The sequence below is a fragment of the Musca vetustissima genome, unplaced genomic scaffold (assembly GCF_032173495.1).
Source record: "Musca vetustissima isolate MV318-11 ecotype Yass unplaced genomic scaffold, APGP_CSIRO_Mvet_v1 utg17252, whole genome shotgun sequence".
Taxonomy (NCBI): Eukaryota; Metazoa; Arthropoda; class Insecta; order Diptera; family Muscidae; genus Musca; species Musca vetustissima.
In genome coordinates this window covers 1-144179 of record NW_026876597.1, presented here as the reverse complement: position 1 = coordinate 144179, position 144179 = coordinate 1, and the positions used below count along the sequence as shown (strand labels likewise).

Sequence of the window (144179 nt, the reverse complement as noted above, 5' to 3'; positions counted from 1 at the left end):
GATGAAGACGCCAAAATTTATTCTTAAGGCGAAGAAGGAAAACGAAGGAGGCTGATTTATATGGGCCTCAAACTGAGAAGCTTTGGTTATGGTAAAAAGAAAAATCGTATTTTTACAATGCCAGAGGAGAAGGTTTTGGGTCTTGGAGGACCCGATGAAGTAGAAGAAAATTGGTTGAAACTTTGAAAACCCGACTAAAAATATTTTGAGAGAAAATTAAGCAGAAAAGTTGGGTCTTCCGAACTATGAAGCTTTTCATGGGCCTTATATTCATTAGCTTCTAGGTTTGATGACCCATGAAATCAGTCTTGGGCCCTTTTGGGTATTTTTTGCGATTCCAGAGTAGGAGGATGTGTTGGGTCTCAACTTAGATAACCTGGAGGTCCTGATGCTAGAGGAAGAAGAATATTGTTTGAAACTTTGAGAACCCGACTAAAAATATTTTGAGAGGAAATGAAGCAGTATATGTGTCAGGGTTGGGTCTCAACATAGGTAACCGATGCAAAAGAAAGCAGAAAATTGGTTGAAATTTTGAGATCCCGACCAAAAATTTTTTGAAAAGAAAAAACAGAATAGTTGCCAGTGTTGTTGGGACCCTCGAACTATGGACCTTTTCATGGGCCTTATTTTCATTAGCAGTAGTCAGGGGACTGATTTCTTGTGATCTGATAAGCCTTAGGAAATTGGTTGAAACCAAAAATATTTTGAAAGGAAATGATGCAAAATAGTTGCCTGGGTTGTTGTATCTTCCGAACAATGAAGCTTTTCATGGGACTTATTTTTATTAGCAGTAATCAGGCGACTGTTTTTTTGAGGCCTAAAACTGACTTACGATGCCAGAGGAGGAGGAGGAGGTTTTGGGAGAGGTGTTGTGTCCAAACCTGGGTAACTTAGAGGATTCGATGCAAGAGTAAACAGAAAATTGGTTGAAATCTTGAGATCCCGATCAACAATATTTTGAAAGGAATGATGTAGAATAATTGCCTGGGTTCTTGAGACCTTCGAACTATGAAGATTTTCATGGGCCTTATTTTCATTGACAGCTATCAGGGGGTTGATTTTTTGTGCCTTCAAACTGACATGCTTTGGGTATCGCAAGAAGAAAACCCGTATTTTACGATGCCAGAGGAGGTGTTGGATCTCAACCTAGCTAACTAGGAAGACGCGATTCAAGAGGAAGCAGAAAATTAGTTTAAGAAGGAGGAATGAAAATTGAAAACAATTTGTTCTTAAGCCGTATATGAAGAGGTGACTAATTTTTTGGGACCTCAAACTGGTAGCTTCGAATATCGCAAGAAGAAAAATAGTATTTTTACGAAGCCGATGGTGTTGGGTCTCAACCTGGGTAATTTGGAGGACCCGAGGAAACAAACAATTGGTTGAAATTTTGAGAGCTCGACTAAGGATATTTCATTCCATTTTTAAGGAAATGACGTAGAATAATTGCTAAGGTTGTTGGGGGTTTCCGAACTATGCAACTTTTCATGGGCCTTATTTTCATTTTTTTTCATTTTTTGTTACAATTTTCCGCCGATTCTGCTGCTGCTACTGGCGACGACTGCATTACAAACGCAAGCGTTTTGGGTTATTATCTGTCTGCCAATTTTTATTTGTCCATTTACTTTTTGTTGTAGTTTTATTTTTTGCATATTTCTTCTTTACAACAATAACAAGCACGTCATCATCTATTGTCTGTCCACACATTTATGAATACATGAATAGAAGTATAAACAAAAATGTAATCATGAATGAATGTATGAATGAATCTAAGCGAACATGGTATCTGCAACAACCAACCACCCTCCCAGCAGTCATCCTCTTTCCCAGGCCTCCATTATGCCAGAATGTGTGAATTAAACACCTTTATTTTTTATTTTTAGTCAGGCACACACACACATATGTCTCTGCGCTAACTGACTAGAAATCAGGTTAATTACTTTGGCCATATGTAAATGGCGGTAATAAAAATATACACAAAACGGCCGTAGATAGAGAGGGCTGGATGGATACTACAACAGTGATGGATGTTTTGAATTCATGGCAGTCTTTGGGTGGAAGTGCAGGAAGCAATGACGTTCAAGAGAACCCAAAATACAAAATTACAGCCAATTTGGTTGGAAAACCTGTCCAAAATCCCTAAAATATCGAATTTTTGGGGGGTAGCCTTATATGGGGGTTACCATGAAACATGGGCCAATATTTATAATTTTTGGTACGGAGATGTGCTACACAATGAGAACCCAAAATACAAATTTATAGCCAATTCGGTTGAAAATATGTGTCCAAAATTCCCAAAATACCGAATATTGGGGGGTACCGTTATATGGGTGCTACCCTGAAACATGGATCAATATTAATAATTTTTGGCATGAATATGTGCTACACAATGAGAACTCAAAATATGAAATTACAGCGAAATCGGTTGGAAAAAGGTGTTCGAAATCCCCAAAGTACCGAATATTCGGAGGTACCGTTGTATAGAGGCTACCCTGAAATTTGGGTCAATATTAATAATTTTTGGTATGGAGATGTGCTATACAATGATAACCCAAAATAACAAATTTCAGTCAATTCGGTTCGGAAACGTGCCCAAAATACCGAATATTGAAGGGTTCCGTTGTTTGGGGGCTATCCTGAAACTTGGGTCAATATTAATAATTTTTGGTATGGAGATGTGCTACACAATGAGAACCCAAAATTCCAAATTACAGCCAGTTCGTTTGGAAAATCATGTCCAAAAATCCCAAAAATACCGAATATTGGGGGTATCGTTAATATGGGGCCTATCCTGAAACTTGGGTCAATATTAATCATTTTTAGTATGGAGATGTGCTACACAATGAGAACCCAAAATACCAAATTCCAGCCACTTCGGCTAGAAAACTTGTCCAAAATCCCGAATATGGGGGCTATCCTGAAACTTGGGCCAATATTAATAATTTTTGGTACGGATATGTGTTGTTTAAAGAGAACCCTAAATACCAAATTACAGTCAATTGGGTTGGAAAAATGCGTTCAAAATCCCCAAAATACCGAATATTGAGGGGAACCGTTGTATGGGGACTATACCAAAAGGAGGACCGATATATCCCATTTGCAGTACCAAACATCGTTGAAGTCCTAGCAATGTCTGTGCAAAATTTCAGAGCTCTATCTTAAGTATTGCCATCTCTACCGTGATTTTAGTCAGCCCTCGATCTCCTCAGGACCTGGAAATTAAACCACCCAAAAGGAGGGGTCATTCCTTTTATTGTTTGTTATTGGAATACGATTTTTTCTGGCTACAATTGAAAACAACCAGCCAACTATTATTACCACGTCTTGAAAACCCCCATCCCCAAACACTATACCTTTTATAACCCTCCATACCTTTGAACTTATTTCCTCCCGCCCCATACATTGCCAATCAATGATAGATTTGACAATGGAAAAGAAAGGGCTGTCAGCCAAGAAAATGAGGGGGAAGAGCCAGGGGGAGATAGGTAAACAACTACAAAAAAAAAAATAGTTGAAATCAAGGGGGTAATGATGAGGAGGGGGAGGATGGGTGAAGTGGTAATTTGGCAGTCGTGATGATGGCCAAGACAATGCAATTTGATGAACTGACATCGTAGACTTAGACTGACGACAATAGACATACGACAATATATTGTATCTAGCCATAATGTCAATAGCCTAGAGGGCAATTGAGGGTTCACAGTTAACGTCGAAGTCGTCGTCATCGTCATCATCAGTGTTATTGTTATTTTCATCATGTCTTGTCACCACTCTCTCCTTATTTGCTTTTTCCTCTTCTTTTATTTTTTTTTCTTTCCCCAGAGACCTAAACTGCCTGCTTTGGGCACAGAGAGGCCATATGCCAGTAAGTCAGTCATTGAATCAGCTACTTAGATTGCTATGTGAACAAATAGTTGGAAGGTTTTTTTATACAGTTTATTTATTTTTCCTTAAGAGCTGGGGGAGAAAAGTAGTCTTCGAAAAAGAAAATGAAAGTTATTGAAAATGGAATGCGATAAAAATGCAGTCAGAAAAAATAAGGAAAATAAAAATAATCAAAGGGTGAGACGACCTAAACCACCACTCGCACACACAAAGAAAATCTCGGGATCAGAGGAAAAAAATGAATTGTGTATCGACGGGCTTTGTAGCCCCCAAAAATCTTGTTGGGATTTTAAATTTGGTATTTTTGGGTGGGAATATTTTCTATCTCTGTCTGTCGAACACAATTAAAATGTTTATAACATTTAGTACCTCTATGTTCTCTTATGATACATATTTAAAAACTACCTTCATATCTCAAAACCATACACACCAAATATGACCGCAACAGAAATCTAGCTCTATAATAATTTTGAATCAATTATTACCCTTTGTACTTTTGTAATATTTTTTCAAATACATTCAAATTTTAAATATAGGTTCATCCAATTCCAAATTTAGCAGAATTTTCAACACGTACCACATACCCCAATCTTACCACAATTCTACACTCCAAAAAGAAATCTTAATTCCATATTTCAGGATTCCAGCTCTATCGGTTCACTCTAAATCCAAATTGTACCGATTTTAGTACCATTTAGTGCAAATTTCCATTACCTTACCTACATCATACACCAATAGAAATCTTATTTTCCAATTTCAGGATTCCAGATCTTAATTCCAAATTTCCAACTCTATTGCTTCACCTAAATCCAAATTATACCAAATTTAGTACCATTCAGTACACATTAGAACAAATTTCCATTACTACCTAAATCATACAATCCAATAGAGATCTTATTTCGCAATTTCAGTTTTCCAGACCTATCGATTTACTTCAAAATCCAAATTGTACCAAATTTCGTACCATTTAGTACACATAAGTACGAATTTCCATAATTACATCCATACACCCAATCCCACACGACAACAATAATCTTATTTCCAAACTTCAGGGTTCCTGATCTATCGGTTCAACCAAAAATCCAAATTGGACCAAATTTAGTACCATTCGGTACACACTAGTAGAAATTTTCCAAAACTTCTTACATGTCAAGATTCCAGCTCTATCGGTTCACCCAAATCCACATTTGGTACCATTTTGTACACATTAGTACGAATTTCCAAAATATTCTACATATCCCAATTACTCCAACTTGCACTCCAACAGTAACCTTATATCCAAATTTCAGTGTTTCACCTCTATCGGTTCACCCAAATCCACATTTGGTACCATTTTGTACTCATTGGTACATTCTAATACTTTCTACATATTCTAATCCTACATCCTGTGACTCTAACTCAGAATTGCAAGATTCCAGCTGTATTGGTTCGCCTAAAATTTAAATTGTATCAAATTTAGACACACCCCAACAGCGATCCTAACATCAAATCACCCAAGTTTCCAATTATACCAAATTTAGTACCCATACGTATGAATTTCCAAAACTACATCCATACCCCTATCCTACTCTCCAACAGTAACCTTATTTTCAATGTTCAAGGTTTTCAGCTCTATTGGTTTGTCCAAAATTTAAATTGTACAAAATTTAGTACATTTTAGTACTTTTTTCTTATACACGAGTACACGCTCCTTATATCGTCCCCACTTCTCAACCTTAATTCGTATTCCAAATTGTGATCCTAACTCCAAATTTCAGGATTCCACCCAATTCTACAATGCAGTAGTACTCTTATTGCCAAATTTCAGTGTTCCAGGTCTATCGGTTCACCTAAATCCCAAGCGTACCAAATGTAGAACCATTTAGTACACATTTGTAGAAATTTCCAACATTTCCTACGTACCCCAATATTAATCCTAACTCCAAATTTCAGATTTCCAACTCTATCAGTTCACCATAATTCCAAATTGTACCAAATATAGTACCATTTAGTATTTTTCGTCATACACATAAGTACAATGTTCCAAAATTACCTACTTATTGCTATAATTTCAAATTTCGGAATTCCAGCACCATTTGTACCTCCAATTAAAAATTGTATCAAATTTAGTACAGTTTAGTACTTTTTCGTATGCATAAGTACACGCTTTCAAATCCACCTCCTCATATCGACCCTACTTTTCAACCTTAATTCTTATTCTAAATTTCAAGTTTTTAGCTCATACAAATCACATGCTACAAAATTTTACCAATTTTAGTACATTTTAGTACTTTCAAATTCACCACAAATGGTACCATATTTAGTACTTTATAGTACTTTTAATGTCGTTCTAGTACGAATTTCCCAAAAACCCAGCCTTATCTGACACCTTTGGACCAAGCGTGACCCTCCTCACCCCAAATATTAAGATTCTGGTTTCAGTCGTTTCGCCTGGGTGTTGATGAATCGTTAAATTAGTCAGTGATTAAGTCAGTCATTCACTTGACTCTTTTATTAGTGTAGATCTATATTTAAATCGGCCAGATTTCCTGGCAGCTACACACTCGACCCTCTAAACTAAACCCCACTTGACATCCCAGTCAAATTTATTATTACGTTTTCGTAACGGGGAAATTTCTTGGCAAGAGTTAATAAAATCCTACTTATGAACACAACAAGAACAACAACAACAAAATGGCAGAAGGCCAAAGAATTTTTTCTTTTTAATTTTGGAGAATTAAATAAAGAAATGAAAACCCCCTAAAGAAAATGAAGCCGCAAACTAATTCCCTCTACCCCATCACCTCCAGGCTTAATAAAGTCATAAGTTTTTGTTTTCTTTCAGTTGGCATGAAACGAGGAAAATAAAAATACACGGAAATGTTATATACCCCCACCCCCTCTCACAATGGCAGAATAATAAAAGAGGCCAACTACTACTATTGCTGCCTCTCCAATGACATCAACAATATGTCCGGAAGTTAGTAGCTGTTGCCAGGCGAAAAATGTGCGTTAGGCATGCTATCGATTTTCTTTGCATGCTCGTGTTTTTCATTATCCTTTTTCTTATTCCTTGGTTTTTTATTGTCGTTTTCTTTTTCTCTCCTTTGACTTTCCCTTAAAGAAGAAAACAAAAATATATGTTCATTTTTTTTTTTTTTTTGGTTTTCCACTTGATTTATGTGCATCGAACTCTCTGGCCAACGAGTTCGTGTGTTCTTAATTCGTTTAAGGGGGTGGTTGGACTATTTTTGTTGTTGTTCTTTTGATATGTAAAGTAATTTTTTTGTTGATTTGATGTTGTAGTTTCCCCTCTCATGTCATTGTAGGGTTATTATTACTGTTGTATGAGAAAGTGGCATAAGTCATTTGTATATGTACGACTACATGACAGAAGAAATGACATCATGCGGCATGATTTTGTAAGAAAAAATAATACTTTCGGTGAATTGCAAAAAGTGTTGTAGAGGTTTTTGGAAAATCTTTATTAATAAAAGAGTAAAGTGATTGACTGAATGATTTATTATTCATAGAAATTTTGGGTGAGGGGTCACTCTTGGCCCAAATGTGACAAATAAGTCTGGATTTTTGGAAATTCGTACTAGAACGGTACGAAAAGTACTAAATGTGATACCATTTGTATTTGGCGAACCGCTGGAGCTAGAACTCTGAAATTTGGTTTGGTGGTCGTTGATGGAGTGTAGGACAGATGTACCAAAGGATTTTTGGAAATTCGAACTATAACTGTCCGAAAAGTACGAAAATGTACTAAATTTGGTACAATTTCGTAGCATGTGAACGGATAGCGTTAAAAACTTGAATTTTGAAGCGTGAATTAAGGTTGAGATGTAGGGTCCATTTAAGGAGATGGTTTTGAATGTGCTGGGTTTTTGGAAATTCGTACTAGAACCGTACGAAAAGTACTAACCAGTATAAATATGGTATCATTTGTATTTGGCGAACCAGTAAAGCTAGAAATCTGAAATTTGTATTGAGGGTCACTGATGGAGTGTAGAATAGATGTAGCAAAGGACTTTTTGGAAATTCAAACTATAAGTATCGGAAAAGTACTGAAATGTACTAAATTTGGTACAATTTCGTAGCATGTGAATGGATTGAGCTAGAAACTTGAAATTTGGAATGCAAATTAAGGTTGAGAATTAGGGGCGATATGATGAGAGTTTGGAAAGGGTGTACTCATGTGTATGAAAAGTACTATATGGTACTATATTTGGTACAAATTTGATTTGGAGGTACAAATCGAGCTGGAATCCTGGAATTTGAAATTAAAATTACTGTCGGAGGATTGGGATGTGAACGTAATTTTAGAAATTTGTTACTTATGTGTACGAAAAGTACTAAATCGTACTATAATCGGTACAGTTTGGATTTGGGTGATCCTATAGAGCGGGAACAATGAAATTTGGAGTTAGGATCATTGTTGGGATGTAGGATTAGTGTCAGGATTCAGTTTACCAAATTAATACTCATGGGTACTAAATGGTACTAAATTTGGTACAATGGTGTAAGATCGAGGTATGTAGGAAGTTTAACAATTTTGTACTAATGTGTACTAAATTTGGTACAGCTTGAATTGTGGGTGAACCGATAGAGTTGGAAATCTGAAACTTGGATTTAGGATCACTGTGGGGGTGAAGGTTTGGGGTGTGTAGAAAATGTTGGAAATTGATACTACAGTGTACTAAATTTGGTACAATTTTAATTCCGATAGAGATGGAATCATGAAACTTGGATTTAGGATCACTGTGGGAGTGTAGGATTGGTGTATGTAGAAAATTTTGGAATTTGGTACTTCTGCGTACTAAATTTGGTACAATTTGAATTGTGGGTGGACAGATAGAGTTGGAATCCTGAAACTTGGAATAAGGTTTTAGGTTTGGGGTACTTAGGAGGTTTTGGAAACTGGTACTACTGTGTACTAAATTTGGTGCAATTTGAATTGTGGGTGAATTGTCGGGTAATTAGTTGGTTTTGGAAACTGGTACTACTGTGTACTAAATTTGGTACAATTTGAATTGTGAGTGAAACGATAGAGTTGAAATCCTGAAACTTGTATTTAGGATCACTATGGGGGTGTAGGTTTGTGGTAGGAAGAAGGTTTTGGAAATAAGTACTACTGTGCACTAAATTTGGTACAATTTAAATTGTGGATCGGTTCACCCAGAGTTAGAGTTCAGAAATTTGGATTTAAGATCACTGTGGGAGTGTAGGATTTGTGTACGTATACATTTTTGGAAATTGGTACTACTGTGTACTAAATTTAGTACAATTTGAATTCCGATAGAAATGGAATCCTGAAATTTGGATTTAGGATCACTGTGGGGGTGAAGGTTTGGGGTGTGTAGGAAGTTTAGGAAATTTATTCTACTGTGTACTAAATTTGGTACAGCTTGAATTATGGTTGAACCGATAGAGTTGGAATCCTGAAACATGGATTTAAGATCACTGTGGGGGGGTGTAGGATTGGGGTAACTAGGAGGTTTTGGAAACTGGTACTACTGTGTACTAAATTTGGTACAATTTGAATTGTTGGTGAACCATAGACTTGGAATCCTGAAATTTGAATTTGGAATTATTGCGAGAGTGAAGGATCAAGGTATGCAGGAAGTTGGATTGTTGAGGTGAGTACTCTTGCAAATAATGTGTGCTAAATTTGGTACAATTTGAATTTGGGTGAACCCGTAGAGCTCGACTCTTGAAATTTGGTACTAAATTCTACTCAAATTTAATTTATGGTCTATGTTCATGTGTGCATAGTCCCCAACTAGTTCCATGCCCCAAGGCGTGCATATATTCACTATTAGCATTATTTTATTCTATATCAAATTTGCCAGCTCTAAAACATTTTCTTTTGAAAAAGAAATAATACCGAAATATTTTCATCCACCGGCAATGACATAATCTAGCTCAAGGAGGTTGTTGAACCCAACGACAAAAAAGCCAAAAAAAAAAAAAAAAAAAAAAAAAATTTACTTAATTTGTTTAATTTGTGGCGGGGTTATTACTTTTTGCTTTTGTTGTTATTGTTGTTGTTGTATTTTGACTACTTACGTGCTCTAGCTATTTGGCCGGCAAAAGCCAATTGTTGGTCATTTAAATTACCCGGCATTAGATAGTTGGCTGAATGGCGTTTGGCGGTGGACTTGACGACTATTCGCGTGATGTCTTCACTTCTGAGGAAATTTAACAAAAACAACAACCAATTTTTCGTGATATGTGGTCATAAAAAAAGCGTGCTTTAAACTAATTACAATTTAACTCGAAACTATAAAGAATTAACACAGAGAGAAAAATTAAATCAACAAATGTCGTGTTGGATTGAAAAATTTGATGTGAAGCAGAATTCTTTTTTTTTTTGCTTGTAATAAAATCTTGAAATAATTTCCCCTCATATTTTTTTTTAATATTTTCAAATGTCTGCCGGGATATGTAACGCTGTAAAAAAAAAATAAAATGATCTTTGTTAATAACTTGTTGACCTTTCAAGAGTTAAGATAGTTTACTTTTTTATTTTCTTCCATGTGAACTAGCGATCGAGCCTATCTATGGCTAGAAGATGAAGAAATAAAAAAATATCTCTGCAGACATTAAGTTGTTATTCTCCATATTTGTAAATAGCAACAACCACATGAATTGCCTTATAAAACGGTCCGGTCGGTCTCCTTCACTCCCAGCCAAGACACCACAATGGGCCAGACATCCAATCATATATGCAAGCACCACCATCACACACCACAACAAATGCGAGGCAAGCAACCCCAACCCATCAGCCAGCGAGTCAGTCAGCCAGCCAGCCTTGTTTTACATGCTGTGACTGCTGCTGTTGCTTCTTGCAGACAATTTTAGAAATTCGAGTTTTGTTTTGAAAACTAAAGATCAAGACTCAGTTTAAAAAAGCGTATTTGTAACCCAAAAGTTCCCCGACAAGCCTTAGACAATTGAATGTAATTTGTTTTTGTTTTTTTTTCGAGAGAGTTTGGACCCACCCAAAATTTATTGCTTTTCACATCATCACTCAAATGGGTTAGGGGGAAGGGGTGTTGTTAATCAGTTGTGCCCATGGAATTTATAATGAATTGAAAAGAAAAAAATAATATTTGTTTTTTTTTCTTTTCTATTGAACACGAATAATAACAACATTCCATAATAAGACTGGGACTGAACATAATTTAATCGTAAATAAGTTTTTAAAAAAAATTAAGTAATATAAATTAATCAGTGAGCGGAGCATATACACAACTTCCACGAAAGTCTAACTTTCTGTGGTTGTATGTTCTTGGGCAATATTTCGCGATATTTACACCCTCTTGACGGAGGTCAACAAATATTACTGATATTCAGTACAGCCTTTCTAATTACTTGTCCAGATTCCCTTCACCCTTTGTGTTGTGAAGTTCGGCTATCCAATTGTGGCCTATAGATCGACTCCAAATTACACAAACAAATAAGTTTTGGTCCACTTTATCCCAAAACTATTATCTGATCATCACCGAAAATTATAGGCGTTGTCCTTGACCATACCTGGATACTCATGGAAAATTTCAAAGCGATCCTGCTCTATATTTCCACCCTCTAGTGTGTTAATTGGTTACTAAATAATATATGAATACGTAACCACCTATAAATATTTGTGTGTAACTCCCACATCCGCGTTCATACGACAATATAATTGGTATAAGGTCAACCACGCCTCTTGGATATGCTATCAACTTCTCGGGTCTATGTTCTTCAGGAGTATAGGAGTATGTACGGTATAGAACACAAATTTTTGTAATTTTTCACACAAAAATCAGGGTCCATTTGACCCGCTAAATATTGACCGATCTTTATCAAAACCAGCATGCTTATTCTTTGGCCCAATATTAGGGCCATAATTGCGGCATTTGGAGCGAGTAGAAAATTCGACGAAAATTAAGTATTTGGTCCATTTCATCCCTAAATATTAACCGATCTTTACCAAAAACAATAGGGGTCTTCATTGGCCAGAACCCATCCTACATGCAAAATTTCGTGAAGATTGGTCCATAACTGTGATCTGTATCGTGTTTACAAATTATTATGGACAGACGGGCGGACGGACGGACACACTTGTCTAGATCAACTCAGCTAGTCGAGATATGACGATTGGTATACTTAAAGGTGGGTCTAGGACCAATATTTCGCGGCGTTACAAACTTTGTGGAACTGTGAAAATGTCCCTCATAGAAATAATGGTTTTAGACCCTATGTTTCTTCGGACCAAATCCGTTTCAGAAAATTTGTAGTCGATTTACGCATATCCGTCCGTCCGTCCGTTGTCCTGTCGGGCTGTTTCGCAAGATAACTCTCGATGGCAGCAAACGATTTCATTCAAACTTTGCACATCTTAATATTTTGTCCAAACTTAGTTTAAGTTCGACGATGGTGAATATCAGTCCACTCTTTCTGGTACCTCCCCCACAAAATTGTCAAAATTGTGCTAAAAATTAATTTTATAATAGCATGCAAAGGACTATCCGATTTTAACGAAACTTTGTACAGCCTATTACCTTTACCAATTCTAGATCAAGTTTGAAGATGAGACTGACTGGGTCCACTCCTTCTAGTACCTCCCCCACAAATGGTCAAAATTTTCAATATTTGTAAATCCAATATCAGGCGAATGGTAGGTCCGATGCGAACCTAACTTTGCACAATCTATTATCTTTACAAAGCCTAGATCAAGTTTGAAGATGGGACCCATTGGTGCACTCCTTCTGGTACCTCCCCAACAAATGGTCAACATTTTCAATATTAGTAAATCCAATATCAGGCGAAAGGAATGTCCGATATGATGTCTGCGAAGATTTGTTAAAATCGGTTCAGATTTAGATATAGCTCCCATATATAGTTTCGTCCGATTTTTTGGTGATTGATACACAAAACTCACAATATTTGCACGATTGGGACAAAATTTTGCACATAGTACTGAATTGTGCCCAGACTAATGTATGCGAAGTTTTGTTGAAATCGGTTCAGATTTAGTTTTGCTGAAATCGGTTCAGATTTAGATATAGCTCCCATATATAGTTTGGTCCGATTTTTTTGTGAATGGTGCACCAAACTCCCAATGCTTGTCTGAATTTTGCATAGCGAATGCTATTGAGAAAAAAAATGATGCGTGATATGATTTGTTGAAATCGGTTCAGATTTAGATATAGGTCTTATATATATTTTCGTTCGATTTTATGTAAATGGTTGTTACAGGAAATTTGACAGAGGGTATTAAATTGAATATAAAGTGATTACAAAAAACAATTGGTGTACACAACGGTTACTCAATTAGGTCCATGTGTTCATATATAGAGCTCAGATACATAATTTGATTCGATAATTTTTTCTCTGACCAAATGTTGGGCGCCACTTTATTTCTACTAGACAAGTATCAAATCTACAAAGTTGATTTACCACATAATTAATATAAGCCTTTCCAATTGTCTCGTGTTGGACGATTTCATACTTTATTTCAAACAATTTTCTTAATTTCTCAACTAATTGTCCACTTTGTAATATTTGCAACAACGTAATTGCTATAAACATTTGCAATTGCTACGTATTTAAGATGAAATTAAAAAAATACGCTTTGATTTTTTTTGTTAAATTTCTTAACACAATGTGTATTCAATTTTTAGACATGGGAAACAATTATATTGAATATAGAAATAAAAACCGCAATAGTATTTCTACAGTTCTCGTTTGGAATGTTGTCAGAGTTTGAGGTGTTGTTTTTGATGGTGGTTTTATTATATTTAGATACCGGGCTTGGTTGCGTTGTTGTGGTGGTTTTTTCTGGTCAAAATATTGCGGTTTTGTAACCGAATAAACAATAATAAACTTAGCAGGTGATTTCTGAATCTTGAAATGCATGGTTTCAAGAATAAAAAAAAAAATAAAAAGTAAAAAAATAAAAAAAATAAAAAAGAATAAAAAAATAAAAAAGAATAAAAAAAATAAAAAAAAATAAAAAAAATAAAAAAGAATAAAAAAAATAAAAAAGAATAAAAAAAAAAAAAATAAAAAATAAAAAAAAAATAAAAAAAAAAAAAAATAAAAAAAAAAAAAAAAAAAAAAAAAATAAAAAAAAAATAAAAAATAAAAAAAAAATAAAAAAATAAAAAAATAAAAAAAAAAAATAAAAAAAAATAAATAATATAAAAAAGTTGGTAAAAAATAAAAATAAAAAAAATAAATAATATAAAAAAGTTGGTATTAGTCTGCTGCAATTATTAGTCAGGCAAATGTGCACTTTTCTTATAAACAATTATAAAAAGGTTACTTTTTTCCTTCACATTGCTTTTGTATTATATTTTTCCAATCAACCTCATTATTTATTGATTGTAAAATTATGCTAAAAGTCACGTTTATAGATTATTTCGTAAAAAAAATAAGTAAATAAATAATAATAAATAATATATATATATATATATATATTCCGACCTCCTGTTATAACTAACCCGTAATGTCCATTAAAAATATTTTTTTTGTTCTAATTTTGTTTTTTTTAATTATATTATATTCAACAGTGACCTGAATACGACATATGAGTAATTTTATTGCTAAATTTATGACTACATTTTATAATGACTACAAAAAATATTAAACTGCTGCTAAATTGCTCACATTAATTTATATGAAAATACGAGGCTGGGTGTTTAATTCAAGAGAAAAAAAAATAACAAATAAATAAATAAATATGTGTTATGAAATCATATTCACCATTATATTATATAAGCATTCTAAAAAATCGCTTTGAACCCAAAATATTTTTTTTATCAAATTCTAATAATTTTTTCTCTTTTCTTCTTTGCAGGTAAGATTTCAAACCAGTAAAAACTGGTCTCCTAAACCAATTTCTTTGTAAGTATTTATTTTATAATTATGACAACTTTCAGACAACAGAAATCCTTTGATGACCCAAAAAAAAAAAAAAAAAAAAAAAAAAACAAAAAATAAATAAATAAAATAGAATCCCAAATCTATCATCCATCGAGTAAACGAGTTAGAACAATTTTACTTCCTTACAAAAACCTCTTGGAAAATTTTACAAACTAATTTCAAGTCACTTAATTTTCCGGCCTTTCATTATTATGATGTAATTCTAGTTATTGTGGGGTTAAGAGCGGATCTTCTTGCAGAAATCCACAATTTTTTGTTTTTAATTTTAGCACCCACCACCAACTCTCATTATTCCCAAGTGGTGCTCTAGCTACTGCTGTAGTTTGTAGTTTTATTTGTCGGTTTATAATTGTCCTCTTTAATATTTTTTCTATGCTTGGCATTATGTCTTCTTCTTCTTTATGGCTTGTACTATATTTTTTAAAACTTCCTCTTCTTAACAATAGGCAATCTGGTAATTAGCAGCTACTTGCACAGTTTTTTGTTAGGGGGAATAAAGAGTTTTTTTTTTTGTGGACCTGTGTAGTCTTGGTTTTAACAACAGGTTGGCTTTTATTTCGTGGAATATTTTTAGGATTTACAAAAAAATAAAGTAAAAATGTAAATACAAAAAATTGTATCTTAAAGTGACTCCATCTCTTCAGTCCGTCTATTAGAGATATCCTTGCTTTATTTCACAAAAAAAAAATGGCTTCATGTATGGGTGAAACGCCTTTATATACATACACACACACTAATTATTCAATACCCACGTTGGACGCCAATATCGTCAACAGTTTCTCTGTTAAGACTTTCTACATTCTTTCTCTTCCCTGTAAAAGCTACAGATCTGACTACCCTCAGATACCTACAAAAAATATGTATATAGAGTTTTGATTAACATTTTATACTTAAAACAAAATCCGAAATTAGTTTGGCAAGTTGGGCGCCAAAATCTCCCCGAAAAAATACATTTCCAAAACTCTGTGACCATACATTGGCTGCCTACAAGATATTTATTTTATTATTATAAAAAAAATTGAATTGCAAAATTTAAGCCATTAAATTTTAAATTCAATTTTTTGTCTGATTACCACAATGGGCGCCAATTTCCCCGTCATGGCTGACGTCTGATTACCGCGTTGGACGCCAATGCCGTCAACATTTTTTTCTGCAAAGACTTCCTACCTTTTATCTCTTCCCTGTAAAAGCTACAGATCAGAGACTGACTACCCTCAGACAACTGCAAAAAATAAATAGAGTGTTTTAATTATTTTTTTAACATAGAACAACATCTGACGTTAGATTGACACGTTGGGCGCCAAAGTCATATACAATTTCCACACGCGAAAAAACAATATGTCTTTTTCTGTCAGCATGTAAAGGTTACATTTCCAAGACTCTAAGACCTTAGACTGCCCGCTATGCCATGTCTAAAGTCTGATTACCTCGTTGGATGCCAATGCCGTCAGCAGTTTGTCCATAGTGGTAGTCTGTGAGGACTTCACAGATCGGAGACTGAATACCCTCAGAGACCATGACAACAAAAAATAATTTTATGTTTTTTTTACCTTAGAACAAAATCTGAATTTTGATTGACACGATGGGCGCCAAAATCGTGTATAATTTCTCTACGCAAAAAAATAATGTTTCAGTCCGCCTGTAAAGGTTATATTTCCAAGGCTCTGTGACCTTAGACTACCTGCCTAAAGAAAATTCCTTGACTTAATTACATATTTTGTCTGATTGCCAATTTCCCCGTCATGTCTGACGTCTGGACGCCAATACCGTCAGTAGTTTGTCCACAGTGGTAATCTGTGAAGACTTCCCAGATCAGAGACTGTCTACCCTCAGACACCATTGCCTACAAAAAATAATTTTTGTTTTATTTTTTAGTTAGAATTAAATCTGTAGTTAGGTTGACTCGTTGGGCGCCAACATCGTATACAATTTCTACAAGCAAAATAAAAAACAATATTTCTTTTTCAATCCGCATGTAAAATTTACACTTTGCCAAACGTTTTGCGCCATGGCTTTTTTATTAAATTTTTTGTCTGATTACCACAATGTACGCCAATTTCCTTGTCATATCTGACATCTGATTACCCCGTTGGACGCCAATGTCGTCAAAGGTTTCTCTATTATGGACGTCTGTGAATACTTCACAGATCAGAGACTAACTACTCTTAGACACCATGCCTACTTAAAATAATTTTGTTTTTTTTTTTACATAGAAGAACATCTGATGTTAAGATGACACGTTGAACGCCAAAATCGAATGAAATTTCTCCAGGCAAAGTAAAAAACTATATTTCTTTTTCAGTCCGCAAGTAGACGTTATAATTCCAAGAGACTGACTACTCTCAGACACCATACCTACAAAAAATAATTTTATTATTTTTTTTTTTTTTACTTAAAACAAAATCTGTCAGCTTGGCACGTTGGGCGCCAAAATCGTTTACAATTTCTCTACGCAAAAAAAAAAAAACAAAACTCTGTGACCTTAGACTGTCTGCCTAAAAGAAACGTTATCCCAACAGACTTACTCCTGTATATCATTTCAGGAAAAAAACTCATTTTAGTTTTTTTATGTGCCCCACATTGGGCGCCATGCCCTTTTAGAGAAACTTACATCAAGAAAATCTGAAATCAAATTTACACTTTGGGAGCCAAAAGTCGTCGTGTAAAATTCACTCCACTTTGGTCACATAAAAATAAATCCTTCTACAAGTGTCTAGAGAATAATTTCAAATTTTTAACACTCTTCCCCATCTTCGGTTCTCCAAATCCCTGCAGACTGAATACCAAAACTCGTCATCTATAATTTATCCACTTTGATCACATAAAAAATACATATTTTTACAGTTCTATAGATAAGAATTTCTAATCGAGATTTCATTTTTCAAAACCCATTCTTCTTCAGTTCGCTGTAATCCAAAAACCTGACACCAGACTTTATGACTTCTGTGACTCACTCCTTTCAGAGATTTCCAGTGAATTTTCATTTCATAAAACACATATTAGTAGGTTTGTCCCACGTCGGGCGCCATTTATTGTTATAACTTAATTACTTAGAGATTTGAAGTTTGAAGTGAGAACGCCACTTAGAGAAATGATCCTATATTCCGAGGGTTCTGAAGATTGTGATCATATGGCCACGTTTGTCTTATCTTTTTGAAATATGGAACTATTTTGATCCTTGTTAGGCGCCATGGACTTAACAGAAAATAATTTAATATTATGAGGAAGCTTGTCATCAAACCAATTTTGTTTTTAATTTTTGTTGCCCCATGTTGGGCGCCAATCCTGTGGACTGTCATATCTGAAGAAAGCAAGACATGCTGGCGCCAATGTCAACTCTTTACATCGTCTATATATAATTTTTTACAGACCCAGCCCTCAAACTCCCTGTTTTAGAGAGAATCATCCTTCCTTTCAAAAAAATATTTTTAGTATTGCTGGCCCTATGTTGGGCGCCATTCCTTAAACATTCTTACTTAGAATAAGCTAACCCTTCAGTTTTTCTATGAAGACTCTCGCTAACTTTTCATCAGTTCTTCAACGAGAAAGGCAGCATTCCAGGCAGAATCCGATTTTTGGGTAGATAAAACTGTCACCTTCTTACCCTTAACATCCCCATACCCCATCTGGCTTCCGAACTCGACTACGAAAGACACTCAGCTCGCCTATAAGTACGAGTTCAGTTGCTTCTCCATTTCCCTTAACCTGGTCTATGAAGTCACCTTTCGTCAAAGCATCTATTCCAAAAAATTAACTCCTAAATTTCCTTATGTTCCCCGCTTTCTCTCGCCTATACAAAAATTTCGTAAAGTGTTCTGTAGGTCTTCTGAAATTTGTCACAAAATGTCCTGCTTCTAAACGTTACAAAATTGGGCGTAAGACAACCAACCCCCTCAAATCATATAAAACACTTTCCCTTTTTTCGAAGCCAATGTAGAGAGAAATTAAAACAATACCAGGCCAAGTCAAACCTGTTCTTTAAATAAACAAATCCTTTCCGGTTTTGAAGTACAAGTTTCATTGTTCCAAAAACAAAAAAATAAGGGTAACTTGGTAACAATGTGTCAACAATGGCTTGCATATTTAAATATCCTGCAAACAAGTTGTGCAATAAAGCTTCTTTTCTTTCTCTCTCTCTCTTCGTTTGATAGAAAAAGAATGGTACGTGACATCTGTCGAAAAACTTGCACATCTTGAAAATCTGATACACCAACAAAAACACTGAAACAAAACCAATAACAAAAGGACGACGGCCATTGGCGAAAAACAATTTCATTAAAGCCACACCACAAGCCAGGCAGTCAGTCTGTCTGCTTGGCATTCGACAGTCAGACGCACTTGAAATGCGTGTACGCTTCTTTTGTGGTGGCGTTTGTTGGCCATGGGATATTTATAAATAAAAAATCCGATAACAACAAATGAAATCAAAAGTGTCTACGTCATAAAAATTTGTCCAGACCGAACTGTCAGTTCGTAAAAGCATCCCCTTTGACTTCGTTGCCACTTCTTCCACTGTCACAACCCAGATGCCTGGTTGATGTAATGAATTTTTATTCCCAGATATTAAAATTGTTTGTAGATCATGATTATGGCTTTATAACTTCATTACAACAGACACACATATCAATGTCCGGGAGAAGTGCATGTGCAGACATTTGAAAGACTTGTGTGGGTGGTTTTTTGGCAATCGAACCCATTAATAAAATTTGTTTAACAAATTACAAAAAGAAACAAAGAAATGCAACAAATTGCTGACAAATGATTTTCGACAACATGGAAAACACACACACATAGTGTTTTTGTGGTGTTCACTTCCCCCATCCTGCAATTATTTGATGCATCAGCAGCTTTCCATCATCCCGCAAAATAAACTGCCAGCCAGACAGACCAGCCGTCCAAATTGTTTATTTTACGGTCTGGATGATGGCTCTGAATGTGGCCTTAACAAGTGGATCGTATTTCATATTGTTGTTCTTTCAAAATTGTAAAGTGGTTTGAGATTTGACAGGGCTTGTTCGTTCGTGTACGATACTTGACATAATTGCACTATGGAATTAAATGGCCTAGAGGTAATAATTTATAATTGCTGGAAGGATGGAAGGATGGTTTTGATAGGATTTAAGAAAAATAAAAATAATATTTGGGTTTTCTTTGTCACACGTTGGTCGCCATACCCTTTTTACGGAAAATTGTTTAATATTCGAAGGATTGTTTAATATTCAGTATGTCTGAATTCATATCGACCTTTGGGCTCCAAAATCTCACATGTAAACTATAATTCAGAGACTATCTGCCTTTGGAAACTTCCTACGCGCAAAGAGACTCCTATTTACGGAGGGAATATTGCGTTAATTATTCAGGTTGTTAGTTTGGGCAAAATATAAATTGTTGCCTCAGCCTTGTTTAGAGAATAACTGCCTTCAGGTTCCCTGTCATCAAAACAAATCATTTTTTAATTTGTATCATTCAGTTTTCTGCGAACTGTTATTCGTTAAATCTGAAAAAAGCAAGAGATGTTGAGCGCCAATGACATTTCTTCAGATCGTGTATATATACTGTTTTTTCAGACTCAGCCCTCAATATCCCTGTTTTTAGAGTGAATCAATCCTTCAAAAGAAAAAAGTTTTTTTGGCCCCCTCTCAAACTCCCTGTTTTTAGAGAGAGTCATTACTTCCAAGACATATTTTTTGTATTTCTGACCCCATGTTGGGCGCCATTGAATAATCTCCAGGCTGATATGGCCTCGTTAGGTACCATTTTATCACGTTGGACGTTTAAAATACACGCCTGTATAGACTTCTGCTCATTTTTAGGCAAAATTACTGAAAGAAAATCGTGTAAAATTCTGAGGACTGATATTTCGTTATATCTGAAGTCATATTGCCACTTTGGGCGCCAAATTGGACTCGCCGCAATCTTCAACTTTAGTCGTTTTAAAATAATTATTTCCGCAAGTCTATGCAGAATCCATTCAAATCTATGGAGGGAGTTTTCCTTCTTTCCTTTTTCAGGTGGACCATGAAGCCTTCTTCCATACCTTCAAACTGTCCTCCTTTTTCACATGAGCAATAAGGGCTAAATTTCACAAACTTACTTACCTATGACACCTACAAAAAATATTTTGCTAGATTCTTTTTATTCATTTTTCAGGTGGACAGTGAAGCCTTCTTACCTTCCGTACCTTCAAATGACCCCCTTTTCAGGCATGCAATAAGGACTAAACGTTGGGAGCCATAAATTAAACTTAATTCTGCAGGGCTTCAGTATTGTCGGCAATTTTTATTAATTTTAGTCAGCTTTTGAGGCTTCAAATTCGTATTGAAACCCTTTCTCTTTAAAAGCTACAAACTGAATACCCTCAGACGTCAAAGACTCCATGTCTACATAGAAACTTCTCATTCAATATTCTGAGGATCGATTTTCGTAAGTCAATGCCAAAGTTGACTTCACATTGACTTCCTTCTTTAGCTACATTATAAAGGCTACAGTTCAGAGACCGATTACCCTCAGACGCCATGCATACCAAAACTCCCGGTCTACAGAGAACAAATTCTGAGGACTAATTTTAGTAAATCAATGCCAATGTTGACTTCACATTAACTCCTTTTTTCAGTTACTCTGTAAAGGCCACAGTTCAGAGACCGATTACCCTCAGACACCATGCATTCCCAAACTCCCTGCCAACCGAGAAAATATTTTTCAAAAAAATCATTTTAGTTTTTTTTTCTAAACGTTTGGCGAAAAACGTATATATATAGAAAATCTCAAGCCTGATTGACACGTTGGACGCCATATCTAATATAGAAAGACTTATATATAGAAAATCTCAAGGCTGATTGACACTTTGGACGCCAAAAGCAATCTACAGATTCTCCACTTTGCTCACATAACAACAAATATTTCTACAGGTCTACAATGAATCATTTGAACTCGTCTGATGATATTCCTTTGAACACCCCACCTTCAACAGCTTTGCCTAAAAATACTACCTCATTTCCTTCACAGTGTATCCCCTTCTTCTTATCTTCCATGTAAAATCTAATCTCTAACTGCCCTTTAAATTATATCAGACTTTTTAACTTTCCTACCTCCTCACATCTTGCAGCACACCTGTGCAAACTACAGTTCAGATTCTATTTAACCTTCCTCAGAGACCCCTGCCAACTTTTATTTCACCAAAAATAACTATTTGGATTATTGCCCCACGTTGGGCGCCATATATTTTTTATAGAGAAACTTACTGATATAATATTTTGAGAACTAGCATTTTGTTATGTAAATCTCCACGTTGGACGCCAATGTTGTCTAACATTTTTATCACGTTGGTCGCATAAAACGAATACTTTCTGCAAGTCTATAGAAAATACCACCAACTCCAATGTGAAGATTCTTCCTTCAAATTGACCCTCCTCTTCAGGTGTAAAGGTTATAGTTCAGAGACTAACTGTGGTTTATCTCTGCCTACATAGTCTGCATTGCGTACGTACGAGTACGTACGAGTCACTCCAGTGTTCATTAAAAAAATTATTAAAATGTTGGCCCCTCGTTGGGCGTCATCTATTTTTTTATATTCTACAGATTCGTCTCAGTTTTCTACCTCCAGTTGGCTTGTATAGATACCCTTCCCTTAGCCTTCAGATCGTTCAGGAATGAAGCCATTCCTTCAGCTCGACTATGAAATACACATTTACGCTCGCCCTTTGGTATACCCTTCCGCTTGTCTATGAAAGTCTCTATTTAGCTCGGCTTTGTCTGTAGAGACTCCCTTCAGACCTTTAAATGGAAAGACTCATCTCAGCTTATCTATCTCGTCTATGAAATACTTCTTCAATTCGACTATCGATCCACTTTACAATCCCAGTTGTTAGAGCGCCGTTGAAAGACTTTCTGCCTTAAGATTCCTTCAGCTGATCTATAATAGACCCTATTATGGTGTTCCATTTGATATTATGTTGAGACTCCCTGCTTTCAGATCAACTATCACTCTCAGCACGTGCCTAGCCTGTAGATCGTTAATAAAGAAGTCCTTCTTTCAGCTCGACTATGAAATACATATTTACCCTCTTTTGGTATACCTTTTCGCTTGTCTATGCAATTCTACATTCAGTTCGGCTCCGTCTGTAGAAAATTCCTTCTGTTCATCGACTCTAGTAGAGACTCCCTTCAGACCTTTAAAAGGCTCTCTTCCTTCTGTTCGCATTTTCAGATATATTTCAGCGAATTCATGAAAGACTATGATCAGTTTGTCTATGGAGATTCGTCTAAGAAGAAGACTTCTTTCAGCTCGTCTATCGATCTATCGATTTCTTTTACATTCCCAGCCATTAGTGCGCCGTTAAAGGACTTCCTGCCTTCAGATTCCTTCAGCTAATATATAATAGAACCTATTATGATTTTCCATTTGATACCATTTTCAGAGTCGAGATTCGACGAAATTCAGAGACTCTCAAGAGACGTTTCTCTGTTCATTTTGTCAATTTATTCTTGACATTTTGTGACACACGTTGGGCGCCAAAAAATCTAGTTCATGAAGACGAAATAAGACGACTTTATGTAGAGGATTTTGTTCCTTATATTTTGTGACACACATTGGGCGCTAAAACATATTCCAATGGATCCTGATTTCAAGTTCGCGATTCAACGAGATAGAAAATATTATAGAGTTCCGTTAAATCTCGTCCAGTGATTCGTTTGTTATAATGCACGTTGGGCGCCGAAAATCTATCCTGATTTCAAGTTCGCGATTCAACGAGATAGAAAATATTATAGAGTTCCGTTAAATATCGTCCAGTGATTCGTTTGTTATAACGCACGTTGGGCGCCGAAAATCTATATCCAATTAATACATTTTGTAGAAGCTTCTTTCATAAACTTTTGTGATACACATTGGGCGCCAAAAATCCAGTTGCTCCAGTACTTTTATTATCGATTGTTTATTCTTAATCTAAATCCAATTTCATTTTTTAATTTGACCTCAAAATACTAATTTATATCTATTATTTAACCTATTCCTTAAATTCCATCTCTCTACATTTTTCCTTTGGCATCTGCATCTGTTGGTTTTGCACAACCATGCGGCGGCTAGCCATCCGAATCCTTGACCCAATGCTGTACTATATTGTTTGTTGCTGCACACATGACGATGCCGCCAGCAACCTTGGCACTTGGAATGCAACGAGAAAACGAGAAAAAAATCTAGCTCAGTCAGTCATTCCATAAAATATCGTTGCTGCGCCAGGGACATTTTTTTGTTCGTCGATTTTTTTAACCTTGACGCGGAGATTTTCCTATAAAAACTGACAATTAAATTATTTTTTATGGTCAGACATAGGGGTGTAGCGGCAGCAAAGGAAACATGAAAACCTTTACAATAGATGGTTGACTAATAATACCAGCAGAATATAAATTATAATTACAATAGCGGTTGTGAGGGTAATAAAGGATATGGACATTAGGAGAGGGAGTAGTTGAGATTTTTATTGAATCGAAACTTGACTGCAATAATTTGATTTCATTATCAAATATTTGCGACACAATGAAATATTGGGCGCCAATATCTATTGAAGCGAAAATAAGCAACAAAACTGAAATCTCATGAAAAGCGAAATTTTCCCCATATTGGGCGCCAATTGTGATATGCCTTGTGTGAACAGCTCTCAGCTTTTCTTAGTGGTGTTATTTCATTTCCCAGGAGAAAAGTCATGCATAGCTACCTTAACCTTGTCCATAACATGTATTTGAGATTTGGCGCCCAACGAGGGGCTAAGACGTTTATGATTAATTATGAGCATTTAAAGGTTTCTCTTTAGTTTCTTGAAAAATTTCAATTACTTTTTTGTAATTTAAAGCGAAATTGCCTCGATAACCCCTTTATTTCCCCCCATCAATGGCTACCAACTACTTGACTTTTTTGAACCCTTATAATTTAATTAAAACAATTACAAATTAAAGATTATTTGTCTCAGCCATCATCCACATCGCCGTCGTCAGCATGTGAATCATTCACCCATTGACTAACTTGGCCTTAGTAGTTTTACAGATTCTTCCATCATGTGAGAACCCTCATCTCAGAACTCATATGAGTAATTTTTTTGTTCGATTCGCATCATTGCCACCATAACAAGCTATGCATGCACCCATCCATTCGTTCTCATTAGTCGTCATCGAAGTCAAAAATATTATTGTTTATTGTCTTAAAGCGTGTTCTTCCAAATGGCAGAAGTAAACAAGTTCGTTTTGATGACTACTTGAAAATTAGAAAAATATACAAAATGCCCTTCTTTTGTGCCTATAGGCTAGTCCCTGAGCTCTCAACTCCCGAGAGTGATGACAGCAGCAAGTAGTAATGCCATTCCATACTCGAAATGCCGGTATTTAAAAAAAAATTTTTATTACACTTTCCATTGCATTGGAGGGCGAGATGATGATGACGATGTCGATGTTCTTGATTATGGTGGCTTTCGCTAATAGAAAATTATGTGTGCTATGGTACGTGTGTGTTTGAGGGTATGCTTGTGTGTGTGTTTTTCTAATTTAAGGGCGTTTTCCTCATATTTATTTTCCACACAGCACACACACACACTAGCTACTGCTTAGCTATTTATTTGACCTGACCCTCGTCATTCGTTTCGGAGTTGACATAGTTTTTTTGGCCGGCACAATTCTACTGTCTACTCTCTCTCTGTCGGCAGTCTGTGTGCGGTGTCGTGAAGAGCGGAAGCATTTTATTTTTTCGTTCCGTGTCAGTCTGTTGATCTCCTACGTTTTTCGTTTTTAAGTTCGGTGTTTTTTTCATTTACCGAAATAAAGAAATACAAATAAAATAATATCTTGATGAAGTAAATTTATATGGTTTTTGTGATTGATTTACAAAATATTCATTGTTTTTATGAAATAATTCATACATTTTATGAATAGTGGCTGTTTTGTGCTTGTAAAATAAAAAATTGAAAGCCAAAATTTCAAAAAATTTAAGTGGTGAAATTTCAAATAATAATATTTATTCTATTCTAAGGTAAATATTTGAATTTTTGTGATTTTCGTATTTTAAAGTGTTCATAGTTTCTAGGAAAAAAATCATAAAATATAAAAAAAATCCATAAAATATCAATTTCAATAACTTCAATTTACAATAATTATACCCTACACTACTATGTTGTCAGGGTATTATAGGTTTGTGCAGGCCCAATAGTTTGTAACGCCGCGAAATAGCTTACCTGTTTGATAAATATCGGCCAATATTTAGCGGGTCCATATTATTTAGTAACCCATAAACCACACTAGAGTGCAAAAATATAGCCCTGATTGCTTTGAAATTTTCCATGAGGATTCAGATATGGTCAAGGACAATGCCTATAATTTTCAATGAAGATCATTGATTGGGATGAAGTGGACCGAATACTTAATTTTTTGTGTGTTTTTTCGAGTCCATCACAAGACAACCCACGGAGAAGGGAATCTGGACAAGTAATTAGAAGTGCTGTACTGAATATTAGTAATAATTGTTGCCTCTAGGCGGTCAAGGGGGTGCTAATATCGCGAAATATTGCCCAAGCTCAGAATATAGAACCACAGAAAGTTGTATTTTCGTGGAAATTGTGTAGGGTTTCATATTGTCGGCCCCGTCTGACTATACTTCTCCGCTCACTGGTTTCAATATGTTTTTCTTTTGGAATATTTTGGATATGGAAAATCGGTTTTTAGTCGTCATACTATTTGTTTGTTATTTCGCCCAAGTTATTTTTGTTATTTATTCATAGTTTCTAGGAAAATAATTCCTAATATGTATTTAACGATTGAAAAAAATATTATTTCTTTAAAAATGCTCAGATTCTAATATTTACAATATTTTTTCTATTATTGGGATTTGACATTCAAAGTGTTCATAATATGTAGAAAATAGTTCATAAATATTATGAACAATGTGAAAAATAAACTTTTACTTGAATTTACATTAAAAATATATTATTGGGATATGGAAACTCGTGTTTCAATGATACTACACATTTGTGGTTCTGTAATTGTAACTGTAATTTGTTCATAGTTTCTAGGAAAATATTTCCTAAAATAGATTTAGCGATTGAAACAAATATTATTTTTAATGTTCAAATTCGAATATTTACAATAGTTTTGTTGTAATGTAAATATTTTTTCTAGTTTTCGGATTTTATATTCAATGTGTTCATAATATCTAGGAAATAGTTCCTAAATGTCATTGTTCATAACATTTAGGAACTATTTCCTGTTGAATGTTGGTAAAATAAAAACTATAATTTGCAGAGGCATTCTGCAGTCTGTCCGTATTTCAAAAAATATCGGTTTTCATAATAAAATTGTTTTGCTTTTGGAAATGCTGCATAAAATGTTCATAATGTTTAGGAAAAAGTTCAAAAATGTTTTGAATTTTTTTTGTTTTGGGATTTGATATTCAATGTGTTCATAATATCTAGGAAATAGTTCCTAAATGTTATGAACAATGTGTTGAATGTTGGTAAAATAAAAACTATAATTTGCAGTGGCATTCGGCAGTCTATGCGGATTTCAAAAAAGGTGTTTCAATTATCACAAAAATAAATTTCGTGGTATTGCCGAAGCTGAAAAATATCACAGAATTTATTTTTCTAATTGCATATGTTTTGAGGTCAACTAATCAGAAGCTGGCAACTAGTTGCCAATTATTATTTGTCTTGGCTTTAACTATTGCTCTACGTTGGGCGCCAAATATTCCAAATATAAAAAAAAGCACACCAACTTCAATAAATTAACGCAATGATACTTGAAACAACTTTAAACGTGGAATACAATTTTTTTTGAATTTTTTTTTCAAAAGTTTGGAATAGTTAACATCAACGTTGGGCGCCACGATAAGGCTGGATAAACTTTATGAGACTGAAAACATCCAAGTCACCACGAAGTAAGGCATGATGTAATTAGTTTTTTCAGAAACAAAACTAATATAAGTTTGTGTGTCCTCTAGGGTTTGTAATGGCACGAAATATTGGTCCTGTACCAGTATTAAAAAGAACTAAATCGAGAGTAAGTGTCGAGAGTTATAAGTGTAGAGGTCACAATTATGATCCGAATATGGCTATTTTGAAGATAATTGATTGCCGATGTACAAGAGAGGGATGGTTGGGCTGTAATCTGATATCAGCTTTATAGATGTAAGAGGATAGGCTTATGACAGCTAGATGAAGGAAATTAGCACGATATGATATACACCTCATTTTCAGTATAGTGAAGTTTTTAACCGAATTCTTAAACAACAGACATATCACTAGAAGAGAAAAAATTTAAAATTTTTCCAATAAATTTTCCATTTTATTTTCTGAGGATTTTTCTTTGGTCATGTTTCCGAAAAGTTTCAAAAAATTATTTTGGATTTACGAAAGATTTTATTCGTATTTTTTTAGGAAGTCTGAAAAAACTTGTCATTGCACATAGAGGAATGTGTCATGGGCTCATGACAAAAATTAGTTCCAATCCATGGTTATCAAAATTATCTTCCTTTCCCCCATTTGTCCACTCCTAGCAAAATGCAGTTATGCCATAAAATTCCATTAACATAAATTAACAATTAAAAATTATGGCCAACCATAACATATGGCCGGACCAATACCCTCTATGAAATTTAGAGCACTTCAAAAAGTGCACTAAAGACAACGACATCGATATGTTGTTGCTGTTGCTTATGTGGCATGAAATCTAAACTAAATAAACAGCAGGATATTTCCTAGTGGCTGGCAGAGGACACACAGTTTTATTACAATTAAGGAGTGTTGCTTGTGCATTGGTGGTAACGGCATGTGTGGTGTGTGGCCGAATAAACCACCCTTAGGCAAAAATTTCAGCACTGCCAAGGTGTCAGCTGGCGTTTTTTTTTTTCTCTTTTCATTTTCAATATTTTATTTTTGGGTGAATTTTTGCCAGTTGCGCTAAACACCCTTGTGTTTCGTTTGTTTTTGTAATTTTTATTTCTAAATGCCTTTAATCAATCACTTAATCATGGTCTACTTTTTTGTTGGTGTAACGAAAATGTGGTTGATATGGTAACCAACCAACACCCTTAGTGGTGCCTGTGCCTATCTGTCTGGAATATCGTTACTTACTCTTGCCAACGAGTCCTGCGTATGGTAATATTCGGGGTTGAAAGGTGTGGAATTGAAACATTTGCTTCCTCTTGGAAATTAATTAAAAAATTAACATAAATTTAAGGCATATCGGCAAATGGTGTCATATCCGTTTCCGCCCGGTGTTTGTTGGAGGATCGAAGGACCAATTATATTTATTAAAATTAACTAGGCATTTAGTAACTAAAACTAATTCAAGCAAAGGTGATTAAAACACGTTTGGTGTTAAAGAGGACACCTACACCTACCTATTAACTAAAAAAAATATCCAATATCCTTTGGAATCCTTTTGAGTTCTGATCCTATAGCACACTCTTGATTTTCCATGCACGTGCCTCACAAAAACAAAATTTGTTTATAAACATTTCTTTATTGTTCGGTTCGGTAAACCAAAATCCCTTCTTTGTTCTCCGAACATCCAAACAAACAGTTGTCATGTCACGCAAAAATTGCAGTTGTTTGTCATTTCCAATCTGTTCCACCAAACCAACTGGTTGGTTGGCTGGTTGGTTGATTTCCCAGTTAAATGTTCCCATTGTGTGCGTACGCATCGTAATGCATTCTTTGCCTTTGTTGTTGTTGTAATCACGTCAAAGTTATTGGCCGCTCCGACAGCAACAACAACAACTGCAACGCGAATGAAGCCATTGTAATGTTATTGGGCTGCCTGCTGCTGACACTGTTGGTTTCTGTTCTGTGGTTTTTGCACAGTTTTCATCTGCTGCTCCCAAGCCTAGGCTAGGCTGCCACCCAAGAATTGGAAAAATATGTTATTCGATGATTTGCAGAATAAACTGAAGGAGGTTAAATAGTTTGTTATGTGGAAAAATTCCAGGCAAAACTGTGGAGGTGAGAGGCAGAGAGAGAGAGGTAACATCATTTAATTCCCTTACGGGCCTTTGGCAGCTGGGTTATTTCATCTATTATTAATGTGTGATTTGAATTCGAAATTTTAGAGCTTAGGTCTGTGCCTTTATTTGACATTAAAATTTAATTTCAAAACTCCTTTCATATTCTCAAAAACGCCACTGCCTCAAAATCCTGGCGACCAACATGTATTTTTTTCTGTATTTCCTCCTAATTCGATGATGCATGAAAAACTACTCTCTCAAGTGGCGCCCAACGTGAAAACTTCAAGCACGTTTTGCAACCATTAATTTTTATTTGGTATTTCTAATAACTTCTTAATTCGATTTTTTAAACTCATTTAGTTTTTTTGCAGTCGTTCTTAAATAAAAAACAAATTGGCGCCCAACATAAATTATGACAAAAAATTGCACGATATATATTTTTATTATTTTTCCCTATGAACTATGATCTACAATATTTACATCAAACGGAAAATCTAGTCTCTCAAGTGGCGCCCAAGGTGAGATATTCACAAATAAAATTTAAATTGGCGCCCAACAAGACTCCTAATCACTTCTGTTTCTAGTGGCGCCCAACGTGAGAACTTCAGAGCTATTTCTTCAACATTTATTGTGAAAATTTTACGAAGTATTCAGGATAAGTTGTTAATTCGATTTTGTGAACCCTTTTATTTTTATTTTTTTTTTTTGTTTTTTGAGATATTCTTAAATAATTTACAACTTGGCGCCCAACGTGAAGAAAGAAGTAGTGTTGTTTAAGTGGCGCCCAACTTAAAATGAAAACACTTAGAATTCTAAAGAGTTGTTTAATGCTATGAGAAAATTATTGCTAGTCCTTGTGGAATTTGAATTTGGGGCCCAATATGAAGGCAAAGCTTAGCCTGCAAACTTATTCAACTCACTTCAAATTTGGGGGTTCCCTATTTTATTTTACTAAAATTTGTTAAAAAAAACTTCTAGCGATTCTTGTTTATCTATTTAATTTTTTCCTTTCTTGGCTAAGTGGCGCCCAACTTAAAATGAAAACTGGCGTCGAACATGGGACTCCAAAAACACTTAGAATTTTAATTCTATCTGCATTTCATATCTTGACTTCGTGGAATTTTGAATTTGGCTCCCAAATGAACGCAAAGCTAGAATAGAATTTAATGCCTAATTGGCGCCCAACCAGGAAACTTTTTAAATGACTTCAAATTAATGGGGTTTGCATTTTAGTTTACCAAAAATTGTTCCAAGACAAAATTGTACCGATATTTTTTGATCTGTCTGCCTTTTTGAATATATTTTTTGAGCCAAAATGAAAATTGGCGCCCAATGGTGAAACATTCAAAAATTCTCTTTTATGATTCATCAATTCATGCATAACCTATTCACCTAAAACCTATTGTTCGGATTTATTACTATTTTTAATATATTTCTTTTTTGACTAAAAAAGAAAGAAGTAATATAGCTTATGTGGCGCCCAACTTAAAATGAAAACTGGCGCCCAACATGGAACTCCAAAATTAACTTTGAAATTTAATTTTTTTTTTCAAATACTATCGGAAATTCATTTATTGATCTCGTGAACTTTGAATTTCGGCGCCCTGCAAAGCTCATAGACCTTAATGTCTAATTGGCGCCCAACCAGGAAACTTAATAAATCACTTCAAATTATTGAATTTTATATTTTACTTTACTAACATTTGTTCCAAGACAAAATTGTAGCGATTTTTTTTTGATCTGTCTACCTTTTAGTTACTTTTTTAAGATAAAATTAAAATTGGCGCCCAATGGTGAAAGATTAAAAAAGATTAAAAAATTATTTTTTGTTTATGATTCATAAATTCATGCATTATCTATTCAAGTATTGTTTGATTTTTTTATTTATTTCTTGACCAAGGAAGAATGTAGTAGTTTTGCTTAATTGGCGCCCAACCTAAAATGAAAATTGGCGCCCAACATGGAATTTCAATAAGTATATTTAAATTCCTAGTCCTGTTTGGAATGCCAACTTGTAGACAAGTTTCTTAAGTCCAATGTATTCCCTTGTTCTCAATTTCCCACAAATTAATCCTGAAATTAATTTCCACTTATTGATCCAATATTGTTGAGATGAAACCACATTTCAATCAAAAATTTTGTTTTCATTTTCCTTACCGCCCATGAAAACCACAAACGACGTGTTAATTCCAATAGAGGCCAACGAAATTTGGCAACATGGCAGATGAAGGCGAGCAGTTGTTGTTGTTCGTTCGTTTGGAGAGATTGAGAGTGAAAAATAGGATTTCTGTATTTGCCAAAGTAGAATTTAAAACAAAAAATTTGTGACATGCTTGGGTGGGTGGCTGGCTGGTCGTAATGTATGGTTGAGTGATTATCTCTCTTTTTTCATGCAAAGGACATGCAAATAAATGTGGATAATAATCATGAATAAAAGAATTAAAATATGCAAAGGCGCCGCAACTGAAGCCAGTAATCCAGTAGGAAAAATATTTCAACAAAAAATAAAAACAACATCAATTTATTTTCATGACTCACAACTTGAGTAATCGGTTACCAAGTAGTAACAGCAGCAGCTCACAGTGAGTCATTTCAAGCATGACAGTATTGTAGTATTTGTTTATGTTTCTGTTGTCCTTTGCAGATATTTGTTACGTTGTTGTTGTATACACTCACGCGTGAGCACAGGATACAGTTTTTTCAACCCTCTTTGGAGGGTAGTAACATGCCGTCATCCATTCGTCATCATCATCATCATGTAGTGATGGCACGAGTCATATTCAATTTGTTTCTTCAGGACGGCTTGGATCATCATCACATTCAGCAATATTATTTTTATTATTGTCAAACATCGTCATAATCGTCATCAGAACAATAGAAATATCCCCAGAACAATACACAGAATTCAGCGACTTAAATATTTATAATTATCGTTTAGTATGAAGTGGCTTTAAATAATTAATAGGGGTACCTACCCGCATTTATTTAGTCAATGAATCAAAATAATTGACATTTTTTTAATTGGAAATGACATTTTAAAAAAGTTGGGAAATTTACGGACGAGAGGAGATATACGTAAGATATAAAGCTCTTTTTTATTTTTTGAAAATACCAAATAGAAATTGTTAAAATTGGCGCCCAACTTGGAACACCGACTTTATAGCTCTAAACAAAGTTAAACTAGTATTTATTGTCTTTAAAATAGCCAATACCTCAATATAATAAGTTGGCGCTCAACATTATAATTCTATGATATTAATATCTAACGGAAATCGATTTGTTAAAATTGGCGCCCAACATGGGATACAGACCTTACAGCTATAAATAAGGTTATATTGGTCTTTGGTTTAAATACGTTAAAAATAGAAAATTATTGTAAATATTTCTTATCTGAAAGAAATGGGGAATTTGTAATTGTTTTGCTTTAAAGGAGGCGTATTTGCAAGATATTAATATTGAAATTGGCGCCCAACACAGGATACTCACTTTATAGATATAAACAAGTACGAAATTAGGTATGGAAGTCTTTGATGAAACATTCAAAATAAATTCATTCATTACATATTCAAGTATTGTTTGGATTTTTGACTAATTTTTTTCTTGGCCACGGAAGAATGAAGAAATAGTGTTGCTTAAGTGGCGCCCAACATAAACAAAATCTGGCGCCCAACATGGAACTCCAAAAATCACTGAAATTGGCGCCCATCAGAGGATACTCTCTTTAAAGATAGAAACAAGAACGAAACTAGGTATGGAAGTCGTTAATTAAAAATAGAGATTCAAATGTAGAGATTTGTTATCATAATTTTTAATATTGAGACTTGAGGAAATATATGTACATTGAAATTGGCGCCCAACACAGGTCTCTCACTGTGTAGCTATAAACAATTAGAGGAATTAGGTATGCAAGTCTTAAATTAAAAACCGAGTTTGAAAGATAGAGATTTTTTTTGAAATATATGAGATTTGAAATTGGCGCCCAACACAGGACACTCACTTTGTAGCAGTAAACAATTACGAAATTAGGTATGGAAGTCTTCTATTAAAACCAGATTTTGAAATGTGGAAATTTGTTAGCATTTTTTTATATATGAGATTTGAAATTGGCGCCCAACATGTTGTTGTACTTCTCTTTTAAATATCTGTAAATTAAAATTGGCGCCCAACACAGGTCACTCACTTTGTAGCTATAAACAATTACGGAATTAGGTATGCAAGTCTTCAATTAAAAATTGAGTTTGAAATGTGGAGATCAGTTATCTTTTTCGTTTTTGGAAATATATGAGATTTGAAATTGGCGAGAGGTACATATCATCGATGGTAGCCGGCCTATCATCTTCCTCTTCTTCGTCCTGCTCCTCTTCCGCCTCATCACAATCATGCCTATGTTCTTTTCATCCTCTTCACTGCTATCATCATTTTCTTCCTAGGTCCCACTATATGTCGGAGGTGTGGCATTTTTCTCCAATTGGCAATTAAGGTTTTTAGAGCTATTGACAAAATTGGCGCCCAACACAGGTCTTTCACTGTGTAGCTATAAACAATTACGGAATTAGATATGCAAGTCTTCAATTAAAAACCGAGTTTCAAATGTGAAGATTTTTTATCATTTTTGTTTTTTTGGAAATATATTAAATTTGACATAGGCGAGAGGTACATATCTTCGATGGTGGCCGGCCTATCATCTTCCTATACTTCGTTCTGCTCCTCTTCCGCTTCATCACCATCATCCCATTTATACTTTCCATCCTTTTCACTGCTATCATCACTGTTTTCCTCGGTCCCACTATCCGTCAGAAGTGTGGCACTTCTCTCCGATTGACCATTAAGGTTTTCAGGGCTATTTGGCAAACTTGGATTTTTTCACATCCTCTTCTTTAGTGTTCTCCTGGTGTTCTTCCTTTTTCCTGGCTGCCTCAGAATCTTAGTTTTCTTTGAAGAATTATCATCATCGGGTTGATCGTCATTAAAATTTTCGAAGATATGTACCTCTCTTTTAAATATCTGCAAACAAAGGACACTCGCTTTATAGGTAGAAACAAGTACGAAATTAAAAAAGGAGTTGTGGAAATGTGGATTTTTGTTATCTCCACATTTGAAATATGAGATTTAAACTTGGCGCCCAAGGGGAGACTTCTTGGCTACTTCTTTTTGCAGACGTTCTTCTTCTTGGGGGGAGACTTCTGGCTGCTTCAGAGTCTTAGTTATCCTGGAACATCATCAGTTTGATCCATCTCTTCATAACTCTCTTCATTCTCCCAACTTTGTTGTCGAGATTTCTTATTCTCCTCAGACACATCTTCATATTCTCCCTCCAATCACTTACCTAACTTCAACACAGGAGTATTTTTAAGCTCATCATCAACATCTTTGAAGATATTTATCTCTCTTATAAATATCTTTAAATGGAAATTGGCGCCCAACACAGGGCACTCACTTTGTAGCTATATAATCAATTACGAAATTAGTTATGCGAGACTTCAATTGAAAACGAGAGTTTGAATTGTGGAGATTTTTTTATCCTTTTGACAAAATTTACGAGATTTGAAATTGGCGACCAACATGTTGCATTAACATTTAAGACATTATTTTATTCACAATATACAAGGAGCAGTGGAACATCTACTTTTACACTTTCTAATTTTCTAGTAAAAATACACATTTTTGATTTAGGCGCCAACAGTTGAAATTTGAAATTGGCGCCCAATATAAGGCAGCTTCCTTATAGGCAACGACAATAGCCAAGATGACTTTTATAATATTCCAATGGAAAGAGGTTTAATTTTATGTTTAAAAAAGTTTTTTTGACACGTGAAAAGAATTTGGCGCCCAATGAAAAAAGTGGGAGGAATTCCTTAATTTCAAATAGAATAATTGATAATGATGAAGGTGATGTTCTAGGGTTGTGACTTCTTTGGCTGGGTGGGATGGTGTTTCAGGGACCTTGACTTTTGTGGGTGGTAGTGAGGACTTGTGGGATATTATTTTCTTCTTCGTCCAGCTTCTCTTCCGCCTCATCATCAACCCATTTGTTCATTTCAAATATTTATATTGAAAGAGGTTTAATTAAAGGTTTAAAATAAGTTTCTTTTTTTCACACGTGAAATAAATAAAGTTGGCGCCCAATGAGAACACAGGAGAGGAATTCTTTCTTTCATACAAAATGATTCTCTTTTTATGTAATTTGTCTGGTACCCCTTATAAAATAGAAAGGGGAAATTAAGTTTAGATATTTGAGTATTTAAATTGTGGGTTTCCTAAATATTTCGTAGGTATTTTGTAAAGTTTGATGCATACTTTTAGGCGCTATGTTTTCAATTGTTATTCAAATAAAACTTTTTATATGGAAATTAATTTTGTGGATTTTAGTACTTTAATAAATAAAAAGACCTCTGCCAGTTTATACTGTTTTTTTTTTATCAAAAATCCGCATTTTAGATATAGGCGCCCAACATTTAAAAATGGCGCCCAGTATAAGGAAGGCACCTTATAGGCAACAACAACAGTCAATTATGGTTTTTAATATTCCAATTGAAAGATGTGTAAAAAAGTTTTTGATGTTTGACACTCGAAATAAATGAAGTTGGCGCCTAATGAGAAGACATCTTCAGCTTCGTTCTTTTCATCATCCTCACTGCTATCCTCATTGTCCTCCTCGGCCTCATATCTGTCATAGGGGTAACATTTCTCTCCGATTGTCCATTAAGGCTTTCGTTCTCTTTCTCTTTCCTTGCCTTTTATTTTTGACTTCTTTCTCTTCTTCTTCCGAGGAGACTTCTGACTGCTTCAGAATCTTAGTTATCCTCGAAGAATTATCATCATCGGGTTGATCCATTTCTTCAACACTCTCTTCGTCCTTCCAATTTTGTTATCGGCTTTATAAATATATTATAAAGTGTGATGCATACTTTTAGGCGCTATGTTTGCAAATGTTATGCAATTGAACCTTTTTTTATATGTTTTTCTTTTTGTATTTAAATTAAATAATATAAAAAAGATCTACGGATATACATTTTTTGGATCTGAGCTTTAAAAGCGTAGGTATTGTAAATATTTTATATGTGTGATGCATACTTTTAGGCGCAATGTTTTCAAATGTCATTCATGTGAACCTTTTTTATGTTTTTCCAAGACAATAATAATAAATAAATAAAAAAAACCCGCTCTTAATATTTTTTAAGTCACAATTTAATTTCGAAATTTGGTTTTTTCTTCGATTTACTTTTTTCTTATAACTAAAAATTATTTTAAATTATAACAATTATTTTCTATGATAAATAAATATTTAAAATATAATATTGCTTCCTGCATTAATTATTATGGTTTTAAATAATTTGACAGCTGTGCCAATTTTTCTCTCTACTCTCTGCACCATTTACAATTCAACCACATAGCGATTACTACCCGTTGAACTTATAGAATAGTAGCTATTTTCTGTAATTAAAAAATAAAATTATTTATTTATTTTAAAAAAAATATTCAATAATTCCCCCCCTTACTTACCCTCATCACTGTCAAATGAATAGAAATGTTCATCATCACGGGCCATGCTGCGTCTCGTCGAACGATAATGGGTATTTAACAATTCCGCATCTTTGCGATTCGAAGTGGGTGTAACTTCGGCGGAGGAACCCATTAGGCTGGAGGGATAGGCCATGGGTGAACCATATTCGGAATTCGGTTGACTACAATTTGAATTACTGTCGTATTGACTAAGGGAATTATGACGATTCGAAGTGATGGTTTTTGTGAGTGGTGGTGGGGAGTCGTCCTGTAGTGAGGATTTCGATGCTGCTGTTGTTGTTATGATAATGGGTAAGGGTGGTGGTGGTCCTCGTAGGGGATTGTTGTTGTTCTGGTTGTTATTGTTTACTAATTTAGCTTCGTTGATTTGTAAATTTTGTAGTTTTTCCATGACATCAAAATTGTTGTTGTTCTGTGGGTCCTTAGTTGCCATTGTTAAGGCTGGTGGTTCCGGAGCCCTTCTTAACGTTTTGCTGGCCATCATTTTTAATTCCGCCTCATTTTGGGTCTCAATGGAAAATGATTTTTGTAATTTCGGTTTATTTGTCGGTGTCCTATCCAGGGACAGATTACGGCTACGTGGCTTTTCCAGCTCATTTTCGGTTTCCCCGTCATTCTCCTCCTCGTTCTCTTCATCATCTGAATAGTCTTGCGAAGAGGATTCCTGTGATGAATAGACTCTGCGTGGAATTAGACGTGGCCTCCGTTGCGGCTCAAATTTCGATATTAATTTATTTACCTTACCGACATCCTCGGGATTGACTTGTTCACTGTAGGCGAGGCGTAGGGAAGCTGTCTTTACCAATGGCCGGCTCACTCTATTCATGGAGGGTGTTCTTTCGGGTATTTTCGGTGGCACCACTACCTGCTGTGGTCTATTGGGTGGCAAGGGAGGCTTGCTCTGGGGTAAGGGTGGTGGTGTTATTTCACGTTCTTCCGCTTTTTCTGGTAAGGGTGGTGGAGGTTGTTTGGGTATATTGCTGGTTCCGCTAAGGCGTATTGAGGGCTGTCTTTGGGGCACTGGGGGTGGTGGTGTTTCTGGGGTTGGTACTTCTTTGGCTGGTGTTCCAGGGGCCTTGACTTCTGTGGGTGGTGGTGAGGGCTTGTGAGATGGTGGCCTATCATCTTCCTCTTCTTCGTCCTCCTCCTCATCTTCCTCATTCTCCCCCTCCTCCTCATCATCATCCACTTTGTTCTTTTCATCCTCCTCACTGCTATCCTCATTGTCCTCCTCGGCCCCACTATCTGTCATAGGGGTAACATTTCTCTCCAATTGTCCATTAAGGCTTTCAGGGCTATTGGCAAACTTGGATTTTTCCAATTTTTCTTCTTTTTCCAGATTTTCTTGGTTTTTCTTTTTGATTCCTTCCTCTTCATCTTCCGGGTTGATTTCTGGCTGCTTCAGAATCTTAGTTATCCTCGAAGAGTTATCATCATCAGGTTGATCCATCTCCTCACCACTTTCCTCCTCCTCCCAACTTTGTTGGCGGGATTTCTTCTTTTCATCATCCTTCCCCTCCCCTTCCTTACCTATCTTCACCACTGGGGTATTTTTTAGCTCATCATCAAAATCTTCAAAAATATGCAGCTCCATACCCTGCTGTTTATGCTTCTCGAAAATATCAATACTTTTCGTCTTGTAGAGCTTTTCAGCATCCATTTTTGGTCCGGTCTGAATTTTCCATGGCTCCTCCGATTCATAGACACTATTCAGGCCTATGGCATTTGAGGTATCCCGTGGGACATCTTTCATCCATGAATCTTCCGAACTAGAATCAATGGAATGTTTACGTGAATGATGACTTCTTGAACCGCCCGAGGATAATATGGAGTCCTTGGAATGGCGTCGTTCTCCTCCCCCTTCTCCCCGTACTGAATGTGGTGGTGTTTGAAAGTCCGATAAATTGGCAACTTTTTCTTTATAAGGTACCCAACTATCCGCCCTAGTTTCGGGGGAGGACACTTTGGGAGAATCCACGGGTGAGAGAGAACCCTCCTCCTTGGCAGAATCTTCATAATCTGGTGGTAATTCCGTGATATAGGGTGGTGTCCTTGTGGGAGATCTAGAAATGGGACATTTGACTGCAATTATCAGGGTGGACTCAAAGCCTTCAGTATTATCCTGGTGTATCAAAACCCTTGGCAATATATCATCGTCCTCATCGAGATCATCTCCCGAATCTGTGAGTATGGGTTTGGCAGTCCATGCTGCCCGGGACAGAGGTACCATTACATTTTGTTGATAGGGTTCCAGGGTAACCTTGGTAGTTTCTTTTGCCTTGTCCTGCTCTTCGTCTTCCTCATCCTCGTCATCGGAGCTGTAATAGTGTCGGGCAGTAGTAGGAGATTTGTCTGGTTTCCCCTTGCCCTTCTTTTTCAACTTCATTTTCGTCGTTTCCTCTGCCTCACTTTCCTCCAAATCGGATTCACCACTTTCATTCGCCTTCGTTGCGGAATCTTTGTCCTTTGGCTTCTTGTCCTTATCCTTGCCTTGCTTCTTGCGGAATAATTTCTTGGACTCCTTCAACTTCTCCATGGTCAGCTGAGGCATATGCTGGGCCGCTGCCATACCCTTTTCCCACTGCAATTTTGCACGAGATTTAAAACTCTCGCGATAGCTATGACCACCTTCTTCATCGTCGTCGGGATCATCGGTACTGGCCTGTTTACGATTGCGTATGTGTTGCAATCGCTTGATCAGGGTACCCACAGGCCTCTCTCGTTTCTGAGGTGATGCCGCTGAGCTGGGCATATCCTCATCACTGTTCGGCTCCGTGGGTTTTCGCTTGAAACTTTTCTTCCAATCCTGCAACTTATGAGTGATTTTTTGTAAAGGAGATCCGGGAGATTTTCCGGCTGCCTCTCCTTCCGCCTCATTATCCGTTTGCTTGTCCACATTATCGACGGATCGGAAACGTTTTAAACGTTCGGCAAATTGTTGAGTTTTGGAAGCTTTTGCCGGCTTTCCAGACTCGGTGTTCTCCCCGGTCTCAACGTCTGATTCAGCTCCGCGCGAAAGGGAGGTGGTGCTAAGGCTCATATTGGGTAATTTTATAGATTTCTGCAGTCGCTTGAAATTTTGCTTGATGCCTTGGGAGGCCTTGGGAGATTTGGGTTTCTCTTCGGATTCCTGGGGACTTAGGGGAGCTCGGCGTTTTTTCATTGGAGAGTTGCTGGCCAGCGAACCCTCTTGACTGACACTTTTAAAGGTACCCAAACGCTTCTTAATGCTGCGCGACTTTTGCATTTTCTCCCGCTGCCTAGCTCTGGCAGCCTCTTCCTCCTCTTTTTGTTTGTTGATTTTATTATAGAGGGCACTCTCAATGGGGTGCAGAGGTATGGGTGGCTTATCCACCTCTACTTCATCCAATTCGATGTCACTCTTTTCCTCATCTTCTTCTTCGTCTAAATCTTCCTCCTCCTCTTGAGATTTTTGCCTGCTGGGAGGAGATTTAATACCATCATCCTCATCCAAGGACATGCGCAAAGGATCCTTGCGCACCCGAGCAAATCGTGTGGCCGCAATCCCCGGCCTTCTAGCCGGTGGCGTCTGTTCCATACCACTCTCATCCCCACTTTGCTCACTTAGTGTCTTTTTGGGATTTGTGGCTTGTAGCCTAGTGCGAGGAGACTCTCTGGGGGTACTTACCCCAAATGACTCATCCGATTTGCGACGCGATGTTTTGAAATTAAATTTATAATTTTCCTCCAGCTCTCGAGCCTCCCGCTCCTCTTCACTTTCCTCTATGCGGCGTTCTTCCTCAAAACGTCGAACATATTCCGTAACCTGTATTGTGTCCTGACGTACCACAGTTTTCTTGGCGAAGACATGTTTCAGCCGGAAATCGGAAACATCGCGATAGCCTTTTTGGCATTTTTCCTTGAAAGACATTTTGACATTGGATTCGGAAATGGTGCGACGGCTGGGTGAAAGAGCCGCCTGAGATCTATCGTTTCTCATCCTCAGCGAGGGTGGACTCATGTGACGCTGCGGCACATTTTCGGGCGAGGGACAATAATCATCTATGCCCCCGGCACTGCGATAAAAACTCTCCTCATCCTGATCCTGGTAGTGGTGTTTTTTCATTGTGGCCCCACGGCCCAAACTGCGACCTCTACCACCAACACCACCACCCTTCTTGTCTACCAACGAAGATATGGTTGAGATCCTCTCCGGTGTGTGATTTACAAAATCGGAAGGTGTGGGCGGTACTGGTATAGTAAATGGTGGGCCCAAGGGATTTTGCTGCTGCAGTTTACCGCTGGCAGCGATGTCATCAATACTGGCGGAACGCCGCTTCGACGAAGAGCGGCTAACATCTTCACGGGACATGCGGAATATTTTGCGTGACTTTAATTTTGACATTGACTTTGGTAATTTAATCTGGGTCATTACATCGGGCAGGGGTGGAAATTTCGCTGAAATTTGCATACAAGAAATCAGAGGTTAAATCAAAAACATCAGCAACAACAACACTTCAAAGGCTTCCATGGCACGCATCAGGGTAAATTAATTAAAATTGGATTTCAGTGAAAAAAATCCGAAACACTTACCTCGTATTGCATCCACATCGAACTTGGAGCACAGATTTCGAAAATCCATGTTCTCCAAACAATGAAAATTAATCCGCTACTCCTTGAGATTTTCTTTTTCAGCAATCGATGCGTTCGGTTGGCTTTGATACTTTTTTATTTTATTTTTTAATTTTTAATTTTTTTAATTTTTATTTTTTTCTCTCTTTACACCGCTTGTATTTGTATAATCTTACGCATTATCATTAAAATATTCAAAATTATAATTAATGCCAAAATTATACTGATTGAGGAATTGCTGCCACCACCATAACCACTACCGTTCGGTAACGTATCTGAGAACATTTTAAGTGAATCTCTAAGCCTTTTTGACTTCGATTCACCTTTTTCGCAATTTTTTTCCATTGCGTTCTTGTTTTTTTCTGCTCTTCTTCTTCATCTTTACTATGTCGGATGGCTAATTCAATTAGTATGTTTCCCTATTTGTTTTTTCCGATTTTTTTCTTTTGTTTTTCTTCTCTTTGTTCTCTATTTTTGCCTTCACATTCGTTTTCATTTCATTGCAAAATAGCGAAAACGTTTTTCCGATTTTTTTTTTATTTTCACATAAACATGTGAGCTGGCCTGATGTGGGGGAGTGGATGGGTACTTAGAGAGGGGTGGAGGAGGTCAGCGATTTGATTTCTCGAAAACCTAGTTTAGAAAAAAAAATCATATAAATAAACAACAATGGTCATGGGCGTGGGTAAAATTGATATTGAAATTGATGCCCTCAGGCTCAGCTGCATTGTCACAGAAAAAGAAGCACCCTTGGGTATTCTGATCAAGCGATCAGAACAGTTCAAAATGACAACTGGGTACCCTATATAAATCAATGATCTACTATTATACCCTCTTACTCAGATATGTTTATGACCCCCTCCTACCCAGACGCCCCTGCTCCATTTACAATAAAATCTGTCTCATCCTCGTGTTTGTAGAAAGATTGACAGACAACAGTCAGTGGCTTAGCGTTTTGTGGTTACTTTGTATAAAATTACCTTTAGCTTCATGTAGGGGGGATGCGGGAGGTTAAAGGCTAAAAAATTTCAATTACTAAATGTCTACCAACCTCCCTTGACTCTGACGTACATACTATATAAAAACTGTATCATAAAACTAATTATCATTTAGTTGTAAAAACAAAACATAATTTTTCTCATATTAATTTTTTTCCTTTCTCTCTCTCCTTTTCTCTTTGCAGATAAAAAAATCTAGCTGAATGTGTTTTTTCCCTTTCTCTTGCAGTTTTGGATATAATTTTTTTAAAATTAAACAGTGAAAATAGTTTAAAAATAAATCAAAAAACGACGTTCCAAAAAAACAATAATCAACACACCCCTTACCTCGAAGTTAAGGGTTTTTTGTCAAAACCTATAAGAGAACGGAACTGGGCCTGGAGGTTACACAGTTCCCTTCCCATTCCAAAACAATCCATCCATCCTAAATCACCACTAGATTTAATAGCAACCAGACAGACCAACAAAAACCAAAATGAGACGGCAGTCGTCTAGTACGCTGGCCGTCGTTGTATTGACGGTAGCCGCTTTCGGCTATGCCACAGCATTGGGTAAGTTTGTTAACAAAATTTTATTTTATTAAAATATTTTAAATATTTGACTCAAGCCAAACCCATTGACTTCAGTCAATTGAGCCTAATCAATAATATTGACCCTAGTTAATAATATTGATTCTAGTCAATACTATTGACTCTAGTCAATAAAATGGACTCTAGTCAATACTATTGACCCAAGTCAATACTATTGACTCCATACATTACTATTGACTCTAGTCAATACTATTGACTTTAGTCAATACTATTGACTTTTGTCAATACTATTGACTTTAGTCAATACTATTGACTTTTGTCAATACTTTAGTCAATACTATTGACTTTTGTCAATACTATTGACTTTAGTCAATACTATTGACTTTTGTCAATACTATTGACTTTTGTCAATACTATTGACTGAAGTCAATACTATTGACTCAAGTTAATACTATTGACTCTAGTTAATACTATTGACTCTAGTCAATAATATTGACTCCAGGCAATACTATTGACTCTAGTCAATACTTTCTAGTCACTCATATTGACTCTAGTCACTCATATTGACTCTTGTCAATAAAATTGACTCCAGGCAATAATATTGCCTCTAGTCAATAATATTGACTCTAGTCAATAATATTGACTCTAGTCAATAATATTGACTCTAGTCAATAATATTGACTCTAGTCAATAATATTGACTCTAGTCAATAACTATTGACTCTAGACTCCAGTCAATACTATTGACTCTAGTCAATACTATTGACTCTAGTCAATACTATTGATTCTAGTCAATACTATTGACTCTAGTCAATACTATTGACTCTAGTCAATACTATTGACTCTAGTCAATACTATTGACTCTAGTCAATACTATTGACTCTAGTCAATACTATTGACTCTAGTCAATACTATTGACTCTAGTCAATACTATTGACTCTAGTCAATACTATTGACTCTAGTCAATACTATTGACTCTAGTCAATACTATTGACTCTAGTCAATACTATTGACTCTAGTCAATACTATTGACTCTAGTCAATACTATTGACTCTAGTCAATACTATTGACTCTAGTCAATACTATTGACTCCCGTTAATAACTATTGACTCTAGTCAATGCTATTATTCTAGTCAATACTATCTAGTCAATACAATTGACTCTAGTCAATAACTATTGACTCTAGTCAATACTATTGACTCTAGTCAATAACTATTGACTCTAGTCAATAACTATTGACTCTAGTCAATAACTATTGACTCTAGTCAATAACTATTGACTCTAGTCAATAACTATTGACTCTAGTCAATAACTATTGACTCTAGTCAATAACTATTGACTATTGACTAGTCAATAACTATTGACTCTAGTCAATAACTATTGACTCTAGTCAATAACTATTGACTCTAGTCAATAACTATTGACTCTAGTCAATAACTATTGACTCTAGTCAATAACTATTGACTCTAGTCAATAACTATTGACTCTAGTCAATAACTATTGACTCTAGTCAATAACTATTGACTCTAGTCAATAACTATTGACTCTAGTCAATACTATTGACTCTAGTCAATACTATTGACTCTAGTCAATACTATTGACTCTAGTCAATACTATTGACTCTAGTCAATACTATTGACTCTAGTCAAAACTATTGACTCTAGTCAATACTATTGACTCTAGTCAATAACTATTGACTCTAGTCAATAACTATTGACTCTAGTCAATACTATTGACTCTAGTCAATACTATTGACTCTAGTCAATACTATTGACTCTAGTCAATACTATTGACTCTAGTCAATACTATTGACTCTAGTCAATACTATTGACTCTAGTCAATACTATTGACTCTAGTCAATACTATTGACTTTAGTCAATACTATTGACTTTTGTCAATACTATTGACTTTTGTCAATACTATTGACTTTACACAATACTATTGACTTTAGTCAATACTATTGACTTTAGTCAATACTATTGACTTTAGTCAATACTATTGACTTTAGTCAATACTATTGACTTTAGTCAATACTATTGACTTTAGTCAATACTATTGACTTTAGTCAATACTATTGACTTTAGTCAATACTATTGACTTTAGTCAATACTATTGACTTTAGTCAATACTATTGACTTTAGTCAATACTATTGAATTTAGTCAATACTATTGACACTAGTCAATACTATTGACACTAGTCAATACCATTGACTCTAGTCAATACTATTGACTCTAGTCAATACTATTGACTCTAGTCAATACTTTTTTCAAAATTCTTATTAGAGTTTTTGTATACTTTTTATTTTCATATTCCTTTCAACTTTAAATTTTTAACATTCTCATATTCCTTTTTTCTTTAAAATTTTTATTACATCCATTGTTGTTTTCCTTTTTGTCCACTCAACTGCAGCAACATCCTCAGACATTGTCCGCATGCAATCACCTCATCCTAGTCAAACATAGCCTTCAGCCAAAAAGAATGCACAAAAACCAATTTTTTATATTTTTTCACATCATCCGGTCCCTCGTTTAGATTACTGCATACAAAACAATATCCTTTCGGCTATTTTCGCTTTGTTGATAATGAAATTGCTTTTTTTCTAAAAATGGAGAACGAAAAAAAACTAAAATGTTTCCCCTTGTTGTTTTTGTAGTTTTTTCCAATGTTGTAACAAGAACAAAACATGTTTGATGTTGGGAGGGGGAAAAAATTGAAATTTTATTTCATGAATGTAGAATTTGTTTTTTACGATACTCCAAAAAAGAAAAAAAATATCTGCAATATTCCAAAAATATTATATATTGAAAATAATTCAAAAATATATTTCCGAAAAAAATATTTTTTTTTAAAAAATATTTTATTTTTTAATTTTAAATTATTTGGACTTTTGCTTTCATAAAATCGGTGCACTTTATATTTACGATATTTGGTAGAAAAAAATATTACGATATCATCCATTACATTAATATAAATCGTAGAATATATGTCCTTAAGTATTATATTTTAATGTTTATTTTTTTTATTAATTATTCAAAACTTCCCAGTAGAACTACTAGAACTAAGACGTATGGTGTTGAACAAAATTATGGCTGGCTAATGACGATGCCATAGCTATAATACTGATGTTCAACATAAGTACAAACGATTATGGTTATGACGACTTTAGAGATCGTCATGTATGAAATCATGACCAGCAGCAGACGCAGCATTTAAAAAAAAATATGCCACCCACTCTTCGCAAAGAAAAGGAAATTATAAAAAGGGGGAAAGGGAAAAGCGAAAAGAAGGGGATAGTGTGTATAGTTGTGTACCCCATACCCAAATGTTGGAGCTGTGTCTGGCTATGAAATCCAATTTACACAAGCATCATATTATTGCACAAGCCAGCAGAGCTAGTATGCAAAACAACAACAACTATAAAATCCCAAAAAAAAAAAAGAGAACACAACCCACTACTAACAACCACTGATGAATGGACGGATGATCGAACGGATGGATGGATGCATCTGTCCCAAAATAAAAAAAAAATTGAAAAAAAGAATTTCGATATTTGTCTGGCGGACTTGCCTGCCTTATTTTTTATTTTAATTGGGGCCTAGGGGAAAGGGAAGGAGAGAAGTGCTCCTTTTGTTTATTTATTTCATTTGTAGCTAAACATTTCGTTTTTCTGTTTTTTTTTTTGGCTGATCCCATTCTATTGACACATCTGGGATTTTCAAGAATTTTTGTTTGATTGTTCAGCTAGCAGAGAGAGTGGCCAAGAAACATCCGAAGATGTTCCCATTTTGTTGTAATGTGTGTTCAATTTCAATTTCAAATTCTATTTTTTTATTTTTGTATTTTGTTGTTGAAGGGAAGTCTCTAGATTTGTTTTTTCAGTAATGGTATCGGCGGGACAGCCCAACCATACAGGCCATACAAATTGATTTGTTATTGTATGTGATTTTTTGTTGTTTGTTATTTTTTCTTCCGCTTCGAAGGCAATCTGTCAAATACAATGTTGCGAAATTTGTGTGTTTTTTCAATGGTGGCTGGAGATTTTTGGTTATAAGGGGATTATGGGATATATATATATATATATATATATATTTTTAAATGAAAGAAGAAGAATGGGATATTGGATTGGAGGAAGTGTGTGGAATGATATTTATACCCTACACAACCAATGTTGTCAGGGTATTATAGCTTTGTGCAGCCCCAAGAGTTTGTAACGCCGCGAAATATTGGTCCTAGACCCACCTTTAAGTATACCGATCGTCATATCTCGACTAGCTGAGTCGATCTAGACATGTGTGTCCGTCCGTCTGTCCATTATAATTTGTAAACACGATACAGGCCACATTTATGGACCAATCTTCACGAAATTTTGCATGTAGGATGGGTTCTGGACAATGAAGGCCCCTATTGTTTTTGGTAAAAATCGATGAATATTTAGGGGATGAAATGGACCTAATACTTAATTTTTGTCCTTTTTTCTGGTCGCTCCAGAGGCAGCAATTATGGCCCGAACATCGCGAAATTTTTCATGGAGAAGGGGATCGGTCCTATTCTTTGGTCCGATTGGTCCAAATTGGTCTAAAGGATTGGTCAATATTTAGCGGGTCAAATGGACCCTGACTTTTGTGTGAAAAATTAAAAAAAATTGTATTTTATGGCGTATATATTTGGCCCTGAAGGACCTAGACCCGTATGTACTCAGATGTGGGAGTTCCACTTAAACATTACGTACTGAGATATTATTTAGTAACCCATTGCCACACTAGAGGGTGGAAATATAGCGCTGATCGCTTTGAATGTTTCCATCAGATTCTTTTTTTATTGCCCAAGCTCTGAATATAGAACCACAGGAAGATAGATTTTCGTGGAAGTTGTGTAGGATATCATATGGTCGGCCCCGTCCGACTATATATTAATATTTAATATAGGTTCAAGAAAAAAAAATATTTTTAAACATCCACGCCTTGATAGGTTTGTGAAAAAAAAACATTTTTAAAAATGCACCCCTTATATAGGTGGGCAGCGACGTAACCAGAGGGAAGCCCTGGGCTCCCGGCCCCAAAAATGCAACAGCATTTTTTTCTTTTTGTACTACCGAAACAAATTTTATTTTTTTTATTTGCAATTCAAACTTCCCACCTCCGCCAATGACTGGTCTCAATCTGTATGCTGTAGTCATATTTTCTAGCCTTGAGCAAATGCCATGCCGTTTTAGAGTTTAATAAAATTGACCAGACTCTGGCTGTCCAGTTTCTCCTCTACTTCTACTTTGCCTCCACACATTTGAACTTGTGTCCAACACGTTGTAGTGGTTGTTGTTATTTTTAGTTCATCTTTATTGTTTGTTGTAAAAATTATTTAAATTGTTATGATGCACTTTAGGAAATTAGTTTAATGGTCATCATGTCTATTGGAGTTGGACGTACATGTATGTGTGTGTGGGAGTATGAAGTTTTCTTGGGGATTTTGAAAATAAATTGAATTGGGGAGAAGATGTGGAAAGGAGAGTGGAAATAAATTTTATCATAGGAATAATTTGTGGTCTGAGATCTGTTTATAAGAGAAATATTTTTTTTTTAAATATTTGTCTTTGTCCACCTATATAAGGTGGGGATTTTTTTAAAATATTTTTTCCAACCACCTATATAAGGCGTGGTTTTTTATACCCTTCACCACACTGTGAGTACAGGGTATTATGTCTTTGTGCATATGTTTATAACAGGCAAATGAAAACGAGATATACACAAGGTTCCTTTTGAGAATATATGCGTATTCTCAAAAGGAACCATGTGTCTATCTCGTTTTCTTTTGCCTGTTACAAACACTCACTTTCTGAGACGATTTATGCATGTCAGTCCGTCTGTCCGTCTGTAGATGTTAAATTGTAAAAAAAAGAACAGGTCGTATTTATGATCCGATTTCAATGAAATTTGGTACAAGTCACTTCTTTGGCCCAAGGACGAACCCTATTGAAATTTAAGAAAATCGGGTCAGATTTAGATGTAGGTCTTTTAATTATTTTCGTCCGATTTAAGGTAAATATGGCACCAATATCGCTATATATCCTTCGATTTGCACGAAATTTGGCATAGAGTACTGAATTAAGTCCAGAATGATGTGTGCTAAGTTTCGGGAAAATCGGTTGAGATTTAAATATAGCTCCCATATATAGTTTCTACCGATTTTATGTAAATGGTGACCCGAAGTCCCTGTATAACTTTTGATTTGCACGAAATTTGGCATAGTGTACTGAATTGAGTCTTGAATGACATGTGTTAAGTTTCGTGAAAATCGGTTCAGATTTAGATATAGCTCCCGCATATAGTTTCGACCGATTTTATGTAAATGGTGCATCAAAGCCCCAAAATATCTTTGGATTTGCACGAAATTTGGCATATGGTACTAAATTAGGTCCAGAATGATGTGTGCTAAGTATCGTGAAAATCGGTTCAGATTTAGATATAGCTCCCATAGTATAATTTCGTCCGATTTTATGTAAATGGTGCACTAAATATCCATAGCTAAGCCGATTGACACAACGTTATGAAATTTGCATTCCTTCGAAAAGGCGACGTCTGTTAGGATACATATGTAGAATATACCCAAAGTAGTGAAGGGTATCATATAGTCGGCCCAGTCCGACTTTACTACTTTCCTTACTGGCTTTTTAAATATTTTTTACCCATCTATATAAGGCGTGGATTTTTTAAAAATATGTTTTTCTCGAACCTATGTAAGGTGTGAATTTTTTTTAATATTTTCTTTAATAGTTTTAAAAATCCACGTCTTAGTAGGTTTGGGAAAAAAATATTTTTAAAAAATCCAATTTTAGTCTTTCATTGTTTTTGTGCAACACACTAAGAAAATTGAATAAAAAATTCAAATGCATAATTGATTTGAAACAACTTTCATTTAATTGACATGAATTTTGTATTTTGTTTTTTCTCAAACACATTGTGTTGAACAATAACACTGCACATACATATAAACACACATATGTACATGTGTGTGTGTGGTTTATTTAGTCGGTTTTAATAATTAAAATTTATCCAAGACCCCTCCCTAGCCATTTTGTCCCACACTCTGTTTGTAGTTTTCTCAAATAAATTGTTATTTGCCACAAAGTACATGTTTGACTTTTGAAAGAAATCCACACATGAAAATTGTTGTTGTTTTTGGCATTTGTCTTATCCAACTACTAACAACTTCTGCAAACTGTTGTATCTCTGTAGATGGTTTATAGAAAATTAAACATTTACAACACGACAACATTTTGAAGTTTATCCTTTCAAGTTCAATGGTTCAGTTCAGAGAGCAGAGGATAAAGGAGATAGGAGAGAGATAGCCGGAAATATTCTTAAACCTAACTTTGTTGTAGAAGACAGTAAATGATTTGTTGTTTGCCTTTTGTTGCCATCGAACATGGCACAGCCAACCTATTGTAACATAAACTTCCTTCTTCTTGCTCTTTGCTCTTTTTAAGTCTTATAATTTAATTACATTCAGTTGTCAAACAAAGAAAAAAAACAAAACTTTTTTGCTTGACGACAATCATGCAGAACTTGAACCTAAAGTTCTCAGCCCTGGAACTTTATTCCTGAAATCCTTTAATCTGTCGGAATATGTTTTTTTTTTCATTTCTTCTACCAAAATGATGATTTAATCCTTTAAGATATTTAATGCCATTAGTGTGCCCTTTTTTTACCCCTGCCTTGCGTTCATCTAACGTAGCAGCACGTCCTGGCACGTGTTTGGATTAAATCCTCTTCAATTATTTTCGTATGAAGAGAGAATTAATGACATCCAAATCAATTAGATTTATTTTCATCAAATTCACGCCTTATATAGGCTCTGGAAAAAATAAATTTTAAAAATCCACGCCTTATATAGGCTCTGGAAAAAATTAACTTTTAAAAATCCACGCCTTATATAGGCTCTGGAAAAAATTAATTTTAAAAATCCACGCCTTATATAGGCTCTGGAAAAAATTAATTTTAAAAATCCACGCCTTATATAGGCTCTGGAAAAAATTAATTTTAAAAATCCACGCCTTATATAGGCTCTGGAAAAAATTAAATTTAAAAATCCACGCCTTATATAGGCTCTGGAAAAAATTAATTTTAAAAATCCACGCCTTGTATAGGCTCTGCAAAAATATATTTTTAAATATTCACGCTTTATATAGGCTGTGGAAAAAAATATTTCATTCGACATATTCACCGTCAACGACGAAGATCGGCCCATAGATCTTTCGGAGAATTTTTCTCTCAAAGACACTCCAAGAGCTTCAAATCCATATAACAGCACATGCTTCAAATCCATATAACAGCACGGGTAGTATCAGCGTCTTGTAGAGTGTGAGTTTGGTCTGGCGGGGAGGTGGCCTTGCTTTTGAGTTGTTTGCTCAGATCATAGTAGCATCGGTTGGCCATCACTATTCTTCTCCGAATTTCAAAACAGATGTCATTCGTTTTGTTTATGGCGGTACCAAGGTATATATGAAATCTTTAACTACCTCGAAGCTGTAGTTCTCAAGTTCCACTGTTGGTCCGAGTCTACTGGACGTTTTGCGCATTGATACCATCAGCTTGGTCTTCTCGCCGTTTACTGCCAGCAGACCCACTTTGGCAGACTCCTTCTCAATTTGTTCTAACATGGCTGTTATCGCTCTCAATGGTCGACCCATTATGTCGATGTCATCGGCGTAGGCGAATAACATGTGTTGTTTGGTGTACAGAGAGTACCATTTCTGTTCACTTTTGCCTCTCGTATGACCCTTTCTAGCAACACATGGCAGACTCCTTCTCAATTTGTTCTAAGGTGGCTGTTATCGCTCTCAATGGTCGACCCATTATGTCGATGTCATCGGCGTAGGCGAATAACATGTGTTGTTTGGTGTACAGAGAGTACCATTTCTGTTCACTTTTGCCTCTCGTATGACCCTTTCTAGCAACACATGGCAGACTCCTTCTCAATTTGTTCTAAGGTGGCTGTTATCGCTCTCAATGGTCGACCCATTATGTCGATGTCATCGGCGTAGGCGAATAACATGTGTTGTTTGGTGTACAGAGAGTACCATTTCTGTTCACTTTTGCCTCTCGTATGACCCTTTCACCAGGATGTTAAAAATGTCACACGACAAACTATCAGCTTGTCTGAATCCTTGTTCGGTATTAAAGGCCTCCTAGACGTCCTTTCCGACTTTAACTGCTGATCTTGTGCCTGTTAAAGTTATCCTGCATAGCCGTATTAATTTTCGACAGGAATGCCAAACGCAGACATGGCTTTATACACCTCTGAACGGATAGGGCTGTCGAATGCGTTGATTTTGGAATGTGTTGATTTTTTTTTCTAGGATTTGGCGCAGAGTGAAAATCTGTTCAATGGTGGATTTGCCAGGTCTAAAGCCACATTGGTATGATCCAATAATGTCATTCACCATTGGCTTCAGTCGTTCACACAGCACGCTGGATAGCAGTTTATATGCGATGGGAAGGATACTTATTCCTCTATAGTTTGCACATATCGTCTCTTTTGTGCACGGGACACATGCTGAGGTTTCAATCATTGGGCATCCATTCCTCTAGCCAAATTGTACTAATCAGCTGGTGCATGCTCCTTACCAGCATCTGACCACCAGTCTTGAATTGTTCGGCTGGTAGCCCATTGGCTCCTGCTGCTTTTGATTGATTGCTATTCTGACTTCATCTTGGCTAGGTGGTATAAACTCTATACCGTCATTTATTATTGGTTCTGGGGTATCCAATTCACCGCCACTATTTGATACCAGAAGTTTTTCAATATACTCCTTCCAGATCCTCAGCACGCTGTCTGTATCTGTCACCAGGTTTTCTTCTTTATCTCTACAGGAGAATGTGCCTGCATCAAAGCCTTCGGTTTGATGTTTTACTCGATGGTAAAATTTTCGGACTTCATTCTGACTCCTGTACATCTCGATTTGCTCAAGCTCACGTTTTTTTTTTTTGCTATTTCTTCTTTTTTCCTTCCTCTCTCCTTTTCTCCCGATAGTTCTCCTTCGCATTACGTGTCGCTACTGTCCGCAGGTTTGCCCTATACGCTCCTTTTTTCATATCAGTAGCATTACGATACTCCTGATCGTACCACGGATTTCTTGATGGGTGGTTTTTGGTACCCAAGTGTTGCTTTTGCTGCAGTTTGTAGGATGTGGGCAATTCTCTGTCACGCCTTATATAGGCCTTGAAAAGAATATTTTTAAAATTTATGTCAAATTAATTTTTTTAATATTCAAAATTTGTTTCTAATTTCCCCTTCAATATTTTGTTTTCTTTACAGTCAATTCACCTCCCCGCATTATTAAACAGCCACCCACAGATGAGTTGCTCTTCAAAGTCGCCCAGGCCACAAAGGAAAGTGACAAACCGTTTATTATCGAATGTGAGGCTGAAGGAACACCGGATCCAACGTAAGTACCACCAAACAACAAAATAAAATATGGGTCAAAAACAGCAACAATGATCCCGAAAAAAATATTAAAAATAGCTACGATTTTCCATTTTGTCCGAACCAATTAGTATTGCTTAAGACGTAATGATGAAGAATAAGAAGGGAGAATTTTCATTTGACCCAAAGAAAATTTTAAATTTGGAACATAAAGAGGAAGAGAGTGATGAGGGGTGGGGGAGGGTACGGCATCTCACAAAATTTCTAAAAAAAAAAACACACTAAAAGAAGAAGAAGACGACGACAAACTACCAAATCACGGCGACATCAAATTAAATTGGGTTAAAAAAAATTGACAGCAACAACAAAAACAACAATTCGGTCAAAAAGAAAGAAAATTTTAGAAAATTACAACAACAACAAAAACCGAAATGTGTGAACATTGTACCATGGCAGTTTGATGTCGTGGTTGCCGTTGTCTCTGCTGCATGATGGTGGTTTGCAATGTAGGTGTGATGCAGCCGGCAGTAGCTGCTGCTCCGCCACTATTCGAAACGAGGTGCCAATGTTGGCGCTTTCAAAGTGAGTGTGCCCATTCATTGCCTTGCCTCACTCACTTGATATTTCACTACTATTTTTAGTATATAATGAGGAAAGTGGGCACATGTTGTTGTAGTTTTATTTTTATATATCGGAAAATTTAAGTGTTTTTTATTTAAATTGTTTGTAATGGGAATAGAAATTTCTGAAAATCGGAAGTACAAAGGTCAGAAATTCAAGAAATTTATAAAAAATCGGTGTGTATTTATTTATAAGAAATCGACGCCTTATATAGGTGGTTAGAAAAAATATTTAAAAAAAATCTACGCCATATATAAGTGGTTGGAAAAAATAATTAAAACCAGTGAGCGGAGCAGTATAGTCGGGCGTGGCCGACCATATGATACCCTACACAAATTCCAAGAAAATCTATCTTTCTGTGGTTCTATATTCGAGCTTGGGCAATATTTCGCGATGTTTGCACCTTCTTAACCCTTCTACCCACCTTCTATAGGTTCGAGAAAAAATACTTTAAAAAAATCCACACCTTATATAGGTTCGAGAAAAAATACTTTAAAAAAATCCACACCTTATATAGGTTCGAGAAAAAAATACTTTAAAAAATTCGCGCCTTATATAGGTTCGAGAAAAAAATACTTAAAAAAATCCACGCCTTCTATAGGTTCGAGAAAAAATACTTTAAAAAAATCCACGCCTTCTATAGGTTCGAGAAAAAATACTTTAAAAAAATCCACGCCTTCTATAGGTTCGAGAAAAAATACTTTAAAAAAATCCACGCCTTATAAAATCGAGAATATGGGTTCGAGATAAAATATTTTTAAAAATTCGCGCCTTTTATAGGTTCGACATTTTTTAAATCCACGCCTTGAAAAAATATTTTGTAAAAAATGTAAGTCTTATAGATTTCTGTTATTTTTAAATCTAGTTGGGTTTGAAAGGCAACAGCAAAAATATGACGTAATTTTTGCCACTTCGAACATGGCATGGATTTGCTGTATGGTTTGTGGAGCATGTGGTTTTATATGTACCTGGGCTTTGTCACACACGCACACACACATATTACCCTCATACAAAGAAAAATATTTTGTAATCATTTTCAGAATTAATTCTTTGAAATGGCGACATTTTTTCAAACCGGTATTTTCAGTATTTTGTTTTGTCCAACCACTCAATTTTATATTTTCAAATACAAAATGTATTACAATACCCTGATCTGCTGATCATGACCATGAAAAGTTTACAATGATATTTTGGTTTTATTTCAATATTTTTGTTTTGGTTTTTTCTCCTCCAATAACATTGAATTTAAATTGAAAATTCATGTGGTGTGAAAATCTTGTAGTGTAAAGAAAAAAGATTTATAATTAAAAAAAAAAAGAAAACATATTTTCATTGTTTATTCGGCAAGCAAAAGAAAAGACTTAATTGTTTCACTTGTAGATTTAAAGTACTTGAAAATTTCCTGCCAGCCATAAATGTATCTGCAAGATATTAAAAAGTGGCAGAAGTGTCAGTGAGATGATGTGTATCTCTGGGAAGAGAGTGCGCATTCGTTTTTTTTTTTGTCTGACATGGCAAGACGTTGGAAATGCCACTTGTTTTAGATGATTGCATGAAACCCAGACATCTTTGAGAATAAAATATGAGGTAGCAGTAGCAGGGCAATTTGCCAACATACCTATCCGGGAATAATGTGGAATATAACATCATAGCCCTTAGAGTCCTTTTGTAGTATGTAATAAAATATTTATAACTTTTTGTTTTTCGTTGGTGCTAATGGCCACTGCACTTCTTCCCGCCCAAGCGGATGGCAGCCTGGAATGTGTAGTAAAGGCATACAAGTAAGGAATATTAAAGAAGGACTTGCAAAAAGCGTTGTGAATTTTGCTTTTAGGGAAAACGTAATTTTTTTTTTAAATATTTTCTTTTACCCACCTATATATCCACGTCTTATATAGGTATATTTTAAAAAATATTTTCTTACCCACCTACGGGGTGAGATAAAAAAACTGCAACAAATTCAAGCGCCGTAATTTTTACACCTTTTATACCCTACACAACTATGTTGTCAGGGTATTATAGCTTTGTGCAGCCCCAAAAGTTTGTAACGCCGCGAAATATTGGTCCTAGACCTATCTTTAAATATACCCATCGTCATATCTCGACTATCTGAGTAGATCTAGACATGTGTGTCCGTCCGTCCGTCTGTCCATTATAATTTGTAAACAGGACACAGTTATGGACCAATCTTCACGAAATTTTGCATGTAGAATGGGTTTTGGCCAATGAAGACTCGTATTGCTTTTTTGGAAAGATCGGTTAATATTAAAGGGGTGAGATGGACCAAAAACTTTATTTTTGTCTGATTTTCTGGTCGCTCCAGAGGCCGCAATTATGGTCCAAACATCGAATTTTTACATGGAGAAGGGGATTGGACCAAAGAATAAGCATGCCGGTTTTAATAAAGATCGGTCAATATTTAGCGGGGGTCAAATGGACCCTGACTTATGTGTGAAAAATTACTAAATTTTTATTCTATGGCATATATATTTACCTCTGAAGGATATAGACCCGAGAACTTGATAGTATATCATTGATAGCAATTATATTGCCTTATGTACTGGGATGTGGGGGGAGTTACACTTACATATTTACGGATATTAACGGCGGAAATATAGCGCTGATCGCTCTGAAATTTTCCTTGAGGATCTAAGTTGGATCAAGAACGACGCCAATAATTATTGGTGATGATCAGATACTAATATTGGGATGAAAACTTATTTCAGTTTGTTTTTTTTTTCGAGTCGATCTATAGACCACAATTGAAAGCCGAACATCACAGCACAACCCAAGGTGAAGGGAATCTGGAAAAGTAATTAGAAGGGCAGTACTGAATATTAGTAATATTTATTGACCTCTAGTCGGTCAAGAGAGTGCAAGTGTCCCGAAATATTGCCCAAGCTCAAAATATAGAACCACAGAAAGTTAGATGTTCGTGGAAGTTGTATTGGGTAACATATGGTCGGCCCAGCCCGACTATACTGATCCGCTCACTGGTTTTTTCTTAGAGTACCTTCCATATGGACCTATCCCTCCCAGATTTTGCACAGTGGCATTCATTGATAATTACTTCAAAAAAAATAATAAAAATTATTTTTTTCAAAATTTGCTAAATTTGCCCTTCGTATGCTTTCCAATGGTACCTCCCATATGGACCTATCCCTCCCAGATTCAGCAGAGTGGCATTCGTTGATAATTACTTGAAAAAAAAAATAATGGAAAATTATTTTTTTCAAAATTTCCTATATGAAATGTCCTGAGTATATTAAAATACCCTTCGTGGGCTTTCCAATGGTTCCTTCCATATGGACCTATACCTCCCAGATTTTGCTCTGTGGCATTCGTTGATAATTCTATAAAAAATGGAAAATTATTTTTTTTTTCAAAATTTCCGATATGAAGTGATCTGGGTATAATTTTTTTCGTAAAGGACTCAAAATTTCCGATATAAAATGATCTGGGTATAATTTTTTCGTAAAGTATTCACTGTGGACTTTTTCGTAAAGTATTCACTGTGAACCTATCCCTCCCAGATAATTCTATAAAAAATGGAAAATTATTTTTTTTTCAAAATTTCCAATATGAAATGATATGGGTATAATTTTTCCCCAAAGTACTCCCTGTGGGCTTTTCAATGGTACCATATGAGCCTATCCCTCCCTGTTTCATTGTTATAATTCGTTTTTAACTTCACACTATTGTGTTTTTACGGATCAATATAACTGTTTCGGTTTGTGTCTTCGCTAGTTAATTTTTTTTAATTTTCACGTCCATGACTTTTAGAAATATTGTTTCAGCAGCCTACATAAGGCGTGGATTTTTTAAAAATATTTTTTCAGCAGCCTCTTAAAATTTTTGTTTTGCACAGATGCCAATCGAGTAATTGATGTCGGCGGAACATTGACGTTTTTGTGTAAACTAATCACTTAATGTTCCATTATCGGTCGGTCGGTTTGACATTGAATAATGGTCACAAACATTGCAGAGTGTGTGTTTATATAAAAGATGTCATTGTCTGTATCATATTGTCATATTACAATTATGACATTATAATACATCATTTCTCTTTCTGTTGTTGTTGTCGTTATGAGGAAAAGAATGATGAGGAAAAGAAAAACATATTTACAAAAGGAAATGATGATGGACCACAGATAAACAAAAGGAAAGAACAAAAATCCCGCATCTCGCGTCTTGAGGGTCTTGGATGACATTAAAATTTGTATTAATGGTTTATTTATTTTATGGAAAAATTATGGGGCAGGGACAGGGTCAAAGAGGTGTCTAGTTTTTTTTTCAATTTTTCCCCAATTTTCCTTTTTTGTCTTTCTTTCAAACCATTAACTCCATTGACACTTTGTTTTCGATAAAGTTCATGCCATTGAAAGACCATATCTTCATTTCGAAAGGAAACACCTTAAATTAATGATTCTTGGCTTTGCTTAACTAACAATTTAACCTTTAACAAAAGAGACCGCTCGTCATCCCACCGAAATTTTGGTTTTATTATTTTTTTTCTTTCCTCCAACACCCTGGTTAACATTGAAATCCTTTTCAAAAATCCATTATCGCAGTTGATTAACCAACCAAAGAGCTAACCAGCCAGTCAGCTTGCTAGCTAGCCAGCCAAAAATTGCCTTTGGCCAATTTGTTGACTGACTTCCCCTTCTCCCACCACTTGTCTAGAGTTCGTTCCCAGTCGCCATAAATTGAAATGCCTCCCAAAGAGAGAGAATTGGGAAATCACAGCTCACTGTTCGTTCTCATGTAACACAAAAAGCACACCAAGGCGAATGGTCTGGCCGAACAGCAATTACAATGCAACATTTTGTTGGTTGCACAACACTAAGTGGCAGTTTTGTAAAATTGTTGCAACCGAAGCAAAAAAAACAGATACTGCACATGACAACAGAAAAATCTACTGTGGCTCTTAGGAGGTGGGTGCCGCCCGACCTACACCACCTTCACTTTAGCCACTATTAGGAGAGAGAACAATATGATGGAGATTTTATTTTTCCAGTAGTTTTACTGCTGTTGTTTTTGTATTACTATGTTGTAATATAAAGCGGCTCAGCGAGCCTTAGGGGAAAAAATTCAGATGTTTTAGAATTGCAATTCTTGTTTGCAAAATTTAAAAAGAATAAAAAAATATTATCCAATGTTTTAAAAAAGGGAATGTTGGCTATTGATCCAAAGGGATAATAACTTTGGGGTATTAGGTCATTGAACCTAAGAGGTCCTTGACTTTGGATCCACATTAGTTATTTATTTCAAATACCGATTATAACAAAAGATATCGGTATCATTGGAAAAGTATTTTTTTTTTTTAGTTTTGGATGTTTTTAATTTTGGTCAAATTTAGCCATACAACTTTATTTTAGAAGGGTGTTATCAAAGGAAAATGTATTCTACACGACATTTCACTATGGGTCACCGAACAAAAGAAATCGATAGATATAATATATAATATTTAAAAATAATTAACAATTTATTATATACTAATAAAAAATCATCATCAAAAAGTATTTAAAATATGTCAACGAATTTGTTGGACATTTTTGAGTGTATGTCAATTCGAACCACAAAATCTGATTGTAGGAAGGAGAGGTTAAAGGAAAATATATTCTACATAAAATTTCAGTAGGGGTCACTGCACAAAAGAAATCACTAAAAATAATATATAACGGTAAATTATCAATATTAATTTGGATTTAAAAATTTGAATTTTTTAAAGGGCGTTTTTGAATTTTAACCAAATTTACCCATACAACTTGATGTTAGAAATGTGGTATCAAGGGAAAAAATATTCTACTCAAAATTTAACTATGGGTCACTGAACAAAAGAAATCGATAGATATAATATATAACGATTGAAAATAATTAACAATTTGGGTAAAGAAAAAAAAATTGGATTTTAGAGGTTATTTTGATCGTTTCGGAAATCTGAGCAATTTTGGCGTTTGAACGTCACTTTAGAAATTTAATTTCTATGGAAGAAATATTCTACACCAAATTTCACTATGGGTCACCGAACAGAAAAAATCGGTAAATATAATACTTAACAATTAAAATCGGTTCAAATATAAATACAGATGAAAAGAATGATATATATAGGAGCTTAAAAAAAATTTAACCATAAAACTTTATCTCAGAGCTTTGGTAGCAATGGAAGAAAGATTCTATACACAATCGCACTATGGGTGTCAGAATAAATGAAATCGGTATATATAATATATAACAGTAAAATTTAGATAGCAATTTGTAAAAAAATAAAAATAAAAAATTATATAGTTTGGGATATTTGGGGCATTTTTGAATTTGAATAAATTTCGATATTAGATTTAATCCTAGGAGGTTGGTATCAAGTGAAGAAATACTCTACACCAAATTTCATTAAGGGTCACCGATCAAAAGATATATGTAAATATAATAATTAACAGTTAAAATCGGTTCAAATATAGACACAGATGAAATTAGTGATATATAAGAGCTTAATTGGACGTTTTTAACTTTTGAGCAAATTTACTCATAAAACTGTATTTTAGAGCTTTGGTATCAATGAAAGAAATATTCTACACAAAATTTCACTATAGGTTCCAGAATAAGTGAAATCGGTATATATAATACATAACAGTAAAATGTTAATATCAAAATGTAAAAAAATAAAAATAACAAAATTATATAGTTTTGGATATTTTGGGCATTTTTTAATTTGAACAAATTTCGATATTAGATTCAATTTTAGGAGGTTGATAAATATTCTCCATCAAATTTCATTATGGGCTACCGAACAGAAAAATATCGGTAAATATAGTACATAACAATTAAAATCGGCTCAAATGTACATACAGATGAAAAGAATGATATATATGAGCTTATTTGGACGTTTTTGAATTTTTAGCAAATTTTACCCATAAAACTTTATTTCAGAGCATTGGTATCAATAAAATAAATATTCTAAACAAAATTTCACTATGTGTTCGAGAATAAATGAAATCGGTATATATAATATATAACAGTAAAATTGTATACCAAATTTTAAAAATACAAATAAAAAAATAAAAATTATATAGTTTGCGGTTTTTTGGGCATTTTTGAATTTGAACAAATATCGATATTAGATTTAATTTTATAAGGTTGATATAAAAGGGACAAATATTCTCCACCAAATTTCACTATGGGTCACCGAATAGAGGAATTCTATAGATATAATATTTAACTGTTCAAATCAGCTCAAATATAGATAGATATTGAAAAAATATTAACTCGTGCGTTTTTTAATCTATATAGTTTTGTATATTTTGGTAATTTTTTACTTTGGAACAAATTTTGATATTAGATTTAATTCTAGATGGGTGCTATCAAGGTGACAAATGTTCTAGATCAAATTTCACTATGGATCACCGACCAGAAGAAATCGCTATATATTGAATATTTCCACGAAGTAACGGTTCTAAAATTAGTTCTTAAAGTCATAAGCGTAATTTTAATTTGTTTTAGTGATGGGATGCCAAATTGTCCCACTGTACTTCAATTTAGAGGGTTGATGTTAATGGAAAAACTAATCTCCATCAAATTTCACTATGGGTCACCGAACAGAAGAAATCGTTAGATTAAATAAATATCTCAGAAATATCGGTTAATAGTCGAGTATATAAAAAATTAATTATTTTTTGGAAATAAAGTCATTTTTATTGGAATATTGAACAAATTTGCCCACAAAACCTCATTTTTGTAGGTTGACACCAATGGAAGAAAAATTTTATCCATCAAATTTCACTGTGGGTCACCGACCAGAAGAATTTCGTATGTTTTACATATTTCAATATAATGTCGCTTCAAAAAATGTGTTTTTGAGTGTAAATTAAAATGTTTGTAATTGGAGGTCAAATTGTCCCACTGTACTTCAAATTAGAGGTTTGTTGTTAATGGGAAAAATATTCTCCATCAAATTTCACTATGGGTCACCGAACAAAAGATCATCGGTAGATGACAAATATATTAGCGAAATATAGGCTTTTCTAATAAATGTTTTTTTTTTTGTGCATTTTTTTAATTTAGAACAACTTTACCCACAAAACTAAATTTTAGCAGGTTGACATAAATGGAGAAAATATTTTTTATGAAATTTCACTATGGGTGACTGACCAGAAGAAATAGGTATACATAGAATATTTCAATGAAGTAGCGGTTTCAAACATAGTTTTTAAAGTTATGGGCGTCATTTTTGATTTTAGTGTTGGGATGCCAAATTGACCCACAGTACTTCAATTTAGATGGTTGATGATAATGGAAAAATATTCTCCAACAAATTTCACTATGGGCCACCGACAGAAGAAATCGGTACATAAATATCCGTGAAATATCCGTTAGAGTTCGAGTATATAAACATAAATTCTTTTTTACGAAATAGAGCCTTTTTTATGGAATATAGAACAAATTTGCCCACAAAACCTCATGTTTGTAGGGTGATGTTAATAGAAAAAATATTCTCGATCAAATTTCACTATGGGTCACCGACCAGAAGAAAATTTTAAATTTTATATATTTCAATAAAATATCGCTTCAAAAAATGTGTAATTTTTTGAGTGTAATTTATTGAATTATTATTATTTTTTTTTTGTAATTGGAGGTCAGATTGTCCCACTGTACTTCAATTAGAGGGTTAGTTTTAATGGGAAAAATATTCTCCATCAAATTTCACTATGGGTCACAAACCTGAAAAAATCTGTAACCATAATATTTACTAATAAAATATTGGTTGCAAAACAGGATTTACATTTTATCGCGGTGCTGTTTTTGATGAGTTTCCATTGAATATATATATATATATATATATATATATAATTTTTTAAATAATTAATTAATAATTTTTTTGACTTTTTTTCATCTCTTTTTAGGTAAGTCTCCCATTAATATTTTTAAAATTAAATTTACGTAAGTAAAAATAATAAATCTATACCCTCAAAATCTTTATTTGATCATCTATAGCCTCTCAATAACTATCTCTGATAATTATAAAAACACTTAGTCTCTAGTTTCACTAGGGTGTACTAAATATAGATTCTAGAAAAAAAACTAAACGAATTACTTCCCTTTTTAGTAATAATAAAAATATTAAATAGCAATAAAAAATGCCAGGGATTCCAAAATAATCATCATTATCATCTGGTGATATCTGTCTTGAATTCTAAGCGCCTGCTGATTTTTTAAAAACAAAAAATTTATATATGCATACATACATCACTAAAGATCAAAGCTATTCTGCTTCTGTCTGTCACCATCCTACAGCCGGTTGATGATAATAATAATTGGCCGCCCTGCTGGCTCTTTGCTAACCTAACGTCCAACGATTATGAGGAGGCCATATAATCAATATAATTGAATTTATTTTTTATTATTCTTTCATTGGAAAAAATGCAATAACGAAAAAAGAAACAAGAAAATAATTGTTTTTTTTTTATAAACAAAAAGTGACTCACACAGGCAATTTTAATTGAAATTTTTTATTTCGATTTTTTTATGCATTTTTTTCTACACATATTTATTTTTTTTCATCCTAAGATCAGTCAAATTCTTTAAAAGGAAATATTTTAACAATGAATCATTTTCGTGGCATTTTTATGCAAGAGAGGAAGGAGATGTACTTGACATTATTAATGTGAAAAAAATATAAAGTAAAAAATTTAAAAAAAACCAAACACACACACACAAATAAAAAAATAAGCAGCATTGTTTAGTAGTCAGTCTGTCAATCTATCTGTAGGAATCTCAGCCTTCATATGAGGTGATATGTATAGTTGGGTGCCTGTGAATAACTTAGTATTCAATAGATTTTTTTTATAGAGACCAAGGTTTAAATATGAGGGTGGTGGGTAGGATTAAAAAAATCATACGAAATTAATTTTTTCTTACACATTCTTCCAAATATGTTCAATTTGGAGGTTACATTTGAGTGGTATATATTACATATATCGATTCACTTTCTTTGGTGATCCCTAGTGAAATTGGTTAAGGAATATATTTTCCATTAGCCACATCCCACAAAAATGTCGGAAGAGAAATGTTGGAAGAGAATTTGACCGGAATTCGAAAAAGTGCAAGATGGACCTTGAACTACAATTTTTCCAATATATGTCCAATTTGGTGGTTATATTTGAGGGGTTTATATAACATACATCGGTTTCATTTATTCGGTGACCCATAGTGGAATTCGATGAGGAATATTTTTCCCTCAAAAATGCAATGGAATGGGTGAATTTAGTCATAATTCGTCAAACCCCAATTTCTTTAATTTATGTCATATTTGATGATAAAATTTTATTGATATATATTACATCTACGGATTTCATTTCCTTGGTGCCCCATAGTGAAATTCGATGAGGAATATTTTTTCCATTGGCACCATCCTCATAAAATGAAGTATTGCGGATGAAATTGACCACGACTCGAAGAACTACGAAATTATCTTTGAATTTGTTTTTTTTTATTATGTCCTTGTTGGTATTTATATTTGACTAGTATATATTATCCCTACAGATTTCTTTTGTTCGGTGACCAATAGTGGAATTCGATGAGGAATATTTTTTCCCTTAGTTCCATCCCTCAAAAATGCAGTGGAAGGGTAGATTTTAGTCATAACCCGTCAAAGATGCAATATAAACCTTCAAACCCATTTATTTAATGTATGTCATATTTGGTGGTTATATTTAAGTGGTATATATTAAATGTATCGATTTAATTTCTTCGGTGACTAGTGAAATTCGATGAGGAATATTTCTTCCATTAGTCACTTCCCCCAAAAATGTAGTAGTAGTGGTGAGTTTTGAAGATAATTCGTGAAAGGTGCTAAACAGACCATAAAACCAATTAATGTCTTATTGGATGAATATTTTTAATAGGTATATATTGTGCCTACCGATATCCTCTGTTCGGTGACCTATAGTGAAATTTGATGGAGAATTTTTTTTCAATAACCAGCATCCCCCAAAAATGTATTGCTGGTGAAAACATTGACTTTAATTCGATAGGAATTAAAAAAATATATATATTTTACAAAGGTATATACATATTGAGGAGGATATTTTTATGATAAATACTATATATACCGATTTCTTATGTTCGTTGACCTATACTGAAATTCGATGGAGAATATTTTTTCTCCATTTGCCACAATTCCATAAAATACAGTGGTAGTGGTGAATTTTCGACATAATTCGTAAAAGGTACGAAATTAACCTGGAACCCCAATTCTTCAGTTAAAGTTATATTTGATGATTATATTTAATAAGTATATATTGTACCTACCGATTTCATCTTTTCGGTGACCCATAGTGTAATTTGATAGAGAGTATTTTTTCCATTAACATCGTCCCCCTAAAATGAAGTACTTTGGGAAAAATTGGCTAACGTTTAGGGGTACTACAAAATGAAGTATAAAACATAATTTCCGGTGAATATCAATATTGACCCGGAGATTATTTTGATACATATTATGTATACAGATTTCTCTTGGTCGGTGACGTATAGTGAAACTCGATGGAGAACAATTTTTCCATTGGCACAATTCACTTAAAATGCAATATATAGGGGAAAATTGGCCTCAGTTTGAGAGAACTACAACATATATAGTACAAAAAATTATTTTCCGTTGAATATCAATATTGACCCGGAGATTATTCTGATATACATTATATAAACAGATTTCTCTTGGTGGGTGACCTATAGTGAAATTTGATGGAGAATATTTTTTCCATTGACACAGTCCCTCAAAAAAGCAGTATTATGCTCCAAATTTCTCCATTTGGTAGAAAATTCGAAATTAAACCTAAAAATATTTTTTCCTTGAAATTTGCCAATATTTTTGAATATTTTATTAATATATATTGTACCTACCGATTTTATTTGTTCGGTGACCTATAGTGAAATTTGATGGAGAATATTTTTTCCATTAACACCATGCGCCTAATGTGTAAGATTTAGGGGAAAATTGGCTTCAGTTTGAGAGAACTTCAAAATGAAATATAAAAATGATTTTCCTTTGAATATTAATATTGACCCGGAGATTATTCTGATATATATAATATATGTAGAGATTTCTCTTGGTCGGTGACCTATAGTGAAATTCGATGAAGAAAAATTTTTCCATTGGTGCCATTCATTTAAAATGTAGTATTGGGGGCCAAATTGCTCCATTTCGAAGAAGGTACAAAAATAACCCTAAAAATTATTATTTTTTTTTAAATATCCGAAAATATTTGAATATTGGATTGAAATATATTGTGCCTACCGATTACATTTGTTCGGTGACCCATAGTGAAATTTGATGGAGAATATTTTTAACATTGACCTCTCTCTCCGAAATGCAGCCTTAGAGGAAATATTGACCTCAATTGCGAAATGTAGCCTATAATGCAATATTTTTTATGTTTCCCATTTGGAGTAGGTATTCCTATAATATACACAATTCTACCGATTTGATTTGTTCGGAAATTAACCGCCGTCCTCCAAAATTCAGGTAGCTGAAAACCCAACTTTTTTCTGAGAATATCTAAATTGAGGTGTATGTTTGCACGATATATATTAAATATACCGATGTCGGCTGTTCGGTGACCTATAATAAATGTTGATGGATAATATTTTTTTCCATTAATAGCTTCCACATAAAATGTAATATTTTGCTGAAATTTTGCCTTTTTTGAAATGAGCTATGTCAAGGACCCCAAAAATACCGATCTTTTATACTATGTTCTGAATTTCTTATGATAATTGAATGATATATATTATATACCGATTTCATTTCTTCAGCAACCTATAGTGAATTTTGATGTAGAATATTTTTGCCATTAACAACTTTTCAGTAGAATACAATTTTGGGGGTCAAATGTGACTCTAGATGGAGCAAAAATTATTTTTGAAATTATTAATAATTTTTCAATACCAATATTTGTTACTCTTAGCCAATATTTTTCATGGAGATGAAGTCATCTGTCAAATTTAAACCTTTTTCAAAAAAAACCCTACCCAAAAAATAATTAAAAATTCATGGCCAATTACTAAGGTTGGTTACAACTTCTTGTAATCTCCAGTGACCAATGGCCCTGAACTTTTTTTTTTCATTACAAGCATTTCTTGTTTGAGTTTTGGTTTTAGTTCATAGCCATGAAACAAGCTACAAGCTAATATGCCTAAAACGTAGTGAGGTGACCCTATTGGCCTTGACAAACAGACAAAAACAACGACTTCATTCATACATCTGATGTTAGAGCAGATTTTCCCTTAGGCAGTAAAACGTGAGCCCAAATGATGCTTTAGGCGGAACAAAATTTTTTATTTTGTGTAGGCGTCTTAAATAAAACATGAGAAATTAGAGGCGAACGAAGAAACAGATAAACACGTTTTTTATAAAATAAACAAAAAAATCTTTAAATAAACTATTTAAGGCCCAAACAAAATTCTGCTGCTCTCATTTTTTTCTCCTCCACTTTTCAATTCTTGTTTTATTTTTCGAACTAAGTTTGTCGTGTCATTCAGCTATGATTGTGTGTGTGTGTGCGTTTTATGGATTAGATATTATCATTTTTTTTTTATTTATTTGACCTTCAATTTCAGTTGATTTGAGTTTATTCTACCTTACCCTACCCCCTACCATCCATCGCATGACACATAGCCCCCGCCTGTCACACCATTTTAAAAGCTCAATGACTTTGTCGGACATATAAAGTCTCATGTTGGACTTTAAATAAAAATTTTCTTAAAAAAGAAATAATCATTTTTTTGGAAATAATATTTTTTAATAATTTTTATTATCAATATTAGAGTCCATTTAAAATTATTTATTAACCTGTTATTTATTTCTATGTAAATTACATTGTCAAATAGCCAAAATGACCAAAAATGAAACTGAGTCTCAAATTTATATTTCCGTTTTGTGTTATTTGTTTTATGGGCAATTTGTGTGATAAATTTACATTTTGTATCTATATTTGGTATATTTGTAGGTTTATATATAAGGTTGACATTGTAAAATATGTAAATATACATAAATCAATTACAAGTTATTTATTTACTTGGGAAGTTTAATAGTAAAGGTAATGATTTTCATATGGCCACATTAAATCAGGCATTTTATTGTTAAATATTATAACTACCGATTTGTTTTGTTCGGTGACCTATAGTGGAATTTGATGGAGAATATTTTCCCCCTTGATATCGTCCCCCTGCAACGGAGTATTGAGGAAGATTTTGACTATTAATCGAAACATTAAATGGCCTCATTTGGGTGGACTTTTGACAGTTGAATAGTATAACTACCGTTTTTATTTGTTCGGTGACCTATATAAGATTTCCATATTGAATATTTTACCCCTTGACACCATTCCCCCAAAGGGGAATATTGAGCAAGATTTTGGCTTTTAATCGAAAAGAGTTCAAGTTAACCCAAAATTAAAATTATCCTTATTTGATTGAATATTTGAGTGGTAAATATTATAGCTACCGATTTAGTTTGTTCGGTGACCTATAGTGGAATATAATGGACAATATTTTCCCCCTTGAAATCATCCCCCTATAATGGTGTATTGGGGAAGATTTTGGCTTTTAAACGAAAAGTGGTCGATGTGAACCCTAAAAATCAATATCAAATTATATACTCTTATTTGTAGTATATCTACCGATTTCATTTGTTCGGTGACCTATAGTAATATTTTTATATATATTTTTTCCATTAACACCTTTTTCCTAAAGTGAAGAATTGTGCGTGAAATGATAACCAATTCGAAAAAGTTACATTATAATACCTTTGAATCTAAATTCGTCCGCAGACCCCTATTTTGGGTTGGTATTACATATGTAAATATTATATGTACCGATTTCTTTTGTTCGGTGACCTGTAGTAAAATTTAGTGGAGAATATTCTTTCCATTAACACCATTTCCCTAAAGTAAAGTATTGTGCGAGAAACTATAGCTAATTCGAAAAATGTACATTATAATACCTTTAAATGCAAGTTCGTTTGCAGACCCCTATTTTTGGTTGGTATTATATAGATGACCTATAGTAAAATGTTGTGGAAAATATGTTTTCTATTAACACCATTTCCCTAAAGTGAAGAATTGTGCGAGAAATTATTATCCAATTTGAAAAGTTACATTATAACACATTTAAAGGCAAATTGAACTGCAGTCCCCTATTTTGGACTAGGGAAATTTTAAATCTACCGACTTCTTTTGTTCGGTGACCTATAGTAAAATTTGGTGGATAATATTTTTTCCATTAACACCATTTTTCTAAAATTAAGAATTATTGGCACCAATTGGAAAAAGTTACATTATAACACATTTTAAGGCAAATACGTCAGCATACACCTATTTTGGTTTCGTATTACAGTGATCAATATTGTATATAGCAAATTTTTTAGTTAGGAGACCTATAGTGAAATTTGATGGGGAATAATTTTTCCATTAGCGTCATTTCTCTATGAAGCAGTATGAAGGGCGAAAATTATCTTCGATTGAAAACACTTAATAACGAGACATAAAAAGCCATTTCCTTTGCATATCTCTTTTTTGAAGCTTAATTATATTGGAAAATATTATATGTACAGATTTATTACATACATACATACATTTACCATTAGCGACATGCCTCCAGAAAGCTGTATTAAAGAGGAAAATTAGCTTCGATTGGAAACAATTAATAATAAGTCATATACCACCATTTTATTTTCTTCCAGAATAATCGTCATATTTTTCCATACATATATAAAAAATTATAATCTAATTTTTTTCAAACCTAGTGTAGTAGCTCTATTAATATCTAGTTTAAACAATTTAAAACCGGTTCTAATTTTTTTAACAACAACAAATGATAATAATGACATTCTCAAACAAACATTGTCGCACCAATTAATATTCATTAATAAAAACCCCGCTCAAGTTAAGCATTCCCAAGACCAGACAATGTGACGGTCAAACGCTTTTGTCATCGTTTACTCGGCTTCATATGGCATCATCAAGCCGCAAAGGCAACCTCATGGAATGACTTGGTGTTGTGCCATAGAGGTGGAGCTTTTAGGATCTTTACAGATAAATGATGATGTCATTGATTGTCAATATGTGAGTTTTTTCTTTTTTTTTTTTTTTTTTTTTAATGGGTTCTAAAAAAATCTTACGCTTCATTATAAAATAAATATTGTGTTTTTTAATATTAAAATTTCAGAAATATTTTTTACCCATAATTTTTGCGTGCATGTATATGTGTAAATCTGTGTTTATTTAACATGATATCGTTTAAATTTGTGTATTTTTTTTTTTAATTTATTTGTTTATTGATTTCATTTTTATTGTCGTATCGTATTCAAGATATGTAAACATATCTATGATTTCCTCTCATCGAACGATCGGGCGATAAGGTCTGCGGATTATTTACAAAATTGCCAAATTTCACACTAATATCAAGGAATTTTTTTATTATTGAAAAAATATACTTATGATGAAAGAAATCTTTTTTAAAATTAAAAAATATATTTTTTTAATAAAAATAACATTTTTTCCATTAACACCATTTCCCTAAAGTGAAGAATTATGCAAGAAATTGTCACCAATTCGAAAAAGTTACATTATAATACCTTTGAATACAAATTCGCCTGCATGTCCCTATTTTAGGTTGCTATTATATAGGTATATATTATATCTACTGATTTCGTTTGTTCGGTGACCCATAGTGAAATTTGGCGGAGAATATTTTTTCCATTAACACTATTTCCCTAAAATGAAAAATTCGACGAGAAATTGACACCAATTCGAAAAGGCTACATTATAATATCTTTAACTGCAAATTCATCTGTAGGTCCTTATTTTGGGTTGGTATTATATAGGTAAATATTATATCGACCAATAGTAAAATTTGGCGGATAATATTATTTCGGAGAATTCTACGAGAAATTGTCACCAATTCGAAAACCTTTGAATGCAAATCCGTCTGTAGTTCCCTATTTTGGCCTGGCATTAAATTATAGCAGTATTTGTTTTTTTTTTTTTTTTTTTGATAATTGTAAATTCTATATCTCAACATAGGGTTCTTTGTGGACTTCAAAAAATCCTACAGGTCCCGAAATATAATAAAAAACATTATATGCTCCAATTAAATCACAATTTAAATTTAATATGCTATATTAAACCTGTCTGTCTAGCCATCACACATACTGTTGCTAAATGATCCGATTTTTCTAATTGTGATGATGATGATTATTCTGCAGCCACTTTAGTTTTGCCATCGTTGCAGCATGCTGCCATTTTTATTAGATCGTTGACCTAAATGTTCACGGCTAATTGTGTGAAAATTTATATATTTCCTACGGTGTTGTTGTGCTTGTGTTTTCTACTATTGTGGCTTTTCACACATGAAGAGGCATACATACAACAAAAGCAGAGGCGTGGATGGAAACGAAACGAAAATATGGGGGGAATATAGATAATCTAAGAAGTCTTGACAACTAAAAAAATGGAGGATAGGAGTCCTAACCCTTGGTTAGATTCGAAAATGGGCTGAGTTAAAGATTAAAACCAAAGTCCCTCAAAAATATTTCAGGGGTCCTCAAGGTAGAATTCGTAGTATCAATTAATTGAGGAACTCTTTTTTAAATATAAAACTCTATGGGGCTATAAAGGGATGTTAGTTATCGAAATTTACTTTATGAATATATATTTAAAACAAGAAACATACGTTGGAATACCGACATAACAAATTAGAAGAAGAAAAAACAAACTTCACTATTTCGGGGGCCCTCTATAAAGTCCTCATAAGGCGTTAGCCTCTCAAAAATTCCATCCCTGTTAGGAAATGTGAATGATATTAAAATGTATATTTGAAATATCCTTTTGTTAGAATAAAAAATCACCCTCCCCTCCATTGAGAATAAAATATATAGCTACGCCACTGCTTAGAAAATATATGGTGTTATTTATTTCATAAAAACAAATAAAAAAATCTAAATATTTATTCGTTGAAAATTGAACTCTTCAAATATTATATTGACAAAAAAATAACCAATACTTGAAAACAATTGGGGCCACTTCCCTGTGGGAGAACTATGAAACAAATATATGAAAAATACCACACCTATATAATATTAGTCATTAAAACACGTCAGAGCTTTCGTTTCAACCTCAAAATATGCGTAAAGCATTTTGAAAAAAAATTGCCTGAAAGGACCTGAAAAAATTATTTTCACAAATCCACGCCTCTGTGAAGACCTCGAAAAAAATATTTTCACAAATCCACGTCTCTTTAAGGACCTGAAAAAAATATTTTCACAAATCCACGTCTCTTTAAGGACCTGAAAAAATTATTTTCACAAATCCACGCCTCTGTGAAGACCTCGAAAAAAATATTTTCACAAATCCACGCCTCTGTGAAGACCTCGAAAAAAATATTTTCACAAATCCACGCCTCTGTGAGGACCTCGAAAAAAATATTTTCACAAATCCACGTCTCTTTAAGGACCTGAAAAAATTATTTTCACAAATAAGGACCTGAAAAAAATATTTTCACAAATCCACGCCTCTTTAAGGACCTGAAAAAAATATTTTCACAAATCCACGCCTCTTTAAAGACCTGAAAAAAATATTTTCACAAATCCACGCCTCTGTGAGGACCTCGAAAAAAATATTTTCACAAATCCACGCCTCTGTGAGGACCTCGAAAAAAATATTTTCACAAATCCACGCCTCTTTAATGACCTGGAAAATATTTTAAAAAATCCTAGCCTATTTAAGGACCTTCCCAAATAAAAATTTAATATTTAATGCAAGTTTAGGACCATGTTCTTGCTGGTGAAAATATGATAAGGGAAAATTTATGATATTTACACTCCGATCGTCCCCTTCGCCTGAGAAAAAGTTTTGCATAAAATCGCGAAAATAGCAACTGTTCTCACTTCCTTCTTATCCTTGTAGCAAAAAAGAAGCAAACGTTTCTTCGTTCGTTACATTTCCGCACGAACGAATATAAATGTTTTGCCAACTTTTCAGCATATTTTTTCCAACAACATTTCAGTTTCATGTCTGCTGCTGCTGCATACATTTTCCATTTCCTGGAATACAACTCGACTACATTATTTGTCTGCAAAATTTAAATTGCTGTTGTTGTTGACTTGTTTCTTTTAAATGAAACAAATAAAAAAATGTAGAATTTACAGACAACATAACCCATTTTCTTTTATAACGGCAATATAAAACAGCTAACAAACAATTTTACCCCTACCCCCACTCCCCTTTCCAACCCCTTTTAACAACAGAAAAGAAAAAGGCTGTCGATTTTTTGTTGTTGTGGAAGTATGTGGGGTTTGTGGAGTCTACTGCCAAGGATTTGAGTGATTCATGTCATTTCGACAAAATGCTGTTATGAGATGGCGAGAGGGGGTATGGTGGTGGGGGAGGGGTTATTTAAATCCTCATTTTCCCAAAAAAGCAAAGAATTTGTCTGCCGTGGTAGTAAATTCAATGCCATATTTTCGGCGCCATAGCTATCATTAATGAGGTTAAAAGGCATGGAAGGGAGTCGAACATGCGAACTGAATGAAAGGCAGGCTATAATTCATTTTATGAGGTCCTTGGAAATGACAGAGAGAGACCTTGATATTTCATGTATAGACCAAAAAATAAATACAATTATTTTTTTGTTTTTGTAATGCCAATGATATGGCAGCCCGGTAATAAACGTATAAAAATAGGGGGCCTAGTTTGGTACCCACATACGAGAAAAATAATTTTTCCCCATATTTCCCTATACCCCGACCAAATTTTTATTACCAGCCACAATAACAGTAAATGTCTGATGACTACTGGACATGTTTTTCCACTTCGTTTCCTTACTACGTCCTTTCATTCTCATTTTTATTTTTTTCCTTATAAAATATTAATGGTCTATGGAATTTAGGAGCTATTTTCTCGGGGGGAGAGAAACATTCAGCGACTTTGCTTGAGGGAGAACAAAAGGGAATTATATAAAAAGAAATGTATAAGGATATGTCTTATGTATGTATGTATCCTTTTTTTAGGAACAGCTGTTTATGGATATATATTTGATTGCCTGCCAACACATATAAAATGAAGATTTTTACATCGAGGCGAAGATAAGAAGAATATTGCCATAAAAGAAAAGAAAGGAGCAAAAGAAAGTTATGGAAAGGACTTCGTAATACAAAATCTGCAAAATTAAATAAAATCAACAAAATTAAATTTTTTAAACCGAATACGGGGAGGGTCCCCTTAACCTTTCACATAGGAGGATATGGCCCAAGGGCAAGCTTTAAAGGACAATGTTTCTTCTTTGAAACCTCCATTTGAATTGTCTGGATTTGCTAACAAATTTCACAACAAAAATCCCCACTCCATTTTTTATTGTTTTGGAACAGAACAACATTAAAACGAATTTTTAATTCTTTAGTTATTAATGAAGTAAAGCCAGCAGGATAATTGTATGAATATTTCAGGATTACAATGAAGTAATGTAATGTAACGGGAAGTGTGGGAATAATATTCCTCTCACAACATCTGCTGTTATATACACGAATAAATGAACTGCCATTACTGAAATTTGAGGAATTTTCTCGAATATTAAATATCAAACCTAATACAAATATTTTTAAATTTTTTTCAAGGCCGGGGGACGTTTTTTAATATTTGTTTTCAAAACCCATAAAGGGAGTCGTTTATTAAAAATAGTTTTTGAGGTCCATATATAGGTGTGGATTTTTCAAAATAGTTTTTTTTATCAAAGTTCTAGGGGCCTGGATTTTTTAAATTTTTTTTTTATTTTTCAAGGTCCACCTACAGGCGTGGATTTTTTAAAATAATAACTTTAAGGTCCATATATAGGCCAATACCTCTAACAATGTCGATGTCAGTGAATAGCTGGTACAATTCATGGTTCATTCGACGGCGATATTTACCGTCAACGCAGATCGGCCCATAGATTTTTCGGAGAATTTTTCTCTCAAACACTCCAAGAGCTGCCTCATCTGCTTGCGCAAGTAGCCATGCTTCAGATCCATATAACAGCACGGGTAGTATCAGCGTCTTGTAGAGTGAGAGTTTGATCTGGCGGGTGGTGGCCTTGCTTTTGGGTTGATGGTCAGATCATAGTAGCATCTGTTGGCCATCCGAATTTCAAAACTGATGATGTTTATATACCCGGTACCCCAAGGTATATAAAATCTTTGACTACCTCGAAGCTGTAGTTCGCAAGTTCCACAATTGGTCCGACTCTACTGGACGTCTTGCGCGTTGATACCATCAGCTTGGTCTTCTCGCCGCTTACTGTCAGACCCACTTTGGCAGACTCCTTCTAAATTTGGTCAAAGGTGTTACCGCTCTCAGTGCCTCGCTCTCATTATGTCGATGTCATCGGCGTATGCGACAACATGTGTTGTTTGGTGTACAGACTACCATTTCTCTTCACCTTTGCGTCTCGTATGACCTTTTCCAGCAGGATGTTAAAAAGGTCACACGACAAACTGTCACCTTGTCTTAATCCTCGTTCGGTATTAAAGGGCTCCGACTTTAACTGCTAATCTTGTGCCAGTTAAAGTTATCCTGCATAGCCGTATTATTTTGCAGGAATGCCAAACGCAGACATGGCTTTATGCACCTCTGAACGGATAGGGCTGTTGAATGCGGCTTTATAGTCGACGAATGTGGTGGAATGTGTCGATGTGTTTTTCGTGGGTTTTTTTCCAGGATTTGGCGCAGAGTGATAATCTGATCGATGGTCGATTTGCCAGGTCTGAAGCCGCATGGGTATGATCCAATAATGTCATAGGCTTCTCCTTCCCATCGCACTTTATATGCGATGGGGAGAAGACTTATACCTCTATAGTTGGCACATATCGTTTTGTCTCCTTTTTTGTGCACGGGACACAGGATGCTGAGGTTCCAGTCATTGGGCATGCATTCTTCTAGCCAAATTGTACTAATCAGCTGAAGCAGGCTCCTGACGGCTGGCAATCCATAGGCACCTGCGGCTTTATTGTTCTTCGGCCGATTAATTGCTATTCTGACCTCAGCTTGGCTAGGTGGTATACGCTCTATACCGCCATCTATTATTGGTTCTGGGGTATCCTCTTCACCGCTACTATTTGATACCAGAAGCTTTTAAAAATGCTCCTTTCCAGATCCTTAGCACGCTGTCTGTATCTGTCACCAGGTTTCCTTCTTCATCTGTATAGGAGGATGTGCCTGCACCAAAGCCTTCGGTTTGGTGTTTTACCCGTTGTTAGAATTTTCTGACTTCATTCTGACTCCTGTGCATCTCGATTTGCTCACGTTTTTCTTGCTATTTCTTCTTTCTTTCTGAAAATACGTTTCTCCTCTGTCCTATTCTCCCGATAGTTCTCTATCGCATTACGTGTTGCTACTGTCCGCAGGGTTGCCCTATACGCTGCGTTTTTCACATCACTAGCATTACGACACTCCTGATCGTACCACGGATTTCTTGATGGTGGTCTTTGGTACCCAAGTGTTGCTTTTGCTGCCGGGAGCAGGGAGTGGACAATTCCCTGCCACTGTGTTTCTATATTATTATCGGGACAAGGGTTGTTTTCGTCAAGCAGTTGGGTAAGTTGAGCGGAGTAGTCCTAGGCTACCTGATGTATTTACAGCTTTTCGACATCAAATTTCCGTGTTACATTAGATCGCACCTTTGCTACTACATTAAGACGGCTGCGTACTTTGGCTCCTCGTATTGATCGAATGTCAAAAACACTGTATGAATGTCTTCCGACTATCTTAACATGATCGATTTAATTTCTCGTTGTTCGATCGGGAAAAATCCAACTTCGCTTTTATATGGATTATAGCAATTCGCTTATCTACTGGAGTGAATCAGGAGACTAGGTATATTATTCTCCTGTTAATCATAAATCTGCATAATCATAAATACAGGGCACAATCCTCTGATTTTTTGCTAATGTTTTCATTTTTGTCTTTTTTATTTAATTTATAATTTTTATTTCTCTTCATGGGCCTCCGTTGACATTTCTTGTCAATGAAAACCAAATCGTTTGATCTCTGTCACAATTACAAATGACTTCTGTTGTTGTTGTCGTCGTTTTTTTAATTTGACATCAGCATTCTAGTCTTCTGAGATATTTCGAATAGTTGCCGCTAGAAAATACTGTTTTACTTGCCACACAGCAACAACAACAAAAAAGTAACAGCGGCAACGGTAGCTACCGCCAATAAACGCAACAGCAAAAAACGAAATCAAACCAAAGTGTGTCATGATGTCAATATAAAACTATTTTTAATACACCAACAACAACGAGTCGTTTTCAACATTCACACCGACGACAACAACAACATCAGAAACATACACTATTTTCCAAGTCTGTCAAGCACAGCGAAATAAAAAAGAGACAATTTGAAATACAGAAAAATAATAAAGGTTAGATGAAATGCAAAAGGATATAATTGATATTTTTTAAAATATTTTTCAAAATTTTAATATCTTAAATTAAAAAAAAATCCATGCCCTTGCATGTTCTTAAAATTAATTTTTCAAGATCCATATTTTAGTTTTATGACTTAGTTCACATTGCCATCTACCACAACCCGATTTAATTCTGTGTCTATGTCAGAATATATTACTATACATTATTTTTATTTAATTTTTTTTTATTTCCTTACTGCTCTCTCCTCGCTCTTCTATTCTAAATTATACAATACGAATACGCATAGTAATGTGAATTGTTTGTTTTTTTTTTTAATTTTCTATTACAATTTAGTGTATTCTTTTTTCCAAGTTTACCCGCATATATTTGATTTCAAACACTCACACACGCACACACAAATTTACAACATTATTATTACAAAAAAAAAAGAAAATAGAAAATAATAATAATTGCCAACCAACATTTAATTGTGTCATATATGCCGACGACATTCACGGCTGAGTAACCAAACAAATGATGAGCCCTGGCCAGGCGCTGGCATCGGAGCTAAATGTTGTCATTCATTGTTCACGATGACAACTGAGATTAATGTTCGTCACTAGAAAAAAAAACCTGTCAGATTACAAGTCAAATGGAAAAATGATAGGCTGATAGATAGATCGACAGACAGACAGATGGAAAATCTGAACAAATGGGGGGAAACATTCATTGTATTGATGGATGGCAGAAGATGTTAAGAAAATCAGGATCAAAAAGTTCACTTGGCTTAATTGTGGAATTATCAGTTGAATTTTTTTTCTTGAATAGTTATATGGGAAATATTTTTAAAACAATTTTTTTTGGACCACATAAATGTAAAGATTTTCAAAAATGTATTTTCAACGTCCATACATGAGTGTGGATATATCAATTATTTTTTCACGATCTGTGTATGATCTTCTATTCATAAGCCTGGATTTTTAAGATCCAATTAAATTTGTTTAAGGTCCATCCACAAAACCTTATTTTTTAAAAATGTTTTTCAAAGCTTCATATAAAGGCAAGGGGTTTTCAAATTATTATTTAAAGAAATTTTATAAAAAAATTAAAATTATGTTTAATTAAAATAAATTGATCTATAATTTATGTTAATTTTTTCTTTCTTTCTATCTTTTTAGGTAAGTTAGACTTTTATGTATATCCTTCATATTTGAGTAAGTAGTACCAGATGAGGTTAAAAAATGAAGACACTGTTAATAGAAACTCTAGCCAATACCATTGATCAATAGCATTGACTCTAGTCAATAGCATTGACTCTAGTCAATAGCATTGACTCTAGTCAATAGCATTGACTCTAGTCAATAGCATTGACTCTAGTCAATAGCATTGACTCTAGTCAATAGCATTGACTCTAGTCAATAGCATTGACTCTAGTCAATAGTATTGACTAGAGTCAATGATATTGACTAGAGTCAATAGTATTGACTAGAGTCAATAGTATTGACTAGAGTCAATAGTATTGACTAGAGTCAATAATATTGACTAGAGTCAATAGTATTGACTAGAGTCAATAATATTGACTAGAGTCAATAGTATTGACTAGAGTCAATAATATTGACTAGAGTCAATAGTATTGACTAGAGTCAATAATATTGACTAGAGTCAATAGTATTGACTAGAGTCAATAATATTGACTAGAGTCAATACTATTGACTAGAGTCAATAATATTGACTAGAGTCAATAGTATTGACTAGAGTCAATAGTATTAACTAGAGTCAATAGTATTGACTAGAGTCAATAGTATTGACTAGAGTCAGTAGTATTGACTAGAGTCAATAGTATTGACTAGAGTCAATAGTATTGACTAGAGTCAATAGTATTGACTAGAGTCAATAATATTGACTAGAGTCAATAGTATTGACTAGAGTCAATAGTATTTACTAGAGTCAATAGTATTGACTAGAGTCAATAGTATTGACTAGAGTCAATAGTATTGACTAGAGTCAATAGTATTGACTAGAGTCAATAGTATTGACTAGAGTCAATAGTATTGACTAGAGTCAATAGTATTGACTAGAGTCAATAGTATTGGTAGAGTCAATAGTATTGACTAGAGTCAGTAGTATTGACTAGAGTCAATAGTATTGACTAGAGTCAATAGTATTGACTAGAGTCAATAGTATTGACTAGAGTCAATAGTATTGACTAGAGTCAATAGTATTGACTAGAGTCAATAGTATTGACTAGAGTCAATAGTATTGACTAGAGTCAATAATATTGACTAGAGTCAATAGTATTGACTAGAGTAAATAGTATTGAATAGAGTCAATAGTATTGACTAGAGTCAATAGTATTGACTAGAGTCAATAGTATTGACTAGAGTCAGTAGTATTGACTAGAGTCAATAGTATTGACTAGAGTCAATAGTATTGACTAGAGTCAATATTATTGACTTGAGTCAATAGTATTGACTAGAGACAATAGTATTGACTAAAGTCAATGATATTGACTAGAGTCAATAGTATTGACTAGAGTCAATAGTATTGACTAGAGTCAATAGTATTGACTAGAGTCAATAGTATTGACTAGAGTCAATAGTATTGACTAGAGTCAGTAGTATTGACTAGAGTCAATAGTATTGACTAGAGTAAATAGTATTGACTAGAGTAAATAGTATTGAATAGAGTCAATAGTATTGACTAGAGTCAATAGTATTGACTAGAGTCAATAGTATTGACTAGAGTCAGACTAGAGTCAGTAGTATTGACTAGAGTCAATAATATTGACTAGAGTCAGTAGTATTGACTAGAGTCAATAGTATTGACTAGAGTCAATAGTATTGACTAGAGTCAATAGTATTGACCAGAGTTAATATTATTGCCCAGAGTCAATAGTATTGACCAGAGTCAATAGTTTTGACTAGAGTCAATAGTTTTGACTAGAGTCAATAGTATTGACAAGAGTCAATAATATTGACAAGAGTCAATAATATTTACAAGAGTCAATAATATTGACAAGAGTCAATTGTATTGACTAGAGTCAATAGTATTGACTAAGAGTGAATAATATTGACTAAGAATCAATAATATTGACTAGAGTAGATAATATTGACAATACTATTGACTACTAGTCAATACTATTGACTGTAGTCAATACTATTGACTGTAGTCAATACTATTGACTGTAGTCAATACTATTGACTGTAGTCAATACTATTGACTGTAGTCAATACTATTGACTGTAGTCAATACTATTGACTGTAGTCAATACTATTGACTGTAGTCAATACTATTGACTCTAGTCAATACTATTGACTCTAGTCAAAACTATTGACTCTGGTCAAAACTATTGACTCTGGTCAAAACTATTGACTCTGGTCAATACTATTGACTCTGGCCAATAATATTAACTCTGGTCAATAATATTTACTTACAATATTATTGACTCAAGTCAATGTTATTGACTCTAGTCCATGTTACTGACTAGTCAATATTATTGACTCTAGTCAATACAATTGACTCTAGTCAATACTATTGACTATAGTCAATACTATTGACTCTATTCAATATTCATTGGGAAAATCAATTTGTTAAAATTATTGAAAATTTTAAGGGGTTTGCAAAATTCTATGACTAAAGTCAATAATATTGACTAGAGCCAGTAATAGTGACTCTAGTCAATATCATTGACTCTTGTCAATATTATTGACTCTTGTCAATATTATTGACTCTATTCAATACAATTGACTCTATTCAATACAATTGACTCTAGTCAATACTATTTCGACTCTAGTCAATACTATTTCGACTCTAGTCAATACTATTGACTCTTAGTCAATATTATTGACTCTTAGTGATTCTAGTCAATACTATTGACTATTGTCACTATTATTGTCTCTAGTCAATATTATTGACTAGAGTCACTATTATTGGCTCTAGTCAATATTATTGACTTTAGTCATAGAATTTAGCAAACGCCTTAAAGTTTCCAATAATTTTAACAAATTGATTTTCCCAATGAATATTTATTGACCATTCCTGGATAAATGGGGACCAGACGTGAGCTGAAATTTAATGCAATGAATCGCCACCATTTTCATCCCCATAATTGTTTAAGTACCCTGCATATGATTTAATATAGTATGTCAGGACCGACTTATTTTTATATGGCATTTTTGTTGCAGGTGTTCGCATAGCCAATACTTGAGCACGTTCTATTAGCAAGACTAGGGGGAAAACAATTCAATAACAAAATATGGGGAAATGGTTATTGCAAAGAAGAATACAAAAACAAATAAAGAACAGAGAAATTAATAAGAAGAACAATGACAAGAAAATAAATACTACTAAAAACGGAATAACAAAAATTAGGTTAGAAGTAGTAGAGTAGAGGAACAGGAAATTATAGCAACACATCCCTCGCTCTGTTTGTATGAACACAATGAAATCATTTCCCCCTAACCAACAAGTGACTCTTCAAGATGAGTATTGTGTTTTTTTTTTTTTTTTTTTTTGTACGACTTCTTTCCTTTTTGCAAATAAAGGCCAAGTGATAGACGAGTTTTTCCATTTCCTTGCGGATGTTTGAAAAACGCAAAACAAAAGCAAAAAAACAAATTGATTTTTTTTTCATTAAACTCCCCAATGGGGACCCACATCTATGAAGAGGAAAACATGTCTTATCTAGCCTTAATTGTATTTCATCATCATCCTCGTCGTCATCATGAACGTGATTTTGGTTTCATTTCCAAGAAAACAAAAATCTGAGTCATGGCCAACAAGAGCAAGTTCTACATTGTGGATCTTGGGAGTAGGTGTTCCCATTTCTGGAAACCAGAAACTGCAATTAAATGAAATGTCTTAATAAAATCAACATTAGAAATTCCTATAAAGAAATTATGGTGCTGATGATGATGATTTTGACAACCACGCCCCGTACATATGTTCGCAGAATACACCCCTTGCAATAAGACGCATTAATGTTCCCCCTCCCCAAGTATGACGAAATGCCAGCGAATGAGGGTGGTGTCTGTCTTCTATGTCATATATTGCCCAATTTTTTCGATGATGATGAATTCCTCCATCCTCCACACGAACGCACACACTCACACGCTCCCAGACAACAACTTGATTGCGTTTTAATAAGACATTCAGCTAGAGGCGTAAAATGCCACATGTTAGCAATTCACTTGTCTGCTTTTTGAGCTACAACCTCAGCTATGACCTAACGCCCGTCGGATTTACTTCTACATAGATTGTATGATAAAAAGGAGGGGTGTTTTTCGGACCCACCCTCTCAGCCTTTTGTGTGGTGTTGTAAATGAATGCAAATTTCTGAATATTTTTTTATTTCAATATTTTTTTCTCTATATGAGTAGTATTTTTATTATTATCAATTGCTGAAATTAGAAATGGACGTGTCATAAATATGACGGCACGCAAAAGCTTCATTAGAAATTAAGTCAAATATGATATCCGCTGGAAAAGCGGTTGAATTGAAAATTAGAATTTAAATAAAAATATTAAAAAAATAATTCAGTAAGCGGAGTAATATTGTCGGACCGACCCGACCATATGATACTACCCTACCCAACTTCCACTGAATATTCGGTCAGCTATATTCCGAGCAGAAGGTAAAATTTCCCAGTGAGAATCCAAAAAAATGCAAGATGCAACATGGTGATTGCAAAAGAAAAACGGATCTGGTCAAATCTATGGGTTCTCCGATGGATATTTTAAGGTGTTGCTGCAAACGACAGATAAATTTTTTAATAAAAAAATCAGAAATTTTATCGGGATATTTAAAAATCAACGCCTATACCTTTAAAAATATGAATCATGCATTATGTATAGACTTAAAAAAATCCACGCTTCCACCCTGCCATTTAAATAGGACTTGGAAAAAATAATTTGAAACCAGTGAGCAGTATATTCGGACAGGGTCGACCATATAGTAACCTACACAACTACCACGAAAATCTAACTTTCTGCGCTTCCATATTCTGAACCTGGGCAATATCTCTCGATATTTTTCACCCTCTTGACCGATTATAGGTTAACTGCTCCAATTTCTAACCCTGGCATATTTTTCAAATCTTGTTTTCCCGAGGTGAATATTTACGTCATAAAATAAAAAGTTGTCCCCTTTAGGTTTTGGTTGATTTTGACCACGAAATATTGATCGATCATCATGTAAACAGCCGTTCTAAGTATTTCGTCAGATCCCCTTTACCGTGTAAAATATGTGGCATATAATAATGACAGAAATAAAGTTTTCGATTAATTGTACCCCCTAAATATCATCTCAACATCACCGACAATTATAGGCGTCGTCCTTGACCATAACCTTAATCTTAATGTAAAATTTCAAAGCGATCGTCGCGAAATTTCCGACATCTAGTGGGACAATACTAAAGAATATAATAACACATAGACACCTTAAAATATTTACGTATAACGCATCGCCGACAATTATAGGCGTCGTCCTTAACCATAAGCGAAACTTCATGTAAAATATCAAAGCGATCAGGACGTAATTTCCGCCCTCTTAGTGGCGGCAATACTAAACAATATCATAACACATAGACACCTTTAAATATTTACGTATAACTCCCACATCCGAATACATATAACAACCTAATTGGTATCAATTTAAAGGTCAACTTTTCCTCTCGGATATACTATCAACTTCTGGGGTCTATGTCCTTCAGGAGTGAATATATCGCCATATAATGCAAATGTTGTTATTTTTCACCCAAAAGACTGGGTCCATTTGGAAACAACAGTCATGCTTGTTATTTGCCAGATTCCCTTCCTGGTGTAAAATTTCGTGGTGTTCGGGTTACATGCGTGGCCTGCTGGAGGGACCAGAAAAACCGACAAAAATTAAATATTTGGTCCATTTTATCCCCTAAATATTCGCCTTTACCAAAACAAAAGACGTCTTCTTTGGCCATCTTACATCCAAACTTTCGTGACAATTGGTCCATAACTGTGGCCTGTATCGTATTTACAAATTATAATGGACAGACGGACGGACACACATGTCTAGATCGACTCAGCTATTTTTTTCTAAATATAAAAAATGTATAGACCTTAAAAATTTTGCTTGAAATTGTGAACCTTGAAAAATATTTAAAAAAATATTTGAAATAATAGTGTGTAGTGAAATTCAAAACCAAAACAGATGATAATATTTGGTCCTTCGAGTGGGAAATTCAAAGTCGCACATTTTGTATACACACCGTAATGGAGAAAATTCTGTAGATCAGTTTTGGAACTTCCTACATGACAGCACGAGAAATATTAATAGTCGATTTATTTGTCACCTTTTTACAATAAATAATATTTACATTTAGGCTCCAGAAAACACTCTTAAATTTAACCAATAAAATATATGTAGAAAATTCTCTGTGCCGTAGTAGGAGGCATATATGTATGTACCTCTATTTGCACAATATAAATCCTCCCATGTAAATAGACTTAGAATTTTTTTTTTTTAATTAAGGCTTATATAGGGACCTTAGTCTATGCTTGACATTGTAAACCTCGAAAAATATTTAAAAAAAATCTGGTCATTGAAAATAAAATTTTAAAATCTTTAAAAAATCTATTCATATATATCAGGACCCATAAAATATTATTTTAAAAAATTTGCGAACATCTGAAAAAAATAATTTAAAAAAATCAAGATAATGAATGGGCCTGCAAAATAATATTTTTTTAAAAAATTCGGTCAAATTGATATTATTGACTGGTGATTAGTTGAGTATCAACTAATTTAATATTATTGAATAGTCGGAATATTGAAATAATATTTTCATGTGTACCTCTTTACCTTTCTACCTGACCATCCCGACATTTTTAACAGCGTTCTTGTCGTGTTTTTTCTTCCTCTACTTCATGTTCTTGCCTTCTTCATGTTTTTATTCCACACCTGTATGCAATTTCAATTTACACATTTTCTTTTTTATTCGGCTTCAAACTGTTTTCCCCTTAAGTGACTTCTAGTAAATAGAAGAAAGAACAACAACAAAAATTAACTACACCAAAAAATAAGAGTTTCAGTTGTGTAGTTTTTTTTTAAATAGTAGCTGTTAACTGTTTATGCATACCACCACCATCTAAGCCAACTCTACCCTACCTACCTATCCATCTATCAACCGTCTAAGCAATTTGTTGTTGGTTGATTTTCAGTCACTTCGAGTGTTGGCCATGTTCGACATTTCTCTTTAACATTTGACTCTTCTATGTGTCGTCGTAAAGGTGTTTTTATGTCATTTGAGGGGGGAAAATAAAATTACAACCGATCATTTTTTCGTTGCAACAATGTTGTCTTTATCACTTTTCCATGTACAGACCATGGAGTTCAAATTATTTACTTACCTGTATGTAGTTTTCTTTTTTATTTCATTTTTTTGTGAGTCATAAATTCAAAGACCTCCAGCGATGAGGATAGTAAAAATCCAAGACAGAAGAGTTGAAAACTAAAATCTTTAAACGCAATCGTACATGATGACATATCGGTTATAACTACAGTATCCAAAAGTCCCGCAAAATTTTCTGCCTTTTATTTCAAATCACTAATAGAGACTAACTTACTCGGTATTTTGGTCGTAATTATAAAATACTTCGACTGTACAATATTTTTTATTGGTCCTTCGAGCAGTTCTTCGAAGTCATATTTCGATGCCTTACAAAAATTGATAACAGCGGAATCCAAAAGCTCCACAAATCCTGCCCTTTATTTTAGATCGTTTATGTCGGCCCCTCCACCGTTTTTATAAAAGACTTCATCGACTGTCCTTCGAGTACGTCTTCGGACTCATATTTTGACTTCTAACAAAAATTGTTAACAACGGTATCCTAAAATCGCGCAAAACAAATTCTCCTCTTTATTTCAGATTATTTATAGAGACTAATTTTGTTGGTCCCTTTGTCGGCTTCATAAAAGACTTTGACAAAACAATATTTTTTTATTGGTCCTTCGAGCACGTCTTCGGACTTACAAAACAATATTTTCTTATTGGCCCTTCGAGCACTTCTTTAAGTCATAAAAATTGATAACATCTGCAACCAAAAGTCCCCCAAAAAATTCTGTTCTTTATTTCAGATCGCTTATGGCGACTTCGACTTTTATAAAAGACTTCGACTGTACAATATTTTTTATTGGTCCTTCGAGCACTTCTTAGGAGTCACGTTTCGACTTCTAACAAAAACTAATAATAACTGTAACCAAGACTCCCGCAAAGAGTTTTGCACTTTATTTCAGATTCCTTATATTGACTATTTTTTTCGGCCCCTTGGCCGTCTGTACAATTTTTTATTGGTCCTTCGAGTACTTCTTCTGAGTTATAGTTCGACTCCTTACAAAAATATATAACAACTGTAACCAAAACTCCCGCAAAGAGTTTTGCACTATATTTCACATCGTTTATGGCGACTAAATTTGTGTAAAAGACTGCATAATATTTTTTATTGGTCCTTCGAGTTCTTCTTCGAAGACATATTTCGACTTCTAACAAAAATTGATAACAACAAAAGTCTCGCAAAGAATTTTGCACTTTATTTCAGATTCCTTATATTGAATAATTTTGTCGGCCGTCTTTATAAAAGACTTCGACAGAACAATATTTTTAATGGTCCTTCGAGCTCTTCTTCTGAGTCATATTTTAACATTTTTTTCCAAAAAATGATTTTTCAGTCTCTTAAATTATACATTTTGACGGATTTAATGAATTGAATTTACTGCAAGGTTTAGCATCCGAGACTCATAAAGTCGCATAATAAAAATGTCTAGTGAAATTCAAAACGAAACAGAGGATAATATTTGGTCCTTCGAGTAGGAAATTCAAAGACGCACATTTTATATTCACATCATAATGGAGAAAACTCTGTAGATGTTTTTGGAACTTCCTACATGACAGCACGATAAATACCAGACGATTGTTGTCACTTTTTACAAATAAACAATATTTTCCTATGAGTCCTTTATTTTATTTACCGGAGCATTGTTTTGGTCCTTCGAATAGAAGGAAAAATTTCAAAAGTTACAATTTTTCTCATAGTGAGGTATTTAATGAATGCAGATTACTGTAGAGTTTAGCATTTAGAGACACATAAAGTCGCACAATAAAAATGTGTAATGAAATCCAAAGGCAAAACTGAGATAAATATTTAGTCCCTACATAAATTTATAACTGCTCTTCTGCTTTTTATTTCAGATCCCTTATATTGATTACTTTTATCGGTCGTCTTTATAAAAGACTTCGACTGTATTTATTGGTCCTTCGAGCACAATCTTCTGAGTCATATTTCGACATTTGATAAAAATTAATTTCCCTTCTCTTTAAGAAATCAAGGATATTCTTAAAGCCTAAGTGGTATACCAAAAACACAAATGCCTCCTTTCAACCACCCTCCGAATATGTCCAACATCAGCAGAAAATCACTTTACACACACAGAAGAAAACCCGCATCATTTTCGCCAATTTAATGTGGCTCCTTTGATATGAATTGGGTTCTCCTTTTGGCTTCTACTTTCAAAGTAAATGGAAAAACTCATACAATTTGTAAAAGAATACTTTGTGTGAGCCAAAACAGCTGTGCAGAAAAAAATCCCCCGATTTCAAAAAGGAGACGGCGATGAGGAAAAAAAAACAAATACAAAAAATAAACAACATTTTGTCTCAAGCTTATACAGCATTCCATTAAGAAGAGAACCCACTCCCGGCCACCTTCTTTAACCTTCCTTGCCAACATTATAGGACCATGGTAGTAATATGAGACTCCAATGTTGAGCACTTATGGCGGAATATCAGATATCCATTTTGCTCTCCAAACATTTTTGATGATTTAAAACACAGTCGAGTGCCAACAATCCAATACATAAATACCCAAACCGCGACTCTAAATACAAGAAACGTCCTTGTCCTTTTCCCTAAATAAATGAAAAAAGTTGAATATAGAAATTTCAAAACACTCGGGGTTAAAAGCCTGTGTACCGAGATTTTCATCATCATCATCGTTCTCATCATTCATTCATGCATTTCGATTTTTTCTTGGTGGATTTGTTTTTATTTTCTATTCGTCGTTTTTTTCTATTCTCATATCCACAGCACACACAAAATCACGACAGTAATGATGACTCATTCAGGTCTTTTTACAGAAAATGCCGACTTGTGGGTGGTTGGCTGGCTGGTGGTTTGGCATAACATCACTCTGGGCCACCCAACCTCCCCCATTAACGATTTTACCTCAGACGACTGAAAAAAGAAAACCGTCGTGGTGAATTTCATGTTCAAAGGTTTTTTGCTGGTTACAAGGGGTTCGTTGACTTTGCCAATGCTTGACTCTGTGGATAAGCTGGCATTACCTTTAACATTAGGTGTATTTTTATGTGTACTCCAGGAGGACACACTCACTCGCACACACATATTTCAATGACCTTAAATGAGAGACGTGCGTCGTAATAATGAGGTTGGTTAGATAATGTAATGGAATTCAAGGTTACTTTTAATGTATCTGAGCAAAACTGAGCATGCTATTTGGTCCTTCGATAGAAGGGAAAATTCAAAAACTAACATTAAAGGATATTTAGAGACTCATAAAGTTGCATAATAATAAATTTGTAATGAAATTCAAAACGGAGGATAAATAGTTGGTCCTTCGAGTGGGGAAATTAAAAGTCGCACATTTCGTATTCACACCATAATGCAGAAAATTCTGTAGATCATTTTTGGACAGCACGATAAATATTAGACTAATAGGCGATTTGTTTGTCACTTTTTACTATAAAGAATATTTTCGTATGAGTCCAAAAAAATGCTCCGGTAAGTGCATTTTTTTGGTCCTTCGAGTGAAGGAAAAATTCAAAAATGATTAATTTCACATTTTGAAACACTACTGAAGTTGTAGACCCAGGTACGGTTAAACTGTTTGGTTTGTTGCTGTACACTAGCAACACCAACAAAGTCGTTGTGTGCATTTGTCGCGATGTGACAACACATAACAGTGGGAAATGTGTGGTATTGTTTGTATATGCCTTGTTAACCTCGAAGTGAGGCTCCAGCGAAATTCTCATGCAGTTTATGTCGTTGGTCTGCTAAGTACTTCGCTTTGTTACAAGAGACATTTGGGTATGAAAGGTTTTTTGTATAGAAGCAATAGCTTCTGGGGGAGAATATCCCAACAAAAAACTAAGGGAACTGATGAGGATCAGTGGCGTGATCCGAAACTATGCCAATGCCATACATTCCCCACTAATAAATAGTTGTTTTTTTTTTTATAAATTCAGCCTGACTATTTTGCAAAAACAAAATACAAATGGTATCCCAAATAAACCGCCAACACTACTGAGGCTTTAATGTATTTAGATTACTATAAGCTTTAGCATTTAGAGACTCATAAAGTCGCATAATAAAAAATGTGTAATGAAATTCAAAAGCAAAACCAAAAAAATATTTGGTCCTTCGAGTGGGAAATACAAAGACGAAAATTTTGTATTCACGTCGTTATGGAGAAAATTCTGTAGATCATTTTCGGATCTTCCTACATGACAGCACGATAAATATAATAGGCGATTTATTTGTCACTTTTTATAATAAACAATATTTTCCTATGGGTCCTTTATTTTACTTATGGGAGCTGTTTTTTGGTCCTTCGAGTAGAAGGAAAAATTCAAAAACTAATTTCACACGTTGAGGAAAATGTGTAATGTAATTCAAAAACAAAACAGAAAATAATATTTGGTCTTTCGAGTGGAAAATTTAAAATTCTGTAGGCCATTTTGGAACTTCCTACATGACAGCAGGATAAATAGTAGACTAATATTTTCCTATGAGTCCTCTCTTTTTTACTTAAGTAATATTTGTTTCTTCGAATAGAATAAATAACTTCAATTATTTGAAATTTAGGCTCTTAAAATACTCTTAAATTTAACCTCAAAAAATATTTGTAGGAAATTCTCTGTCCCAAAAGAGGAAAATATATATATACATCTATGTTCACAATATAAAATATTTAGTCATTCAAACAGAATCAAAATTCCCAATGATACAAAAGGCCTCGGATCAACTGAATTAATGTGAACTTACTTAATTAAATTAACTGTAATCTTCAATTATGTATTAAAATTTTTTAATATTTCAGTTCTAGACATTCTAGTTAGCAATTTTTAGATCTAAAAAGTGCCTTCCCTTTAATAACTCTTCTGAATATTCCAGATCTAGACATTCTTAGATCTGAAATATCCCTTCTCTTATTATTATATTATTTTCTATTTGGTCCTTCGAGTTATGTTAAATTGATTCTGATTGTAATCTATGATATTCTCTATTTTCTATTCATTTTTTGGTCCTTCGAGCAGAATTGTGTTTAGGTAATGGAGGATGGAGAGCAATAAAACTACAGAATTTAACCCCAAAACTTTATTTCGATTAATCTCTATTTTATACGATATAAATTGGTCCTTTGAGCAGAATTATAATTTTTGAAAATTTGTTAAATGTGGTAATAATTAAATATATTTATTTTTACTGATATTGAGTAAAAATTACATTTAAAAATATCTTAACAAGATCCAAACATGAATAAGATGAGATTATTGGTCCTTTGAGAGGAGTCGAATTTTATTATGGATATTACCATGGATATTATCACAATTAAATAAAATTATTTCGATTCTTCGAGCTGTTTCAAAATTACAATATATTTATATTTTATATATTTTATTGTCTTATAGAAGAAATATTTTTCTCATTTTCTATCAACTAAAAACAAGAATTATTTCTTTCACTTATCATTATTTATAATATTGGGCAGTGGCATAATTAAATAAAATGATTTTGGTCCTTCGAGCTGACTCAAAAAAGCTTTTTACTGTACAGTATTTGAATTTTTTCTTCGAGAAGAAATATATGAATTTGCATTAATACATATAATGTATTTACTTATCCTCGCCACTATGGTCTCGTAATCGTAATAAAACAAAATTTATTTGGTCCTTCGAGCAACTTCAAATATTATAATATTTTTTCTTATACATGGAAGAAAAATTCCAATTTAATATTTCTTTGTTAAAAAAAACGCTCGTTACCTTATCCTCATACATTACAAGCATAATTAAATAAAATTACGTTTGGTCCTTCGAGGCATTTCTTATATTAGTGTACAGTACTAAAAAAGAATTATATGTTAAATATTATATCTAGTTTTTAATTAAAAATTTGGATCCAGCATAAATCACATTATTTATTAAAAAAGGCAATGTGTAGAGTTTTTATTATTTTTTCAGTAATTAATTTAATAATAATCAAATTATATTTTGGTCCTTCGAGCAGCATTAAATATTTGTACAGTATAGTATTTTTCTGTACATATTTTTTGTACAGTATTTTTTTTTTTCTTCACGAATACTTCCTATTAAATATTTTTTCCACGATTTTAACCCTTTGAGCCCCGAATTTTTTTCCGTAATCATAGAACAATTTTATGTTTACAGATTTAATGCAACTATCCTAGATAGGATATGGACAAATTTTGACATCGCTACATCCTTGCATTCGGGAGATACAGTACATTCATTCTGAAAAATAAAAGCCCAAAATCAAGAAAACCAAATGCAAAATCGACGAAAAAATCATTTTAAATTATTATCTATATTCTGTTTTACAAGAATCAAAAATAACTCTGACGGCAGAGTTCGTATATTTCAAATACGAAGCGATTTAAATAATTTGGACTGTATACACAAATTAGTACTGTACATATTTTTGCCCTCTTCTCCATATTAAAAAGCTCATAACTTTAGCAAAAATTTGAATTTTTTAGATTTTTCTTGTGATATGTGTCGTCCATAATCAGGCCTTGACGTATGCAATCCAAATAATATATATCTACTAGCAGTATATTAAATATTAGCTCTAAAACATTTTGTTGCCTGTGGGCAACATTGGGCCACAAAGGGTTAAATTTAAAAATTCCCCCTAACTGACCTATTCACACCTCTACCTCGCTCCCTGTAGTTTCTTACACCTTGCGGCCATTAGCTTCATTTACTAAATCTAGTTACAGTTTAAATTTTATTTCGTTTTTATTTTGTTTTTGAACTCTAGCCACTTTTACTACAGGCCCAAGTTTAGTCATGGTGAGATGGAGTATGGAGAGCAATATTTACTCTTAACAAACATGTTAAATAAAAAAACAAGTGGTGTATGTGGGCGAAAATGTAAAAAAAAAATAAAAACTTGTGTTCAGATCTATGCATCAGTGATTTGACCCTGCACTTAACCCTTTTCAAGTGTTTAAAAGTCTATTTTAAAGGATTTATTCTTTATTTTTCAAACACCATTTTAAAGACTTTCGGAAAAAAACAAACTAGTATTTGAAATATATCATGGATACGGGTTGGACGACGTACGTGTGTGTCATCAATTTATGTGTGTATATCTTTTTTTGGTGGGGGTTTGCCAGAAAGGTTATGTATCTTTGATTCAATTATCCTTAATGGATTTTATGTGTTATTTCCAAAATATAGCCAATCTACATTCTGGCAGGCAATTATATTAAATTGAAATTTTGTAAGCAATTTTTTCATTTTTATTGGAAGGATATTTACTTATCCTTCCCTGACTCTCTCCCACTCCAATTTAATTTTAGATGGTTATGCAAATAACTACCTCATTATTAGCTTTGTCTTCCTTCTTCCTTTGGGAGTTTTTGTTGTTGTTGAGGTTTTTCAACATTATTTTATTAACATGTTAAGTGGAAAATAAATAAGGCTGACATTTTTGCAACTTCGGTTCAAAGGATTAAAATGTTTTAATTATCGTAAAGCAAGGATTTCATTTCTGCAGTTTTTGTTTTTGTTGCTTGACATGCCATTACGCATTTTATGGCTATGGTTAATGTGGTCTTCTCCTTTTCCCCAGACACATTGCGAGCGAGCAATCGTTAAATAATTCCGAAGGAGTCCTTTCCTGCATTGTACTGCTAATTTCCATACAAATCTATTTGTTTGGAAATCTTTTGTTGTTACTTAACTTTTTTGTTACGAACAGGGTAGCAAAATACCATGGGAAATAGATATATTTGATGAGCTTAATGCGTATTTTACTAGATATATGCCGACGTATTGTAATGGGTTCTATTAACCCTTTGAGTCCCGAATTTTCTTCCGCAATCTTAGATCAAATTTCTGTTCACAGATTTAATGGATATGCACAAAATTTGTCATCGCTACATCCTTGCATTCGGGATATTCACATTCATTCAGAAAATACATTCATTCGGAAAAATTAAAGTCCAATATCAAAACCAGTGAGCGGAGCAGTATAGTCGGACGGGGCCGACCATACGATACCCTACACAACTACCACGACCTCTAACGTTCTGAGGATGTTTATTCCGAGTCTGAGTAATATTTCGTGATATTTGCCCCCTCTTGTCCGATTAGAGGTTAACAACACCTCTTCCTTACTTTTTTCGAATATTCAGTACAGTCCTTCTAATTACTTGTCCAGATTACCTTCACGGTGGGTTGTGTTGTGATTTTCGGATTATACTCGACTCGAAAAGACACAAAAAAATTAAGTTTTCGGTCCATTTCATCCCAAAATTTTAATCTGATCATCACCGAAAATTGTAGGCGTTGTTCTTGACCATAACTGGAACTTCATGAAAAATTCCAAAGCCATCAGCGCGATATTTCCCCCTCTAATGTGGTAATGGGTTACTAAATAATATCTGAATACGTAAGCACCTGTAAATATTTGACTGTAACTTGCACATCTGAGTAGATACATCACTATATTTGGTATCAATTTAAAGGCCAACCACTCCTCTTGGATGTGCTATCAACTCCTCGGGTCTACATCCTCCAGGAGTAAATATATATGCCATAGAATACAAATTTTGTCATTTTTCACACAAAAGTCAGGGTCCATTTGACCCGCTAAATATTGACCGATCTTTATCAAAACACGCATGCTTATTCTCTGGACCGATCCCCTTCTCCATGCAAAAATTCGCGGTGTTTGGGCCATTATTGCGAAATTTCATGAAGATTGGTCCATAACTGTGGCCTGTATTGTGTTTACAAATTATAATGGACAGACGGACGGACGGACACACATGTCTAGATCGACTCAGCTAGTCGAGATATTACTATCGGTATACTTAAAGGTGGGTCTAGGACCAATATTTCGCGGCGTTACAAACATTTGGGGCTGCACAAAGCTATAATACCCTGACAACATAGTTGTGTAGGGTATAAAAACCAAATGCAAAATAGACAGAAAAATATTTTTAAATTATTCTCTATATTCAATTTAACAAGAATCAAAAATAATTCTGATGGTAGAATTCATACAATTAGAATACGAAGCGATTTAAATAATTTGGACTGTATACACAAATCAGTACTGTACACAAATTTACGCTCTTCTCTATATTGAAACTTTACCAAAATTTTGATTTTTCTTTTGATATGTGTCGTCCATAATCAGGTCTTGACATATGAAATCAATCCATAATATACATCTACTAGCTGCATATTAAATATAAGCTCTGAATTTTTGTTCTGACATTTTGTTGCCTGTGAGCAACATTGGGCCACAAAGGGTTAAACAATTGAAAGAAACGACTACTACCAACGCAGTTTTGTTGAATTTTCTGAAATCTATTTCCTGATATGAGCCGCAAAATTTTGTTCCGAATTTCAATCCTGGTACATATTACCGAACTGAAATGTGGAAGCCCACATATTGCCAATTAGTTTATTTTGACCAACTACCAGTTCTGGATGTCCGGTAAGCTTCCGAAAGAAGAAACACACTCCAAACTTTAAGGCTGACTCTTAATTCATTATTCTTTCCTGTACAGTACTATTATTATTGAAATACATCAAATAAATTGATTTAAAAATAAATACTAAAATTGGGTGTTTTTATTTATTTATGGGCATCTAAAAATATGTAATACTGGGGATTCTCAATATTACTTTTTTCGTATTTAATTGGCTCCCACTGCATTTAAAACATCTTTATCTGGCAACTCCGTAACAAAAATTTGACAAGTCTCCGCCCTACCCACAAAAAAAAAATCGGGCGCCTAAAAGTATGCTAAAAATTTTGTAAATTTCTAAGTACGGCGTTGCCAGATGCATTTTTCTTACATTTGTAATGCAAGTTTTTTCTACATTTTTGGTTTTTATTTTTTGGCGGGCCACTTTCTATTTTATTCTGATCGCCTGGTATTTTTGTGAAATTCTGCACAAAACCAGGTGGAAGAAAAATTGTGACGTCATCACACAAACATGTTTAACGCCCTACCCAAAAAGAAAAAATCGAGCGCCTAAAAGTATGCTACATCTTTTGTAATTTTTAAGTACGGTGTTGCCAGATGCAATTTTCTCTACATTTGCAATGCAATTTGTTTCCACATTTTTGGTTTTAATTTTTTTGGCGGGCTACTTTCTATCTATTTACTTATTCTGGGCCCCTGGTATTTTTGTGAAATTTTGCACAAAACCAGGTGGAAGAAAAATTGTGACGTCATCACATACATTTTTGTCGCAGGATAATTATCCATATACTTACCGTATTCAAATTCGTAAATGAAAACAACCAAAATTTTTAATTATTTTTTATTTTAATTTTTATTAAATTTTCGTTGAAAAAAATACATACATTTAAACAATATATAAAATTTATTTTATTAACTAATTTTCTTAACAAATTATTCGGCCACTCTCTATTGTATTGTGCAATCAGGATAATTCCAAATGATATAATTATCCATATAGGCGGGACTGCATTATTTTCAACTTATTTGTAGATCGTATTCCGAAATCCGAGCACATACAATTCACAGCAACCTGGAACATAAAATATGAGATAAATTAAAAAAATTTTATTTTTTTTAATTTTAAATAAACATTTCCATAATAAATTGTCATATAAAAAATTAATATAAAACCGAACAAAATTTAATCTGTGGCGGAATAGCTTGCATTTGTTTGCCGAGATGTGGGTTATAATTTGTTTCTTAATTTAAAAATTGGGTTTCAGTCGTATATTCTTTCAGGCCATGGTTTTTTACATTAGGAGGCCGTAAAAAAATGTAACCAAAATGTTTATAAAAAATAAGAAACTGCGGGAATTAACCTTTGCAAGTTTTTAAAATTTAATTATAACTATTATTTTATTATTTTTCTATTGTTGAGATTAAGTCAACTAGTCGGGATATGACTATCGATATACTTGTACGATATTCTGATAAATGTATAAAATCTTAATTTGCAATTGTACATGGAAAAATATTCTCATCCGATTTTTATACAAATTTCAAATAAATATATATTTCCGACTTTTATACGAATTTCGTATAAATATCTGAACACTGGATTAATAGTTTTCCATTTCCATAATTGGTTCTTTTTGTATCAATAAAACTAAAGAAGATATCGATATAAATATTTGTAAAATGATGTCCATAGTGGAAAGCAACTTCCGACTTTTGTACGACATTCTGATAAATGTCTGCACTCATGACCTGTAATTATCCGTAGGAGTTTGTTAATTTAAATAAGTACGAAAATTTCAGAAAATTTCACTACAAAAATTTCCACATTTAGGAACAATTTCCAAATTAAGAAGCTATTGTACGACATTGTGATAAATGTCTGAACTATTGATTAGTAATTATTATTGGCGATTTTTTTTTGTTTAATTTCCTTTTAAATAAGTACGGAAATTGTCCAAAATGATAACTACAAAAATGTTTTATTTTCCAAATTAATGAAGAATTTTCGACTTTTTTACGATATTCTGCTAAATGTCGGAATTCTTGATTTGTAATTATTCTTTAAAGTTTTTTTTCAATTTAATCCGATTTAATGGGTTCTTTCGTATCAATAAAAATAAATAAGATATCACTACAAATAGTAGTTACTATTACATATTTGAAAACAAATTTAAATTATTTTACGACATTCTGATAAATGGCTAAACTCATGATTTTTGTATTTATCCGTGGAAGTTTTTTACTTTTTATTTAAAAAAGTACGAAAATTGTCACCACAAAAATGTCCATATTTGGGAACAATTTCCGAATTTTATACGACAATCTGATAAATGACGGATCTCTTGATTTGTAATTATTCATGGGAGCCTTTTTGACTATTTTTAATTAAAAAAAATTTTCACTACAAAAATGTTAACTATTCCAAATTAAGGAAGTTTTTCCGACTTTTATACGACATTCAGCTAAATGTCTGAATTCTTGATTCTTGTGATATTTCAATTTTTTCTTTGATTTGAATAAGTAAGAACGGCAAATTTCGAAAATTTTCACTTCAAACATTTTTAAATTTCCAAATTAAGGAAGAACTTTCGATTTTCTACGAAATTCTGCAAAATGTCTGAATTCTTGATTTGCAATTACAGAAATAAACTTAATTTTTCTTTAACATAAATATGTACGGAATTTTTCGAAAATTATCACTACAATAAATTTTAAAATTTCCAAATTATTGTAAAATTTTCGACTTTTCTAAGAAATTCTGCTAAATGTCTGAATTCTTGATTTGTAATTATTTTTTGGAGTTTTTTTTTTTAAAAAAATTTGAATAAGTCGGAAACTTTCGAAAATTATCACTACAACAAATTTTACAGTTTTTAAAATTAGGAACAATTTCCGATTTTTATACGAAATTCTGCTAAATGTCTGAAATCTTGATTTGTAATTATTCTTGGGACATTTTTTTTTTATTTTTATTTTAAATAACTACGGAAATTTTCAGAAAATGTTCACTACAAAAATCACCAAATTAAGTAACAATTTCCGACATTTATACGACATTCTGTTAAAAAGCGAAATTCTTAATTTTCAATGAAAATATATGTAATAAAATTTATGAAAATAAAATCTTCAATACAACCGACGCAAAATACCTTACTACTTAAGAACAATTAGAAAATCATGTGTTCCGATTTTTAACAGATATTCGGATAAAAGTCTCATGTTGTTGACAATTTGATTTATTTAACAAATTTTTTAGGTTTTTGTATTTATTAACGATTTTAAATCTATTGGGAATACAATTTATTACAAAATTTTATTGGAAACTGAGATTTCCGACATTTGTCAGAATTTCGTATAAAAATCTGAATTTGTTATATAATTAAATTTAATACCTCAAATACAATTAGTAAATCATGTGTTCCGATTTTTATCAGATTTTCGGATAAAAGTCTCAAATTGTTACCAAGTTGATTTTTTACCCGATTTGGTGAATTTTCATGTTTAGTGAAAATTTGAAACCAATTATTCCGAGATTTCCGACATTTGTCAGAATTTCGTGCAAAATTCGTAGTTTTTTATATAATTAAATTTATTTAATTTTTCTATCGGAATTATTGTCAATTTCATATAATTATATAATTTTATACCTTTAAGGGTTTCTTTAAAGATTTTGATTATCCTTACCAAATGTGAAATAAATGATCTCTACCACCCACACCTATCCATTATCGGTAATGAATGGCGTTGGTTGTACACAGCCAACCTCATGTAAAATAATCCGCATAGACAGACAATAACAAATTATATTGTCATAGGATAGCAGAATATTGACTTAATGTCCTGGAATAAATCTGTTGCTGTTGATGGGCGACAGCATCTCGATGTCCTCCCTCACTCTCTACATTCGCTATGAGGGCGCCATTAAAATTCTTTTGTGGAAGGTTTCACTTTCCATATTTGTTGTTGTTTGTTTTGTAATTATAGAAATGCTTTTAATTAGTCATCCCCCTCACATTCGCTCTGCAATAGGCTTCCGTGTTCGTCGAAGCTGCGAACTCCTCACACCCCTAATGAAAAATCTCTCCTTTTGCTCAAAACACCTGTGTGTGTGGGTTTTATTATGTGCGTCCTTAATTCTAAATTGCCTTTGATTGTCTTAGAGGCGTATAACAGCTTCCTGGATGAAGTGATGATTGGTGGGTGAGGGGAGGGGAGGAAGAACAACATCCCTTATTACTATTACGGGAAGCTCATGCCTGCCACAAAATTCTATTGTCAAGACGTTTTATTGTTGCCACTAATATTCTTATTTGTATTATAGATTTTATTGTTGTTATTTGCTACTACCCAACTTCTTCTGATATTTAGCTATGGTCTTTTGTCCAACCAAAGTCATCAAAAAATTAATTGATTTTTTTTTCTTCTTCTTCTTCTTTTTCTCTTTTTAGGTAAGTACCCAATCTAAACACCGAATCGGCGAATTAGTCATTACTTAAATAAAGTCATTGGTAAAGTTCAGCCGCTAGGCCTGAAAATCGACTAATTTTGGGCATTATTTTATAAGCGTAAGTTGTTGTTATTGTTGTGTTCTTGAAATCAAAAATAAATAAAACTTGTCTTTACACACATTTTAGTGACAGTTACTTCCGTTATCATGACTCTTTCGAATATTCCCCGGACATTGTCAACACTTGGTTGATTTTTTTCATTTTTCATTTACTTTTATGTCCATTGTGGATACTAAAATATGCCGGCTTTTAATCAAAGGCACCACGCTCCAAATGTTGTTATATAATAACCATAAAGAACCCTGAAAGGCCGGCATTTCAGGGCTTTTGAATTCTTCAGGTCTTTTGACTTGTTCTTTTGGCAACGGAAATAAATCAGATTATTTGACTGTTTACGTGTTTCCGTTTTCTGTTCGGATATTTGGTCGGTTCTAAAGAAAAAATATTTAGTTTTAAATTTACTTTGTTGTAAAATTAATTGCCATTGTATTATTCAACAACAAAATTATCATGTATCACATTCCTCTTTATAGCCTCGAAAATTCCCATCACGTTCGGAAATAATTATTTTATAGAATTTGTTAAATGTTTTCAATTAAGAATTTAAAATGAAAAACTGCTTTGGGTTTGGGCGCCGCTTTGAAGTTCGCCAACATCAGAGATTGAAAGTAATCGTATTCAATATATGATATTACAAAGGATCATTTATTAGGAATTCAGAGAAGCGTAGAATTTTATTTAAAACATTTTTTCGCGAATTAGTATTTTTTCCTAAAGAAGAAAATGGAACTCGATTCTCTAGGATTTTAAAGACAAAAAAAATCCAAAACAAATAAGAATCCTTGTTTCAGACATTTATTAGAATGTCGTACCAATGTCGGAATTTGTTTCAAATTGTTCAAGTTTTCTATTTTCGTTCGAGGCATATTTTTACACAAAACAAATATGTTTACTTATATCAGACATTTATTAGAATGTCGTAAGAAAGTCGGAAGTTGTTACGAATTTTTCTAGTTTTCTTTTTTTCCTTCAAGGAATACTTGTCAGAATTGGTTACAAATTTTTCTAGTTTACTATTATCCTACGAGGAATATTTTTTACACATCTATCTGATGATTTTATATAGGCAAATTAATTAACAATTTCCGACTTTTATGTGTGTAATAAAATTTATGAAAATAAACTCCTCAATATAAACGACGTAAAATACCTCAAATACAATTAGTAAATCATGTGTTCCGATTTTTATCAGATTTTCGGATAAAAGTCTCATATTGTTGCCAATTTGATTTTTTTTAACAGATTTTGTACGTTTTCGATTTGAAATCTATTGGGAATACAATTTATTTCACATTTTCATTGGAAACTGTTTACGAGATTTCCGACATTTATCAGAATTTCGTATAAAATTCGTAGTTTTTATTTATATATACATTTTACATTTTAATTTTCCTTTTAAAGATTTGATTATCCTTACTATAGTTGATTTTTTCTCTCCCCACACCAATAACAAATTGTGTTGTCATAGGAAAGCTGAATATTGGCTTAACGACCTGGCATAAATCTGTTGATGGGCGACAGCATCTCGGTTTCTCCTAGAACATTTTTTAAAGTAACAAAAATCCAAAACAACCGAGATTTCTTATATCAGATCGAAACCCCCAAAATACTGAAAATTAAGAGGTACCATTATATGGAGGCTACCAGAAAAAGTGGACCTATATTTATAATTTGAAGTGGAGACATTTAGTACCCAATAAGAATCCAATGTACCAAATTTCAGCGAATTCGGTTGAAAAACGCGCTCAAGAACGCCAAAATACCGAAAAGTGGGTTGTACCGTCATATCATATCCCATCTTCGAACTTGACCTGCCTGCAGACAAAAGACAAACCTATGCAAAATTTCGGCACCCTATATCAATTCCTTCAGAAGATAGCGTGATTCAACGGATGGGCGGACGGAATAGGCTAGATCGTCTTAGAATTGTCCCCTGATCAAGAATATATATACTTTATAGGGTGGAAATGAATATTTCGATGAGTTACAAACGGAATGACAAAATTAATATACCCTCCATACTATGGTGGAGGGATAAAAAAGTACCCTTTTTAATAAAAAAGTACCCTTTTTAATAAAAAAGTACCCTTTTAAATAAAAAATTACCCTTTTTAATAAAAAAGTACCTTTTTTAATAAAAAAGTAGCCTTTTTAATAAAATTTACCATTTTTAATTAAAAGTACCCTTTTTAATTAAAAGTACAATTTTTTAATTAAAAGTACCTTTTTTTAGTTAAAGGCACCCTTTTAGTTAAAAGTACCCTTTTTAATAAAAAGTACCTTTTTTAATAAAAAGTACCCTTTTTAATAAAAAGTACCCTTTTTAATAAAAAGTACCCTTTTTAATAAAAAGTATCCTTTTTAATAAAAAGTATCCTTTTTAATAAAAAGTACCCTTTTTAATAAAAAGTACACCTTTTAATAAAAAGTACCCTTTCTAAGAAAAAGTACACTTTTTTATAAAAAGTACCCTTTTTAATAAAAATATTCTTTTTTTAAATCCCACAATTTCCAATCATTTTTTTTTTTCAGTAAAAAACTTTCTTAAGTTTTAACTAAAGTTCATTATCCTTTTTATCCACTCCCTTGGTGCCTCATTTCTTAATAAAATCTCATCATTTCCTAATAGCATATTTTTTGTATGCCACCTCACTCTCTTGGGTGGAGTTCCAGAGGTGTTCACATCATTTTGGTAGCTTTTTTATCACAAAGTTTATCATCACCTTGTCACACATTTGCATGTCGTCATGTGAGAGGAAATTAAAATAAAAAAAAAACATTTATTTTATTTTTCACCGAAATCCACATTATGACACGCTAGCGGAAAATTATTTTCTTACAAATCCTTTTTTAATATATGACACTCTCAGAAGAAGGTATAGACGGGGAGTGAGTGACTGAGGCATAGAAGTGAAGGCATTGTAAAATTCCCAAGATAAAGTTTTGTTCTATTTTATTTTCTCCATTCTCGGTTGGTTCGTTATTCAAAGAGGTAAAGGACCTTCTTGGAGGTTGGCGAAATAACAAATTCAACCCAACCACCCACAATCCTCTGTGGGATATTTTTTTTTCTCCCTCTCTCTCTCTCTCTTATCAGAAGTTTGGAGGGTCATAAAAGTTATATGAACAACATTATAAAAAATTGGGCGTGTTGTTTTTGTTTTTCGATTGCCACATTTTTTACACCTGGGGTTAATATTTAGAATAAAAGCAAATAAAAAAACGTTTTCTGGGTTGAATGTTCTCTGAAGTCTGAAGTCTAAAGTTTTTTTTTTGTGTTATTAAGGTGCTTAATTTTTTGTAGGTTTTTTTTAATGGAGTACCAAAATTGCCTTTAAACATGAAAGTTTTTTGGCATTGTTAGAAAAAACTAAATGTTCTTAAAAATATCCTCTGCAAAGTAAAATAATTTCGCTGTAGTGCATGTGAAACCACAAACCACAATATATTTATTTTGCACGATAAGAAGGCGCAGCTCCATTCAGACCATCAATCTACCAAGTAGTATTGCAATCAAAGTTGGTCGGTCACTGGCCCTCTGTGGTCATGTAGTTCTAGGGAGTTTCTAGTTTATCTTTTTGGTGTGGAAAAAAACATTCAATTTCCCCCATCAGTAGCCGCAAATTCTGAGAAAATTTGCAACTTGCCTTTGATGACGGCAAATGATAAAAAAACTGGCGCCATTTGTTCCACAATCCATGGGGAGATTAAAATTAGGCCACCAAAGCTGTGGGGCATTGATTGTAATCCCACCGCCATATGGGCTCCATAAAAAATCAACAACAACAACAGCTGCAGCAACAATAAACGTAATTAATGATGGAATTAAAATTCATTTTAATTATTCAAGATGGGGTGGTGATGGAAGTGATTTGTTATACTGTGTTGAAATCTGTATTGAAATTGAGAAATAAATGAAAATAATGTAGAAAAAAAAATTTCGCAATAGTTAGGGACATATTTTTGTATGAAAAAAATTAGATAATAAGATTTTTAAGATTAATTAATTAAGATTTATAAGATAAGATTTTTGTTAAATTTTCAGACGATTTGCTTTTTTCTGAAACCCTCCACCATAGCATAGAGGGTATATTAAGTTTCTTTTTACGTTTGTAGCTCATCGAAATAATCATTTCCGACCCTATAAAGCCATTTCCGATTTACACATGTCCGTCTGTCTGTTGTAATCACTCTATAGATCGTAATCATAGATAGATCGTCAAAATTTTGCATAAAGTTGTCATTTGTCTGCAGGCAGGTCAGGTACGAAGATGTACTATATCGGTCCACGTTTGGGCATAGCTTCCATATAAGGGTGTTTTGAGGTTCTTGGGCCCATTTTTCAACAGAATTCGCTGCTATTGGTACTTTGGGTCCTCATTAGGTATTAAGTTTTGTCCACCAAAAATATAAATATAGGTAAATTGTTTTTCGGGTAGCCCTCCATTTTCGCCATGTTGGGGTTCTTGAACACGGTTTTCAACCGAATTCGCTGAAATTTGGCACATTGGGTAATTATTAGGTATCAACTGTCTCCGATAACAATGATTAATATAAGTCCATTTTTCTGGTAGCTCCCATATAAGAGTACCCTCTAATTTTCGATATGTTGGGGTTCTTATGCGCATTTTTTCAACCGAATTCGCTGAAATTTGGTACTTTGGGTTCTTATTGGGTACTAACTTTCTCAACTGAAAATTATAAATATAGGTTCATTTTTCGGGTAGCCCACATATAACGGTACCCTGAAATTTTCTGTATTTTGAGGATTTTAAGCGCGTTTTCAATAGAATTCGCTGAAATTGGGTACTTTGGGTTCTTATTGGGTACAAAATCTCTCCTTCAAAAATTTTAAATATAGCCGAATTCTCTGTATTTTGGGGTTCTTGAGTGCGTTTTTCAGCCAAATTCGCAGAAATTATGTAATTTTGGTTATTATTGGGTATGAATTTTTACCACTGAAAATTATAATTATAGGTAAATTTTTTCGGGTAAACCTCATATAAGGATACACCCAATGTTCGGTTATTTAAGGTTCTTGACCGCGTTTTTCAACCGAATTCGCTGAAATTTGGTACTTTGGGTTCTTATTGGGTATTAACTTTCTGCACTGAAAATTATAAATATAGCTCCACTTTTTCTGGTAGCCCCCATATAAGAGTACCCTTAAATTTTAGGTATTTTGAGGTTCTTGAGCGCTTTTTTCAATCGAATTCTCTAAAATTTGGTGCTTTGGGTTCTTATTGGGTATTAACTTTATCCACTAAAAATTATAAACATAGGTCAATTTTTCCGGGTAGCCCTCATATAAGGGAAGCCCACCGATTTTCGGTATTTTGAGGATCTTGAACGCGTTTTTCAGTCGAATTCGCTGAAATTTGGTACTTTGGGTACTTACTGGGTATTAACTTCCTCCACTAAAAATTATAAAAAATAGGTTTTTTCGGGTTACCCCCATATAAGGGTACACCGACATTTTCGATATTTTGAGGTTTTGAGCGCGTTTTTCAGCCGAATTCGCTGAAATTTGGTACTTTCGGTTCTTATTGGGTACAAAATCTCTCCACTAAAAATTATAAATGTTGGGCAATTTTTTCGGTTAGCTCCCATATATGGCTACTTTCCAATGTTCGGTATGTATGGGTTCTTGAGCGCATTTTTCATCCGAATTCGCTGAAATTCGATAATTTGGGTTCTACACCAAAAATTATTAACATAGGCCAATTTTTCCGGGTAGCCCCATATAAGGGTACCCTCCAATTTTCGATACTTTGAGGTTCTTGAGCGGGTTTTTTCAAACGAATTCGCTAAAATTTCGCATTTTTAGTATAAAGTTTTTTCAGTGAAAATTATAATATAGGTCAATTTTTTCGGGTAGCCCCCATATAAAGGGAACCCTCCAATTTTCGATATGTTGGGGTTCTTGAGCGTTTTTTTTTTCAACCGAATTCGCTGAAATTTGGTACTTTGGGTTGTTATTAGTACAACATCTCTTCACCCATCAATTTTCGGTATTTTGAAGGTTTTGATATTTTATTGGTCTTTTATAATCGTATATTGTAACAAATCTCCCTCCTAAAAAAGATTGATATTCGCTTCCTTTTGAGGGTAATGCCCATATAACCTCATTTTTTATATTAAATTTGGGGTTGTCCTCATATAGCCCTATTCCTCCATAGTATGGGATTTATTCTGTACTCGGAATTGTCAGTTAATACTCTACAAAGTATGGAGTTCCAAGACTATTTATCCTACAAAAAAAACAACCATGACAGTTTCGAGAATGAACTATTTATAGGCCCGCATTAAGGCCTTAGCCCCCACATAATGATACCTACCGATTTTCGGTATTTTTAATATTTATCGTAAAGAAGGTATTGTGAAGAAAATTAAGAATATTTAATTCCATGCTCCTTATCAATTTCTGAACTTCTCCGAAACCTCCGCCAAACTATGTCACCGCTTATTTATGACAAATTTCGCCGAAGAGGAAATGAAGTAACATTCCTTTGCCGAATGAGTTCATGTTAATAATTTTACAAGACATAGCATGTCCTTGTAGCGTTTAGAATATTTCTCTTCCCCCCTCCTCCTCCACCCGACTACATTTCCGCGCCATATAAACGGTTACAAAGAAAAAAACATACACACAATAACATGTGTCACTGCTACTTATCCCCTGATGTAATCTATCTAGCTAATGGGGTTGTTAGCGTTGTCGAAAAAATGCACAACTACCCAACTCGACTGTCTAACCAACTGCCTAACTGACTAGCTGGGTTTGTCTCTCCAACTGCCTGTGTAGGAATACAAATGGTATCTCCTAAATATTTCGACATTTGAATGGGAAAATGTTTTATGTACAGTGGCATAGCTGGCATGACATGCCATGCCCCAAAATAGTATATCCTTGCATATCATTTTCTCTGCCAGGGATTCGACGGCTGGCAAATGGATTTCTGTTATATTAAAATTAGACTATTACACCATTTTTCCCCAAAGAGTATCGGGTGACAGTGGTGGGTGTGTGTGTGCATGCGAAAGTTTGAGACTCTATTTCATTTCAACGTTTCCTTGTAGACTTTGTCCTCTCCTCTTTTGTCCCTATTGACATTTCTTCCCATTTCCATGTTAGCGAACTTGGCGGTTTGTTGTTGTTTGTGACAATGATGACATTCCTTTTTGGGGTCGTTGTTTTAAATAATTCAGTGTGTAACGGAATTTTAAATATTCTGTAAATTACAACCACATATTAAAATTTACATTTTATTATAAAGCTTCCATAGGGGCATGGGGGTATTGGGGTGGATATTTAATAGCCTGCGAGTATGTTTAATGGCATTTTAAATTTTGTTTGACAAAACACAATAAACATAATTGGGTTTTAATGATGTACATTATGGTCGATTTTGAATAAATGGGGTAGTAGGAAGAACAATGGGCCATTAAGGATTACAATGAGAATTGCAAAAAAAAAATCCCACGAACAATTACAGACTCAGTTATTTTAGAAATAAATTTGTCTGCAGAGTACTTGACAAATATATTGTTAAAAAAAAAATAAATAAATTTGAAATATCCGACACTACTATGGACCAAAAGAAATATTAAAAAAAACATGCAAATGATGGTTCGAAAAAAAGTTAAAAAGAATGGTGGAAATTAATAATTAATATCTTAAATCGATCGGCTTTTTTGTATGGTAAATTGTATCCTGCAAAAATACTGAAATACCCCACTGCAGAAATCGGGCTAGAACCCCTTGTCTCGTGGCCTTTGTATGAGAGCTGTGTAGAAATATGGGCTTATATTGAAATTACTATGCTCTAAATTCCGAAATTTGGCAGGTACTCTAACCAATTTTGACACCAAAATATCTAAAAAGAATGGTGGACATTCAAAATACCTCATATTGATCGGCCTTTTGTATGGAGGCTATACTATGGTAAATTGCGTCCTGTAGAAAACGAAATACCAAACTGCAGAAATCAGGCTATCACCCCTTGACGAAGGACCTTTGTATGAGAGCTGTGTAGAAACATGGGGTTCTATTGAAATTGCTCTAAATTCCGAAAGTCGGTAGGTACCCTAACCAATTTTGACACCAAAATACCGGAATTCGGAAGGCACCGTTATATGTGGGCTATCTTGAAACTTATGTCCTTAAAGATAATTTTCGAGGGGGAGATTTTATATCGTTATTAATATGATTATGTATGGGAACTATATGAAAATCTGAACCGATTTCAAGAAAACTTCACAGACATTAAACTGGACTGTATTCAGTACGCTATGCAAAATTTTGTCTGAATCGGAGAAATATTGAATGTTTGGTGCACCTTTTACCTATAATCGGAAAAAAATATATGGGAGCTATATCTAAATCTGAACAATTTCAATGAAACTTAGCACACTATTTTCTAGTCTCAATTCCATAAGTTATGCCAAATTTCGTCTCAATCGGAAAAAACTGGGATTTTGGTGCACCATTTACGTAAAATCGTACGAAAATATATATGGGTGCTATATCTAAATCTGAACCGATTTTTCCCAATTTCAATAGGGTTCATCCTAGGGCCAAATAAATGAGCTGTGCCAAATTTCATCCAATTCGAATCAAAAATGCGACCTGTACTGTTTTCACAAGAATACTTGGGCAGGCAGATGGGCGAACATGCATAAATCGACTCAGAAAGTGATTCTATGCATATTCTCCAAAGGAACCATGGGTCTATCTCGTTTCCGTATGCTTGTTACAAACATATGCACAAAGACATAATACCCTGTACCACAGTGTGGTGAAGGGTATAAAAAGGTGCCTTAAATACCGAATACTACCAGTTCTATCGAGATTTTAACAGAGGGACGGACAAAAAGACTGAACTAACTAAATCAACATAGAATTTTATTCTGATCAGCAATAAATATACTTTATTGGGTCTACGGTGAATGTTGCAAGGTATTGACAAATTGAATATACCCTGCACATTAAGGTGGAGGTTATAAAATCTTCACCTTAGTAAACTTTGAGGTTCTGATTTTTTTTCTCATTTGAACTGGAGCTCTAATTTCCTCCCCAAGGAAGTGAGTTTTCTGATTTTCGTTTTCTATAACAATTATCTATCCTACCACTGATTTTTTTATTTTTCCGAACACATTAAGAGAAACGCATATTCTCATCGAGGTTCCCAAGGGTTTTTTTCTATTCCAAGGAGTAATGGATTATGCGTCATATTGACGTAGTTTTTTCCCCTATTTCTTCCTATAACCACTTTGCAAAAAAACAAGTGAGGAGAGAGAGAGGACCTACACACATTATGGTGACATTTAAATGAAAATATGAATGACTTCATACTCCGAGGTCCTCTCTTCCTCACAAGGACTTCTGCGAATTCTATGCAATCGTTCGTTCGTTGGTTCGTTTTTCTGTTTTCTTTAAAAGTTTTTTTTTTCAGATGACGTTAAAGTTTTTATGGTCACACATTTGTTTTTCCTGCCTTGCTTTGTCAAACAACAACAAAAGGATATTAATGTCCTTCGGAAAGGAGAAGAAGAAGAAGAGGAGGGAATATACATAACATGTTTTATAAGTTGACGACAGCCAACGACTAAAACAATAAATTAATTTCAGTTTATTGTTATATGGGGAAAACTTGTGGGGCCGGAAAAAAAGATACACAGAAAATTCAAGTGAGAAGTCACCAATCTTAAAGTACTGATGTCAATAAGAAAATGTTTTTTTAAAGAATTTAATAATATTTTTTAGAAATTTGAAATTTTGGATTATCATTGGATTTTAGGTATTTTTAAAATCCAATTCATGATAGAGGGTATAAAAAGTGCGGCCCAGGCGAACAAAATGAAATTTTTAATTGTTTCTTTTTTATTAGCCGACTTTGGTTTATTTTTGGCTATGGCCTCATCTTCTGGGCAGTCTCCAGCAGAACACATTTAAACAATTACGAAGTGATGCTCTTCTTCTCATAAAATCTATCTCCATATATTTTTGTTAAAACCCTCAGATTCCAATCTTTGTCATATTTCAAATCATAATCCATTCATCATTGTCATGTGTTGGCTTGTGAAGAAAATTGTGTTATTTTGAGAAGAGGGGTCGTCATGGTGTCTTCGATTTTTTTGAGAGGTACATCATGTACAAATTTAATGGATTTTTTTTTCTCCAAGATTTAATTTCATAAACAAAATAATTATGATGTCATCTTCCTTTTATGATTAAAGAGATAAATGTTGCGTAAACATAATCACATGGTGGAATGTGGAGATTTCAGTATAGTCGAAATAAATTGTAGACAAAATTAGGCATGGGTTTTTTAAATAATTTTTCTAGAGACCGACCATAGTAGCATCGGTTGGCCATCACTATCCTTCTCCGAATTTCAAAACTGATGTCATTCGTTTTATTTATGGCGGTGGAACCAAGGTATATAAAATCTTTGACTACCTCGAAGCTGTAGTTCTCAAGTTACACAGTTGGTCCGAGTCTACTGGACGTCGAGCTTGGTCTTCTCGCCTTTTACTGCCAGATCCACTTTGGCAGACTCCTTCTCAATGTGTTCAAAGGTGGCTGTTACCGCTCTCAATGTTCGATCCATTATGTCGATGTCATCGGCGTAGGCGAGTAACATGTGTTGTTTGGTGTACAGAGTACCATTTCTGTTCAATTTTGCCTCTCGTACGACCTTTTCCAGCAGGATGTTAAAAAGGTCACACGACAAACTATCACCTTGTCTGAATCCTCGTTCGGTATTAAAGGGCTCCGAGAGGTTCTTTCCGACTAGCCAAATTGTACTAATCAGCGGGTAAATGCTCCTTACCAGCATCTGACCACCAGTCTTGAATAGTTCGGCTTGTAACCCATCGGCACCTGCTATTTTATTATTCTTCAGCCGATTGATTGCTATTCTGACTTCATCTTGGCTATGTGGTATGCACTCTATATCGTCATCTATTATTGGTTCTGGGGTATCCACTTCACTGCTACTATTTGATACCAGAAGTTTTGCAAAATTCTCCTTCCAGATCCTCAGCACGCTGTCTGCATCTGTCTCCAGGTTTCCTTCTTTATCTTGCAGGAGGATGTGACTGCACCAAAGCCTTCGGTTTGGTATTTTATCCGTTGGTAGAAATTCATTCTGACTCCTGTACATCTCAATTTTCTCACACTCACGTTTTTCTTGCTCGTTATTTTTTTCTGAAAATACGTTTCTCCTCTCTCCTTTTCTCCCGATAGTTCTTCATCGCATTATGTGTTGCTACTGTCCGCAGGGTTGCCCTATACGCCGCGTTTTTCAAATCAGTAGCATTACGACACTCCTGATAGTACCACGGATTTCTTGATGGTGGTCTTTGGTACCCAAGTGTTGCTTTTGCTGCAGTTAGTAGGGAGTGGGTTATTCTGTGCCATTGTGCTTCTATATTATTATCGGGACAAGGGGCGCTTTCGTCAAGCAGTTGGGTAAGTTGAGCGGAGTAGGCTTCTGCTATCTGTTGTGTTTGCAGCTTTTCGACGTCAAATTTCCGTGTTACATTAGATCGCACCATTACTGCTACATTAAGACGGGTGCGTAACTTGGTTGCCTCAAGGTAATCGTCCGAATCGATATTCGTTCCTCGGATCGATCGGACGTCTAAAACACTGGATGAATGCCTTCTGTCTATCACAACATGATCGATTTGGTGGTGTTGCTATCATGTTTTTGCTGCTGCGAAGTCAATCAACCTCATGCCGTTGTCTGATGTTTCTTCATGGAGGCTGAATTTTCCGACGGTGGGGCCAAAGATATTTTCTCTTCCGATTTCTGCATTAAAATCTCCTATCAGAATTTTAATGTCGTGGCCAGGGCAACGATCATATGCTGTTTCTGGGCGCTCGTAAAATATGTCTTTGGTCTGTTCATCTTTATCTTTTCTAGAGACCTATATAAGGCGTGGATATTTTAAATAATTTTTCTAGAGACCCAACTACATAAGGCGTGGATTTTTTAAATAATTTTTCTAAGGACCTACAATGGGAACTTTAAATTCGCATTTCAAATAACCTGGAAAAAAGTCATAAATTATGTTTCTTATATTAACCCCCTCCCTTTCCAAGAGGACGACAAACAGCTACATAATATAAGGGGTAGGTATGCCCCTCAACAAAAAAGTTCAAGGGCGATGTAGACAAAGGGAACACTTATTAATAAATCATTTCTTGATGAGAAGAAGAAAAAAGGAAAATATTATTTTGTTTTTGTCTCCGTTCCCCCATCCTCTCAATACGAAAAAAAAACTTATTCTTCTCATTCACCCTTCATTTGAAAATTAGTCTTATTTTCCGCCATACTTCCTTCCTTAGCAGCAATTGGTCTCACTCTCTCCCCAAGGAATTGAAATTTTTAACTTGGCACACTTCTCCTCAGCAATTCATACGCATTATTGGTTTATTATCCTTTACTCGATATTTACTTTTGTCCCAAAAGAAAAAACCCCATACAAAGACTTTTCGAGTGTTTTGTTATGATAATATTTTTGCATGGCCCTTTGCCCCTTTGAATTCCACTCCAGGGTATCATCATCAGCATCACCATAACTACTCCATCATTTAGGTGAGATATTGTTTGCCTGCTTACTTTGGCGGCCACGTGCCCGTCATGTCTACGAATTCGGCGTTTTATTAAACAATGTTCAGACACGTGTCCTGATTCTCAGACACTTCCACTTCTTGAGCCAAGAACAAAAACAACAACGATATTAACAAACATTTCTAAACGTGTCAGAATTGTTTAAGGAGTTTTAAGTGCGACGTCAGCGGTAAGCAACAGGGTAATGCGATTCGCAATATGCTGCTGAATCAAATCGTATATAATTTGGGAGCGTGCGTATGCTCTCAAAAGGGTGGAGAGATGCTATACCTTTACACCTTTCTGCAGGGTTCAATCAAAAAATAATAATTAAAACATTTTTCTAAGGACCTACATAAGGCGTGGATTTTTAAAATAAATTTTTTGACACATACATAAGACCTGGATTTTTTAAATATTTTTTTTTTTCTATGATTGAGTTTACCAATCCAGGCTGTGACATAGTTTTGCTTCCTTCACAAGCCTTTTTAAATAACTCAAAAAGAGATAAAAATCATCTTCAAATTAAAAATTCTCAACATGGACTTACTTTAATACCAAAAATCAAAAAAGAGAATATTTCCCATTTAATAATAAAATAACGTCATATATGGAATTAAAATAAAAAAACTATTACTACTCATAATGCCAGGTAATTTATATGACCAAAAAAACATTAAATATTATAGGCATAAATTATCCAAAAACTTTGTGCCTATTCACCCCAAAAAAGCCGTCATTCAAAATTGGTCAGCCATAATAGTTATACCCTAAAAAACATTCTTCGATATGTGTAGGTGTGTGTGTGTTTGGACTATTACAACAAAATGCCTTGCATATTAATGTGTGTATGTGGAGTTGTTGTATTTTTTTCAGTTTTTCATTATTTCCTCAATTAATATTCAAAACACATCAAACTGCAACAATTTTAGTAATACCAACAACAACAATAAAAACTTCATATAAACAAAATTCCATCACATACGAGTATTGATCAGACGGACTGACCGACAGACAGGGCATTAGCATATTTAACCAGGAGAGACAGACAAACTGACCGACCATATGGTACTAAACAGAACAAGTGTGCTCGGATTCTACTTGGAAGGAACAAATTTTTTTCCATAAGCCCAAAGGCATGGATTTTTTTAAATATATTTATAAATTTAACATTAGGCGATTTTTTAATCTTTATTTAAAATTTTGAGTTTTTATTTAAGCGGTGGATTGTTTAACTGCATAGGCAAAGGCAGAGATTATGTTGAATTTTATTCCACTCCTGGACACACAATTTTTTAAATATATACATTTTAGACTTGGATTAAAAAATATATACTGTCTGGGCCAACCATAGGCGTGGATATATTTTTTTTTAATTTCATAAAAATATTTTTTAAATGTTTTAATGAAAAATAATTCTTTTTGGACACAAATTTTTTATAATATATTTTTTTTTCTAGCCAACATAGTTAAAAATTATATAGGCTTAAAAATTATATATTTTTTAGGCCAACCAAAGGCGTGGATATTTTTATACCCTTCAGGGTATTATGTGGTACAGGGTATTATGTGTTTGCGTATATGTTTGTAACAGGCAGAAGGAAACTTTGAATGTCCATCTGTCCGTCCGAACGTCCATGTATTTTTGTGATCCGAATTGGAGGAAATTTACCATCGGTCCTTTATATGGCCCAAGGACAAACCCTATTGAAATTGAAAAAAAAAATCGTATCAGATATAGATATAGCTCCCATATATAGTTTCATCCGACTTTTGGTAAATGGTGGACATGGTTTGTCCGATTGTGACAAAATTTCGCACAGCGTACAGTTTGATGCCTGTGAAGTTTTGTTGAAATCGGTTCAGATTTAGATATAGCTCCTATATATAGTTTCGTCCGATTTTTAGTAAACTCCCAATATTTGTCCTATTAATACAAAATTTTGCACATCATATTGAAATAAGTCCATATTGATGTATACGAAGTTTTGTGGAAATCGGTTCAGATTTAGATATAGCTCCAATATAGATTTTCGTCCGATTTTCTGTAAATGGTGCACCAACTCCCAATATTTGCCCGATTATGGCAAAATTTTGCACAACGTACTGAATTTGTTGAAATCGGTTCAGGTTTAGATATAGTTCCCATATATAGTTTCGTCCGATTTTATGAAAATAGTGCACCAAACTCCCAATTTTTTCTCCGAATGAGAGGATATTTTGCACAGCGTACAGAATTAAGTGCAATTTGACCTTTGTGAAGTTTTGTTGAAATCGTTTCAGAATAAGATATATTTACCATATATAGCTTCGTCCGATTTTATGTATATAGTGCACCAAACTCCCAATTTTTGTCCGATTGAAACGAAATTTGGCATAACGTATGTAATTGAGTGAGTTAAGTTTCAATGAAAATGGTTCAGGTATAGATATAGCTCCCATATATAGTTTCGTTTTCATTTCATTTTATTTAAATGATACACTAAACTCCCAAAATGAGTCCGATTGGAAAAAAATTGCACAGCTTACTGAATTAAGTCCAGTTTGGTGTTCGAGTATTTTTTTGAAATCGATTCAGTTGGTTCCACTTCGATATTTTAGTTATCAATGGGTGGAAAATCTTCTTACTAAAATATCGCCTGATCTTTGAGTAAAGGTCCTCAAAGATCGGTTATTGAGTATAAAGGCCCTGACCCTTTATAGGATTTTAAGTAAAGGTTCTCGAAGGTCGGTTACTGAGTATAAAGGCCTGACCCCTTATTGGTTTTTTTTGTTTTTTTTTTTTTTTTTTTTAATTTTTTTTTTTTTTTTTTTTTTTTTTTTTTTTAGTTATCAATGGGTGGAAAATCTTCCAACTAAAAGTTATAATCATCGCCTAATCGTTGAGTAAAGTTCCTCAAAGATAGGTTCTTGAGTATAAATGCCCTGGCCCTTTATAGGCTTTTATAATGGCCTAGGTAAATTTTTTAGCCAATGTGTCTATATTTTATCCTTAGAAAGTGGCTATAATTCGATATTTTTTAGTTCTCATTGGGTGGCGAATGTCCCTACCAAAAATTATAAATATCGGCTTATCTTTGAGTAAAGGTCCTCAAAGATCGGTTCTTGAGTATTAACGGTCTATGCACATTTTCCAACCGAAGTGAATATATTTTCGCCGTGCGAAGTGCCTATAATTGGCAACCCAACATCTTTTTGGGTAAACAATGTCCTTCACAAAACGTGTGCAATATTAATTCATGTTCGTCGATATGGCCCAATTGTCCAAACCTAAGTGTCGGTAGTTTGGTTTTGCCGGAATTTATCATAGCATTTCAGCAATATAAAAATCTCGATCGATTTTATATATTTTAAAGGGTAATTTTGATATGTTACATGGCAATGGACGGTAAGAGTAAGTTCGACCGGTCCGAAATTAAAAAAAAATGCTCCGCTTTTGGTTTTCAAAAAAAAAAAGTATTTAATATTTATTATTTCCTTTAACCATTTGTGCGGCATTTCGATAGGAAAATTACATTATTATGGAAATAATATTCAAAAATCTACGCATATCAAGATTTTTCCTGATGATATATGCCGCACAGGCACAAACATGAATGCATGCATGAGTGTTATCATGACGATGGCGTTTTTGGTAATGATGGTGGTGCTGCTGCTTGTGGTGGTCACCTGAATGCATTCATTAAATAATAAAATACAGAGCAGTGATCCAGGCCGAACCATAGAATTGACACGCGACATTATGCTTGGCTGGCAATGTTCGGTGAGCCGGACATCAGACACCTTTACCCATTTTATACAACCATCACATATATTATCACAATGGAATGGCCAGAGCAGGAACAAAATATATGCAATAGCATTTGTAATGTTATTCACCACCACCAGCACCAGGGATGTGGTCACTATTTTAGTGTATTTATTCTTCTTCCCATTGTTGGGTTAATTTTTTGTGGTTATGTTTAAATTTTCTTTTTTTTTTTTTGTTTGGCAACACTGAAAATACAAAAATTTGCATTTCCAATTTATTCATAGATATGATTTTCATGTCCATCACTTTTTTTGGATTAACCACATGGTTGATTTTTTTCCAAACTCCCTTTGAAACTTTCCCCGTGCAGTGTTTGAAAGTGAGGTGGTGGTAATGATTTTTTCTTTGTTCGAATAAATCATGAATGGTTTATACGTAGCATATGAATGGAGAGTTCATATATAGACATAGACCCCAGACCACATCATCATTAAACTTCGTAATGAATCATTTTCAGTTCGTATCAATCTCCACCTCCTCATCTATAAAATGAAATTTGAACTTTACCTCCACATTGGAAATGAAAATGTTAACATTCAGGAAAAAATATATTAGCACCACCACCACCAATACTACTGACATGAGGCTCATTGAACCATTACCCCGCCAACGACCACCTGAATAGTGGCAGTTACCTCCACTTCACTTCGTTTTTAATTTCATTCAAATGTGGTTTTAATTCATTGTTGTTGGCGGGCACATCGTTTTTTTCGAATTTACACAATTGATGTGAAATTTGAAACTAGATGGATGTTTCAATTTTTTTGTATTTTCTTGTTAACAGCCGACGTCCGACCAAGCAACCGCGTGCTATTGCCAACATTTCGATTTAATGGAGAAATTAAAAAAACTGACAGTTGTTGTTTAGTTGCAACCTTTTTTGTTTGACACAGAGTAGGGAGGATTGTATTTCATTTCATTGGTTTTCACTTTTTTGATGTTGTTGTTTTTATTAAAAAAAAAAATAAAAGGAAACCAATTACCCTGAAAAAGAGCTTTAGTTGCTTTACAAAACCACAAGGAAGTATATAGATAGCCCTTATAGAAGAAAATCTCTTAATTAGAATATAATGGACTTAGGGGCAACCACTGCGAACATTACTTGGAAAGGTCGGAGAATTACTTTTTTTCATAAAAATTATTCACACAAAGTCTTTAAAAAAATGAAATAAAATTCGCAATATTTGACCCCATTGGAAATATATATTTGACTACTTTCTTATTTAATTTGAACCTACATTTATTCAAGAATGTCCCAAAAAAATTTCAAATTTCAATATCTTCAAAAATTTCTCAACAACTTTTGAAAATATGGCCGATTTATTTTATCAGCATCAAGCGAAGGCTGAAGTGCTTTTCAAACTTTAAACGAGTTTTTCTCGAAGCAGTGTTCTTACGAATGGCGGGCACGATAACTCAAAAACTAGTAATCCGATTGGTTCCAAATTTTGACACGTTTCTCTGTGAGTGTATAGCTATCGTATGAACTGGGATAAATCCAATCGGTGAAGATCTTCATTCGTTTTTAATTTAGTTTGTGATCAAAAATAGGCGCTTTTTCAAAAACATTGAAAATCTTGAAAATTTAAAATCGAGAATAGGGGGTTCCCCTAAATCGGCCGAAAAATATATATGGGAGCTATATCGAAATCTGAACTGATTTTGGCGAAACTTAACACACATCCCTCTAGACTGAATTCAGTACGCTATGCCAAATTTCGTGCAAATCGATAGATATATAGGGACTTTGGTGCACCATTTACATTAAATCGGACGAAAATATATATGGGAGCTATATCGAAATCTGAGCCAATTTTCACGAAACTTAGCACACATCATTCTAAGCTTTTTTCGGTTTCCGTGCCAAATTTCGTGCAAATCGAAAGATATTAAGGGACTTTGGTGCACCATTTACCTTAAATCGGACAAAAATATATATGGGAGCTATATCGAAATCTGAATCGATTTTCACGAAACTTAACACAAATCATTCTAGACTCAATTCAGTATGCTACACAAAATTTCGTGCAAATCGAAAGATATATAGGGACTTTGATACACCATTTACATTAAATCGGACAAATATGTTAATGGAAGCTTTATCTAAATCTGAATCGATTTTCACGAAACTTAGCACACATTATGCTAGACTCAATACAGTACGCTACGCCAAATTACGTGCCAATCGAAAGATATATAGGGACTTTGGTGCACCATTTACCTAAAATCGGACGAAAATATATACGGGAGCTATACCTAAATCTGAATCGATTTTCATGAAACTTAGCATACATCATTCTAGACTTAATTCTGTACGCCATGCCAAATTTTGTGCAAATCGAAAGATATATAGGGACTTTGATGCACCATTAACCTAAAATCGGATCAAAATATATATGGGAGCTATATCTAAATCTGAATCGACACATTATTCTAGACTCAATACAGTTCGATATACCATCGTGCAAATCGAAAGACTTTAATGCACCATTTACCTAAAATCGGAATTTTTTTAGAATTCCAAATCTCAACAAAATATTGTAATTATTAGAAAAATCTCAAATCTTTGGTATTTATTTTGCTACATAGTTTTATGCGCTAAGCGATAAATAAATACAGTCAGCTGTTAATGTTACAATGTGTGATGTATACTTTTAGGCGCCATAACTTAAAATCTGTTTTTATTTTTTCTATTATATTGAATATTCCAAAAACGAAATAAGACTTTATTTAAAGCCATTTAAGGCGACCCCCATTCTCAGTTTCAAAAAAAAAAAAAATAACTTTGTGTCTTGATTTAATTCAATCCTACACTAATTCAAAAATGTCAATATAAAATTTCAAGTAAAAATTTCCCTTAAAATAAAAATCAAATCCTTTCTATTTCCCCAACAATAACTAATAATCTTCCTCGATAGGCAAAACCCCATGAAATTGTTCCTTGTTTTGCCATCACCAAAACAAAATAAACAAATGCAAAATACCTACTGTGCTCTTGAGTATTCTATTGGAATTAAGCTGGGAATGATGGAGGAGTGGAGTGTATGTTTGTAAATATTCCTATATAAATGGTTGATGGTTTGGTGTCTGGTCGGCATTTCTCCACCTCATCTTGACCTACTTACTCAAACCTAGAAAAAAGTTTTGTTTTTTGTGGCTCGAATTGTGTGTGACTCAATGTTTGGTTTGGGTATGCTGTTTGTGGAAGAGGTTCGGGTGGTAGGCCGTTTGTTTAGAAGCTTGAATATTGAACACAAGACAAAAGGAATGGAACAACAATAGGAACAACAACAACAAAAGTCGAATCTCTGACAAACACCAAACAAAGCCAATAATAATGCGAATAGAAGTTTTAGAATTGAATATTATGTGTGTAGTATTCGAACAAGCGAGCGAGCGTTTTGAGTATGCAATCATTGTTTGTAAGATACCAACATTTTTTCGAAGGCGGGGGAGGGGTGTGCGGACCTGGGGGGGAGTGAATGACATCAAATGGAAAAAACGGTGTATACATGAATTTATCTACATACATATGTATGTATGTAGGTAAATGGGTTTGTGTATATATGCCACAGCTAAGGTAATCAAATTCTATAGCATTTGATGACTTCATGCGTATTCGCCTGTTTTGGGAAATGTATGCTACGTTTGTGTATGTATGTAATTATCTGGGTTCTTTTACATAAATAATTCAAACGCTCAAGGCTAAATTGGCATCGAGTTGATTGTTAGGCCGCCGACCTGGGTTAAAAAGGGGGGTTGGGGTCGTGGGGGAATGGTAGAATTTCATGAAGTTATTATTTTGTTCTCTCCTGAATGTACGTCCTACTGACAAAATTGAATTTAAAAAAAATAAATAATAATTACATTAAAAAATTGAGGCGAATTTAAAAAAAAAAAATTAAGTGCTTTTTTTGAGCAGAAAAATAAAAATCAGTAAAATTAAAAACATTTTGAAACGGATTTACTATAGTATAAACACAAACGTTTTATTAATCATTTAAGTACTAAAATGCAACTCTGTTTTAAACATTTGAATTTAACGGTTAACTTTGTAAAAATTTTGTAAATAGTACCAAAAACTACATCACTGATATTACTACAACCAATGCTAGACAAGGATCTTGCTTCTCATAAGTAGTACCTAAGCTCAATATATTTTCAATAAAATCGCCACACTCCGAGTCCGGACTCCCCGACTCTGATTCGTTTAGCGAACTCTGAAGGCTTAAGATCATTACCCACGCTTACCAAAGTTGATGGACTCAGATCATAAGCTGAAAGCAATTCCTAAACAATGAGTATAAAGTTAATCTTGCTGTTTCGGATGAAGCCATACCAGCTCCGCTCACGAGCTGCTACATTGGCGACCAACGTGGGGCCGGGTCAACAGTCTAATATATTTATCTAGCCTAGATTGGTCCACTCCTTCTGGTACCTCCCCCACAAATGGTCAAAATGTTCATTATTTATAAATCCAATATCAGGCGAATCGAACGTCCGATTTGAACCAAACTTTGCACAACCTATTATCTTTACGGAGCCTAGATCAAGTCCGAAGTTAGGACCCGTCTGCCTTCTCTTATTTTTCAAGTTCGTGGATTTAAAACATATTTTTTTCAGATTTCTAAAAATATATTTTTTTCAGGCTTGAAATTTTTAAAACTTTTTTTTAAATATTTCTTGTTGTAGCATACATTTAGGCCCCTTTATATTGTTTCCAATTTTTTGGGCCAAATCATTTTCTTCTACTCATTTTCAGGGCATAGATTTTTTTGAGATTTATTTTTTTCAGTGCGTGGATTTAGAAAAAGATATTTTTTCAGGGGTAGATTTATAAAAACAAATATTCTTTCAGGGCCTGGATTTTTAAAACTAATTTTTTCAAGAGCTTAGATTTTAATATGCACCATATTTCCACTTTGTAGCATACATTTAGGAGTTTTAATATTCTTCTCAGGGCTTAGATTTTTTAATAGGCATTTTTCAGTGAGTAGATTTAAAAATAAATATTTTTTCAGGCCCTGAATTTTTTAAAACGATTTTTTGAGGGCTTCGACACCACATTTTCTTTTTGTAGCATACCTATAGGCTACTCATCTCCTCAACGGACTCCCTATGACTGATCGTCCTAATTTAATTTGTATTACAATACCATCCTTAAAAATGATGCTTCAGTTTTTTCTCCACTTCATATTCCATGGCCATTAGAAGTGGGCCGCCCTACTCATTGTCATATTCATTTCTAGTTGCCTCCTTTAAAATTCTTGACAAAAGAGCTCTTCAAAATCTTGTCCCTACTGCTACTAGTTAACCGTTTATAATAAATAGCGAACAATAAAATAATATAAAGTACTAGTACTCTTCTTCTTTTGTTTTTTTTTTATCTTTTCATAATTTATTTCAATTCATTTTCATTACGAGTATTACTTAATATTTATTGTCTGTGGCCGGAGCGATTCCGTCCAGACTAGACCACCGACCATCTTGCTCCATATGGACAATTTGTAGGAAGCTGTTTCGGATTGTGTGGCGAATATTACACGCACACACACACAATTTAATCACAATTACTTAATGTAGTAAAAATGGATTTCTTTCAGGGAAAAGGAAAATTTTGCAAGAAAGCAGAGAAGGTCAAACTGTGTGACTCCAGAATAAAATGTTTACTTAAGATGTTACATTATGAATATTGAAAAAATCTATTCTTGGAAATTTGTAATTTTTCATATAAGGTTAAAATCCCCTTTGTCTTCCACCGGTCTATAAAAAGGCTCATATATTAGGCCTATACAAAATAAAATACCGTCACTCAAGCACAATACACAAATAGTAAGATAGCAGTGATGGCTAAACAGTTATTCTCTTTTTTTCTCTTTTCGTCAATCATTTTTGATGATTATCTCCCATTTACTTTATTCAGAGCTCGTACAAAATATAGTTGTCTTCTTGTAGATATCATGTATCATTCACATCATGACTTGCATCAAAACACTATGTAAAAGAGTCCATAATTAGAAGAGCACCCCGTTTAGATCTCATATTCTAAAAGAGACTGCCTTCACAGTTAATCTATAAGAAGAGACACAGTTCACGCATGCAAAAGGCAATCCCTTCACGACTCATTATGAAAGAGACTTCCTTCTGCATGTATGCAAAAGAGACTCTCTTCATATCTCATTCATGAAAGAGATTACATTGACAGCTCCTATATGAATGTTTGTTTATTCTTGTTTTGGCCCGCCAAAAAGCAGGCGTTACTACACATTTCTGTTTAAGACAGTCTGGTAATTGCTGCTTTAATGCATTATTTTGCATTTTTTAGTTAAATATAACAAACATAAATTAATTATGCAGAAGTTAATTCCTCTTGATGCTCTCGTATTTATTCAAAAAGGAAATCAACTCATTAAAATAAAACAACAATTAAAACTGCTCTGCTGCCTACGCTGAAGTTAAATTATTCGTAAACAAAATATTTAACCTCAAGTTTCCCTTCTCCTCTTTTCAAAAGTCAAATTAATTAACCTCTTTATTTTTTCTCCTTCTCTTTTACAGATACCGCTGGATAAAGAATGGCAAAAAATTCGATTGGCAAGCCTATGATAATCGTATGCTGCAACAGCCGGGTCGTGGTACCCTGGTTATTACTTCACCCAAAGATGAAGATTTGGGTCAATATCAATGTTTTGCCGAAAATGAATTTGGTATTGCCACCTCGAATTCTGTGTTTGTACGCAAAGCCGAATTGAATGCCTTCAAGGAGGATGAAAAGAAAATTGTCGAAGCCAATGAGGGTGAGCCCTTCTCGTTGCAATGTCAGGCTCCGGATGGTTGGCCAAAACCCACAGTCAATTGGTTAATTCAAAATACCTTTGATGCTGGCATTAAAACCATCAACAGTTCACGTATGACTCTCGATCCCGAGGGTACTCTATGGTTCTCGAATGTTACCCGTGAAGATGCCTCCACAGACACTTTCTACACCTGTTCCGCCACTTCGGTCTTCCGTAATGAATATAAAATTGGTAATCGTGTTTTGCTGGATGTTAAACAAACCGGTATTAGTCCATCGCAAAATAAATTCGCCCCCACCCAACAGTATGTGACAAGGAAAAATGAAGTGGCCCTAAGGGGTAAATATGTGGAACTGTTTTGTATTTTCGGTGGTACTCCATTGCCCGAGACGGTGTGGCGTAAAAATGGCGAGCCCATTCAATGGGGTGATCGGATATCCCAGGGTAATTATGGCAAATCGCTGATTATACGCTATGCCACCTTTGAGGATGCCGGCACCTATACCTGCGACGTTTTCAATGGTGTCGGTAAGGGTCAATCGTATTCGATTAAATTGGAAATTCAAGCTGTGCCCTATTTCACCGTTGAACCCGAAATACAAAATGCTGCCGAAGATGAGACAGTGGAATTCCGTTGTGAGGCTTCAGGTGTCCCAGAACCTACCATTCAATGGATCCACAACGGCAAACCCATTAGCCAAGCACCTCCAAACCCCAGACGAACCGTTGAAACGAATCGCATTGTTATCCACGATTTGGTGAAAACTGACACGGGTAATTATGGTTGTAACGCCACCAATTCTTTGGGTTACGTTTACAAGGATGTTTACTTGAACGTGTTGGCTTTGCCGCCAGAGATTGAGGAACCACCACGCAAGGAGGCCACCGTCACGGGCAAGAATATAACAATGCGTTGTCGTGTGTTTGGTGCACCCAAGCCTCAAGTGAAATGGCTCCACAATGGTCGTGAGTTGACTGGAGGACGTTTCACTGTCTTACCCTCGGGAGATTTACACATTCAACAGGTGATCCATGATGATTTCGGCCAATACACCTGCCATGCCAAGAATAAGTTTGGTGAAAAGTCTGCCAACGGTTCGCTGGAAGTAAAGGAAGCCACCCGCATTACCCAGGCCCCACAAAATTACGAAGTTGCTGCCGGCCAATCAGCCACATTCCGTTGTAATGAGGCCCATGACGATACCCTAAATTTGACCATTGAATGGTGGAAGGATTCCCAACAAATTGATTTCGATGCCGAGGCCCGCTTCGTGAAGACCAACGATAACTCCCTGACCATTGCCAAGACGATTGAATTAGATTCCGGAGAATATACCTGTGTGGCCAGAACTGAATTGGATGAGGCCTCAGGAAGTGCCAATCTTATTGTACAAGATGTACCCAATGCCCCGGCCTTGAAGAGTGTAAAATGTAAACCCCGTCTGGCTGAAATCACCTGGGAACCACGTGGTGATAATCGTTCACCCATCCTGCATTATACCATCCAATATAATACGACATTTGCCCCAGCCACTTGGGATGCTGCGTACGAAAAGGTACCCTCTACAGATACCTCGTTCGTTGTGGATATGTCTCCATGGGCCAATTATACCTTCCGAGTGATTGCATTTAATAAAATTGGACCCTCACCACCATCGGATCATAGTGAAGTTTGTACCACACAACCTGATGTACCCTATAAGAATCCCGATAATGTCCAAGGTCAGGGTACTGAGCCCACAAATTTGGTAATCACCTGGACTGCAATGCCCCAGATCGATCACAATGGACCCAATTTCCAATATCGTGTATCCTGGAAACGTGATATACCTGCTGCCAGTTGGGAAAACAAGGACATCTATGATTGGAAACAGGATAGTTTGGTAATTGGTGATCAGCCGACATTTGTGCGTTATCTTATCAAAGTGGTGGCCATTAATCAAATGGGTCAGGCCAATGTTGCTGCCGAAGAAGTGGTTGGTTGGTCCGGAGAAGATCGTAAGTATTGCAACAAATTATATTTTTATATGTATACAAATTTTAATGTGGTTTTTAATTTCCGTTACAGGTCCTTTGGAGGCCCCCACAAATTTCAGCATGACCCAAGTGGTGGGAGCCACCTCGGCCATTTTGAACTGGAACCCTGTTAGCCCTGAATCCATACGCGGTCACTTTAAGGGTTACAAGATCCAAACCTGGACCGAAAAGGAGGGTGAGGAAGGTATGCGTGAAATTCATGTCAAGGGTGATTCCAATCAGGCCTTGGTAACACAATTCAAACCCGATTCAAAGAACTTTGCCCGTGTCTTGGCCTATAATGGACAATTTAATGGCCCACCCAGTGCTGTTATAGATTTCGATACACCTGAAGGTGTACCATCCCCCGTTGAGTCGTTGTCTGCCTATCCAATGGGTTCATCTGCCTTCTGGTTGGTATGGAAGAAACCCTTGAACCCCAATGGTAAATTGACTGGTTATAAAATCTACTATGAAGAAGTTAAAGGTAGTTATGTGGGCGAACGACGTGAATATGATCCCCATATTACCGATCCTCGGGTGACAAGTATGAAAATGGCTGGCCTGAAACCAAATACTAAATATAGGATTTCCATTGCGGCCACCACTAAGGCTGGAGAGGGAACAGAGTAAGTTACATTTTTAATTTTTTAGAGAGGAGAAAGTTCTAACCGTTGCTTTCTTCTCGTTTTTTAGACACTTTATTGAAAAACGCACATTGACCGAAGAGTCCAAGGAACCTGCCGTACCCTATTTCGAATATCACCAAGAACCCTCGGACAATGGTTTGGCCAAGTTCCGCATCAACTGGAAACCCAATAGTGAGGGCCATGCCGGTACCCACTTCTTTACCAAATACAGGTAGGCGACGACCTTATTCAAAACCTTTGTAAGGAATATATTTTAATTGTTGGATTTTCTCTTCTCAGGATCAAGGGCGAGACCCAATGGAATCAAACTCCCGAGGAAAAGAATCGCGACTACCAAGAGGTTGCCGGTTTGGATCCTGAATCTGTCTATGAATTCCGTGTGGTCGCCGTTGATGGTCATTTCATGACCGAAAGTGAAACTCAAGAAATCGACATTGGTGCTGTTGAGGGCCCCATCAAGGTGCCCAATGAAAATCTAGCAAATGCCGGCTGGTTCATCGGCATGATGTTGGCCCTGGCCATTATCATTATCTTGTTCATTATTATTTGTATTATACGCCGTAATCGTGGTGGCAAATACGATGTACATGATCGCGAATTGGCAAATGGCAGACGCGACTATCCCGATGAAGGTGGTTTCCATGAATACTCACAACCGTAAGTTTTTGGGAAATTTAAGTGAAAACAATAGCATATGGGAATTATATTAAAATGTATATATTTTTTAATTTCAGATTGGACAACAAGAGCGCTGGTCGCCAGTCTGTTAGTTCAGCAAAACCAGGCCTAGAAAGTGATACCGATTCAATGGCCGAATATGGAGATGGTGATACAGGTAGGTTTCCAAAACTAAAATTGAATGCTTTATAACCTTAGTTGGATGCTTAAAATAATTATATTTATATATAATTTTTTTTAATTTATTATATAAAAAATAATTACTTATTTTATTATAAAAAATGTATAAGTATATTATTAAATAAATTTTAAATTATTTTTTTTTTTAATATTTTTTAAAATTTATATTTTTATTCGTTAAAAAAATGAATATGTATTTTTTTAATTAACTTCTATAAAAATTTATAAACATATAATTTTATTTATTTATTTTTTTAATTCCATATTTTTTAATTTAATTTTTATTTCAATTTTATTTTTCAATTACTTCATTTATGTGTTGAAAATGAGCTCAGCCGCTGGGCCACGTAAACTACAACAATCATTGCCCACCGTGTCGGAACAGGCTGAAGAAACTGCTTCTGCCGTTCCCTCTACAACACCATCCTCCTCATCGATTGTTGGCATTAAAAAATAGAATTTTTGCAAAATAAAAATTAATTTCGTTAGAAATTCAAACTTTACCAAAGAATAAAATATAGAGAAATTTATTTTCAAAGGTAAACCACAAGTTGAATGCATGTTGTTAAAATCGTTATTTTCAAATTGTTTGATTGAAAATGTTTAAAAATGTTTTTGCCGCCTTTTTTCACCTTTGCCATTTAAAATAAGCCAAATAAAAAAACTGCCTAAGTTCTAAAGTTTTAAGCAACACTTTTTTCGATATAATTTTTGAAAATGCAATTTTAAAACTGCTTAAGAAAATCTACCTTAAAATGCTAACTAATAAAGTAAAACAAAAAATTACAATTCCATCAAATCTAAGTTTCACCAAAATCTAGGGAAATTTTTTAGCCAGTACTCAATTTGACTTTGAAGTTGTCGAAGCCTCTGAAATTGTAAAGTTTATATAAGAACATGATTAAATTAAAATTTGGCTATTTGCGCCACCAGGCATAGTAATTCAGCACACTAATCACCTCTGCTCACGCTTACAGCTCTGAAAGTCCGCGAAAAATATTTCAAAATTAAAAAATATATTAGAAAATGTCAACATTTAAATTGGAAAATTGGGAAATTTGGAAAATTGGTAAGAGGGCTATGTAGAAACATGTTATTATGTTGAAAAGGTTTTGTGAAGAAGTCGTTCATCAATATGCCTGAAAGCCAAATTACAGCCACTTCGTAATGTCAAGAAATTATGTCACTTCGATGGGAAAAATAAGGCGTGGAAGGGGTGGAGAAAATTCATTTAAAAATTCACGCTTTTCGCCCTGCTAGACCTTAACAAATTTTAATCAAAAATCCCACGTTAATAGACCAAAAATATTATTTAACCAGTAAGTAAAGTCGGACTGGGTCAACTATATGATACCCTTCACCACTTTGGGTATATTCTACATATGTATCCTTACAACTGCAAGTCAATGTTCCATCGAAGGAACATACTCATGTCTTTCTGCAATCTTATGATAAATTTAATTTCATTCGTGCAGGTTTAGACCATGGGACAAATTTATTGATACACGCTATACGGTACACCGCACTGTTAAAAATTAATTTTCAATCAGACACCCGTCCGAAATACATATGGGAGGTATGCATCTGCACCAATTTCAACAAAACCCAAATAACATAATTCAAGTCTCAATTTGATACGTTGTGAAAAATTTCGTGTTAATCGGAAAACATTAGGATATTGGTGCACCACTTATGTAAAATCGGACAAATATATATGTATATGTGGGAGCTATATCTAAATCTGGACCGATTTTCATGAAATTTGGCAGTCATCACTCAATTCAGTATGTTATGCGAAATTTCGTGCAAATCGAAAGGTATATAGGGACTTTGGTGCACCATTTACATAAAATCGGACGAAACTATATATGGTTTCTAATTTGATTGAAATTTGGCAAACGACAATTGGCATTATATTTCATGCTCTGACTGGCTTGTTTTACATTTACAATTTCTACTGATCACAGTTACAAATGCTTGTGTTTTTTTTTATAATTCGACACTGCTATTAAAAAAATAAATCAAATCAATCATTCATGATTATTTTCATAAACAAAAAAATCATCTACAGCAAAAAAAAAAAACAAACAACATTGCAAATTAATTAAAAAAAATACAACTCAGCTCATTTTCATCAAAATGCAAAAAAAAACACAGCCAATTATTATAAAAAAATTACATTTTTTTCTTTTAAATTAATACCCGTTTATTTTTTATGTTATATACTTTTTAATAAAAATATATTTTCGTTAATTTTTAATTTTAATTACAATTACAATTTGTTTTAAATTAATGCCCGTTTATGCAAAAAAAGTGTTAATTTTTTATGTTATATAATTTTTAATACAAACCTATATAGTTTTTTAATTTTTATTATTTATTAATTTATTTTGTTTCTTCTTCTTTTTCCCCTTCTCTTCATTTTTTATTGTTTGTTTTTATTCTACTCTACATCCACTGATATCATCACCCTGAATTATGTGTGTGTAAAAAAAACCAACATCAACTTGAAATATTCCAACAAAAATGTGTGTGACACCCCAAAAACAACAACAACCACCATCACCTGTGTTGACAACAACAACTACACCTCCCACCTATGACATCATCCAACGTACACCACCATCGATATTTGTAAAAACTTGTGTTATTTTTATTTTGAAACAATTTTTAAATGTTTTGAAAATCAAATTGTATTTGCTTTTTGGGATTTTTATTATCATGGAAATTATTTAATTATTGCCTTTTTGTCATCACCACCATCGATATTTGTAAAAACTTGTGTTATTTTTATTTTGAATATTTTTTTTAAATATTTGTAAAATTTATTGTAAATTAAATCATATTTCCTTTTTGGGTTTTTTATTATTATGAAAAATTTATTTTTTTTAATTATTTACTGCCTTTTTGTGTTTGTGCTTGTGTTTTATTATAATTATAATTTATTTCTATAATTATTTTATTATAAAAAAATCTTCTCTAGGTTTGAATGAAGATGGTTCTTTTATAGGTCAATATGGACGTAAAATTTAATTATAGTTTAATATAAAAAAACTTTATATATAAAAAAAATTAAACTAAGCAACAGAATTGTCCACCAATTTTTTTATATATCAAACCCAAATCCCAAATATTGGCAAAACCAATACAATTTTTGTTAATATTCCAAACAATCATCACTACTTAGAGCTACCCCATCCTGCAATGGAAGTTATACTATAAACATATTTGTATGTAAAAGAAAATGAAGGAAACCCTGACTCTACTGCCAGCAGCTAAATATTTTTTATAATTTCTTTTATATTTTATTTTCAAAAAAAAAACTATAAGGCAATCTCGAATATTTTGTAAAACGACAAATCTTTATTGGCAATCTCTCGCTATTAATATTGTGTAGTAAAGGAAAATAAGAGTAAATAAAATTTCTGAAATTTTTATTTTTTTTTGTTCAAGAGAAATTTATTTTGTATTTTTAATTTGTCTTTTTCCTTTTTTCTATATATATGTATGAATCTTTGTTTTTTTTTTTAATAATAATTTAAAGAAAAAATGTTTATTATTGCTTAAAGTAAAAAAAAGTATATAAATAAAAACTAAGTGTATTTTTTGTAATACCATCTACCTACAAAGCGCATCCATCCCTGTTACCATAACAACAATAAATCTATGTATTTTTTTTATTTTATTTTAATATTTTTTTTATGTTTTTATATATGTATATGTGTAATAAGTCTCCATGCTCTCTATGTCCTTTTTTAATTTTTCTGTTTATGTTTTTTCTTGTAACTGTAATTAAATATATATAAACTTTATATATATAATAACCTTAACATAATTATTTTCATTTTTTTATGTATTAGTAACAGTAAAAACAAAAACCAATACGACAAAACAACAAATCAAAAACAACAAAGAAAACAAAAAGAATAATTTGTAATGTAAATTTAACTTTTTTTAGTTAAGTTAAATTTGTACCTCTTTTTAGCGTATTATTATAATAATACTATACAATATTTTTTAAAACAAAAATAAGAAAACACAAAAATCGTAAAAAATCAAATAAAAAAAGAAACAAAAAAATATTTCTTTATTATTTACATTTTATTTTTTCATTTGGTAATGTATTTCAATATTATTTTCATTTGATTTTGTTTATTTCTATAGCCTGTAAATATTATTTAATATTTGAATTTTAATTTCGAAAATACACTGAGCATGTTTTATAGAAAAAACAACAAAAATATCACAAAGGTAGTAAATTTTGATTTTACTTTTTGTTTGTTATTGTCACTCTTTTTAAATATTTTATAATTTTTTCTTGGACCTATGTAAAATATAACTGAGTTGAAACGATAACACTTTTTGCAAATATATAATTTAAAAAAAAAGTATTCTTTAACAAGTGAAAAAAGCGTTATGTTCGGCCGGGCTAGGTCTAAATGTGGACTATAATTCAACGTTCTCCATATCCTCCGAATATAACTGAGTTGAAACGATAACACTTTTTGCAAATATATAATTTTTTTGAAAAAAATATTCTTTAACAAGTGAAAAAAGCATAATGTTCGGCCGGGCTAGGTCTAAATGTGGACTATAGTTCAAAGTTCTCGAAATCCTCTGCAGGTGAAATAATTACAACAGAATCTTAGAACCAAACCCAAAACGCGGAACAAATCAGATAACTTTTTTAATATAAACCAGTAAGGACAGTTCAAAAGTCGGACGGGGCCGACTATATTATACCCTTCACCACTTTGGGTACATACAAGAGATGCTCATATGTACAATATTCATTAGATAGAATAGACATATCATCTTTGGAGGACCATTGAAATTGAATCTAACGAAATTAACTGCGCGAAGTTGTAGATATTTGAACTAAATTTTATACAACCAATACAGATACAATCTGAAATCTCTGAAAAATTTAATGTCAATCATCGAGCAAAATATGTATAAGATCTATATATAAATGGATGTCTTTGAGCAACCGTGACATCCGCCATTAGGTATGCTGCAACACTATGCGTTATCCAAAATTTATCTCGACACAAAATCCAATACACATTATTCTAGGTTCGTTGTGCACTAATTCGTCTTAAGCGGACAAACTTTAGTTATTTGGTACATCATTTTGATGAAATCGGATGAAAATATATATGGAAGCTTTATTTAAATCAATCCAATGCGCTATGCAATATTTCATGTAAAGCGAACAGACATAGGCTCCTCCATTTGCACCAATTACCTAAAATCGGACGAAACTGTATATAGGAGCTATATCTAAATCTGAACCGATTTCAATCAAACTTGGCATACATCAATCTGGACCTAATTCAGTACTCTGTGCAAAATTTTGTCTCAATCGGACCAATATTGGGAGTTTGGTGCACCATTTACCTAAAATCGGACGAAACTATTTATGGGAGCTATATCTAAATCTGAACCGATTTCAACTAAACTTGGCATACATTAATCTAGTCCTAATTCAATACTCTGTGCAAAATGTTATCTCAATTGGACCAATATTGGGGTGTAGTACGCCATTTGGCTAAAATCGGGCGAAAATATATATGGGAGCTCTATGTAAATTTGAACCGATTTCAACTAAACTTGACATACATTAATCTAGACCTAATTCAATACTTTGTGCAAAATTTTATCTCAATTGGACCAATAAGTGATATGTACCAAATATCACTCAAATCGGATCATAAATGCGACCTGTACTTTGATCACAAAAATACATGGACGGACGGACAGACATACATGCATTTATAATTTTTAGTGGAGACATTTGGTACCCAACAAGAAACAAATTTACCAAATTTCAGCGAATTCGGTTGAAAATCGCACTCAAGAACCTCAAAAAACCAAATTAGGGGGGGTTGTGGTGTTACCCTTATATGGGAGCTACCAGAAAAAATCGACTTATATTTATAATTTTTTGTGGAGATATTTGGTACCCAATAAGAACCCAATTTACAAAATTTCAGCGAATTCGACCGCCCAAGAACCCAAAAGTTACAAACGGAAAAACAAAATTAATATACCCTACATTCTATGGTGAAGGGTATATAATCCACGATTTAAAATGCCTTGAAAAAATATTTTTTAAAAAATCCACGCCTTAAAAGGACTTGAAAAAATATTCTTTAGAAAATCCACGGTTTAAAAGGCCTTGAAAAAAATATTATATAAAAAATCCACGCCTTAAAAGGCCTTGAAAAAATAATCTTTAAAAAATCCTCGCCTTAAAAGGCCTTGAAAAAATGTTCTTTAAAAAACCTCGCCTTGAAAAATATTTTTTAAAAATTCATGTCTTGAAAAATATGTTTTATTATAATTAACATGACTTACAAAAAAATCAAATTTCCCCCAAAATGTTTCCTATTGAATCCCCTAACTAAGAACACTAACAATAAAATGTTTCAAACCCCTCGCATTTAAATAATACATTTGTTTTTTTCATTTCTTTTTGCAGGACAATTTACTGAAGATGGTTCATTTATTGGACAATATGTACCGGGTAAACTACAACCACCTGTAAGTCCACAACCGGCTAATAATACAGCAGCTGCCCATACACCAACAGCGCCCAATGCGGCCGCAGCAGCAACAACGGCTGCTGGTGGTACAGGAACTGCTGCCAATGCAACAGCTGCTGCGGGTACAAATACGGGTGCTGTGGCAACTTATGTTTAAGAAGAAAAGCGAAAGAAAAATTTACGTGGAATTATGAAAAAAATAATAATTGTGAAATTATAAAAGTCCATACAAAGAAATAGATTCCTAAATCTAAAAAACAACAATTTATAATTACATAAAACATCTGGAAAGAGAAATGAAATGAAGCGCAATTGAAGAATGAAAAAAGAAAGAAAAACACAACAGAACTAATTTAAAAGTTTGCTTATTTTTTCAAAAACAAAACAAAAAATATATAAAATGCTTAAACGATATTTTATTTTAAAAAAGAAAAAACAAAATTATATTTAATGTGTATATTATTTTGCTTCTTTTTTCTATATTAAGTATAACGAAAATAAAATAAAACACACACCCACACAAAAAACATATTCTAAAATTATAAAAAATATAGAATTTTTCTAAGACAATTTTCAAAAAACAAAATAATTATACACTTGAGCCTTTACCAAAACAAAAAAAAAAACAAACAAATGATAAAAAATAATTGTAATAATTGTATGTACTATATATAAAAAATAATAATTTAAATATTATAAAAATAATAATTAATATAATTTATTGATTATCTTTTGTCATAATGAAAAATAAAACAAAATATTTTAAATTACTTTAAGTTTATTTCCCAAATTTGTAAGAGAATATTCCCCTCAATGACTCCAGTAACTTTACTGCCACTTTCTAGTATTCAATACAAATCAAAAATATTCCCATCTGAAGGGACCACTATGTATGTATAGTAAAAAAGTTTGAAAAAATAATCGGAGACGTTGGAAATTCCTCGTTTTTTAACAATCGATTTCTTTTTTAAAAATATTTTTAATGATTGCTTTTTTTTCAAGAGCCACTATAGCGTTTGTTTGTATTAATATTTTTTAAGAATTATAAAAAAATGTTCAATACCCTTAACTTACTTACTTAGCTGGCTTGTGACAGAACTTTCGTTCCATAAGCCGAGCTTAGAAAAGATTTCCAGGCGCGTCGGTCTTTTACGTTTTTTTTCCAATTGGAAAAACCATTTTCGGCAATGATGTCTTCGACTTGATCTTTTCATCGTATTCGTGGCCTCCTACGCCACCCATACACGCCTTAATAGGTCTTGAAAAAATCTTCCTTAAAAATCCATGCCTTAATAGGTCCTGAAAAAATATTCTTTAAAAAATCCACGCCCTAAAAGGCCGTGAAAAAATATTCTTTATAAAATCTAAATCTAAAAAAATATTTTCTAAATATATGGTTCTTGAAAAAAATATTAAAAAAAAAAAAATGACCTTAGTTGGATCTTCAAAAAATATGTGTCCTTTGCATGTAGATATTTCCCTGCAGAAAATTGACTTTTGAAGTTTGTTTTTTTTTAACGATTTTTGGCGTGGGAATTTTTTGATTTGTTTTGAAAACAGACTTTTGATATGTTTTTTTGAATTGCCAATAATTAATAGCATTTTCCTGGTCTATATGTGTATAGATGAATATAACAAAAATACATAAAAAAATCCCTATATAAAAAAAATTCTTAAACAAAAATAATTTCGAAACAAATGGATGTTTTTTTAACATATGTATAAAATACATAATAAGTTCGAATAATTTATATAAAAAAAAATTATATATAAATGTAATTTTGTAACAAAAAGAAATAAAACAGAATAAATAAAAGTCACAGAAATTCCAATTTTATTTAAAAAAATAACTAAATAACAAAGTGTTATTATGAGTCGTCATGATTTAGAATTAAATTATTATAGTTATACAAATAATTTATTTTAATATAATTCCAAAATCACTCACGACCTATAATACCTTTGAACTTTGTTTTAAATACTAATTAAAAAAAAAAACAAAACTAAATGTTGTGTTCATTAATAGAAAAAAATTAAACAATTTTAAATTTTATATTACGGCAAAGTATATTTTTCCATGCCAATGGTGAATCTTTTTTTAATATTTTTTTACGAAAATAAAACAATTTTTTTTTTTTAATTAAGGGAAATAAAACAACACATTTTTAAAAAATTGCTTTAAAATATACAATTTTCATTCAATTATAAAATATAAAAACAACCAAATAATACAAAAAGAAAAGAAAAAATAAATATTTAATAATTAATTTAAATATTGTTTGCTTAATTGACATTTATATATAATTTTTTTTATATAAATTATTCATAGTATGTATTTTATACATATGTTAAAAAAAACATCCATTTGTTTCGAAATTATTTTTGTTTAAGAATTTTTTTTATATTTTTTTTATGTATTTTTGTTATATTCATCTTATACACATATAGACCAGGAAAATGCTATTAATTATTGGCAATTCAAAAAAACATATCAAAAGTCTGTTTTCAAAACAAATCAAAAAATTCCCACGCCAAAAATCGTTAAAAAAAAACAAACTTCAAAAGTCAATTTTCTGCAGGGAAATATCTACATGCAAAGGACACATATTTTTTGAAGATCCAACTAAGGTCATTTTTTTTTTTTTTAATATTTTTTTCTTATTTAGAAAATATTTTTTTAGATTTAGTTTTATAAAGAATATTTTTTCACGGCCTTTTTAATTTTTTAAAGAATATTTTTTCAGGACCTATTAAGGCATGGATTTTTAAGGAAGATTTTTTTCAAGACCTATTAAGGCGTGTACGTAGACCACGAAACGATAATCAATAAATTATATTAATTATTATTTTTTTATAATATTTAAAAAATTATTATTTTTTATATATAGTACATACAATTATTACAATTATTTTTTATCATTTGTTTGTTTTTTTTTTTTGTTTTGGCAGTAAAGGTTGGAAGTGTATAATTATTTTTGTTTTATTTCATTATGAAAAAGATAATCTAGAATACAATTATTACAATTATTCTTTATCATTTGTTTTTTTTTTAATTTTAGAATATGTTTTTTTTGTGTGGGTGTGTGTTTTATTTTATTTTGGTTATACTTAATATAGTAAAAAGAAGCAAAATAATATACACATTAAATATAATTTTGTTTTTTCTTTTTTAAATAATAAAATATCGTTTAAGCATTTTATATATTTTTTGTTTTGTTTTTGAAAAAAGAAGCAAACTTTTAAATTAGTTCTGTTGTGTTTTTCTTTCTTTTTTCATTCTTCAATTGCGCTTCATTTCATTTCTCTTTCCAGATGTTTTATGTAATTATAAATTGTTGTTTTAGATTTAGGAATCTATTTCTTTGTATGGACTTTTATAATTTCACAATTATTATTTTTTCATAAATAAATTTTTCTTTCGCTTTTCTTCTTAAACATAAATTTAGCACCCGTATTTGTACCCGCAGCAGCTGTTGCATTGGCAGCAGTTCCTGTACGACCAGCAGCCGTTGTTGCTGCTGCGGCCGCATTGGGCGCTGTTGGGCAGCTGCTGTATTATTAGCCGGTTGTGGACTTACAGGTGGTTGTAGTTTACCCGGTACATATTGTCCAATAAATGAACCATCTTCAGTAATTTTGCAAAAGAAATGAAAAAACAAATGTATTATTTAAATGCGAGGGGTTTGAAACATTTTATTGTTAGTGTTCTTAGTTAGGGGATTCAATAGGAAACATTTTGGGGGAAATTTGATTTTTTTGTAGTATGTTAATTATAATAAAACATATTTTTCAAGACATGAATTTTTAAAAAATATTTTTCTAGGAGAGTTTTTTTAAAGAACATTTTTTCAAGGCCTTTTAAGGCGAGGATTTTTTAGATTTATTCTTTTCAAGGCCTTTTAGGCGTGGATTTTTATATAATATTTTCAAGGCCTTTTAAACCGTGGATTTTCTAAAGAATATTTTTTCAAGGCCTTTACAAAGGCGTGGATTTTTTAAAAAATATTTTTTCAAGGCATTTTAAATCGTGGATTATATACCCTTCACCATAGAATGTAGGGTATATTAATTTTGTTTTTCCGTTTGTAACTTTTGGGTTCTTGGGCGGTTGAATTCGCTCAAATTTTGTAAATTGGGTTTCTTGTTGGGTACCAAATATCTCCACAAAAAATTATAAATATAAGTCGATTTTTCTGGTAGCTCCCATATAAGGGTAACACCACAACCCCCTAATTTGGTTTTTTGAGGTTCTTGAGTGCGATTTTCAACCGAATTCGCTGAAATTTGGTAAATTTGTTTCTTGTTGGGTACCAAAATGTCTCCACTAAAAATTATAAATGCATGTATGTCTGTCCGTCCGTCCATGTATTTTTGTGATCAAAGTAGGTCGCATTTATGATCCGATTTGAGTGATATTTGGTACATATCACTTATTGGTCCAATTGAGATAAAATTTTGCACAGAGTATTGATGTATGTCAAGTTTTGTTGAAATCGGTTCAGATTTAGATATAGCTCCCATATATAGTTTCGTTCGATTTTAGGTAAATGGTGCACCAAACTCCCAATATTGGTCCGATTGAGACAAAATTTTGCACAGAGTACTGAATTAGGTCCAGATTGATGTCAGCGAAGTTTTGTTGGAATCGGTTCTGATTTTGATATAGCTCCTATATACAGTTTCGTCCGATTTTAGGTAATTGGTGCAAATGGAGGAGCCTATGTCTGTTCGCTTTACATGAAATATTGCATAGCGCATTGGATTGATTTAAATAAAGCTTCCATATATATTTTCATCCGATTTCATCAAAATGATGTACCAAATAACTAAAGTTTGTCCGCTTAAGACGAATTAGTGCACAACGAACCTAGAATAATGTGTATTGGATTTTGTGTCGAGATAAATTTTGGATAACGCATAGTGTTGCAGCATACCTAATGGCGGATGTCACGGTTGCTCAAAGACATCCATTTATATATAGATCTTATACATATTTTGCTCGATGATTGACATTAAATTTTTCAGAGATTTCAGATTGTATCTGTATTGGTTGTATAAAATTTAGTTCAAATATCTACAACTTCGCGCAGTTAATTTCGTTAGATTCAATTTCAATGGTCCTCCAAAGATGATATGTCTATTCTATCTAATGAATATTGTACATATGAGCATCTCTTGTATGTACCCAAAGTGGTGAAGGGTATAATATAGTCGGCCCCGTCCGACTTTTGAACTGTCCTTACTGGTTTATATTAAAAAAGTTATCTGATTTGTTCCGCGTTTTGGGTTTGGTTCTAAGATTCTGTTGTAATTATTTCACCTGCAGAGGATTTCGAGAACTTTGAACTATAGTCCACATTTAGACCTAGCCCGGCCGAACATTATGCTTTTTTCACTTGTTAAAGAATATTTTTTTCAAAAAAATTATATATTTGCAAAAAGTGTTATCGTTTCAACTCAGTTATATTCGGAGGATATGGAGAACGTTGAATTATAGTCCACATTTAGACCTAGCCCGGCCGAACATAACGCTTTTTTCACTTGTTAAAGAATACTTTTTTTTTAAATTATATATTTGCAAAAAGTGTTATCGTTTCAACTCAGTTATATTTTACATAGGTCCAAGAAAAAATTATAAAATATTTAAAAAGAGTGACAATAACAAACAAAAAGTAAAATCAAAATTTACTACCTTTGTGATATTTTTGTTGTTTTTTCTATAAAACATGCTCAGTGTATTTTCGAAATTAAAATTCAAATATTAAATAATATTTACAGGCTATAGAAATAAACAAAATCAAATGAAAATAATATTGAAATACATTACCAAATGAAAAAATAAAATGTAAATAATAAAGAAATATTTTTTTGTTTCTTTTTTTATTTGATTTTTTACGATTTTTGTGTTTTCTTATTTTTGTTTTAAAAAATATTGTATAGTATTATTATAATAATAAGCTAAAAAGAGGTAAAAATATAACTTAACAAAAAAAAGATAAATTTACATTACAAATTATTCTTTTTGTTTTCTTTGTTGTTTTTGATTTGTTGTTTTGTCGTATTGGTTTTTGTTTTTACTGTTACTAATACATAAAAAAATGAAAATAATTATGTTAAGGTTATTATATATATAAAGTTTATATATATTTAATTACAGTTACAAGAAAAAACATAAACAGAAAAATTAAAAAAGGACATAGAGAGCATGGAGACTTATTACACATATACATATATAAAAACATAAAAAAAATATTAAAATAAAATAAAAAAAATACATAGATTTATTGTTGTTATGGTAACAGGGATGGATGCGCTTTGTAGGTAGATGGTATTACAAAAAATACACTTAGTTTTTATTTATATACTTTTTTTTACTTTAAGCAATAATAAACATTTTTTCTTTAAATTATTATTAAAAAAAAAACAAAGATTCATACATATATATAGAAAAAAGGAAAAAGACAAATTAAAAATACAAAATAAATTTCTCTTGAACAAAAAAAATAAAAATTTCAGAAATTTTATTTACTCTTATTTTCCTTTACTACACAATATTAATAGCGAGAGATTGCCAATAAAGATTTGTCGTTTTACAAAATATTCGAGATTGCCTTATAGTTTTTTTTTTTGAAAATAAAATATAAAAGAAATTATAAAAAATATTTAGCTGCTGGCAGTAGAGTCAGGGTTTCCTTCATTTTCTTTTACATACAAATATGTTTATAGTATAACTTCCATTGCAGGATGGGGTAGCTCTAAGTAGTGATGATATATTTTGGAATATTAACAAAAATTGTATTGGTTTTGCCAATATTTGGGATTTGGGTTTGATATATAAAAAAATTGGTGGACAATTCTGTTGCTTAGTTTAATTTTTTTTATATATAAAGTTTTTTTATATTAAACTATAATTAAATTTTACGTCCATATTGACCTATAAAAGAACCATCTTCATTCAAACCTAGAGAAGATTTTTTTATAATAAAATAATTATAGAAATAAATTATAATTATAATAAAACACAAGCACAAACACAAAAAGGCAGTAAATAATTAAAAAAAATAAATTTTTCATAATAATAAAAAACCCAAAAAGGAAATATGATTTAATTTACAATAAATTTTACAAATATTTAAAAAAAATATTCAAAATAAAAATAACACAAGTTTTTACAAATATCGATGGTGGTGATGACAAAAAGGCAATAATTAAATAATTTCCATGATAATAAAAATCCCAAAAAGCAAATACAATTTGATTTTCAAAACATTTAAAAATTGTTTCAAAATAAAAATAACACAAGTTTTTACAAATATCGATGGTGGTGTACGTTGGATGATGTCATAGGTGGGAGGTGTAGTTGTTGTTGTCAACACAGGTGATGGTGGTTGTTGTTGTTTTTGGGGTGTCACACACATTTTTTTTGGAATATTTCAAGTTGATGTTGGTTTTTTTACACACACATAATTCAGGGTGATGATATCAGTGGATGTAGAGTAGAATAAAAACAAACAATAAAAAATGAAGAGAAGGGGAAAAAGAAGAAGAAACAAAATAAATTAATAAATAATAAAAATTAAAAAACTATATAGGTTTGTATTAAAAATTATATAACATAAAAAATTAACACTTTTTTTGCATAAACGGGCATTAATTTAAAACAAATTGTAATTGTAATTAAAATTAAAAATTAACGAAAATATATTTTTATTAAAAAGTATATAACATAAAAAATAAACAGGTATTAATTAAAAGAAAAAAAATGTAATTTTTTTATAATAATTGGCTGTGTTGTTTTTTGCATGTTGATGAAAATGAGCTGAGTTGTATTTTTTTTTAATTAATTTGCAATGTTGTTTGTTTTTTTTTTTGCTGTAGATGATTTTTTTGTTTATGAAAATAATCATGAATGATTGATTTGATTTATTTTTTTAATAGCAGTGTCGAATTATAAAAAAAAACACGAGTGTAACTGTGATGAGTAGAAATTGTAAATGTAAAACAGACCAGTCAGCATGAAAATATAATGCCAATTGTGGTTTTGCCAAATTTCAATCAAATTAGAAACCATATATAGTTTAGTCCGATTTTATGTGAATGGTACCAGCCAAAGTCCCTATACCTTTCGATTTGCGCGAAATTCACATAAGCATATTGAATTGAGTGGTGACTGCCAAATTTAGTGAAAATCGGTCCATTTAGATATAGCTCCCAGCCGTATACATACTATATTTCTCCCGATTTTACATAAGTAGTGCACCAATCTCCTAATGTTTAGCTTCCATATGTATTTCGAACGAGTGTCTGATTAAAATTAAATTGTTAATACCGTATAGGGTGTATCAATGTTGCTATAAATCGTTTTCCATAAATTTATACCATGGTCTAAATCTGCCCTAATGAAATTAAATTTATCATAGGTAGCAGAAAGACATCAGTATGTTTCTTGGAGGGAACATTGTCATGCAGTTGTAAGGATACATATGTAGAATGTATCCAAAGTGGTGAAGGGTATAGTTGAGCCCATCCGACTTTACTTACTGGTTAATAATATTTTTTGGTCTATTAACATAATTTTTGATTAAAATTTGTTAAGTTATAGCAGGGCAAAAAGCGTAAATTTTAAATGAATTTTCTGCCACCTTCCCACGCCTTATTTTTCCCCATCGAAGTGACATAATTTCTTGACATTACGAAGTGGCTGTAATTTGGCTTTCAGGCATATTGATGAACGACTTCTTCAGCAAAAACCTTTTCAACATGATGACATAACTTTCTACATAGCCCTCTCCAATTTTCCGAATTTGCCGATTTTCCAATTTAAATGTTGACATTTTCTAATATATTTTTTAATTTTGAAATATTTTTGGCGGACTTTTCAGGAGCTATTAAGCGCGAAGGGTGATTAGTGTGCTGAATTATTATGTAGGTGGCGCAAATAGCCAAATTTTAATTTAATCATGCTTTATATAAACTTTTACAATTTCAGAGGCTTGCGACAACTTCAAAGTCAAATTAAGTACTGGCTAAAAAATTTCCCTAGATTTGGTGAAACTTAGATTTGATGGAATTGTAATTTTTTGTTTTACTTTATTAGTTTTTTTAAGGTAGATTTTCTTGAGCGGATTTTTCAAATTTGCATTTTCAAAAATTATATCGAAAAAAGTGTTGCTTAAAACTTTCAAACTTAGGCAGTTTTTTTATTTGGCTTATTTTAAATGGCAAAGGTGAAAAAAGGCAGCAAAAACTGAACTTAAACATTTTCAAATCAAACAATTTGAAATAACGATTTTTAACAACATGCATTCAACTTGTGGTTTACCTTTGAAAATCAAATTTCTCTATATTTTATTCTTTGGTAAAGTTTGAATTTCTAACGAAATTAATTTTTACTTTCCCAAAAATTCTATTTTTGATGCCAACAAATCAATACAGGAGGATGGTGTTGTAAAGGGAACGGCAGAAGACAGTTTTCTCAGCCTTCCGACACGGTGGGCAATGATTGTTGTGTAGTTTACGTGGCCCACGGCTGACTCATTTTCAACACGTAAAATAATGAAAAATAAAATAAAATAAAAATTAAATTAAAAAATATGGAATTAAAAAAATAAATAAATAAAATTACATGTTTATAAATTTTTATAGAAGTTAATTAAAAAAAATACATATTCATTTTTTTAACAAATAAAAATATAAATTTTAAAAAATATTAAAAAAAAAAAATAATTTAAAATTTATTAAATAATATACTTATACATTTTTTATAATAAAATAAGTAATTATTTTTTATATAATAAATTAAAAAAAATTATATATAAATATAATATTTTTAAGCATCCAACTAAGGTTATAAACCATTTCGATTTTTAGTTTTGGAAACCTACCTGTGTATCACCATCTCCATATTCGGCAATTAAAATCGGTATCACTTTCTAGGCCTGGTTTTGCTGAACTAACAAGACTGGCGACCCACGCTCTTGTTGTCCAATCTGAAATTAAAAAATATATACATTTTAATATAATTCCCATATGCTTATGTGTTTTCACTTAAATTTCCCAAAAACTTACGGTATGAGTGTTCGTCGAAACCACCTTCATCGGGATGGTCACTGCCGATTTGCCCAATTCACTATTTACATCATTATTTCCGCCACGATTACGGCGTTATAATACAAATAATAATGAACAAGATAATGATAATGGCCAGGGCCAACGTCAGTGCGATAAACCAGCCGGCATTTGCTAGATTTTCATTGGGCACCTTACAATGGGGCCCTCAACAGCACCAATGTCGATTTCTTGAGTTTCAGCTTTCGGTCATGAAATGACCGTCGACGGCGACCACACGTGCATTGGTACAGATTCAGGATCCCAAACCGGCAACCTCTTGGTAGTCGCAATTCTTTTCCTCGGGAGTTTGGACTCCATTGGGTCTCACCCTTGAGATCCTGAGAAGAAAAATCCAACAATTAAAATATATTCCTTACAAAGGTTTTGAATACAGTCATCGCCCTTACCTGTAACTTGGTAAAGAAGTCCATTCGCAGTGGCCTGGCTTATTGGGTTTTCCAGTTGATGGGAACTTGGCCAAACCAATTTGTGCAAAGATTGTCATAA

At 33.5% G+C, this 144179-nt stretch overlaps 2 protein-coding genes and 1 pseudogene across 2 annotated transcripts; 1 reads left to right on the top strand and 2 right to left on the bottom strand.

The window, feature by feature from the left end:
* Nucleotides 1–37151: 37151 nt before the first annotated feature.
* Nucleotides 37152–41903, bottom strand: LOC133321142 (protein PIP82). The gene is made up of 3 exons (XM_061530234.1): nucleotides 41855–41903; nucleotides 37280–41719; nucleotides 37152–37210 (listed from the first exon to the last, which is right to left on the bottom strand). The coding sequence occupies exons 1-3, from the start codon at nucleotides 41901–41903 to the stop codon at nucleotides 37152–37154; spliced, it is 4548 nt and encodes a 1515-aa protein (XP_061386218.1).
* A 1463-nt stretch (nucleotides 41904–43366) lies between these two features.
* On the top strand, nucleotides 43367–133719 carry LOC133321141 (neuroglian-like). Its single transcript, XM_061530233.1, has 8 exons — nucleotides 43367–43442; nucleotides 53727–53862; nucleotides 123252–125488; nucleotides 125559–126135; nucleotides 126203–126367; nucleotides 126436–126813; nucleotides 126891–126991; nucleotides 133499–133719. The coding sequence occupies exons 1-8, from the start codon at nucleotides 43367–43369 to the stop codon at nucleotides 133717–133719; spliced, it is 3891 nt and encodes a 1296-aa protein (XP_061386217.1).
* A 3242-nt stretch (nucleotides 133720–136961) lies between these two features.
* LOC133321139 (neuroglian-like) lies at nucleotides 136962–143922 on the bottom strand (annotated as a pseudogene).
* Between the last annotated feature and the right edge of the window lie 257 nt (nucleotides 143923–144179).

Excerpts from the sequence above, each read along its gene's own strand:
- LOC133321141 (XM_061530233.1), top strand. The coding sequence starts at position 43,367 with ATGAGACGGCAGTCGTCTAGTACGCTGGCCGTCGTTGTATTGACGGTA. Across the intron at positions 126,136-126,202 it reads AAGGCTGGAGAGGGAACAGA|ACACTTTATTGAAAAACGCA; the intron begins GTAAGTTACATT and ends CTCGTTTTTTAG. Across the intron at positions 126,368-126,435 it reads CACTTCTTTACCAAATACAG|GATCAAGGGCGAGACCCAAT; the intron begins GTAGGCGACGAC and ends TTCTCTTCTCAG.
- LOC133321142 (XM_061530234.1), bottom strand. The coding sequence starts at position 41,903 with ATGGATTTTCGAAATCTGTGCTCCAAGTTCGATGTGGATGCAATACGA. Across the intron at positions 41,720-41,854 it reads CGATGTGGATGCAATACGAG|CGAAATTTCCACCCCTGCCC; the intron begins GTAAGTGTTTCG and ends TGCAAATTTCAG. Across the intron at positions 37,211-37,279 it reads TTCATTTGACAGTGATGAGG|AAAATAGCTACTATTCTATA; the intron begins GTAAGTAAGGGG and ends TTTTAATTACAG.